Consider the following 125,000-nt stretch of genomic DNA (forward strand, 5'->3'; position numbering starts at 1 on the left):
GTATTAATTTGGTGTCATCAACTATATAGACATAGCCCAGTCAGCACACATGGAAAAGATCTGAACAGCTTAATTACATTGTGTCCATTTAGAACGTTTTATTTGACCTGATCTTACAAACGTCGGTGGCATTTTACTGTCAATGTGTGTCGTAGTGCTACTGGAGATCTTAATGCCTTAAATACGATCGCGTTCCATTTAGAACATCTTATTTTGATCTTACAAACGGCGGCGTCAAGACACATTTGAGTTCTACATCTGAGAACTAAGATTTCCAGCATGTAGAACTCAAATAGAACGCTTATGAGCGCTCATGCAATGTGTGCGTCTCTGCAGCAAGTGAAACTGGAGGTAACGTGGGCTAGAAGCAACAATAGTTTAAACAGCAATGTGGCTTCCTGTAACTATCAATAGAAAAAACGTAGAAACTGCTAATCATAATCTTTAAATTGATATTAATTAAGCTGGCTATATGCAACACAATTTATTTATATTCCCTTTGCATATGTTTGGGTAGACTTCAAACGTTTTTGAATTTGAGCTTACAGTTCTGTCACTATTCTGTGTCCTTTATTTTTATTTAATAGGTAGGCTATTAGTGATATCTCGAAATTAGGCTGTTGTCTGTTAGGCAATTTATTGTAGCCTGCTAACCCACATGCACAAAACATAATTTCTGAAATGATTTCTTGATTTATAACATGAGATATGTCTCCATGTAGGGTAGTGTCAAATAGTGAAGTGATAGCAGGTAGATCATGTAGGCCTACATGTCACATGAGCCACACATAGGCACTGCTTCTTCTGTCCCTCCCAAACTGCATTAAAATGGTGTGTTTAGCAATCAGAATCTCAATTTTTTTCGGGAGAGAAACTCCCAGACACCAGTCCGCACCCCTCTCAGAAAATACTTACAACGTCCCTGTAGGGAGTTATTTATAATTTGCCCAGATTGCTTCATTTTCCTATCCCACAACACCCACACTTTAAAAAAGCTTGATACGCCTCTGGTTGCTGTAGCTGCTGAACACATCTGAACTCAACACGCTTCTCTCTCCTGTGTCTGCTGTAGCTGCTGAACTCAACACCTGAACTCAACACGCTTCTCTCTCCTGTGTCTGCTGTAGCTGCTGAACTCAACACATCTTAACTCAACACGCTTCTCTCTCCTGTGTCTGCTGTAGCTCCTGAACTTAGCAGACTTCAACAGACTTCTCTCTACTGTAGCTTCAGAAGATGCAGCTAAAATGTCCATTTATAGCATCTCAGCTGTCCTGTTGATACATATTGTATTTCATTGTTGCTGTTTGGTTGAGGCAGACAGGGTCTTTTGTTTTGAACCCATCAAATGTTTTAAAATACCGGCATTATTATTATACTCTAAATATATTTTTTTCTGCAAGATTTGTAACTTTTAAACATATATAAATAAAGACAATTTAAAAGAGGACATTATGTACCGAATTGAATCATAACCACAAAGATGATGATGATGTTCTACCATCTAAAAAGAGACAAACATGATAAAACATCCACCACATACAGACACATATGAACTGAGGCCTGTTTAACACTGCAGTGTCCATGTACATATGAACTGAGGCCTGTTTAACACTGCAGTGTCCATGTACATATGAACTGAGGCCTGATTAACACTGCAGTGTCCATGTACATATGAACTGAGGCCTGTTTAACACTGCAGTGTCCATACAGACACATATGAACTGAGGCCTGTTTAACACTGCAGTGTCCATGTACATATGAACTGAGGCCTGTTTAACACTGCAGTGTCCATACAGACACATATGAACTGAGGCCTGTTTAACACTGCAGTGTCCATGTACATATGAACTGAGGCCTGTTTAACACTGCAGTGTCCATGTACATCCACATATGAACTGAGGCCTGTTTAACACTGCAGTGTCCATGTACATCCACATATGAACTGAGGCCTGTTTAACACTGCAGTGTCCATGTACATATGAACTGAGGCCTGTTTAACACTGCAGTGTCCATGTACATATGAACTGAGGCCTGATTAACACTGCAGTGTCCATACAGATACATATGAACTGAGGCCTGTTTAACACTGCAGTGTCCATGTACATATGAACTGAGGCCTTGAACTGAGGCCTGTTTAACACTGCAATGTTCATGTACATAACTGAAGCCTGTTTAACACTGCAGTGTCCATGTACATTCACATATGAACTGAGGCCTGTTTAACACTGCAGTGTCCATGTACATCCACATATGAACTGAGGCCTGTTTAACACTGCAGTGTCCATGTACATATGAACTGAGGCCTGTTCAGTGTCCATGTACATATGAACTGAGGCCTGTTTAACACTGCAGTGTCCATGTACATATGAACTGAGGCCTGTTTAACACTGCAGTGTCCATGTACATATGAACTCAGGCCTGTTTAACACATAGACTGTATATATAGAACTGGACAGTGTGCCGTCTGTTAAGAGTGATGCGAGCGCTAGTCCAGAGCCCCCTGGTGGCTGGCTGCAGTACAATGTGTAACTCCGCCCACCCCCATGTATTTCAATGGCCAAGTAGCCAACTTTCCGTGTCACTTTTCTCACCTAAAACTATTTTTGTATCAACAACTTTTTATTCGAAAAAATAGTTTTCAAGATGCTTCAATACACACAATTTTTCTTTTCTCGCTGAAATTATTTTTTTTAATGTTATATTAACAAATCTAAAAAGGGCGTGTTTACACCTATGATTGACAGCTGGCTGGCTGCAGACACGACGCTTTGCCCATTAAGTTTTACCGTCTAGGCTGCAGACACTACCACGTCATCGCTCACTTATTTTAACGACACCTGATTTCGACACATAATCTAACCTAAAGAAGTGTTGCTGTTATTATCATTAGGCTATATCTTATCACAGTCTGACTAAATACATATTGATAGTCATACATTGTGTAGTTGTTTGTAAGAGACATCGTTGTTAGTTGTGACCGATTCTTTGTGAAAAAAGATATGTGCTGTTCTTTCGTAGATGCTAAGTATATTAGCTCATAGCATGCTACATCATGCTAGCATTAGCCAGTTGATAGGTAAAGTAAAAGGGCTCTGCTTGCTATATTGATCCGAAGTGACGTTAGCCATAGTCACCATCATTTACAGTCCTACTTGTTTCAAATGGTATAACGTAACCAGTGATTGCCGCCATCCTCGTTGCAACTTCATTTGAATACACTTTGTCACTGGAGAAGGCGATGTTAAGTTTCATTAACGTTAACTCTTGCTTAGTTTTGCGAATGGCAATAAACGCCACCTAGCCTGCTAGGTCGACAACCTCGGTATGCCCATTTATGAATCAGCCCGACAAATAACGTTACTTGTGTTTTAGTGAACACCTTATTGGACCATAGCTTAACGTGAGGAGGGATTCAAAGTTACAAATGGCCAATTTGCTTAGTATGCTCAGAACAGCGGTATCTGAAAATGCGTTACGGTATCGTTGTTACCTGCGATTGCACTGCTGGAGAAGCATTTTGCATTGGTATGGTTTGATCAGGTCTTACCAGTGATGTGTAAATCCTCCGTAGACGTACATCATTTCAAAATAATACGTCTAAATTGAAAACTGCGACAACTCATTGATAGGCTCTCTCAATATGTCTGTAATCGTATGCCTCTACCACATGCTTGCTAGTCTTTCACCAGAGAGGGTGCTCCATTATAAATCAAAAATGTAATACTGCAGCCTTCATGTCAGCTGTAAAAATATGAGAACATGGATCTACTACATCAGGATACTCTGTAAACATTTTACACATAATCAGGAAGCTACTTTGCTGTTCAGTGTGTGATGTTTAAAGTGGTACTACGTTTAAAGAAACATTTTTATTCTTTGTTTCAAGTGCATAAGAAAATACCACATTATGATGATGATGGTTACCCTTAACAAATACAAAACAATATAATACTTAAAACAGGGATCAATCAAGCCTAATGAAATAAACAATGAAAATGAGGGGGGAAAGCAATAATAAATAATAATGCCCATTCAATCAATAATATAATAACAAAAACATGGTAAGACTACATTAAGGAGAATATCAATAATAAACAATGTCAAATTAATCAACAGCCTATAATGAAAATAAAACAGTACTACTGCATACAAACCATGTATAAGTGCTTAAAAGACCAAAAACTATCACAAGAACGAAGAGCACTGGGCAACTCATTCCACCAACATGGAACCACTGAGGAAGAGAGTCTTGAATTTGACCTAGCGTTTAAGACTGGTCGACACAACAGACGCTCATCAGAAGACCACAGTGGGCGGTTGGGGATGTATATCTAGATCATTGAATTAAAATAACAAGGAGCAGATCCAGTCAGTGTCCTATAGGCCAAAGTGAGAGATTTAAATGTAATTCTGGCTACTGTAGGGAGCCAATGGAGAGTAACTAGGAGAGGAGTTACGATGTGTCCTCTTTGGCTGATTGCAGACCAGTCATGTTGCAGCATTCTGAATGATATATCACACAAAAGAAATAAAAAAAACATTCAATATTGATTTAGTATCAACCAATAATTATTCTGATATTAATATTATTGTAACGTCTACATCTTTGTGTAGGCTACTGTTAAATGTTACTAAGCAATGGCCTCTGACTTTTAAATACCAAGGCAGTTAAATGCAGTGGTATAGTCTACGTGATACACAGGACTACACAGTAAACCCATTTAAAAAGCAGCATCATCTCAGTATACCCATTTAAAATAGGCAAGGATACGTATTTAATAACATTTGGGGTTGCTCACAGTATACCCACCACTGCAACTAACTAACTAGACTAACACCACTGGTTAAATGGCGCATTGCAATTTACAATTTGTGTGAGTTCAGGGGCATACAGAAAGTTGAAGTTTGGGTGACATCAATAAAGAAAATAGAAACAAAGGGATGTGTACAGCCTCAAGTATGAATGATGTCACATTAACAGAAGGTTCAGAGCAGCGGCAGACCTTTCTTGGTGCCACGCAAGTTATTGAAAGTCATGTGTTTTCAGAACGTAGTGGTGCTGTCCATGTCCCATGTGTAAGGGGCTTCAGGTTGATCCAGTGACGCTGGGTGATGATGTCAGGGAGATGGATGTCAGGGGACTTGGAGAAAGGGGGAGGACATGCCACCTCAGACCACCCCAGCCAAACCACTTCACGTAGGCATTCCCTTGCTTGCAGACTAATGTAGACCATGGAGACCACCTTGCCGCCACCTCCAGTACATTCAGCCATCACCCATATCTTACCTGCAAAAAAGGAAAGTTACAATGAAGTTAGTCAGACAATTTTACAACATTACAAAGCATCTAATCAGGCACTCAACACCACTAGTAATACCAATTCATTAATATGTGTGCAATGAACTTCACAGCCTACCTAATGTTAACTACACATTTAAATATGCGGTGTGAATGTTATTAACTTGCGTCAGCTTGAAAAATAACGTTATCAGTATGACTGTTCATGGACGTTAGATGACAAGCTAAAGTCTTTCTCAAATGTTCACCGATATCCCTGGGAAGTTACTGGTTCTTGGTGTAGTGTTTAATGCAGGCGTTTCATTTATCGATCATTCACTTATGCGGTCTACAACCGTCTACAACTACCGACCTACCGATCTATTTTTTACAGTCTATGCTACCGACCTACCATCACAGAAGTAGCTCTAACAGAGGTGTCTGTCGTTAACGTTAGAAAAAATGCAACGCTGGCAAACTGGCTAGTAGTTACATTAACATGACGGGTTGATGAGGTCCATGCTTCACACTACGTTAACGTTAACTTGCGTTGCTTTTTCACATCATATACTGTACTGACTGTCTAGTGTTATTAATCCCCATGTACAGTCAATGGTTACTCCATGTTGAGATGGGATGGCATACATTAAGATTGAGATATTTGAAAACAGCAACAACTAATAAAACCAAGTATATCATGCATCGACTGTTAAGGGAGCTGTGTGCTAATCTTCACTTCAACGACTAACTTAGCCTCCCGTTAACGGTAACGTTAATGTAGCCGCTAACGTTAGCATGTAATTCGCTGTACGTATTTCTGTTGTTAGCTCATTAGTATTCACCATACTAAATTGTCAGTCTATAATCAACATAATAAGCTCTCTTAGACGTATTTAAGAACACCAATAGACAAAAAAAAAACTTTTCAGTTGATACGCAAGACTTACCAGACAAGAACAAACCGATTGTTGTTTGTACTGTTTAGCTAACTCACAGCCGCAAAATTCATCCAGCCAGCTAGCCTTCAGCGCCGAGTCGACCTGCATTGTGGAAAGGAGAAGGGGGCGGGTTTCACTTGACAAGGGGCGTGTTTAACTCGCTGAGTGGCAACTGAGTGGGCGTGCCTGACCGCGACTCCTCTTCACTGCGCATGCTTCAACTTTTGCTGCGCAGCCGCACTTCAAATTGGCTCCAAATTTTCCAAGATGGCATCGCCTCGGCGGCTTCAATTCCATAGAACACTGCAGAATTCAGCCACACTGTCCAGTTCTATATATACAGTCTATGGTTTAACACTTCAGTGTCCATGAGCATCCACATATGAACTGAGGCCTGTTTAACACTGCAGTGTCCATGTACATATGAACTGAGGCCTGTTTAACACTGCAGTGTCCATACAGACAAATATGAACTGAGGCCTGTTTAACACTGCAGTGTCCATGTACATTCACATATGAACTGAGGCCTGTTTAACACTGCAGTGTCCATGTACATCCACATATGAACTGAGGCCTGTTTAACACTGCAGTGTCCATGTACATATGAACTGAGGCCTGTTTAACACTGCAGTGTCCATGTACATTCACATATGAACTGAGGCCTGTTTAACACTGCAGTGTCCATGTACATCCACATATGAACTGAGGCCTGTTTAACACTGCAGTGTCCATGTACATATGAACTGAGGCCTGTTTAACACTGCAGTGTCCATGTACATATGAACTGAGGCCTGATTAACACTGCAGTGTCCATCCACATATGTTTACAACCTCAAGATTTCCTGTTTTCTGACAGTTAGATTCATATCTGGTGGGGTAGAACTAAATGGACAAACACACACATACATACACACACACACACACACACACACTTATACACACGCACACACACACTTACACACACACACACACAAGCATGCACAAAGCTCAGGTGGGGAAGGAACTGAACGGACACATGCAAGCACACACACGCACACACCCCACACACACGCACACACCCACGCACACACACGCACACACACGCACACACACACACTGAAGGATTTAGGTGTCTGACGTGTGACTCTGATTATCACTACATCTGTCTCCATGGTAACTCTCTATGAGCAGTGGGTTTATCTCTGCCAAATCTTGAGCACAGAAACTTCTCCCCTCTCTCTCTCTCCTTCCCTCTCTCTCTCTGTCTCACCCTCTGTCTCTCTCACCCTCCCCCCTCCTCTCTATCTCTCCTTCCCTCTCTCACCCTCCCTCTCTCCCTCTCTCTCACCCTCCCTCTCTCTCTCTCTCTCTCTCTCTCTCTCTCTCTGCTCTCCTGCATGCATGCTCTGTCTAAGGCAGGCCTGTAGTTCACCCAGAAATACTCAGGAAGACATGACTGAAGTTAACACATATTTTAATCCACATTCTAAATTTACAAAAGTCATCAGCAAATTAATAAATACCAAATGAGTGAATAGAATAAGCATCAATGAGAGTCTTCGGCATAGGCCCCGTCCTACAGTGTAGGTCCAGGTCACTGAGCATGCAGACCCTATCCTACCGGAACGAGACGGTAGGGGCGGAGCCTACCCCCTGGACCAAGGGCGTAGGTTTGGTCTGAGCTTGGGGCATAGGTTTGGTCTAGGGCGTAGGTTTGGTCTGAGCTTGGGGCGTAGGTTTGGTCTGAGCTTTGGTGGGGACACTATCCAGATCTTTGCATCCAAGTAGACTTGTAGTCAAGACCGCCTAAACCGAGACCAAGACACTACCAAGACCAGAGGGTATCAAGACCGAGACCAAGACGAGACCAAGGCCAAGACAGACTGAGTCAAGACCAAGACAAAGTCGAGACGAGACCGAGACCAAGACCGAGACCAAAAAAAAAAAAAAAAAAAACAGCTAGCGAGCTAGTGTTACCAAAGTCCTTTTAGGCATGTCCCTCCACTCGGCGGCCATATTGCAACGCTTTTTAGGTACTCATCGGGCATCCTATTCAGCAGAAATGCGCGTGCGCAAGGTTTCACCACACCAACCGTGCTCCAGTGTCGAGTTCACAACACATGATTGGCACAATGTCTGCACAACACAGCACATAATTGGCTCAAAGTAGTCAACTCACACCACATGATTCGCTCAATGTATACACATGTCGACATTTTGCCGAGGAAGGGGTGGGATATGTGTAGACAACGGCCATATTGGCGTTGCAAACTAGCCCCATGCATTTCTATGGAGGATTTTTTGAGTGCTGTGTCTCCACATTAGAAAGTCTCTGGTGTTACACCATAACTTGCATCAATTGAATAAGAGCAGCATACTGGGGCAGGGTTCTCAAGTTTTGAGCTCAGCTTGGAGTGAGATTGGGGGGGGGGGGGGGTGCACTCACTCACTAATTATAAAAAAAAATTGGAAAGAAGCATTAACCCTTTGAGACCTTGAATTTGTCATTGTAATCTATACATCCTATATCTTGTTTTTGTCTGGGAAAGTATAATGCATAGCCTATGTCTCTTATGTCAGCCTTATCAAGGGAAACCATTTGTTTTTTTATGTCACCAGGAAGCATGTCAGTAGAAATAACTTTTCATATTTAGGTGGGATAGATTGAAATCTTGAAATATAATAATCGTGACGCTGGGATATTCTATGGCTCACCAATTTACGAGATGTAGGCCTATATGTACTGAGTGAGACAAATATTTTATTTATTAGGCTAATTGATTTATTCACTTGAGTAGCCTATATTGTCACTGAATCATTAGACTAAGCATGTGCATGCCGAAACCGAGGACAGCAAGTTCATTATACATTATGGTGGTTGGCAGGTCATTGTCTGCAGCAGTCCTGTATGTTTAGAAATAAATGTAGGCCTATGTGTAGCATACTCGCTCAAATTGATAACACTCGTTAATAATAAGCTAATTTTCATTCATTGTTGACATGGTCCTTGGAGGATCAGATGGGTGTCCCGGGACCTGATGAACACGGCGCTAAAAAGCACAAACGAGTGCGAAAGTTGCAGCCGTGACGACAGGGAAAGTGCAGGCAGCCACGAGAGTGATTGGTCGTGTAAAATGAACGTTGCTGATGTCTGGCTTACACAAAGCTATAACGACACAATCATTAGGTTTTCTTAATGACCGACAGTTTAGTTTAGTTTATAGATAAGAAATAATTTTGCCATAAAGTAGGCTAGGCCAAAAAGAATGTTGGTGCAGTTTTGAAATCTTAAACGTGTAACCCCACACAAGCATAACGTGGCATAACGAGGGAATGTGCTATTTTGGAATTTTACCCGGATACAACGAATAGCCTACTATTTTTTGATTGGATGTCGGTGGCTATTTCTTTTTTTGATTTTGCTGGTGAGTGGTGCGCTAGTTCTGAACCTTGCGAGAAATCCTCTCGTGCGCCTCCTCTAATAATTATGCAGATGCCTTGACATCCCTAGTAATATTTCTGCGTGAGAAATGCAAGGTGTGGTGTGTGAGCGTGTGAACTTGTTGAATTGCGTGTGTCTCACGCCCATTGCGTGAGACTTGAGAACCCTGCTGGGGTAAGAGGTTCAGTCCCAGTTTAAATTAAATTTAAGAAGGTATTATTTCAACTACAGACAGAACAATGCAGAGACAGAGCATGTCATGAATGTGTGTGATTGTGAGCTCACTCACTGTAAATGTTTTCGTAGACTGGGTGAGATAAACTATGTAGGCTATAGCAATTGCATGACAATGATGATAGAGAGAGACTTTGCAAAACTTGCATTTTGCAGAATGCTTCTTTCTTGCCCCTGGACTGCAAATGTCTTTATGTTCCGTGAATGCAAATTTAATGATGGCGGAATTCACTGACATTATTATTACTAGGTCTGACTGAGACTGACAGCTACGACGTAAACCTAACGTTTCGCGCTGGCTACACTTGCGTCTTTAGATTGGATGAGCGCCAGTTTCTTAATCACAACAAAATACATGTATGTCATTGATTGGATGCATTTGAAAGGTTGCATTTGAAGGGCGTGAAAGGCGAAATAATTTAATGTTGCATTATCGAATGTTATGTTTTGTATCATGGACATATTTGTTGCAAATCTCCCGACCACTATGTCGACCCGAGACCGCAAGACCAAGACAATGAGACCAAGACAAGACCGAGGGATCCGAGACCAAGACAAGACCAAGACCAAAGACGGTCGAGACTGTGACAAGACCGAGACCACGTAAAAGTGGTCTCGAGACCGGTCTCGAGACCAAGACCGGTCTCGAGACATCCAACTCTACATCCAAGTGTGCAAAAACTTCGAATCGACAGCATACAGTGAGCTAAGCCAATCAAAAAACAGACCTTTCTAAAATACGTATTTTGGGAGGCGACACTGAAGTGGGAAATTATTTAACCCTTTGTGTACCGCACGAGGCGCTTTTTTCCCATTTCAACCTGAATAATGGTGGGGACATTTCAGTCGTCATTTGACATTGGTGTGGACACGTCCTTCGGTACACACGCAAATCTACACCCATGCCCTGGACGGTTGGACAAGGTCCAACCTAGTGGTGGTTAGGGAGGGAGGCAGGGAACATCGAAAATTAGTGAAACACACTCAGCACACAGTGAACACACAGTGAGGTGAAGCACACACTAATCCCGGCACAGTGAGCTGCCTGCAACAACAGCGGCGCTTGGGGAGCAGTGAGGGGTTAGGTGCCTTGCTCAAGGGCACTTCAGCCGTGCCTACTGGTCGGGGCTCAAACCGGCAACCCTGCGGTTACAAGTCCGAAGCGCTAACCAGTAGGCCACGGCTACCCCTAAGACACCTGCAGACATAAGGACAGGAGCATGAGCAGAGTCATTATTAAGGCCAATGTAGACTGGTGATGGGTCAGGAGAGTCATTATTAAGGCCAATGTAGACTGGTGATGGGTCAGGAGAGTCATGATTAAGGCCAATGTAGACTGGTGATGGGTCAGGAGAGTCATGATTAAGGCCAATGTAGACTGGTGATGGGTCAGGAGAGTCATGATTAAGTGCCTTAAAGGGACAGTGCCACATTCTATGTGCTTAGCACTGTGGCACGGTGACTCCTCTCTTAACCCATTTGCGTTGGATGCTGCATGACGCAACATTGACCCTCCCGCTGGATGCTGCGTAGCGCAACATTGACCCTCCCGCTGGATGCTGCGTAGCACAACATGCTTTTTATTTCATGTTTTAGGTGCTACAGAGGCTTAGATATAAAATTTTGGTAGACGTTGACAATTTTTAGTATGTTTTCAGAAAACCCTCAGGAAATAAGGTTATTTAGTCTAGAATGCCATAGGATTCTATAGGCGTTTTTAGCAGGCATTTTAGGAGTAAATGGGTTAAAGGGACAGAGCCACATTCTATGTGCTTAGCACTGTGGCACGGTGACTCCTCTCTTAAAGGGCCAATGCCACATTCTATGTGCATAGCACTGTGGCACGGTGATGTGTGCACCCTTAAAGGGGCAGTGCCATATTATATGTGCATAGCACTGTGGCAAGGTGATGTGTCCACCCTTTAAGGGCCAGTGCTATATTTCTTCTGTGCATCATATTAGCAGTAGTCAAATCACTCATACTACCAAGTAACTACCTCAGCCATCAATCAACACTGTATTTATATAATTAATGTCCATCATCATCTCTGCTGTTCAGAATAGGAGCATGATGTTATCTGTATAGTCAGATATATTGTTTATCTACTTGTTGTTATTCATGTGGTTGAAACACTTTGTTATTCATTTATTTGAATTCTTGTCTGCATCTCAGTCATGTTATTTTGTGCATAGCTTGGTTATGCATAACATTTAATATCTATTTTTCTGTTCATGCTATTTCTACATAAACCATGGTGTCACGGTTTCATGTTTTTTTTATATGTTAAGTAAGTATAAGTATAAGTATATATACTCTTTTGATCCCGTGAGGTAAATTTGGTCTCTGCATTTATCCCAATTTGTGAATTAGTGAAACACAAACAGCACACAGTGAACACACAGTGAGATGAAGCACACACACTAATCCCGGCGTAGTGAGCTGCCTGCTACAACAGCGGCGCTCGGTGAGCAGTGAGGGGTTAGGTGCCTTGCTCAAGGGCACTTCAGCCGTGCGTGCGTGCGTGCGTGTGTGCGTGTGTGCGTGCGTGCGTGTGTGTGTGCTTTTTTTTGTCTTTGTGGTGTGTATGTGTGTAATGGTGTTCTGTGTGTGTGGTTGAGGGAGAGGAGGAGATGAAGGCAGAAGTAATTTCTCAGAAGAGTGGAAGATGTGGAAGATACCAGGAAGGTTCTGGTGACGCATGCAAACTTACATACAAGGTGAGATTTGTCTTCCTTACTGGTAATAAGATATCAAGATAAGAGGCTGTAGGTTTTTGAATAACACACACACACACACGCACATTCATACACACACACACACACACACACATACCTTCATACACACACACACACACACACACATACATTCATACAGACACACACACACACACACACACACACACATACATTCATACACACACACATACATTCATACACACACATACATTCATACACACACACACACACACACTTTAACCATCACATATGATATATGCACATAGTCAGTACATCACATAAAAGAACAGAAAATAAAACATATGTGTTAGTTTGATCTCAACTCTACATTTGATAAAGAGAGTGAAGGCTCCGGAACTAACACACATGCACACACGCACATGCTCACACACACGCACACACACACACGCTCTCACACACACACACACAGACCAGTTCCGGCTGATAGAAGGGCAGGATGAGCCTGTCAGAGCTCTCACAGTCTGTCTGGTAGAAGCAGAGTGACACAAGCAGACTAAACTTCAACACAAACACAGAACTCAGAATGGAGACTGCAGTGTGTGTGAGTGGATTTGTCCTGCTGATTTTCATCACTGGCGTCCACCTCAGTCCAGATCCTGAACTCATGTTTGAACTTGATGGAGGGGATGTTATATTTTATCCCAGCTTCTCCAGGGTGGATGACTGCGTGCTGTACAGGGTTTCTGGAGATGGAGATCTGCTGCTGGTCAACTGCTCACAGCCAGAGAGACCACAGCCACATGGATACGAGGTGAAATGTTTGAACTCCCCTTATTTAAACTTCTTTTTCAAAATGTACAGCCTCTCACTTTCCCAGAGTGGAGATTACAGGGCTGAAGGCTTGATACGAGGACACATCCCAGAACACAGAAGCTTCCATCTTATCGTCTGTGAAGAAGGTGAAAAAGACCCCCATACAGAATCCTTCGATAGAGACCAAGGCCTTATACTTACGCAAGTCGTGCCTGATGGAACATCTTCTGTGGAAGCCATCATGTCTTATGTAGCTCATGGTGACAGTGCTGTGCTGTGTAGTTTTAATTCTACTCTGGGGAACGGGAGCAGCATACAGCTGTACCAACGTCAATGGAAATTCACAAATGAATATACATATTTTGACATGTTGGTCCTGGACACCAGCTCCTCACAGGAGCCACTTGTGGAGGATCTGAGGGGCAGACTGCAAGTGGATCTCAACACCTCTCTGGTCACACTGGCTAGAGTTACAAAAGATCACAAGTTCTATTGTACAGTATGGAGAGGAGCTCAATGCCAAAGCTATAGCTACAAGAATCTACGTATATTGCCTAACCTTGTCTTTCCTTATGAAGAGGAGAATGTGACTCTTACTTGCACTATGAAAGGAGAGCTCCACAGCCAAGTGAATTGGGCCATTTACAATGATTCTGGATTCTGGATCAACATTAATCAGAACGACCCACAGGAAGTGATGTACATGCTAAACGGCAGCCAGACTGGGAACTACTCCCTCATCATCCCCTCTGTGTCACTACAACACTCTGGGGTGTATAGATGTTATTTGAGAGAAAGTACTGAGCAAGAAGTATTTGTCCTCTTTGTTTGTATGAAATCCTCTCTCTTGGATGTTTTCTCACGGTGAAAGTGTCCTTCTGGATATTACTGAACACTTGAATGAGTCTTTCATTCCATATGGCAGGGGTCGGCAAATAGTGGCCCGCGGGCCAATTTTGGCCCGCCATCTATTCTATCTGGCCCGCGAGATGACGTTAATTTGCTGTTTAAATAAAAAAAAAAAAAACCTTTTTTAAAAAGAAAAATAGGCCTACAGCAATCCCATCAATTTCAAAACATTTATTGAGGTATAGATGATAGTCCTACTAAAGTGACAAAACAACAGGTGGAACATCCTTGCAGTTATCCATGACGCACAGGTCAGAACGGTATTGGCACGCGAGTGCGAGTAATCTTGTGCAAAAAAACAAAAACAAAAGTGTCCTGTCTCCCTCTTCCAGTGGGCAAGGTCAAAAATAGCCTATGTTACGTTAAATTAATAGGCTTGGCATTAAGAAATGCAGGCAGGCTCAACACATACCTCTGCTTCCATTCTTCTTTGTAGGTCCTGCATTCTGAATCAATTTTTCTTTTCAAGGCTTTTGACAACGACATTTTGCATCGATAACTAGCATATAGCAATGTTCAGCTAATCATTTACACGTCATCCAAAAGAATAATATTTGTACACATTAGTTACGGCAAGTTGCTAGGCAAGTCGCCTGTTTCATGAGAGACGACAGGAGATGCAGCAGGCGGCATAAAAACAGCGCACATAAGCAAATAAACGTTTTTAATGGAATTAAATTAAATGCATTTTAAAAGTTAGATGATGTTTATTTTAATATAATATAATAATTAATAATTTAAATAGTAGGTCTATAACCCCCCCCCCCCCCCCCCCCCATTACAAAAGCTATGGCCCGCGATGCCATTGTCTGAAAAAAAATTGGCCCGGGTCCAAACGTAATTGCCGACCCCTGCCATATGGGATCCAGTGGTACCGTCAAAAAGTGTTCCAACCACAGGTTCTGATTGTAGACTTCCTCAGAAAGGTTAAAAACCGACCTTTCACCAGTAACTACCTCATAAAACCTGTGCCTCTACCTGAAGATCTGAGGGGCAGAGTGACTGTGTCCAATTTACTTTCTAACTCCACTCTGACCATCTCCAACCTCACAGCAGAGGACAGCGGGCTGTACACATGGAGAGTGTATGGACGTAAGGGGACATTAGGAAATCTGACCTATGTTTGTTCTGGGGGCACCTTCCATCTTGTGTACAGGGATCCGTTTGGGGTGCACTCTCCTTTCTACAGAGCGTACGCTCCACTGATAGGCTGTGTGCTGCTGGGGCTGGTCACTGCTGTGATCTGGTTCAGGCTGAGGAGCAGAAGAGGAGAGCAGACCTCTGGACGTCAGAGCAGAGAGGGTCAGCAGAGTGGAGATGAAGACCTCTATGATGAAGTGGAGATGGCTGAACTCAACACCTGAACTCAACACGCTTCTCTCTCCTGTGTCTGCTGTAGCTGCTGAACTCAACACGCTTCTCTCTCCTGTGTCTGCTGTAGCTGCTGAACACATCTGAACTCAACACGCTTCTCTCTCCTGTGTCTGCTGTAGCTGCTGAACTCAACACCTGAACTCAACACGCTTCTCTCTCCTGTGTCTGCTGTAGCTGCTGAACTCAACACCTGAACTCAACACGCTTCTCTCTCCTGTGTCTGCTGAACTCAACACCTGAACTCAACACACTTCTCTCTCCTGTGTCTGCTGTAGCTGCTGAACTCAACACCTGAACTCAACACGCTTCTCTCTCCTGTGTCTGCTGTAGCTGCTGAACTCAACATCTGAACTCAACACGCTTCTCTCTCCTGTGTCTGCTGTAGCTGCTGAACACACCTGAACTCAACACGCTTCTCTCTCCTGTGTCTGCTGTAGCTGCTGAACACATCTGAACTCAACACGCTTCTCTCTCCTGTGTCTGCTGTAGCTGCTGAACTCAACACACTTCTATCTCCTGTGTCTGCTGTAGCTGCTGAACTCATCTGAACTCAACACACTTCTCTCTCCTGTATCTGCTGTAGCTGCTGAACTCATCTGAACTCAACACACTTCTCTCTCCTGTATCTGCTGTGTCTGCTGAACACATCTGAACTCAACACACTTCTCTCTCCTGTGTCTGTTGAACACATCTGAACTCAACACCTGAACTCAACACGCTTCTCTCTCCTGTGTCTGCTGAACACATCTGAACTCAACACGCTTCTCTCTCCTGTGTCTGCTGTAGCTGCTGAACTCATCTGAACTCAACACGCTTGTCTCTCCTGTGTCTGCTGTAGCTGCTGAACACATCTGAACTCAACACGCTTCTCTCTCCTGTGTCTGCTGAACTCATCTGAACTCAACACGCTTCTCTCTCCTGTGTCTGCTGTAGCTGCTGAACACATCTGAACTCAACACGCTTCTCTCTCCTGTGTCTGCTGTAGCTGCTGAACACATCTGAACTCAACACGCTTCTCTCTCCTGTGTGTGCTGTAGCTGCTGAACACATCTGAACTCAACACACTTCTATCTCCTGTGTCTGCTGTAGCTGCTGAACACATCTGAACTCAACACGCTTCTCTCTCCTGTGTCTGCTGTAGCTGCTGAACACATCTGAACTCAACACACTTATCTCTCCTGTGTCTGCTGTAGCTGCTGAACACATCTGAACTCAACACGCTTCTTTCTCCTGTGTCTGCTGTAGCTGCTGAACACATCTGAACTCAACACACTTCTCTCTCCTGTAGCTTCAGAAGATACAGATAAAATGTCATAGCAACCCAGCTCTCCTGTTGATATTAGATATTGTATGTTATTTTTGCTGTTTGTTTGAGAAAGATGGGCTCTCACATGAGAGTTTTTCTGGAATCCATCACATGTTTTGAAATACCAGTGTTATTTCCTGCATACTGTAAATATATTTTTTATGTAACTTTGTAATTTTAAACACAAAGACACATGACTTGACAAATCAATTGAAGAGGACAAAATATTTTTTTATGTTGCTGTTTGGGTGTCAAATTCATTGCAACTTAGTTATCCTGTTGATAAGTATTGTATGGTATTTTTGTTGTTTCTTTGAAAGATAGTTTATTTTGGTTAGTTTAAAGATGGTTAGTTTTGCTGGAACCCATGTCATGCATTAAAATACCAGATTGATTGTACTGTAAATATCTTTCTTCTGCCACTTTTGAAAATTACTGAAATTTGTAACTTTAAACACATAAATAAAGTCAATTGAAATGATTGCAAACTGTGCTGAATTCAATCATAACCATAAGAATAATGATGTTATCTAGAATTTAAAATGATTAAACATCAACACCTCAATCTTTTTAAAACATGACATGAATGCTGAATTTGTGCTGAGTTCAATAACAACCATAAGGAAGATGATGCTTTTCTACAATCTAAACAGAGATGAAGATCTGTGCGTGCGTGCCTATGTGCGTGCGTGAGTTCATGCGTGTATTCATAAGTGTGTGTGTGTGTGTGTGATTAAGACAGAGTGAGTAGGAGTTTCTGTCTTCAAGATTTAGCAGAGATAAACCCACTGCTCATAGAGAGTTACCATGGAGACAGATGTCTGATTCGTCTCATTTGTCTCAAAAGGAAAATAAACCCCCAACACACACTCTCTGGCACACACAGGCCAGCAGCCTGCGACTCCACACACAGGTGTGTACAGTCAACACAAAACTCCACACACAGGTGTGTACAGTCAACACAAAACTCCACACACAGGTATGTACAGTCAACACAAAACTCCACACACAGGTGTGTACAGTCAACACAAAACACAGATACAGATTACAAGTCACAAGACCCAATGTATGTAAGTATAAGTATATATACTCTTTCCCGTGAGGGAAATTTGGTCTCTGCATTTATCCCAATCCATGAATTAGTGAAACACACACAGCACACAGTGTACAGTGAGGTGAAGCACACACTAATCCCAACGCAGTGAGCTGCCTGCATCAACAGCGGCGCTCGGGGAGCAGTGAGGGGTTAGGTGCCTTGCTCAAGGGCACTTCAGCCATGCCTACTGGGCGGGGTTCGAACCGGCAAGCCTCCAGGTCCGAAGTGCTAACCAGTAGGCCACGGCTGCCCACATACTACTAAATGTGTATTCTGTCGGTATTTTAACAATTATGCAACTTACACGCGCTATTGGCGACGATTATTCTCCTGCATTAGTGCCAGCAGCCTTGTCTCCTTTACGTTCCCGCTCCTCTGAATCTACCCAGAAATCACTACAAAAACCCCTTTGGGAACTACATCTTGACGTCACTGTAGTTTTCTGGCATTTAAAGGAGACATACACTATTAAACTTGCAAATGAAATGAAAATAGGATAAACTCCAAACATGACCCGGTTTTCCTTAGCCTGGCAATTTGCCATCCCCTTGGTACGCTTCGCTTCTACAACGGTCTGGGATCTCGGCTATTGATGAATGTTTGCAAGCTGGATGCGTGGACTCTGTAGAAGTTTGAAACGATTGGATCTGATTTCACCCAATCGCTAAAGTTTGGCCGTGACGTATGTTATGCGCCAGCTCGATCGTGAAGTAAGCTACACTACACTAACTAACTAACTAACTAATAACTATTCAACAGTAAGGTTGAAGATAACATATTGTAACGCGATGAGAAGTTAGGAGGCTGATATATCGTTCCAAAACTCCGGTAGTTTATTTCCTATAGATGTACAGGCTAGTGCACGGGCAACAGGAGGTGTCCACTACAAAACAACAAAATGATCGCTGATAAATCACGGTCTCAATCACTCGTCATTCACACTCATCGGCCAACAACACAACGCAACACAACTCAGTCGCACGTAATCCACTTCTACTCTGACTAAACTTAGACGTCTTAGAACCCCCTATTCTATTCCCTCCCCTTAGCAATCGCTAACCTATCCATACACCTAAATATTCCCTCCCGGACACCTCCCCCCAATCAAAACACATCAGAACTCATTGACACATTCCATGACACAGGAGGGAGAGGGAGACACAAACACTCGTGCACATACACACACACACGCACACGCCGGGAACACAGGGGAAAGCCCAACACGGGGGCAAATAGCCTTAGCGATACAATATCATCACAATTGTCAAAGCTAGATGTGATCATCATTGAAAACACGCTGCTTCATTCATACCGGGTCTGCCGCACATGCTGTAATTTAATATCGAGGCTACTGCGCGATACAAATCAAACGTTTCCCAAATCCCATAGGGAGTAGGGCCACGACATCTTTGCCCGAAATAAAATGTGTTAAACACTCCTTTTGTTCAGTTCCTGAATATTTGGAAGCGTAGCCAGCACGGACTGAATTGCTTCATTAACTTATGCCATTGCCAAACTCCTCGAGGACTACAATTCAAACACAGCTCAGAATCTCGACGTCGTCTCTCACAACTCCCGCCTCCTGCTCGCTGATTGGCGCGGAGTCGAATCTACCGCTGCGAACGCGGTCAATTGCCGGAATCCCAGACGGAGTCGTGGAGGGAGATGAAAATCGAGCGAAAGTACGTAGGAAGGCAATTCAGGCCAGGCTAGGTTTTCCTGCTGCTTTTGAAAATTAGTTAAATTTGTAACTTTTAAACACATAAATAAAGGCAATTTAAAAGATGATATTCTGTACTGAATTGAATTATAAACATAAGGATGATGATGACATTATCTAAACCACCTCAACAGAGATGAACATGATAAAGCCATAGTTCGAATTACAGGGGGTACTGAGTGGTACTACCCCCAATGAAGACCCAGTACCCCCCAAAGAGACAAAAATATCAGTTTTGGGGGGGTCAGATATTTTTTCTGATATTGTGAAAAAATATCATTACAGTTACAATACAAGTCAACTCCTATTTTCACTGTAGGAACATTTTAATGTAAAGCGATTTCAGACACCCCTATTGTGGACCATACCATTTTTAATCACCGTGGCGCTAGAAGCAACTGAGATAGAGAACGACTTCAACTTCTCAAGCAAATGTCAACATTGAATGACAAAACGCTAGGTAACTTCCTCCAGTAGGCTAAATTCGGTTTGCTGCTGATGTGCATGGGTAAATGTAAGTTGCTAGCTGACGTCTAGCTTGTTGAAAATGTGTTATTTTACAACCTTCATTTATAAACGTGTTTTGTTCTTTCATAGCTCATGTCACGTCTTCATACATTGAATTACTGGCTACTTATTTGCTACTTATCCACTGAGGCTAGTAAAGTGGACCTTGGTTAGTTACCAAGGTCAGTTAGCAAGATAGGCTAATTCCCTATTTAAATCAAGCTTTACATTGTGGTGAGGTAAGGAGATGAACTCCATAGCCTAGATGTCCATTCTCATTTTATCTTGAATAAATTATTGTGCCCTTTTGAAATTAGTTTGGCACAGATCCTGTGTTTTTATATTACCGGTGTTGTGTGCCTTCTGGTTTTTCCCACCTACTGGTTTCCTTGAGCGTGCTCGCGTTGCTCACCACAGCTGCAGGAGTTGTCAAACATTCACAAACAAGTTGTTTTAGACGGATTTGAAGTTGCATTTCATATCTATCCCATGATCATTACACTACAACCACTCGTACAAAATACATGTAAAATAAAGGCTATAATTTTACACACTTTATAGCATTAAAATGGATTTGAACCTGCAATAAATACGCACACCTATGAGCCAGACCGACCTATTCAGTGCATTATCTCTTTGAGCCACTCCAATTAGCTGAACACTGTCATCAAATCACCTATTAATTAACCACGCAAACAACATTTTGTCTTGCATTAGGTGACACAAATGGTATTGCCTTTATAACTTGTATAACTCCTTGTCTGAGTGATACCTGTCATATGGTTTTGAAAAGTCAAATGTTCCCTGACAAAGACATTCGAAAATTAAGAATGGATATTGACTTGAAAAATACGCTGATTTTTGCCTTCATTCAACCCTTGAAGACATCGCGGTCTGGTGCGCTAAAATGTAGATCGTTTCTTCTGTCGTACCATTTAATTTCTAAGAATTTAGGTCTACTAGACCTACAATAACGTCATCACCAAATACATCTTTTATTTGTATTTGATCAACCACAAAGAGTAGCAAACTGTGCACAGTGCACTGACGGCCGTAGCAGCCTAAGGTAACCAGTTGTTTTAGATGAAAGGCAACCACTTGTTTCAGATAGCCTGGACAACATGTTACCTGGGTGTTGCCTACGTTATTAATGGATGGTAGCCTATAATAGTTAATTGTATCACGCAACAGCCAGGTATTAGTTGGCTCAAGGAGTAGGGAATCAGGCTGGAGAAAATCATACTGTTGCTTTTGCGGGATCGAATCCAGTTTAATGCTAGTTTTCAAAACATATATTTTTTTACATGTCTTTTGTCCGAGTGGCTGTAATGTAGCCGAGCGCTCATGGCGTATATGAAAAGCGACTTCAAACCACCTAAAACAACTTGTTTGTGAATGTCTGACAACTGCTGCAGCGCATGCACGCGCAAGGAAACCAGTAGGTGGAGAAACCAGAAGGCACACAACACCGGTATGTATGCACAAGAGGGTCTGATGTAGTCTACATAACATCAGTGAAACCTGTGGAAACATAAAAAGACCCAAGTAGCCTAGGCTAAATAGTAGGCTATGTGCTAGTTTTTTAATTTGTTTTGAATTGGTTTGTATTGTTTTTACATTCTATAATTTCATATTTTTAGTTCGATAAATAGTTTCATCTGAGAACCCTGACTATCTAGATTTTATTTTATTCTAAGAGACACTATGAGGAAAAGGAAAGGGCACACAGACATCAGGCACTTTTTTGGTGCTAAAAGAGTAAGCAGGAACTATTACACTAAGAACACTATAGAACACTAAGATCTACAAACAATTACATTCAAAATGTAGGTGCAGTTAGGTTTTATACACTGTTCATATGTGTTAATGAAAGGGGTTCTCAGCAGACAGGAGAGGCACAGGATGAAAGCCGTGAGCAGGCCGCAGGGAGACGACAGGATATATAAGAACGATGAGATATTCTGTAGCCTACTGATTATCAGTTTGTCGCATGTTTAGACCTTATGTGTTGCACAACACATGTTGCACTTGGCGATCACGGTGGGGATTGATATGGTAGTGGACCATGATGGTCATGGAAGAAGTGAAGGAGCAGTACCCCCCAATTATGGTGGGGTAATTCACACTCTGGATAAAGCATCAACACCCCAGACATGTACATATGAACTGAGGCCTGTTTAACACTGCAGTGTCCATGTACATCCACATATGAACTGAGGCCTGTTTAACACTGCAGTGTCCATACAGACATATATGAACTGAGGCCTGTTTAACACTGCAGTGTTCATGTACATCCACATATGAACTGAGGCCTGTTTAACAGTGCAGTCTTTGCCATGCGTGTGACAGATGCATTACCTGTTGATTTTCATGTTACACTGTCTGTTTGAGACACACATCCCAGGTGCAGGTTGGGTTTTCTTCTTATTTAAATTCAGTTCTACACACGTAAAACACAAGCACGACATGCAGTGCAAAACCAGGCTTAATTTTGTGGTGTGCACTGTGTATGTGTGTGTGTGTGTGTGTGTGTGTGTGGCTCTGTGTATCAATATGTGTACATAGTGGAGCCGTTTGCAGCAGTGTTTTTCCATCACACACGCACACGGACACACATACACACACACACACACACACACACACACACACACAAAGTTTGAAATGGGGGTAGCCATGTGGCAGCCATTTTGCAGTTTTGGCCCAAATCTTGGCATGTCCAACTACAAAAAGAAAAAGAAAATTTGAAGGAGAAAAAAAGCACATACTTAATTTTGTTATGGGATAGAAAACAATTAAACAAATTACAACAGGTTCATTACAAGTCCTTTCAGAATCTTTATTTAGACATTTTAAAGTCAGAAACACATTTAATTTACATATTTTAAGTCAATCATAATACTACATCATATTGATTAATACATCATATTGTTGTTGCTAAAACATTCTCATAATCCACACATTCATTTCAGGAAAAGCACAAAATGTAAAGAAAGCAATATCAACATTTATTTAGTATCAACAAAACGGTAGTCTATATATTGAATATACATATCAATATTTCAACAGCATCTCAGGTTCACACATGTGTATGAACAGTTTTTTTATGCAGTCTATGGGCCAAACCTGGACTAATACCATAGTAACAATCCCTGCTCAAATGCCAGAGCTACAGATCAAACACCAGGTGCTTACACATCACAATGGATGTTGCTAAGCTTACGTGGTTACAGTGTAATGTTGCCCAGTGTCTTGTCTTAATGAATTTATGTTTGAATTTTGGCAGATGGTAAAATGGCCCATGATAAGTGTAAACCCAGCAGGAACCATCACCCTAGTGCTTGTATCCTAGTGGCCACAGTTCCTGGGCTGATGGCCCATAGTAACCTTGTTTATACTGAAAGATAAGGGACAGAAAGAGAGAAGGAGAAGAAGAGGTAGAAGAGAGAAAGAGGGATGTGTAGAAAGAGGGTGTTATGATGAAGTCTTCAAACAGACAACAGTTTTAGATTTGATTAGATTAGTTTCAACTTCATGTCATTTAGCAGAGTACAGGTGCAGAACCAATGAAATGCAGTTGACATTCAACCAGAAGTGCAAAAGGTACATATAAATAAAGTGGTTGCTATACTGGTTGCTAGGGTAATCATGTTGGTTGTTATGGTGGCTGACATTGTAGTGGTGGTTGCTAGGTTGTTGCTATGGTAAATCATATGGTTGCTAGGGTGTTACTAGGGTAATTATTGTGGTTGCTATGCGAAATAAAGTGGTTGCTATGGTGGTTGCTAAGGTAATCATGTTGATTGCTATGGTGGTTGCTAGGTTGACATTATAGTGGTCGTTGCTAGGTTGTTGCTAGGATAATTCAGATGGTTGTTAAGTTGTTGCTAGGGAACATATGATGGTTGCTATGCAAAATAAAGTGATTGCTATGATGGTTGCTAGGGTAATCATATTGGTTGCTATGGTGGTTGCTAGGTTGACATTATAGTGTTGGTTGCAAGGTTGTTGCTAGGGTAATTGATATGGTTGCTAGGGTGTTGCTAGGGTAGTTGTGGTGGTTGCTATAGTAACTCAAGGCTTGTTGCTAGGGTTATAATGTTGGTTGCTAGGTTGTCATTGTGGAAGTGGTTGATAGGTTATTGCTAGGGTACTAGAGGTGGTTTCTAGGCTGTTGCTAGGTTAGTTGTGCTGTTTGCTATTCTGGTTGCTAGGGTTAGGGTCTCATTGGTTGCTATATTGGTTGCTAGGTTGTAACTGTGGAAGTGGTTGATAGGCTGTTGCTAGGGTATTTGACATGGTTGCTAGGCTGTTGCTAGGGTACTCTAGGTAGTTGCTAGGCTGGTTGCTAGGATAATCATGTTGGTTGCTATGTTGGTTGCTAGGTTGTCATCGTGGAAGTGGTTGACGAGAAAGAGTGAAACTACAGCTGATATGTGAATACTCGTTAGTAATGTTGACGGAAGACGTGCTGTACACGTGAAGAAGGAGTGAATATAGCCTAAGGACTGTAGCTTCAGCTGAGATAACGGCTGATAAGATGAAGACAGGATGGTTCGTATCACGTATCAGCTGTAGTTTCGCTCTTTCTTGTCAATCAACTTCCCATGACACGCAAGATTTCAAGATGGCGGTGCCTGGAAAACTTTGTGAAGTTTGTATAAATCGTCTTGTAAATAAACTACCAGTGCTTTTTCAAAGTTCTCAATGTCTCGTTTTAAATATCAGGGCCCTCGGAAGTCTACCAATGAAGTGTGGAGCTACTTTGAGCCTCGTAAATGGTGTAAAATAGTGATTTATTTGCATGGCTAGCCCAGTGCCTAAGGCACTCCCATTAAAGCCTGTTGGTAGCATCGGCTAACTAGCGCCGGATTTTGGAATGCAGGGGACAAGCTGACATGAGACAAAAGTTCACACTCGGTATCATGTTTCAACACACTTTAGGTCAATATCGGGGTTCACTCTTTATTACGACCTCCCGTTATTATGACGACCCTCTGTTACAACATACTGTTATTACGACATGCCTCTATTTAGACATGCCCCTACTCCGATTTTTTTTAGTACCGCTATTCCGACATTACCAATCCTCATTTTCAATTTATCTCTGCAGTTCCTGTATCCTATCAAATTCCAACATGCATGGATGAGCTGTAGTCATGTCATCTGCACCTGCAGACATCAACAATCCACCCGCCATCCACTCCAAACAATGTTTTTCCCAATAATTGATATCGGCACACATTTCAGTCAAAACCTTATGTGATTTTGAACTGGCCATGTGAATAAATGTTACACATTATGTAAAATACAGGTAGCTCTCCTCATTTTATTCTCTAAGCTCTCAGGGGAGAACGGTCGGAAACTCCATGCATCAAACAAACTCTGTGCGTGCAGGCCACCTATATTAATTAATTAATGGCCGTCAATCAATGCAATTGCGCAAAGACGGGCGGAATTCTCACGCTCCAGTAGCCTAAACCATTTCAGTGAACGTTCAAATAACCCCCAGAGTTCAGTGTCCATCAGGGTGTTCAAAGTGGGTGTGCAATATATTCAAGTTGCTTACAGGCTATTGCATTTTAGAGGACAATGATAAAGCCATATGCAACACATTTTGGCTTGCTAGCAGGTTGAATAAACTCAATTTCCTACACAATAATATAGGCTAGGCCTATATTTTTACATGTCATGTGTGCAGTTGTTAAATTGCACATAACATGTCCGCATATTTATTTAGTCTTCTTTCTCTCGACTCTAGGCTAGCGCATTATCATGGCTCTATAATTGTGCAAAGACAGACGGGATATCCGACGCTCCTTTTACAGTAAACCACTTCACAACGAACGTTCAAATAACCCCCAGAGTTCAGTGTCCATCAGTCCCAACATTTAGAAACATAATCGAAAAGTCCAAGCGTGAATTGGGTGTGTTTTGATTTTGAGCGAGACTGGAGAAGGGCCGAATGTCTCACAGCAACTGTGATAACCTTGTTTCTTGAAGGCTATCCTTGCCTCCAAATATCCACATCTAATGAGGGTCGGCGACTATCCCCATTGACGAATGTCAGTGTACGACACTAAAGGGCACGTAACTAGGACATAATCACATTCATTGATTTAAGTACAATGATAATTGTACTGGCATTTATATTAATACAGTAATTTCCCGCATACGCTGCATGCATAATCCGCACCAATAAAGGCCACACAAGTTTCATATGGGCTAATTATGTAGGCCTAATGAATAGTCATATTATACTCTTCAGCCGTGGTCATTGCAAATTGATTGAATTTTGTTTGTGTGTTCGTGTGTTGTTTAAAGTTGGGACGATTACTGTAGGCCTATGCTGCCCATATTGGAATAAAAAAATAAAGGCCCACCCTAGGCCTATACTTCGCAAAAGTACACTCAGTTGAAAAATCCTGGCTATGCCACTGTTAATGACCTCGTGTCGGAATGGCAGGACGTTTGAAAGAAAAGGTCAAGTGTCGCTACTCCGACAATAAAAAAAAAATGTTGCAATAGTGGGACGCTTAAAAATCAATGTTAACGCCGCCACTTCGACAATTAGACGCCAATGTCTAAGTAGCGGCATGTCGGAATAGCTGCATGTAACCGTCAATATCACACCGAACTTATCCTTTAATGGCCCTATTATGATGGCTCAATTCGCCGTTTTCACCTGGCGGCCATTACGAGGCTGAGGGGTACACTTGCCATTACACCTCAGTCCAGCAGATGGTGGTGGTAATGCACTCCATTTTCAAACTGTTAAAAAAACGCACAAAAGAAGAAGAACAGGCCAGTGAACCGGTGGTGTCTAGAAGGGATACAGCTAAGGGTTAGGATTAGGGTTAGGTTACTTCCTGTCCTGATACTGTTTATTTCTATGGAGATTTTTCACTATCTGTTACGTGACTTCCGTTGTTAGCTGTATCCCATCTAGCCACAACCCAGTGAACCCTTCTGAGCTTTTTTTGGCAGTTTGCAAACAGAGTGCATTACCACCACCATCTGCTGGACTGAGGTGTAATGGCAAGTGTACCCCTCAGCCTCGTAATGGCCACTGGGTGAATAAGGCGAATGGTGTTTTATGCCCCCAACGTCGTCTTTCAGGCAGCACTGCCACAGCTGACCTAAAGGCACCTAATCCTAAACCTAACCCTAACCTTAACCCTAGTGCCTTTGTCCTAATGTCATTTTTAGTCTTTGTCATATTTAGTCATTCAAATATTGTTTTTGTTAGTCAAGTTTTAGTCGACTAAAAGTCTCGTCATTTTAGTGTAGTTTTAGTCAAAAGAAAACTAAAGGTATCTTAGTCTTAGTCAGTTTTAGTCAAGACATTTTAGTCTCGTAGTAGTTTTTTTATAACAAATTATTTCTGATTACCATTTGAGTCAAATAGTGTTTCATACATCTCAATTTTCAAACAATATTGTGTGTCCACAGGGCTACTCGTCTGTTATAATTACTCATTCTGATTTTTTGTCAGTCAGTATGTTTACATGCACAGGTAAGTCGAGCTACAGTTATAGCTCGGCTGGGATTTGACCATAGACAGTAAAAGATTTGACTGGACCACTGTCATGATATTCGTAGACCAGTGTTTCTCAAAGTGTGGTCCGGGGACCACTGGTGGTCCGCAAGCTATCCCAAGTGGTCCGCGAGCAGACGTGGTAAAATATAATATAGATGAGTTGTTTGCTTATTGTGACAGAGGATTCATACTGTATGATTTAAACATATCTTACATAGACAGTGTTGCAGAGCTGTTTGGATTTACATACAAGTTGGTTCAATATTGCAAAGTGCAAAGACAATAACCAAGGTAGTTCAGTGAGTAGGCCTATTGTGTAGACTAATATACTGTTGAAGTAGGTCTAATCTTTTCTTTTTTTTGTAGCTAGGGTTAGTTAAGTGGTCCTTCGTCGGAAAAAGTTTGAGAAACACTGTCGTAGACCCAAGTATTAATGTTTTACTCCGCCACGCTAGATAGCGATATGCGCCCAAACGCAACATATTCCCCAAACAAACTCTCCATCTTAGCCATAGCTAACTTGCTAGCGAACTTTCCATATTAGCTTACTTGCTAGCAAACTTTGCATCATCAGTCTAACTAGTAAAATAGTTGACATTACATGATGAACATTTTCGTATGGACATTCAGGGGGATGTTAATTTGTTTGAGAAGCTTCAACTTCTATGTAGCATTGTGGCATAAAGCTTAGGTAGTAACTCTGGCAGAAATCTCCAGTGTTCTTGTTCCATGTAGTTTCGTGCTGCAGCAACAGCACGTAGACTAGGCTACAGGAAAGCTGTTGTGTATGAACTCATTGGGAATATTTTGAAAACGTAACAGCTACAGTCTTCTCATTTTGTAGACAAGATTTTCTTAGTTTTTATTTCATGCAAAACATTTTAGTCTCGTCTTTTTTCGTCAACAATAATCCATCTTAAGATAGTTTTAGTCAGTGTTTTCAGGACATTACTGCGGTCTCATCATCTCTAGTCTTAGTGTAAGGCACTTGGTTACCCGACTACGCCACCCAATTAAAGAGCTGGGAACTCTAACAATGCACTGCAAGTCCTTTTAATTTGGTGGGAGCAACAGAGCAGAACTACCACAACAGCAAATCCGTTAATATATATTTATTACAAGCTTTCAATTAAAAGTGTATAACATTCATGCACTCATTCCTGTATGGGGCAATCTGAATAGACCAGTCCACGTTCCATCCAATGTAGGCACGCACACAGCTGACGCTACAGCGCTACACCAAGTCCACACAGTCCGTATGGGGGAATCCCCTCTTTCAGTCCAGTTCACAACTGCGTCTCCAAGGCGCACCTATAACTCACACGCACGCTCACACAACATGCACACAACAAAAGAGAAGCCGCCAGTATCTCCACAGCAAAATATCACAGCAAACACAAAACAGAGCGATCAAGCATTTAAACACACTATAATTCCCCACACTACCCACATAGGCTATAATATATTCACGGCGGCAGTCTCTCTCAATTGACGTGTTGCAATAATCGTTGACTCATGCAGCGAGGGTTAGATCTTGAACGAATGCGGCACTCACCATCAAACTGGGAGCAGACGTGTCTGACTCCCAGTCCGGTTGAACGTAGCCCACAGTCACCGCGCCGGTGCAGCTTGGTCGATTGTAGACACTGGGCCTCCACGCCTTAGGAAACCCACGGGGATGACTGGCAACGATTAGCCCCAAACGTAACGTCAGGAACTGGAGTCGTGGTGTAGATCAGCGCAGCTCAGCACTCCAGCGAACCACAGGCGCAGATTAAAGCAGGAACTAGTGATGTGCCCAATGAAGCGAGGCTTCGGAGCTTGTGTCGAGCAGAAAGGGGCGTGCCAGATGAAGCCCCGGTTCGAGGCTTGTGTCGTTTCCATAAAAATCACGTGACTGATGACAAACGAGGCCTCGGTTTGTGAGTGTGACGTCTGAAGCTTCGTTTGGGACACACACCCACGTGACTGCTTCGGAATCTGATTCAAAGGCTTTGAATTTCGCGAACCAGGGCACCCGCTCTAGTGTCGGAATGAGTTGTGTTGTATTGCAAGAGCCAGGCGAAATTTGTGGGTAGCCCTGATTTATATAGGATGCTTATTCTGTTTGTGAATTTACGTTCTTTTCTTTCCGGAAAATGTCCATAATCCATAATATCATGCACATATAAAAATAAAGAAGAAATAGCCTAGGCCTAGCCTAAAGCTTTGCCATTTAGAACAATGACATTAAAACGTGTCTGCGTTGCAATCTTGTCTCAACTTCAATCATGTCATTTAAAAGCAATACAGGCTAATAATTTCGATGTAGGCCTAACAATAATGGCTGACATATTTTCCTTTTATTGAAAGTTTGATTCATGAAACGTCAAACTATGTCAGGTAGGGTTTGGTTTAATTAGGCGCGTGGTCGTTTCCTTTTCACTCTCGTCCATAGCGTGTTGAGGTTGATAATACTTCATCCTGGTTCAGAAGCTAAGTAGTGTCTACTGCGGTCGTTAAGTGGATGGGAGACCGATTGGATCATTGACTGGGATAACATGATTTCACGCCTCCACGGAAACACCAATCTTCACGTGATAACGAGTGACGGGATTATGTTGCCTAATCGTATTTTATTGTATTGAATTGAGACAAACAGAAATGCACATTTCTTGCAACACTTTTAATGTAATGAATGAGAACATTTCGAAGCTTTGGCATTGTGTTGAACGTTGTAGGCATTCTTTTCACTAGTCCGTGACTGCGGGGCTTTATGCAAACCACCAGATGTCGCTGTGTTTTCCTTATCTTCCATGTTTCGAAGCTTCGACACATTACTCGGCACATTAGGGAAATGTGCCGAGTAGCGCTCGAGGCTTCATTTACCCATCACTAGCAGGAACTCCAAACGGACTATCCACAGCAATAAACGGAGGAGAAGGAAAGAGAACAAACGCGAGCAGCAGACACCAAAAAGCAAGCCAGGCCGAACGACCTTCATCTGATCAGTCCACTCTTTATGTCCAAGTTACTACTAGGCAGGCAATCATTAACACCTGTAGACCCAATCAGCTATTAGGCCATTGTTCAGCTGTTACCTGCAGCGCAGGGAGAAAAAGGGGCGTAGCACCGAGTCATGCAATTGCGGTCAAACAACAATACACAGCAATCAATGCACACCACAAGATAAAATAAGAAAGTAAAAAGCACAGCAATCATTATCTAAAAATTCACATTTCACACCATGCACAAATGACCACAATTATCCATATACCCTTACATATGACATTAGTCATGAAAAAAAAGGTTGTTGACGAACATATTTCCTCTCGTCTCGTCTGACGAAATAACGGTGGTTCCCGCTTTGGTTATTAGTCAACATAAAAACTCATTGAGAGAGAACAGATACATAGTAGTTTGCAATAACTATCTGTAAGTTGGATAACAATAATTTTAGCTTTACTGAACATGCCAGAAAGGAGTAATGTTAACGTTATGTGCTAAGATATAACTGCAAATAAACCTGGCATGGGTTTATCATAAACTTTATGGTTAATTAGGCTATGACCCATCACTGAATTATGCCTATATTTTGCTGGTGCTAGCTAAACTCAAACTGACTTTCACAGTGACAGCCATACGAATGTGCCAGAGAAGCAACTAAGTTAATCATGACAAACGGGAGGATGCTACCGTTGAATATATTACACTTTCATATTTTTATTTTGTCATTTTCTTACATCAATATGATCGTCACTGACATCAAAAACATGATGGATGCACATCAATACTATCTCATCTAATGAGAAAAGACGCGGATGCTTGTTAGAGGCCATAACTCCAGAGGCACCGTAAGTCCTCAGCCGGGCAGTCAAAAGCGTGTGTAGGCTAAACTCAAAAATACCGGAGAAATGTCAATAGCGACCTAGCCATTTAAGTATGTCAAAATAAAAGTCTGGTGTTCATGTATCCACCAACGCAGTATTATTTCATGTATGAAGGTTATACTGTAGCAGGTGTTTCTTTAAGAATTGCGTCCGTTTCAGGAGAATATAGAACGGCCGCCGATGGATGCTATGGGGTATAGAGGGTTAAGAGAGCCAGATTGTATGCTTAAAGCCTGAGAAACTGACAGTTGGTGCAAGTGCCCTGGCCACCTGGACGAGGATTCTAATTGCTTAATGGCCCTATTGTGATGTCATCAGCCCAATGTTAAGTCTATGGGGACATTTTTAATAGTTTTTAATTAATAGTTTAAAAAGTAGAAAAGTTACAAAGATGAAAAATACAAAGCCCACACGTCCTAAGTAAGACCTACATAATATAGTTTGAATGAAGTTTCTACGTTAAACGGTTGAAGCTGCATTAACTACATTAGAAGAAGAAGAATAAAATGCCTAGGAAGAACAGTACAGTGCATTTTCATACACTGTAATAAGAAATCGGATAACCGTAGAGTGCATTTTCATGCACTCTAATAAATCGGAAAACAGTACTCTAATAAGACTTCAGATAACACAAAAGTGCATTTTCATCCACTGTAATAATAAAAGGAAGACGACTTTGAATAACAGAACAGTGCATTTTCATGCACTGTAAAAGAAAGAAGAAGAAGAATTCTGATAACAGAACAGTGCATTTTCATGCTCTGAGCGGTAGAAGTCTGATAGAATTCTAGGACATAGGTGTGCTTTAGCACTCTGGACCAGGGAACTATGAGCCAAATTTATGTTCTCTGCATAGATGTGTAGTCATACTAATAAAAGCAGGGATAGAGATGGCCCATGTGTCCATAGTGCTCTTGTCCAATGTACTGGATGCACTTGATGCCTATACTAACTGCACAACACCCTGATAATAAGCTGGGCAAAGAGCCACACAGGATCAGCAGTGTGGAGGTCACTTCCTTCTTCCAAACACATATAGTGTGAATCCCAAGACCCCCTAAGTCGTGAACCCTCAGAAACAGAACTGACATGAATCAATTTCATGTTTGGCCTGATGGCAGTTAAGTCTTTGAGGGTTCAGGGCTGAGGGGGATATTGAGATTCACCCATTACTTACCATTAAAATATGTGGAAAAAGGAAACCAAACAGAGCCACAAAAGGACATCAGAGAGAATTTACATGTGTCATGTAGTGCTGAAATGGCCATTTATTGTACCCATGTGTTTTACTTAATCAGCTTCAGTTTATTTGAACACATTCACCTAGTGCTGCCGCGATTAGTCGACTTAGTCGACCTAATCGGCCATGAAAATTAGTCGACGGCAATTTTTTTAGTCGAAGAGTCGTTTTACTATTGACCGCCTATTTATTTTTGGTCTCACACGGCTGTAATGTTATATTAACTCTATGTTATTAACTCTTGAAAAGTACAATGACTGTCTTTGGATGTTAAACAGGCTACTAAGACTTTGGCATGTTTTAAACCCCACTATGCACGCAAGTGTTAACGCCAGCAGCAAAGCTGTGTGCCTGCCTGCTTTCAGCGCAATTAATTATTAGGCAGAGCTAAGTGGGGGGAGCTAAGCTAGTAGGTTACGCTAGTCCAGACTCTGACTAATATAGTAGCCTATTGTGGAAATTGAAATAAATTAAGTGAAGTGTCTCAAGTTGACAACGCAACGGCGTGTCATTACTGTAATTCATTCATACAAAAAAAACGTTAAACCGAACATGCCGCCGCCCGTGATATCAACAATCAAGGTGCGCGTCATTTCCCATGGTCAATAAGTCAAGACGCATATTTTTTTAGCGTTCAAGCCAACTGATAAAGTGAAGTAACCTATGTGGTAAGACGCGCAAAGTGCCTGTAGCCTACTTGTTTTGAACATGCTGATGTTAGGCTCATTTGCAAAGTCCTCAACTCCTGTCGCCTTTCAAAGTCCAGCGTTTCTCAAACTATGTGCCGCGCGGACCAGCACCGGCCGTAACGTGGACATTGCTGGTCCGGAGCCGCGGAGTGAAATTATTCCCGGGGCTTCGTCTGATAATTTGCTGCGCAATTGATCAAGGAACCGCGGACCGACAGAAAAAGAAAACAAACTTTTCTGCAATCAGTATGAATTACTTGCTAATTTGGTGTCATCAAACATAGAGGCATACAATTAAATGGTTGTATGAGCGTTCATTCAATGCACGAGAGAAACTGAAACCACTTGATAACGTTGGTAGCAAATCTCCAATTCAACCTATTGGAGAGCTATTTAATTATGAAACTACATTTAATAGAACAATGTGGATTTATGCAACTTCCATAAAAACAGAGCACAGACTATAATACACTATCTAGAGTAGGCCTATAGTCAAATTTGAATAACGTGGCCAAAAGCTTGTGGCATAATTAAATATGTAAATATTCTTTCCATTTGCCTACCAGTATATGATGCTTGCATGAGGGAAACATCACAAAACGATGACACCCATATAATTGCTGTTGTTTTGAGAAGTATTTATCATGCAACCATGCAAAAGCAATGGAACTATTCTAATTATATTTTACATTAGTAACGCAGTCCTCTGATGTGCATGTTTTCAAACTTTTTGTGAACAATGTTAGCACTTTAAACACTGGCTGCTTTGAAGTGCATGTATAACAATATAGCATAACAATAATAATTGTGATGTGATATAATGATAATTTGATGGGGGGTGGGTTCATGTAGGTGGGCCCTATGACCCCAAAGTATGCCATGACCGGGCCTCAGGTCAAAGAAGTTGTCTATGTCGATGGCAACACTGGCATACAAATAAAGTCTATCAAAGGTCTGACATTACTGTAGATCTGAAGGTAGCATTTTAAATGGGTGTTTTTTTTTTTTAATACATAATGTTTTTGAACAGTTTACTTACAGTAATACAGCTTCTAACAAAAGTAGGGTGATATATATTTTACGTTTTCCCTTTAGTTGAGTTCAAAATAAAACGTACACAACAAAATAACAAACACTTGATTTAAAAAAAAAATAGTCGTTTAGATTAGTTGACTAATCGAAAAATTAGTCGAAAGATTAGTCGTTCGAAAATTAGTCGTTAGTGGCAGCACTACATTCACCACAGTTCTCTATACTACAGATATAGTATAGCTCACTATGGTGTGATTGGTTATTAGTGATGTCATGTGTAACGTCCTGGCTCGAGGACGAGACAAAAAACAAGGGCACACGCCACACCGCAGAGAAGATTTAACAATAATTTATTGAGAGCGTTTAACATAACCAACCCAAAATAATTAGAAAACCCTGAATATGTCAGTAGAGTCAGTGGTGTAGGCAATGTATGGATGCACTGAGTAATGTAGTGGTGCTAAATAAATTAAAGAAAAGAAATACCAAAACCTACTAAAACCCAGACTTAGGTCTGCTGCTGCCACCAACAACCCTATGCCCGCTCTCCAACCCACAATGCATCAGGGTGCCTTTTAAAGACACCCTGGACACCAGGTGTTCTAACAATTAATCAATTAAAAGTGCTGATGGGCAGGCCAAGCTGATGAGGACGCCATGTGTGACAAATTGAGATATGATAGATGGAATATGTGTATTTCACATATTTCAACTATAGTATGTGTTGTTATTTTGTTTAAAACAATTACAACCTAATACTTTTATCAAAGTAATTGTTTTAATATATTGTTGTATCAGATATTCTGACTCGGGCCAGAAATTAAGTCCAAATATCTTGTCTAAAACGTAACAAAAATACGCCATTATAAGTGCTGAAGTCAATAACGTATCCCAAAAAGAAGGCGCAAAAGTATGGCAGAGTTCCGTGCAAAATTCCTTTAATGACTACATAGCGCAAAGGCTGAGTGGATCGCACGATCGCACTCACGATCAATTGTTGAACACCAACATTTATACCCCTCCTTAGATGCTGACACAATATTTGCCAACTTCGAACCCATAGGTGGCATTATGAAAGGATCGTTCCGAGGTCTGTCCGATCTTCGCAAGTCAGCACTATTGCTGCCAAGGGTACCAACTTTTCACCGTAGCCCAAGTTCAGAGGTTTACACAAAGTTCAGGGGATTATACAGTGATCACAGGTCACACATTGTTCATGGGTTACATATCATTTACTCGTTTTCTCTCATACTAGCTGTTTTTGAGTAGAGCCCGCCTCCGATGACGTCTTTATCTCTGCAGCTGCAAGGCCAAGCATACTTTTTTCAAACAGGCTTCACCCATCCACAGTGAGACACAAAGCGACAAAGAGAGACACAGGGATACAGAGTGCACATACAGTAGGGGGAATATGTTTGAGGTTATATAAATACCGTATTTTCCGGACTATAAGTCACACATTTTTTCATAGTTTGGCTGGTCCTGTGACTTATAGTCAGGTGTGACTTATAGTATATGAAAAAAATATATAATTGAACATGTTTTTAAATGTTAATTTATATTAACTGACATGAACCCTACGTGAAACATTACGTCTACAGCCGCGAGAGAGCGCTCTCAAATGCACAAGTCAAGTCCTGTGCACTTTCAGTCAGAGATTAGTGCTTGCACTATGCCTGAAACACACGTGCATACCTAAATCGTCAAATTATGGCCGGGATTCTATTTATAGCCGGGCCTCAGATTTGGACAAATAAAAGCCAGTATAATTTTGTTTCAATTTAACTCATAAAATAGCTCTTCTTAATATTTTATATTGTTGGTTGGTATTGTTGCCAATGAAAAGTCATTGTCCTACACCATGAGTCTCCAACACGTTGCTCTCAAGCTACCAGTCGCATGCTGCCCCCTTCTGAGCTAGAGGCTGAAGCAGTAACCTACATTTAAACACAATTGTTGCTGCCAGGCATCAGCCTATGAATTTTATAAAAAAGTAAATCATGCATAATTTAAAAAATAACTACATTTAGGCTATCTTAGACCTCTTTGGCTATACGGAATAAGGTTTCCCTTGCAGCACAGCACACATTCTATGAATGAATGAAAGCGGATACCTTATCTCTCAATAAGTGGATGGCAATCGAAATCCCGACACTATTTAAATACTGAAATCTGTGGGGTATTTAAGCCATTAAATACCCCACAGATTTCAGTGGTCATCAGTCCCGATATTTAGCAATATAATCAACAGTACAAACGTAAATTAAATCTGAAATTGAACATCTGCTTTTGATAGCCTACCCATGCCGCTCTAAACGAAAAGTAGGCCTATGTCTCACAATAAAATGCAAGAAATAAAGGACTAGGCTATATAGCTGACTCAAATACAAGCCATGGCCAAATAAAGGTGCTGTGCTTTGCGCATCCTAAATTTGAGGATTTACGAGTCTCCTAAACATTCCTCACCCGTTATCTAGACATGCATGAAAACATTTGAAAACAAAACGCACTGCCATGTAATATGTGATCGCTGTTTTGCAACTAATTATCTTTCACGTAATGAATAAGCACAGAAAGTGAAAGTAGGCCTAATGTGCGCTCCGTGTCTGTAGCTGTCTGTTCACGTCCGCAATCAAACGTCAAATAGACAAGTCATCCATGTTCTCTCGCGTTATAGGCGGTAATGCTTCTGTGTTTGCAAAATTCCTGACGGTTCCTGATCGCTAAATGTTTGTTTTCCTTTCCTGTCGATAGCGGTTGATGTTGAAGCACCTATAGCTATAATTTGACTTCAGCGGTGACAAATCCTGCTGAGAGAGAGAGCAACGAGAGAGGCACCCCCAAAGTGGTCCTGCGCGCGCATGTGTGTGTGTCTCTGCATTGAATTGAATCAATTGAAGTCAGAGTTGGTCCGTCAATAGTCCCGCATTCAGGCCGCTCCATTATTATGACCGCCGCGCAGCAAAGCGGCGGTCATATAGGTTTAGTCAGAATTTTTTTTTTTTTTTTTTCGCATGTCCAAATTTCCGTCAATGATTCCCGGGACACTGAAAGACCGGGGTAGACGAAACTTGGTGGGCATGTAACCCCATATGGATAGCATGGAACCATCGTTTTTCGTTTTGATCTGTAGCCCCCCCGCTGGACTGCACCCCCCGAAAGGAGGGTAGGGCAGACACAGTTTTCTGTGAATATCTCGAGAACCGTAAGGTTTAGGAGGACCATTTTTTTTTGCATGTTGATCTCAAGGGGCCATGTCAACCCATTCCATAACCACTCATTTCATGTATAGCGCCACCTAGTTAAACACAAAAAAGTAAAAATGAGGTGTTGTAATCGCAGGTATCTGTGACCTAACATAGTCAAAACTGCACGAAATTGGAAGTGTAGGATCATTATGACACCCTCTGAATGCACGCCAAGTTTCGTGGAATTCCGTTCATGGGGGGCCACACAATAAATTAATTTATGTTACTATACACCAACTGGCCTGTAGGTGGCCGGAGACAGTTTTCTGTGAATATCTCGAGAACCCTAGGGCCTAGGAGGTCCACCTTTTTTTTGTATGTTGATCTCAAGGGGCCATGTCAACCCATCCCATTACCACTTATTTCATGTATAGCGCCACCTAGTTAAAAATTAAAAAGCAAAAAATTAGGTGTTTTCATCACAATATCTCTGGCTGACATGGTCAAAACTGCACGAAATTGAAAGTGTAGGATCATTATGACACCCTCCGAATGCATGCCAAGTTTTGTGTACTTTCGTTCATGGGGGGCCTTACAATAAAACAATTTATGTGTACATTTAGTGACGTACACCAACAAGGATTCCCGGGACACTGAAAGACCGGGGTACACAAAACTTGGTGGGCATGTAACCCCATATGGATAGCATGGAACCATCGTTTTTCGTTTTGATCTGTAGCCCCCCCGCTGGACTGCACCCCCCGAAGGAGGGTAGGGCAGACACAGTTTTCTGTGAATATCTTGATAACTGTAGGGCCTAGGATGACCATTTTTTCCGTATATTTGCCTCCAGGGGTCATGTTAACCCAGTTCATGTGCACACATGTGCACAAACAGATACACACACACACACATTCACAGTAATCATACGTATGACCAGGGCCGGCCCGAGGCATAAGCGAACTAAGCGGCTGCTTGGGGCCCCCTGGCCACCCTTTGTATCCGCCAGCCTTTGAGTCACCCCTACTGTATCCGCCAGCCTTTGAGTCACGCGCATAAACTAGACACCTCGGGTGCATAGACAATTCGTGCAGACACTGCATCAAGTTCAACAATCGGAAGAGACGGTAACGTTAATGTTAAGACAAGTCACAAAAAAGGACATATCCCTCTGGTGCCGAAAACAGAACGAAGAAAATGACAGAGGAGGAGAAAAACGAGCAAGATACAGGTATGTTTGCATGATTATTTACAGTATGTTTTGTGCTTGAGGTAGCTAGCTAGCTGTCATGATCTAATATAAGCCATCACCAGAGCTAAATCTCCGCCATCAACAGAGAAATGTCTCCCATTAATATATATTTATCTAGATGTATTTCAGATGTCAAGGATATTGGGATTGTTTTGGATGTTCAATCAAGCATGTACCCTAGCTCTAGGTGGGCTTATTATGTCGTAAATTAAAGTTAGCTAGCTGACTGAAGTGGACATTAGCACTACAGTAGCTACATGAAAACGTAGCTGAAGGCAAATTTACCACAGAGGGATTGTTTCTGATTTCGCACCTGAAAGTGTTGATAGTTTATTACTGTTCTATAATATGTGACATAGTGGTAAGTCTGATAGCAACAACAGACTAAGCCCAGGCTCCCAGTCCCAACCCAACCCACTGACTAGCGCCATGTTAAGCGTTCACCATACTGCAATTAAGTATATACTCTTTTGATTATGCCTCATTTGCCAATAGAATATGAATTGTTACTAGGGATGCACCGAATCCAGGATTCGGTTTCGGATTCGGCCGAATATTGGATTTTTTGACGGGGTTCGGTTTCTGCCGAACCTTAGAATTTTCCCCCACCGAACCAAACCCTACGCTTACACTATGCGCGCTACGCTGGTCGACGTCATGACGCCGCCGTTGATTATAGGAAGGTGTTTACGTAGGTGGCCCATTCGAATGCAGTAGCTCAGGCTGTGTGAGTGAGAAAGTGAAAATGGAACTCGTGAGCAGAAAAAGTGTTGTTTGGCAGTACTTTCAGTCCAAAGAAGGTGATTCTAGTCGAGCTACATGTTCAATTTGCAATGCCGTTTTGTCTCGTGGTGGTAAGGACCCTAAACAGTACACAACATCGCCGCTGTTAAAACATTTGCGTATGAAACATTCGAAAGAATACGAGTTGTGCATCCGGTTGTCACCTCTTAATGCCGAGTGTCTTGTTTTCCTGAAAGGGAACGTTCATTTCATGTAAGAGGTTGAGGTTAGCCTACAGGTCACGGTTATAGGTGTGTGATTAGGCCTACAATTTTGTGTTATATTTGGCTACTGTTAATCGTAGTTTAGCTGTTCCAACCAAAACAACAGCAGTTTTTTGAGTAATTGTTCAATAGCCAACCATTAGCTAGTCACCAAACATTTTGATTTAAAAAAAAACTTTTATTTGCATTGTTGCACTTTGGTGAAAACTGAAAGATTTTGGTTTGTAGCCTACTTGGTTGCACTTTGGTTTGTACTTTGTACTTTATGGGATTAAGACTCATATTTTGTATAGGCTATTGGTTGGATCTTGAGATGGCCTAATTGTCAAAATAGTCATCCTGGCCTAATGTTGCCTTTTTTACAGTTAAAATAAAATTAAATATACACTGCTGTGGATGTTATTTACTTCATAAATGTGTTTACTGTGTTAATGGACTGAGGATGGAGTAGGATTCGGTTTCGGATTTGGCAGAATCTTAACCAGTGGATTCGGTATTCGGCCGAACCCCAAAAATCTGGATTCGATGCATCCCTAATTGTTACATGTGGAATTGCTTGTTATTTGAGTGTAAGTAATGATAGCAAAATAAACTCATTCTGCTCGATCAACTATGCACTTATGCAATATTTTTTTTTTTTTCAGAGACACTGTTGAAGTCCTTTGGAGCACATCTCTACCTCTACCTAACTCTACCTACCAGAAGGTGAGGTTTTCTTGATGGCAAATGGTTACATAGCCTGTTAATATGACATGACACATTTAACATCGTTTTTTTTAATTTATTTAATCATTGCAGGTTCGTCCACTGCAGAGTTGCAGATGCCTAAAAAACAGGAACGAAGTAGGAATAATTATCTATTTTTTGGGACATTTTATTTTTGATTATTAATGTTTGTCTATTTTGTTTTTATTTTGTAGTTGAAAATTGCTCATTTAATGCACATTTGCGGATTTGTTCAGCAAATCTGTTGAAAAACAAGTCATTAAACTGATGTACTTGTTTACAACAAATACAAATGCTGTTGTATTTTGTTATTTGTCAATTCAACTTCAGTAAACCACCCTTAGTGCTTCACTTTGAATATGAATGTTTCAAATAAATCTGTGATTTTAGTACCCTCTAAGATTAAAAGGTGACAGGATTGGTGTAAATAACAACTATATTAATACATTGGTTTACCAAGCACATGGGGCCAGAAGTCTAGATTGGAGCCCCAAAACATTTTTGGCATGTGAGCAAGGATGGATTACTGAATGAGCCTACCGTGCCCAAGAGGTCAAGGGACCCTGAACCCCAAGTAGTTGTATGAATTCACTACCAATAAGTCAAAAAGCAAAAGGCTATGAATCTGAACAAATTTAGGTACTGCCCTTCTCCAGCTGACCATCCCAAAAATGCACCAGAATACAGGAAATCACATCTAACCCCCCCCCCACACACACACCCGTTTGTACCCACATTTGCACAAACAGGGTAGGGGGAGAGGGTCCTTATGCATCTGTGTCCAGGGGGACAGTAGTTCATAATCAGTCGCTGTATTAATACATAACCTCACTGTATTAATTTATAATATGACATTATAGTGTGAAGTTGTCAATTATCGCCAAGCACAGGTGACTGCGTTGTGGGAGGGGGCCCCCAAATCAAATTCTGCTTAGGGCCCCCAAAAGGCTTGGGCCGGCACTGTGTATGACACATACTCACACAGTAGACATATGTACGCTTCCATGCACAGGCACATACGCAGGCACACACACAAGCACGCACACACACACACACACACACACTCACACACACACACACCCACATACATAACATAAACATAACACAAACAATCAAGAATTTCTCAGAATTATGAACAGGCAAGATGGAGGTGGGGTTGTATAAAATTAATTTTACATGTGAAATCTATGAACTAATCATGTTTTGGTACTTGTTGTCTAGCAGATACCAGTGAGAATTGAGTGTGGATAATGCAATTTAGTGAGACAGTTAGAATCATATAGGCCTTTCAGCGTGATTTCTTTTTGTGGAAAAAATGTGCTGGACTGGGCGGCGGTCATATTTTGTACCACTCTGCGGTACATCTAGTTATATTAATGTCAGACAGGCTGTAAAATGTGTGGGAATCTCTCGCATTATGATGGCTAGATTTGCGGGACTTTTATTATTATGCTACTAAGTAATAATTTATTCGCAATACCCGCAATTCCGCGCTGGAATTTAGACCCTGGTTTTAAATGTGCATCTTTTTTTCTCTCGCTCTCTCGGAGGTGGCCAGCCAAGCAATTGTTCTGCTGCCAGCCTGTGCCAATATATCGTACAAAATGATTGATTGCATTGCATTCTCCACATTTTTAGCTAAAATGTCATGTACCACATCAGCATTTGTGTTCAGTGATTTCTTTTGTAAATTGCTTTACAATTACCGTCGGGTCTATAGGCCTATCATTTCGGTCACGTCTAAAACCGCATCTTTTTCTCTATCATGAGCATTTAATCTGCTCCCAGCTTGTGACTCCACATCGCCCAAAATGCTTGATTGCATTGTATTCTCCACATTTTAGATACATTTTGGTGTACCTCATGGCATTTTCTTTCAGTGAATCTTTTGCTTTGCAATTACCTTCCTGCCCTCCTCTTGGCTGCCTTCACTCCTTCAACTTCATTAATCTTTGTGGCCTCAATAATCCAGTTACATAGGCTAGTCTCTGTTTTTGGTTTTGGATTTTGTGAAATACATTTCTAAATAAATGCGACTTATAGCCCGGTGCGACTTATACATGTTTTTTTCCTGCTCATGACGCATTTTTTGACTGATGCGACTTATACTCAGGAGCGACTTATAGACCGGAAAATACGCTACATGCTTTACAGTTTCAAACTCGTTCTCTCATCATGATGTCTTAGCCTGGCTAGCGCCACCACTTCTCAATGAGACGTGGTCTGGGAACCAAACGTTCATTTTCTCGTATTTGAAAAAAATGCCCAGATCCGTTTATTGGGTGCCACGGATGTCTATCAAATGCGTCTGTGCATAGCTCATCATAGTCTTGCTTTCCCCCCTGTTCTGTGATTGTTTCCCTATCTGAGGCAAAAATTAGAGCGGTAGTTTCCAGGCTGCCTTAGCAGCGTGAATCAAATCGCGCGCAAGACAGCATGGGAACACCCAGGCTAATGATGTCTACAAACCAGTGATAGTTTTATACCACAATATCTTGTTTTTGCTTCTAATCAAAAGTCCACACAGGTGTCACATTTGGCATATGTCTGTAAACTTATCTGAAGTAATCAAAAAGATTTTTATTGAATAACTGCAAGATTAACTGCAATATTCAATGATACATACATTATTTTCAATAGATATAGCAAAGGAATACGCAGCCATGTATGAAAAAGCATAGGAAATGAATGCAGGTCATTTTTGACCCATGTCTGAAAACTGGACAAAGTAATGCAAAAACTGTGTTGTTAATGTAAACAAGGAAAAAGTTGACAAAAACAAGATGTTACATTTATATCTGGAATATTGACTGATTAAATACATAAATTCCTAAAATAGTGCAAATATAAAGACATTTATGCATGAATTACTATAGGAAATGAATGTGGGTCATTTTTGACCCATGTTGCACATTAAAGGGGTAGTGATACAAAACTTTTTCTAAAAAGAAAGAACAGAAAAAAATAAAATAGAGATATGTGATGGTTAAAAACAAGTTAATTGACGAATTCATGGAATACTGGATGATGAAATCAATTTATGTTGAAAATATTCAACATTTTAAGTCATCCGGGTCACTTTTGACCCAGGTTATGCATTAAAGGGTTACGGGTCCGTAGAAAGTAAACTGATGCGCCATCTTCACCAAACTAGAGGAGCTGGGAGACCAAGAAAGATTTTCTGTGATGTGGACCCCAAGGAACATAAAGAGAGGGAGATGAGGAGTGGAGGAGGGAAATGAGAGGAGACAGAGGAGGAGAGGAGACAGAGGGAAGGAAGGGTTAGAAAGAGAGAGGAAGGAAAAGAGGGAGTAGAGAGAGAGAGGAAGAGGGGACAGAGAGTAAGAGAGGAGAATGAAAGACAGAGAGAGAGTGGAAGAGAAGGGAGGAGGACTGAGATAAAGGGAGTAGAGGAGTAGAGACTAAGAGAAAGGGTGACAGGTTGACATACCTGTTGGAGGAGGAGCTCATGTGATCTGGCACAGGGACACTGAGGAGTCATAATAAAGCCTAAACCCTGGATAGAGGGGCTCAGTGAATGTGGAGTGGAAAGTGTGCAGGTGGGTGAGTGTGTCAGTGGAGACGCTGTAGAAGGACAGAGTGCCGGACGGCCAGTCCAGGTACACTCCTACTCTTCTGGAGCGGGAGGATGGGGCAGGTATGTCAGTGTGTTTCTTATTGTGGCAGACAGAGTAACTGTCAGGAGAGCAGCTCAGACTCCAGGACTTGGCATTCCGTCCCATTGTGGCGTCATAACCACTCCCTTTCCTCTTGATGCTTTTATAGGCCACAGATATAACAGCTCCATCACTCCACTCAGCCTCCCAGTAGCAGCGTCCAGACAGACCCTCTCTACACAACACCTGAGGATACACGTCAAATCTCTCTGGGTGGTCAGGATACGGCTGCTCCTCACTCACACGTGTCACCTTTCTGTTCCCCTCAGAGAGAGAGAGATTTCTGTCTGCTGTGTTTGGGTCCAATGTGAGCTCACAGGCATCTGCAGACAAGAGGAGAGGAGAGAACATGAACACCCACCCACACACACACACACACACACACACACAAACAAACACACACACACACAGGCACACACAAACACAAACACACACATACACACACACACAAACACATATACACACTCCAACACACACACATATACACACAGAGACCAATAAACACACTCCTACAAACACACACACACACAAACACATATACACACTCCAACACACACACATATACACACAGAGACCAATAAACACACTCCTACAAACACACACACACACACACACACAGCCCTACACACATTCAAACATACCATGCTAAAACATGTGAATGTAAATGATCACAAAAACTAAATAAATAAAAACTTACATCTGAGCAAACGTGGTCGTGTTCTGTCTAAGGAAGCATGGTCAGTTCTGTAAGAAAAACAAAATGTCATGCATATGTTACATTTGACAGATGTCAACACTGCTGTTTTTTTTGTTTGTGCCACCTGTGAAGGTTCTATCTTTAACATTAAGTCACCTTCAAAGATGCTGCCACAGAACGTAGAGTAAGATTTTGAAGCAAATTCAAGTACCACAAATACTATGATATACCCAAGCCACACCCTTAGAAAAACATATTTCTCAAGTCATGGTAGCATATTTTAAGCCTAGAAAGTTTGAATGAGCTTAAACACTTTGCAATCTTCAGAAAATGCTGCTTAAAAAGCAGGGGGGCGGGTGTAGTTTTATTAGCTAGAGAGCTAATATTTGGGACTATACCTATTAAGAAGTGTGTGAACCTTGATTTTTTTTCAGGCAGATCTGTGATGGTCGAGTGGGTAGATTCGTACGTTTGGCATGTAATGATCCATGAAGTAAAAAGCCCCGACACTGTCTGTATTGTACATATATTACATTATTTAATCAGGGACCACCAGCAACGCCTTCACGGCCCACCTGTGGGTCACGGACCACGTGTTGTGAACTATGAATTACTGATTGCTTGTTGTAATACTTTATTTGGTTACTGACAGTGATAATTACGGTGGCTGACAGGTGCAAACAACTTGCAACTTATGACAACAGATGCAAATCAACAAACACGTGCAAATAGATAAAACACAACCAACTTAAGAAAACATTTTCATTTGGTAACACGTGCACATCATTTAGAAAACGCGCTGCAAATTCAGACAACGCTTACATTTCAGAAATGTGTTATGAAATTCACAACACAACAGAAGTGTTTCCAGGGGACACTTGAAAGTGAACAGGTTGCAAACGGGTGTGACAACGATAGCTCCTGTTTTTAAAAATCAGGCTTGAAATGTAAGAATTTGGGTTTATCTTAACATTTTAATGGCACTTAAAAGTGAGGAACACCTCTCCTTTACTGTCTGTACATATGTAGTTTGCCACCTATTCAGAGGTGTTCATCACTTTTAAAGGAATACGCCACCCCTAGGTGAAATTGGGTCTCTCCCCGCAGTCCCTAGACTTGGATGAGTGAGCCAAAGCGTTTTATAGCCGACCCAGCCATTGTCCTAATCTAGAAACGGCCCGGTTAGCTTTAGCTTAGCGTAGTCGCTGTAATCCGGCACTGCCAGCTAGCATGTCGTTGCAAACGTGAATCAAATAACTCAAGATTTTTTATAATTATTTCTCGTAACCTGTACATTCACATCGAGTACAAATATCAATGCAAATTAACACGAAGGGATTTACTAGACCAAATTAGATTTGGAACTATTTTCGGGCATAGCACCGGCAAAGCACCGCTGCCAGGCGCAAAGACATCACGCAGTAGCAGTAGCAGAGAACTTGGTAGTCACGCTGGTGTATTGCCGGAAGTTGAGGGTTTTCAGATGCTGCGTGATGTCTTTGCGCCTGGCAGCGGTGCTTTGCCGGTGCTATGCCCGAAAATAGTTCCAAATCTAAATTGGTCTAGTAAATCCCTTCGTGTTAATTTGCATTGATATTTGTACTCGATGTGAATGTACAGGTTACGAGAAATAATTATAAAAAATCTTGAGTTATTTAATTTACGTTTGCAACGACATGCTAGCTGGCAGTGCCGGATTACAGCGACTACGCTAAGCTAAAGCTAACCGGGCCGTTTCTAGATTAGGACAATGGCTGGGTCGGCTATAAAACGCTTTGACTCACTCATCCAACTCTAGGGACTGCGGGGAGAGACCCAATTTCACCTAGGGGTGGCGTATTCCTTTAAGCTCTCAGTGGGTGCAAACCGTGTATTTCTACACGCCTCTGTTCCTGAGAAATCCCAAGTTAAACAGTGGCTAGTTTTCATCAAAATCGCTGTTTTTTTTCTAGAAATGGAGATATAACGTCTTTCATGAAATATGAAGTGTTGCCTGTTACTTACTCGTGTAAACATTCCGGGAAGTGATCAGTGAGACCTGGCGAGACTGCCACCTCGTGATAGACCCACGAAAATGGCCTGGTTTTGACCTGACGTGCATGCGTCACTGATTCGACCCAAAGCGGCAACCGAGTTATGATAAAATGTCCAGATTGTGCGTTTTCATGAGTTTCACGATCGTCATATATTTCATTTCTATTCATCACAGAGTTCCCAAAATCACATATAAGGTGTATTAGAGTGTCTAGTTTCGTAATTTTTTTTTAAAAAAAGCTAAAAACGTAATATTACGTTTTTGGCACTCAACGCATGCACTCAATGAGTTAATTAGGCTAGTTCATGAAAACGCCGCCACCAGGTTTCGGCCTTCATCAGGGCAGAAGAGAGACACGGGACAAGAGGTGCCACCTATCTTTCTAACCGGTCTAATGTTGATCAGCTGGAAAAAGAGGGGCATGCTCAAGTGGAGGAAGACACATACTAATCAGTTAACACCTAAAGATAAATTCAACTAGCCTAACTAATAAACTTTTTTAATGATGTGATTCTAACAAATGCCCCACATAAATATCAGGGTATCTGCACATTTTCTAAGTCCAAATACCACGGCAAAAAAGATACATATGACAACTTAAAACTGTTTTATGCAATAGTTTTTTTTCTACTAATTTGAACACCCTCCCCGTTTTAGATGTCTACAGAAGTTACCAATATATTTTGACGAAATACAATAATTTTGTATGAATTACCTTCACAGCTATAAATACCCAACTTTAGGGTCTGGGCTGCTTGCTTTTGAAGCTGGCTGTACATATCTGGTTGTGCTACTAGTTGAGACTGACTGTTCTTCACCTGTATCTGTAGTAGAGCCTAGGCTACTTGCCAAACATGTGTACTGGACTGGATTCCCTTCAATTTGTTTGCAAAGGTAGACTAAGCTATTTAAATATTTGAATAGGCCTACTTTATATAATTTACTATGTACATCTATTGTCCCATATGCAGCACAGCAAATCAAAGTTGATCCACTACTTTAAATTTTGCACACCAGTTGTATTTAAACCAACCAAAGCTTGACTGAAACATTGTAAAACCATTGACTTGTTTTAAAAAAATTTATGGGAAAAGTGAAACCACCACATTAATTAAGAGACAGGTCCTCCTCACATGTTCCTGCTGAAAAAAACTGGTTTCATGTCAAGCACGATAGATAAATAGACTTCATTCTTGCACTGTTGCACTGTTTGACTTACTCATTTGCACCATCACCATGACACTCACTCACACAGAGCACCTCACCTTACCTTACTATGCACAGAGAATCACAGGCTCAGTCCCTGCCTCAGTCATTGCAAGCACCTCTTGATTGATTAAGCACCCACTATGTGGATACTGTTTATTAGAATTTATTTAGATTAAGTGTTATTTAGTATAATTTGTATTTTAGTATATTTAGTATATTCTTATCTTCTACCGTCCTTATTGCTTAGTTGTGTTTTTTATTTTTTTATATTATATACTTTTAATTCGTTTTTCTGCTGTTAGTGAATGTGTGTGTGTTGTCTGTATACTACTTAGACCTTGAATTTCCCCTGGGATCAATAAAGTATATATCTATCTATCTATCTATTGGCATATTCTGTAATGATATTAGTGATCATTGTACTATTGCCTGTGTTAGTAACTGTAAGCTTCCTAAAACTAAGCCACGATATATCTTTAAGAGGAATTGACCGTTCACAAAAGCCATGCCCCCTAGTAATTGTTACTACGCCCGTCAAACAGACCGGAGTTGACTAGAACTTCAATGGTAGCTGTTAAGACTGTCTGTAAAAGTTACAGCATAAGAGGCTCTCTTAGAGAGCCACGGACCTGATTTCATTTACAATCCGTCAAAAGACTCCAATATGACATGGAGACACATGTGTAAAAATTCATATCTAGCTTTGTTGGGTGACAAACTTAAACGCGAGGCGAGCGTGATTCTTTTTATCAGTGTTAGATTATGGTGACTTAATATACATGTATGCCTCTCTGGGCCTCCTAAAGGAACTGGATGTTGTGTATCACTCTGCCTTGCGGTTTGTAATAGGAGCACCTTCTAGAACACATCACAGCATGCTATATGAAAAGGTTCAATGGATTTCATTGCATTTAAGAAGAAAAATACATATTTTAATCTTCATAGCAAAGGCCTTAACGGTAGCCTAGAAATCTAGACGCACCCTAGCGGCAGCAAATTAATTTGCTCAGCCTGTACGTCTAGTATCGAACCATAGAAATTTCTATTGGCTTAACACCGTGGATGTTCTCCAATCACAGCGCTCTATTTCGTTAGAGAGTCTTAAGGCGGGCTTAACAGGATAACGGCAGTCCTGCGACGGTGAACAACAAGGAAGGTGGCTATGGCGAACAAAGAGCGGTTGTTTGAATCGGCGTTGGCGTCAACTTTGGAGGAGTTGGACTTGTGCTTTTCTTTGAAAGTAGAGCAACACAATGCACTTAAGTCATTCCTTTCGAAGAAGGATGTATTTGCCGTTTTGCCGACCGGATACGGATATGATCGTAGCGCTGGCCTATTGCATGCCAAGGCAGTTTGAAAGACAATTCTCTGCCCGCCCCTTGGATTAAGCAGGTGAATGATTCGATTCCAGACTATACATTTCAATGATATAGGATGGCCCGCCAGGCTACCTTAATGGGCAAACTTCCCAGTTATATTTGTAGTCTTTTTGTCATTTTGCTCTTCTACATACAACACCCGTTCCTCAAACAAGCACCTCCTACAGTCTCCAACTTCACAAACAAAACCGGGGAAATCTGCTTTCTCATCCTTTGCACCACATCCCTGGAATGAACTACTACATAAACTCAACTTGGACTCCTTACCCTCCTTTTAAAAGTATTTTAAAGCCGACTTACACTGAAGTGAGTGTCACTGCTTCTAGTGTTCTATTTTATTCTAATGTATTTTAGCTCTCCCTAGTCTTTGTTGACTCTGTGTCCTCTGTGTTAGTGTACTATTGATGTCTTTGCTCTGTACACATGTCCCATGTTGTAATTTCTTTGTTTTTCTAATTTAAACAGTTGCTGGCATCTTGACCAGGACTCTCTGGCATAAGAGACACTGTGTCTCAATGGGACCTTCCTGGTAAAATAAAGGTAAAGAAATGAATGTTGAAACTTTACATTCATTTTACAACACTGGAATTCTCACAAAGATAAGTTGAAGACATATTTAAGATGACAGGAAAGTGACCATGTCTATTGCATCATTGAGCCCAGGGTATGTATCGACTTATCTAACTGTGGGGGAATACGGTGAATAAGCTAAAGTCCCAAAACATTGGTGTGGAAATGGAATTGGCCTGGCATCTGAAAGGCATTCACATTTGGTAAATAGTGGCAAATGTTTGTGGCAAAATATGCATTCTCTGAACAGTTAGATTTAAAACAATTTGGTGTAAAGAGTCCATTTTAACAGTAACCCTTCGTCCAGCTCCACTGAGTGTTCAGAAATGTTTTGCGGAGAACTCAAGACAAACACAAAACTGTTTGCAAAGGTTCCTAAATATTTGGTTATGTTTGGAAATTTGAATCTCTAAATATTTGTATGATTGGATGCTGCATCAAAGAGATAACAAATATACTTCAGTGTAAAGCAGCTATTACAATACACATTTGAAAATAGGCCACTACACTGGATATGAAGAAATAACTACGGTCTCCTCAATGGACATGATGTCTAAATTGTGCAACACTGGGGTTTCTTTCCGAACATACTTAAGTATCTCCAGTTTACAGACAGGATCCTCCAGTCTAGCAGTTAACAGCTTCAGTCCTGATTCTCCAGGATGATTGTAACTCAGATCCAGCTGTCTTACATGGGAGGGGTTTGAAGTCATCGCTGAAGCCAGAAAACCACAACCCTTCTCTGAGATGAGACAATCGGAGAGCCTGAGAGAGAGACAGAGAGAGAGAGATAGAGAGAGAGAGAGAGAGAGAAAGATAGAGAGATAGAGTGAGAGATATTGTCTTTTTCATTGTTTTTTCATGCATACAAGACCGAGGCTGTGGAACGCCCTTTCCTGACCACATGTGGGACCGACAGACTACAGATGTTTTTAAACGAAACCTAAAAACATATCTTTTTAAAAAGGTTTTTGCTAAATGTATTTTATAGGTTTTCCTTTTTATGTTGGATGGAATCCACTATCTTGAATTCTCCTGGCTTCTTCTTCTTCTTAGTATTATTATAGTGGATGGAATCCACTATCTTGAAATTCCCTTTTTTTTCATTATTATAACCTTTTCTTTTTACCTTTTCAAAAATGAATGCAGCTCTACCGTTGTGTAGGTCTGGAATTGGGCAAGAGAGTTATTTTGAGTTAGTTTTTTTGAAAAGTGTATACTTTTTGAGAAATAGGGGATTAAAAATGCATGACATCACAAAGGGGTCTCATTTAGAAGGGTTGTAAAGTAATCAGGTGCAGGCCCCCCTGCATACAATCAGGCGCTCCCTAAACTAGTCCTACACATCCTGTAATTAATTGCTTTTGAACCACACTGCTCAATTCTCTTCAAGACAGTTTACGTTCTTGGTGTCTGCTTCGTCCAACAAACTACGACGAAACAGACGTTTTCCTACCACACCCAATGTAAGTTACAATTAATTTGTATTTTCTATTCGAATGGAGTATCTATGTGAAGTAACACATAAACAAGTAAGCAAGCAAGCTGGTGTTACCTGACACCAACACACTCATAGCTGCTACGTCTAGAGAGGATGTTACGTTTAATTCTAGTAAGTTAGTCTGATTATATTGATATTACGTCGAGTAAGTTCAGAACTTGATTAAGCGATAACCGAGGATTCAGTAGGTAAGTTACATTACGTTAGCTAGACCTCGGGAATGTTTCTAGGTTCATGGTTGTGTGCAGTGGGGCTGTAGTGCTAAGCTTCACACTCAAATTGGTAGCCGCCTTTCTTAGCGATAGCTGGCCTGATGAGGGAAATGGCCTTCTATGGTAAACAGTCACTGGCTGAAACTTAGCCTTCGATTTGAACTACGTTTGTATGAGTGGTAGGTTGTGGCGTAAAATGACTTGATTGTAGGCTTAGCTGTTAGTTTGTTGTTAAGTTAAACATATTTATTAGCCTAGAAATGTAGACGCACCCTAGCGGCAGCAAATTACATTTGCTTCCAGGGTTAGTCTAGCAACTCTCCGTTGGCTTGTGAGCTTGAAAAATTAAACTTCTATCAGGCCAATCAAATAGTGTATAGAGTCGTTTGGTTGATTGAGTTGCAACGGTTTGGCTTGAATTCCCTGCTACTTGAAAACAAATAAGATGGATGTTGCTGTTGGTGAACAGTGTGACACGAGTTAAGCTTTTATTAAGTTGGCAAAAGTTTGAACTAGCCAACTAGCTCCGCTGATGGGAAACGCATGGGATTCATAGCGCTGTCCTATTGCGTGCAGAGGGAATTTGAAAGACAACGGATTATCCCGCCCCTCGGACTGAGCACTGCGAATGGTGAGTGCCCAGACCCTACATTTTAATATGGGACTGGCTCGTCAGGCTACATATTTATCTAACCACTGTCTCTTTTTCCCCTTCTATTTCTGTTAGGTGCCGCTTCACTCTGCTACTGGAGGATCGATCAGGCTGACTGCAACTGCTATGAATGATAGACTGAATGGATGACAGGAGAGCACAGCACATGTGAATTTCTAGATGAAGAGTGAATAAATGCACTTGCTTAACTGATAACAAGTTGTCAATGATTATTTATGCAAGCTTGTGTAGCCTAAACCAGACATACCTAGGCCTAGCCAAATTTATCCTGGCTGTAGATAACGCAGGATATGAATTTCCCAATATTTTGCCAGATTAGGCTAATAGTGGTTTACTGAGGTTTAATATCAAGGGAAATACCATTGAAATCATGTTGATCTTTAGTTTGGTTGTAGTTTCAACATTGTTTCAATATTAATTTTAGTGGAAATACCATTGAAATCTTGTTTATTTGTAGTTAGAATTTCAACATTGTTTCAATATTAATGAACGGTGCAAAAGTGATGTAGAATTAATGTTGCAGTGCAACGTTGATTCAATTATTTTATCATTGACAAAGTAATATTGACTTAACATAGATTCAATGACTAATTGCTATCTGGGTGTAGAATGAACAGTCATCAACACCAACTGAAAGCCCCGTTTTGCAGGTAGCCTATTGCATTGCATACAATTAGGCTTTCTCTGAACTACATTTTCCAAAGGCCAGCTTTCATGCTTGTCACAACTTCAGAATGGCTTGATGTTAGCCAAGAAATCTAGACACACCCTAGCTAATTTAATTTGCTGCCTAGGCTAGTCTAGCAACTCTCCATTGGCTTGTGAGCTGGACAAATTAAACTTCGATAGGGCCAATCACATCATGTATAGAGTCGTTAGGCGGGCTTAACATAATGATTGATGGCAGAGTTGAAACGGTTTGAATTCCCTGCTACTTGCAGCCATGGCCTACTGGTTAGCGCTTCCGACTTCTAACCGGAGGGTTGCCGGTCGAAACCCTGACCAGTGGGAACGGCTGAAGTGCCGCCTTCATTAGCGAGGTTGATGGAATACCCCCCAGCTGTCTTCAGTTACTGTTTGTTCAAAGGTATTTCTGCCTTAAGTTTTGTCTTAAGCAAATGGATCCCCTTCATGATCCTCTTTCTGATATGTTGCTGATTGGATCATAAACGGCCACAGCAACGAAGAGGAATGACTGATAATGACTGACTCTTCTGTATTATTGTGTTACATGCTCCAAATGTAAAGCACTTTGAGCTGCATTCTGTGTATGAAAGGTGCTATACAAATAAAGCTTATTATTATTATTAATCATGACATCTAGTGGAGTGAAGAAGACTCTCCAGGAAGTAGGCATATCATTATCCAAGTCTACCATAAAGAGAAGACTTCACAAGAGCAAATACAGAGGGTTCACCACAAGGTGCAAACATTTCATAAGCCTCAAGAATAGAAAAGACTGATACGAGTTTGCCAGAACACATTTAAAAAAGTCCGCCCAGTTCTGGAACAGCATTCTTTGAACAGCTAAAAGTAAGTTCAACCTGTACCAGAATGATGGGAAGAGAAAAGTATGGAGAAGGCTTGGAATAGCTCACACCACATCATCTTATTCAGTTATTTTGGAATAATGAATTGTGCTAAAGAGCTACATGTTATTCATTTGAACAATAAGAGCTTGCCACCTAAAATTGATTTATTAAGTGCCTGGCTTACCTATAATAATCACTTCATCTGAAACTTGGCTAAACAGCAATATTCCTGATGATGAAGTCTAACTTAACAATTATCTATTTAGAAATGATAGCGCCTCAAGAGGTGGGGGCCTCTTAATAATATATGTATCCTCAAATCTAACTGCAGAACTTGTTCTTCCAAATGAGAATCCCGGCATTTTGAAGGCCTTTTCGTTAAAATATTTTTTTTATGAAATTATTTATAAACCTCCATCTGCTCCAGCAGTAACTACTGAGTGTATCTTGTCTACCATTAATTCTTTAGACTGCACCAGTGAAAAGATCTTATTAGGTGTCTTCAATTCTAATTGGCTGGATCGCTCCTCTCAAAAAGATTGCAATCTCTTTAACAGCATAAATCTAACTCAACTTATAACTGAACCCACTAGATTAGATCGAGCATGCATTCCAGTGTTTCCCATACATTGACTAATCTGTGGCGGGGCGCCACAAAATAAAAATCGGCCGCCACACATAAATATTCTATGTTTAATTTAATTTAAATTAAATTAAATATAAGATCAAATCTTTGCAAATCCTTGGCTGGATCGCTCCTCTCAAAAAGATTGCAATCTCTTTAACAGCATAAATCTAACTCAATTTATAACTGAACCCACTAGATTAGATCGAGCATGCATTCCAGTGTTTCCCATACATTGACTAATCTGTGGCGGGGCGCCACAAAATAAAAATCGGCCGCCACACATAAATATTCTATGTTTAATTTAATTTAAATGAAATTAAATATAAGATCAAATCCTTGCATTGCCATTGAGCTGCGCTTTTTACGCACGCAGCCTTTCCTTACCCCGCCCCGCTCTCTCTCGTAGCCTGCTGCCCCTCCTCTGCATGTGCATTTAAAAAAATATTCACGATTGTTGAAGGATTGTTGTTGCCACATAGAAGCATTGCATAGAAGACGTCTGGCTAAATTGCTATTAAATCCGCTTAGCATCGTGACCATGCTGCGCAAATTTGTTCAAAACTGCTGCATTGAAGTTAACTCTGCTAAGATCTTATCACAACATAGTAGGCTACATTGAAGAGACTAAACTAAATTAAGTTATGCAATCAAGCAGTATCTCAAAGCTAACGTTAGAATACTGTTTGGATGCCGAGCATGCTTAGCCTACTTACAGCAGCTTGTACATTTCTTTGAAGGTCTCATTTTATTGACTGACACTGAATGTTTGCAAAATCCCGATGTAAATGGAAAAGTGTTTTCCAAAACTCAAAAGTGCTTGTCCCAAGGAGAAGTACGAACCTTTATTTTAACTATGTAGAAAACGTTATGAATTGCATCTACACATCAGCAGCCTTTAAACTGTGTTACAATTGCAATTTGCAAGGGTTCCCTCAAGTGACAGGCACTCAATTAGACCTATACACTACCAAGACGATGCCCCCCCCCCTTGTCCAAGTCAGCTACCGCCACAAATTGAATCCAATTCTGTGGGAAACACTGCATTCCAATTGCTTAAGACAAAATTTAAGGCAGAAAGACCTACAATCAAACAGCAACTGAAGACAGCTGCAGTCAAGGCCTGACAAAGCATCATTGAGGAGGAAACCAAATGTTTAGTGATGTTTGCTGTATGGGTTCCAGACAGCAGGCAGTAACAAACTGCAAAGGATTCTCAACAAAGTATTAAGAACAAACATTTTATTTATCATTATATTTATTTGTTCTATCACTTTAGGTCCCTTGAAATGAGGGAACTACTGTATGTATGAAAATGTTTGCAATTCCTGAACCCTTCCTCCAATTCTGATGTAAATACTCTTAAAGTCTGCACTTCAATTTCATCTGGATTATTTAATTTCAAATTCATTGTGGTAGCGTACAAGGCCAAAATTACGAAAATTGTGTCACTGTCCAAATATTTCTGGACCTAACTGCATAAGTAGGGTAGGATGTTAATTGCTACTTTTTTCATTTGGCTAACCAGTTGATCGACTGATATGTTGTCTTGTTTTCCTCTAACTAATGCGGAAATATAAGACTAAGAAATGTCTGCACCTACCTTAATGTGCATATTCTACAGCTGGAACTGGACAGTCCCTTAGAGAGAAGCTGGACTCCAGAATCCCCCAGGTCATTGTCACTCAAGTCCAGCTGTTGCAGGGAGTTTGGTGACTGTAGAACTGAAGCCACAATCTCGCAATATTTATCTGTGAGTTTACAACCAGCAAGCCTGCATAAGAACACATCAGATCAGATAACTACTGTCACCATACTCAGCAGCTGGTTAAATAATTCACATACACATATTTAGTATAAATTATCACCACATGTTGTCCCTGCAGCTATCTATTTTGCTTGTTTCATTTCTTGCTAGGTGCTATTCAGGATATGAGCTCATGAATATGCCTACATATTTATGCATTTTAGAATTTAGGGAAGACTTGTTAAACAAAATGGTATTTTTATATTTTACACTATACACATTATTTTTTATTATCTATCTCTCTTTTCTCTTTTCTTAATATATTTTCACTGGTTTCCCTTATATCTCCCTATCTGTATCCGCCATTGTCCTGTGTCTTGTAGACTGGCTCTGCAGAGCTGCAGTGTAGTTACTCCAAAATTCTGGAGTGAGGAGAACCAGGAGTTCCGGTTGAAAGGTAGGGACTCAAGCCACAGACACAGACACAAGCCGTTGGCGGTGGCAGCCATTAAATCCACAAGGGAAGCAAGACTGGTGTTTTTAAACCAAGATAGGGAGATATAAGGGAAATGGATAAAAACAGCAGATATAGCTACCCACTGACACAACTCCTCAAAGCCTGGTAAGAAGATTCAAGAATTTACTTAAAGTCTTAACAGCAAAATGAGTCTCAGCAGAAATAGTGACTACTTTTTTTGATTATTGAATGACGATAGCAGGAAGCAGATCCAGTCAGTGTCCTATAGGCCAAAGAGAGAGATTTAAATTTAATTTTGGCAACTATAGGGAGCCAGTGGAGAGTAACTAGGAAAGTAGTTACATGTGTCCTCTTTGGCAGATTGAAGACCAGGTATGCTGCAGCCTTCTGAATCAGTTGAAACAATCTTATAAACAGGTAGGCCAGCTAACAGTGAATTACAATAGTACAGCTTGGAGATGACCATGGCCTGTACAAGACGTTGTGTAGAAACTTGTGACAGATCAGGTTTGATCTTTCTAATCTTGTAAAGGATAAACCAACATGATTTTGCAGTTGAGGCTACATGCGAAGAGAGAAGTTAAGTTGGTCATCAATTACGATGCCCAAGTTACATGCTGATCTATTTGGGGTCAGTCAAGATGAGTCAAGCTGGATGTTAATCTGTTGGGGTGGTTTGACAGATGTCAACCACTGTTGCTTTTCTGTTTGTGCCACCTTTGAAATGCAAGGTGATTTATTATTCCACAAATAGTCTGCTGCCATATATGTTTCCCCTGATATAAAGTAATGAAGTAACTCTCTTTCCAGCTGTCTTTATTGCATACACATGTCCCAAGGTGACAACTCAAGGCCCCTCTAGTTCTCAGCAAGAGACGATCATGTAGTAAAAAGCCCCGACACTGTCTGTCCTGATTATAGTTAGGAAACAACCTGAGGACTACCTTTGAACAACAAATGCACTTTCCAACAGTGAGAACTCCATTATTATTATTTAATGCAAGATCAGGGACCACCAGTAAAACCTTTAGGGACTACATGTTGTGAACCCTGAATTAATGATTTGTTTGTTGTATTACTTTCTTTGGTTACTCACAGTGATAACAGACCTAATTAATATTTAACTCGGTTAAATTTGATCTACTTCATAAGTTTTATGATATACAGAATTAATACATCCACCCCCCCTTCACAAAATTAGGTAGATCCAAGGCACCCTTCAAGTTCTAAAATGAAAAGGCTTTAAAGGCTAGTTCATTCTTGAACCAATTAAAACACCACCAACATGTTTCGGCCAAAAATGGTCTTCATCAGAGCAAGACAGATAAACAAGACAAGAGGTGGTACCTATCTATTTAACCGGTCTAATGTTGATCAGCTGGTAGAGAAGGAGTATGCTCAAGTGGAGGAGGAAACATATTAATGAATTAACCCCTAAAGATAGATTGAAACTGCACAATAATTTTACAACACTGATGTTGTCACATAGATAAATTGAAGACACATTTAAGATTACAGGAAAGTGACCATGTATATTGCATCATTGAGCCCAGGGTATGTATCAACTTATCTAACTCTGGGGGAATATGGTAAATAAGCTAAAGTCCCCAAAAAGTTGCCTTGTGTCTTTAAGCATTAGTTAACAGCCCCCTGTCAGACAATCAGAAAATAATAGTTTTTGTCTCCCGGGATAAATAGCTCCCTGTCCTTCTTCGTAGCTCCCTGTCTTTCTGGTAATCTCAAAGCCTGGAATTTGAGAGGTGTTCAAATTTGGCAAATAGTGGCAAATGTTTGTGGCAAATATGCGTTCTCTGAACAGTTAGATTTAAAACAATTTGGTGTAAAGAGTCTATTTTAACAGTAACCCTTCATCCAGCTCCACTGAGTGTTCACGCATGTTTTGCGGAGAACTCAAGACAAACAGAAAACTGTTTGCAAAGGTTCCTAAACATTCAGGGAATTTGAATCTCTAAATATTTGAATTATTGGATGCTGTATCAAAGAGATAAGATGTATACATCAGTGTAAAACAGCTATTACAATACACATTTGAAAATAGGCCACTACACTGGATATGAAGAAATATCTACGGTATCCACAATGGACACAATGTATACATGTGCAACGCTGGGGTTTCTTTTCGAACATACTTAAGTATTTCCAGTTTATAGATAGGATGCTCCAGTGTGGCAGATAACAGCTTCAGTCCTGATTCTCCAGGATGATTGTAGCTCAGATCCAGCTCCTTTAGATGAGAGGGGTTTGAAGTCAGAGCTAAAGCCAGAAAACCACAACCTTTCTCTGAGATGAGACAATCAGAGAGCCTGAGAGAGAGAGAGAGATTTCATTGTTTTTTCATGCATACTACTGGTGACAATGTATCTCAGGACATTCCCACTTGGACACTCAGCTTTTTGGTCTCAATTGTCCAATGTGAACATTCCATTCATTCACAGCAAGAGAGCAGCGATTTCATTACATCACATTTTGACAGCTATTGAGTGACAAAATGGAGTAAGTACAATAGGGTGAATGTTCAATTAGCATATTATGACATATAGACAAGTGAGTGGGCTCTACAAAATACTGCGTGCACAAGCACATCTTTGTCCCTGAACGTGGCTCCCCAGTGAAGTGTTACGTTTTAACTATTGGAAGATTTGAACTATTTTCGGGTGGAGGATGAATGAAAAAAAAAATTTGTGCGAAACCGTTAGAAAACATAATTTGGTGTCTTTTAAAGCAACACCAGAGTTTTTTGTACCTTAATATAATGTTTCCAAAATTGTTTCAGTGGTTCATCAACCGGGTTAATGGCACTTCTGCATTCGCTTCGCGGCCCTCTATCGTCTATAACCACACTATGTAAGTTTGCCAGATTGGGTAGCGGGTCTGTAGTTTGATGGAATGAGACATAAGAACTAGACTAGACTAGTTGGTAGTAGAACTGTTGCATGAAAGCAATATGGCAAAGTGGCATTGGTAGCAGATATAGCCAGAGTCTATCTAATGAGGAGACACAGCACTCAAAAAATCCTCCATAAAAAATGCATAGGGTTAGTTTCTGTGGCAAAACGTCGACATGTGAATACATTGAGCCAATCATGTGTTGTGTTGTGAATACATTGAGCCAATCATGTGGTGTGTTGTGAAAACATCGTGCCAATCATGTGTTGTGATCTCGCTGCTGGAGCAAGATTGGTGTCATGAAGCCTTGCGCAAGCGCAGTTCTGCCGAAATAGATGCCCAATAAGTGCCCAAAAAGCGTTGCAATTTGGCCACCGAGTGGAGGGACTTGCCTAAAAGGACTTGGCTATGATTACCTGCAGCACGAGGCAGAATAAAAGCCATGGCGATATGTGCTACCAATGCTATGCTTACTTGTGCCATATTGCTATTTTATTCCACTACTTGGTTGAATTTCCCATTGTCCTGCATAATTTAGAACGTGTATTAACCATATGCTATTTGCACACCTATGAAGTAGATCCAATTTGTTGGCCATATCATACTTGTATATTAATTCGCTGGTTGAGTTTAAATTAACCGTCACATTGCATCCAAGCTATACAATACAGACGTTCAGCACATAGTAACATCGTAGCATATGATGGACATGGATTTTAGCTAGTTGGATGACATGTAGGCAAAGTAAAATACCGATGTTTCAAAGCTAAGGTTCATCAGAATCCTGAGATATGCCTGTGTGACAACAGGAAAGATGGAACTAACGACTCACCTTTGGCCATAGCAACCAGTCATTTAGAACTAGTAGGTAGCTCACAATAACCTCTAAATATGCTTATTTTGGTCAAATGTCTGAAGCATTTGGTCCAACAGTGATATTTCAAGTTCCTGTGTTAACTTTATTTGGGTGTGATCGCGGCACAAAAATCATAATCATTAACTCACAATCAGAAGTGTTCGCGCATGCGTGATAAAATCAGTTAATTTTGCCATCGAGATGGGTGTTACAACTGACCGGCACAGGTCATGTTTTTATTTTCATTTAATTGCATTTGCTGTGACTATATAAATCAAATGGCACTAATGTTAACTTGAAACAGATGGACTGAAGATATGAATGACATGTGACTGAAGTCCACATGCTCAAATTTCACAAAGCAAACTTAAACAAATCGTTGCAGTTTAAAAAAAAATCGCAATGCTTGAATTTTGCACCTTTTTGCACCTTTTTTTAACTCATTGAATGCCAAGCTGTTTTCGGGAGCTTTGTCCTAGAGTGCCAGCAATCTAGACCATTGTTGATGATTTTTGTACAGCCACAGCATATTCTGTGTTATAGCTATGAACACGTAGAATAGCTTGATTAAAAGGTGAGACTTTAAGCGCTCGGTGGGTGCAAACCGTGTATTTCTACACGCCTCTGTTCCTGAGAAATCCCAAGCTAAACAGTGGCTAGTTTTCATCAAAAACGCTGTTTTTTTCTAGAACTGGAGATATAACGTCTTTCATGAAATATGAAGTGTTGCCTGTTACTTACTTGTGTAAACATTCCGGGAAGTGATCGATCAGCGAGACCTGGCGAGACTGCCACCTAGTGATAGACCCACGAAAATGGCCTGGTTTTGACCTGACGTGCATGCGTCACTGATTCAACCCAAAGCGGCAACCGAGTTATGATAAAATGTCCAGATAAAATGTCCAGATTGTGCATTTTCATGAGTTTCACTATCGTCATACAGTATATTTAATTTCCATTCATCACAGAGTTCCCAAAATCACATATAAGGTTTATTAGAGTGTCTAGTTTCGTAATTTAAAAAAAAAGCTAAAAACGTAATATTACGTTTTTGGCACTCAACGCATGGAAAGGAAAGCATAATATTACATTTTTGGCACTCAATGAGTTAATATCTCTGGTTGTATAGTAGACCATTCATATTTGGATGGCTGTAAGATTTTACATAATTACATGATATGTGTCTGTTTACGTTTCCGTAGCTACACCATATTTTGAGAATAAAACACTGTATAATAATACCGCTGTTACAATTGTACCAGTTCTCCCTGCGGCAGTTTGAGCTGCCAGTGGAGAAATTTGTTGATATGTGGCGGAAAGAAGTAGTTCTACAAACAATACAGTTTTAGAGTTTAAAACGTTTCCATTATAACAGGAAATGAACACAACGCAAGAGGCAACAATGGAATAATCAGGATAATGGACTTCACGCCATTCGACTAGACAAAGTTAATACACTTTTCTAGATGCTTTTCTCCGCTTCGCGTCGGGCCGTTTTTCTAGAACGTGTATTAACGTGTATTATTAGCCTGTCGTCCATTATCCCTTACATGAACTAATATGACACAGATTTGATCAGTTCAGACATTTTAAGATTAACAAATAAGCTCAAAAGTAGAATGACACCTGCACAAGAATAGAAGCCGGGTAGGATGCTAATTGCTACTTTTTTTTCATTTGGCTAGCCAGTTGATGTTCGACTGTTATGTTGTCATGGTTCTTCTAACTAATGAGGAAATTTAAGACAAACAAATGTCTGCATATACCTTAATGTGCATATTCTGCAGTTGGAATTGGTCAGTCCCTTAGAGAGAAGCTGGACTCCAGAATCCCCCAGGTCATTGTCACTAAAGTCCAGCCATTGCAGGAAGTTTGGTGACTGTAGAACTGAAGCCGCAATCTCACAATATTTATCTGTGAGTTTACAATCAGCAAGCCTGCATAAGAACACAACATCAGATCAGATCACTATCACCATCAGCTGGTCAAAGAATTCACATACACAGATTTAGTATAGTTTATCACCATGTGTTGTCACTGCAGCTATCGATTTTGTTTGTTTCATATGATTTCTTGCTAGGTGTATTTAGGATATGAGCTCATGAATAGGTCTACATATTTGTACATTTTAGAATTTAGGGAAGACTTGTTAAACAAAATGGCATTTTAATATTTTACACATTTCTTTTTTATTTATCTCTGTTTTCTCTATACATCTTATATTTTCACTCGTTTCTCCCTCTCTGTAGCTGCCATTATCCTGTGTCTCTTAGACTGGCTCTGTAGAGCTGCAGTGCAGTTACTCCAGAATTCTGGAGCGAGGACAGGAGTTCCGGTTAAGATGTGGGGGCTCGAGCCGCACACATGAGCCATTGGCGATAGCAGCAATTGGGCACCAGGCATAAAAACAGCAGATCTAGCTACCCTCTGACATAACTCTTCAAAGTAGGGTTGTCACATGCACTGGATTTCCCGGGATTGTTCTCTTTTTTGAGTGACTGTCCCAGATAATTAATAATATTTCCCGGGACACAAATTGTCCCGGTTTTTGGTGAAAATTAACTTCTGATGATAATTTCTGCTAGTTTCAAACGTTTTTGTTATTGGTTGTGTTTATCGTACATCAAATCCTATGTAGCCTACGTGCACAGACATAAAAGGCATGTTTTTTGTTGATTGGCAGCAAAAATAGAGTTTACATTAGAACCTAGCAACTACCGCACAACCACAGACCCCACTTTGTAGTTACACGTGCCTGACGTAGTTGCTCTGTAATAAGCCTATAGAAAGTGACAGCAGCAGGGAAAGGAGTTCAAAGCGTGTGCGTGTGTCTGCGTTAACGAGTGCATCAGAGCAAATATATGTAAGAAACTATAGGAAATGTTTCAACATTGTATTCAACACGCACATCACGCACAAGGGCAACAAGGGACAGAGAGGGTACCAAAATATTGCAAAATATTGCTCTCTTCGAGAATGTTTACAATGTTAAAATGCACCAACTTTGTGTTACATGCAAGGATGATAATGCAGCAGCATCATACTTGAACATTACTTACTCTAATTAATTGGGAAACGCATCTAGAGTGCGCACCAGAGAGAGGGAGAGATAGACTGGCCAGTTCCAGGTGTCATTGTTGATATCCCCTTTTAATATATGAAACTTATAACTGCTTGTAACAACTTAATATTATGCATAGTATTGTCCTCATGTTATCCTTGGGGTCAATTTGACCCCAAGCAACGTTTAACATCATAAAATATATGGTTCACTTTTTTTTGCTTCATGTTTCATGACTTTTCCTCAATTGAAGGGTACAACAGAGTTAGCATGAAATTTGTACAATCATTTCTTTTCAATGTCCTGTACAAATATTTTGTACATTGATGTTCCTTGGGGTCAGTTTGACCCCAGCTGTATGAAACATAGGATACATGAAAATTTGACACATTATGGATATTATTATTTGAATAGTATGAGAACATATTGTTATTGTCATTATTACATACACAAGTACATATTACATATAAGTCATTTTGGCAGGACTGTATAAGTCAAAAGGGGAAGCAACAGCAAGCCTTTGGGCTGCTGACACTGGATGGGCAATATTGCCAGCCTGGGTTCCAAGGTTCATAAAGGGGTGTGGGGGGGTGGGTTTGTTTTGTAGGGCTTTTGATGGTGGTTATTACACTCTTGTTAAGTACCTGTCACAAAAAACTGGGTAACAATATGAATTATAATCATTTTCTGAGGGTTTATTTAGCTGGGGTCAAATTGACCCCAAGGATAAAAAGTGTCAGTAAGATTTGAGGATAACACAAGGGTTAATATTGTGTTATCAATGTGGCACATACAAACATGGCTAGAGTTTATGGATTAGCCTTACAAGAGCTGGTGAAAGGGTTTTATGAGAAAGCTTAGACTGAGCGACCTTAGTGACAATGCACCATGTAGCCTAAGTTCAATAGCATACAATTAGCAGCATTTCTTAATATTTCTAACTTTTTAATTTATGATTTATAATTTATAATCTGTATATATATAATCACGTGATTTTCACAAATCAAATGTGGCAACCCTACTTCAAAGCCTGGCGATAAGATTCAAGAATTTTCTTGGAGTCTTAACAGTAAAACAAGGCTCAGCAGAAATAGTGACTACTTACTTTGGTTTACTCTTCTTGAACCAACATGCTTTCTTGTGTGAAAAACACTACCATTCACATTGATCAACATTCATAGAGGCCGTACACTGCCATTAAAAACAAAAAATCAAAGAAATTATAAAAAAAAACTAAATTAAATTAATTTACAAATTTCATCCATTACAACATATCGCCCAACTTAAGCTAACTGAAGAGAGTTATCAGTACAAAGTTAACAACATTGTTGTGGTTAGCTAATTTAGATGGTCGACTAGCATAACGGTAGTAAGTTCGCTAACATTAGCATAAACATTATCCGAAACGTTGACCTGTTAACTTAGCTCAAACGTCCTTTCCTCAGTTTTCCTAAATAACTCATTCTTGTATAATTGATTAACCCAATAACTTAAGACATACTGAAAGGAAAGGAAGAACAGTTTAGATGCTTAGGGGGCAGCCGTGTCCTACTGGTTCGCGCTTCGGACTTGTAACCAGAGTGTTGCCGGTTCTAACCCTGACCATTAGGCACAGCTGAAGTGCCCTTGAGCAAGGCACCTAACCCCTAACTGCTCCCCGAGCGCTGCTGTTGTTGCAGGCAGCTCACTGTGCCGGGATTAGTGTGCGCTTCACCTCATTGTGTGTGTGCTGAGTGTGTTTCACTAATTCACGGATTGGGATAAATGCAGAGACCAAATTTCCCTCACGGGATCAAAAGAGTATATATACTTATACTTAAACAGTCTTGCACAAAACAGCATCAGTGAACATACTTTTGATCTCAATCGAAAGTTTGAAGTTGTTAACCCTCTAGGCGCCACTGTCGAGTTTACAAGATGCGGTACTGAATAAAACGGCCGATTTAGTCAAATAGGGTGTCATATTTCGTTCGACATCCACTCCACTAGATGGCAGACATGTCATACGTCATCCCCGAGTCCGAAAAAGGTCACGCTTTAAACAAAACTTTTGAGCTACAGCGCATTGAATCAGTGTGTGCAATACCGGAGGTAGTGTGCGTGTGAGCCACTTTGTCAGAGCGATATTGTCAACGTCAGCGAGTATTTGCATTAGATTATCGTCTAATGGCATCAAAAAAGTTTACCTGAAAGGAAGTGTTGGGTCTTCTACAGACATCCCAACCTCCAAAAAGTCATTTCAGGGAGGTATCACAAAGCCCCCCCCCCCAAAAAAAAAAAAAAGATTAATATGTTCAATAATGTCTAGTCAGGACAACAAATAAGGAAGGCCTATAGATATAAATTGTGAAAATAAAATATGTAGATTTTGGTAGTTTGGTCTTTTCATGTAGCCTTGGCAACTAGCCATCTAGTAGGCTATAGGCCTGAATAATATGCACATGAATTGACACTTGTTAAACTCATCTCAACATGTCTTTTGCAATCATTTAACCCGCTATGGACAATGCTAAAGTCACTGTTACAAACAGTGCAGGGTGCAAGACTAGGTCCATCATTATGCTTTACTCTATGAGACAAGGGTAGCCTACACTTTGAAATGGGTCTTATATTTACCTTTTTTTGAGGCACTGACTCTGCCATGACCCTCCTGTTCCTATACACTGAACTGATTAATTAAGTTCGGGAGAAAAGAGATAAAAGCCCGCCTACACTGAAAACTGATTGATTGATTTAGTGAAACAGGCCAATCAGGATGCTCTCTGTCTTGGATGCGCTCAGACACACACGCACCACCTCTCTCTCTCTCCCGTCGTGTGCGCGCTACACTCAGATGCACACGCAGTCTCGCATTTGATTTGATCTAATTTGCGGGCGTCAGGGAGCCGCTATCAATATGCGGGAGACTCCCGGAACTTCCGGGAGACTTGGGATGTCTGCTTCTATTCGCGGACCCTGATTCTGAAGGGGAATATCTGCCTTCAGAAAATGACGGTGATTCGTTTGGTGAAACTTCAGATGCGTCCCTGCCTTGCAATGATGCAGCTGGACAAAGTGAGAGTTTACTCCATAGTTTAGCTTACACCAAGCACAAACGTTGAATCGTTTGCCCAATGTCACTGGTGGGAATAATGTTTCACGGGTTCGGAGTGTTCATCGGGAAGTTAGCAGGGTGTTAGTGGTGTGGCGAACGAGGCTGGAGGTAGCCTAATGTCCATAACGTTAGCGCTAGCTTCTGTCTTCTGAACGTGTGCCTCTCCACAATCGCAGTGATAGTAACATGGTGGAGCCTTTGTCTAATGCCACTGGGTATGTTAGACGAGGTCGAAGTGCTCATAGGACAGTTAGGCGGGAACGTAGTGGCAGTGTGGGGAGTGAGAATGACAGTAGGCCTAGTCCGAGCTGCGCAAATTCTCTCCACTCGGCGTGCGCCAGGCAGATCTGGCCATGCTGCTCGCATGGTGGAGGTGGTGACACACTCTCTCCCTCTCCCTCTCCCACACACACACACACACATTAGGTCATGCATAGGCTATCACAAGATGATGGGAATGCCGGCCCTGTATTGATAGGGATAGGGAGTCATTATCTCTACAGCAAAAGGCCTGCTACATAAAAAAAACTGTCAGCCATTTATTAGTAATGATTTACACTGTTGATTTGCTATCTATTTACCTGATCATTTAGGACATACACTATGTGTTCCTTTTTGTGTGTTCATGTCCTTGTGATGTGCGTGTCTTTGTCAGCTAAGAAAAAAAACAAAAAAACATCAACAAAAACAACAAAAAGAAAAAAAATACTAACATTGTCTCTTGTCTTGTCTCGTCATCTCACTTCTGATCTGTGCCTTGCCGTGGCAAATGAGCTTTTGAACTAAACAGGTCTTGTCTACTTGTGTTTGTGTGTCATCTGAATAATATATATGTGCCCCATACATGGAATCAGAGTGCCTACTGTATGTAGTAAATGGAAAATCTCTACAGCAAAAGGCCAGTCTACCGCTACATGCATTTGGTTTGTTTCTGCCATTTATTAGTAATGATTTACACAGTTTGTTCACTACTTACTATTTACCTGAGCATTCAGTATTGTGCAATATAGCATACAGAAGGTGAGGGGCATTTTGGGGGGAAAGAAGTGGTGCATTTTATCATTCAAACATGCGACTTTTCATGAAAATTCTATAATCCAAGATGGCCGCCACCATATGACGTCATAATATGCAAATTAGATATAAACATTTAATCTCTACATAAACTTTGGGTCATCCTTAATATTTCTCTAATTTACAGAAAGTCTCTATCTCTTATCACTTTTAAGATAAAGCCTTTTGAAATGAAGATGTCAAAATTGATCGTTTCGGAAAAAAACCTCTGGCGCCTAAAGGGTTAACTACCGTAGATAGACCCTAGATAGACCCTTGTTTTTACTCTGTTACACTTTAATGCTATGATGGGCTGAACATCTTGCATATTTTATTGTTACTATGCAATTATACTAACAACAATAAAGGAAACAAACACATACAAAAATATCAGGAAATGCATGGCCTTACACCAACCTTAAAGTCTGCAATTTGCAGTGGGGACCAGAAAGTCCCTTAGAGAGAAGCTGAACTCCATAATCCCCCAGATCATTGTGACTCAGGTCCAGCTCTATCAGGGAGTTTGGTGACTGTAGAACAGCAGCTACAATTCCACAGGACGTATCTGGGAGTTTACAATCAGCAAACCTGCAACAAAATTGACAGAATTATAACAGAATTCACCATATTGCTCAATTTTTCTAGAAATGAAATTGAATAAATGTAGTAAAATGCTAGAGTTTTTTTTACTTGATGCTACATTTAAATGGCAATTTGACACATTATTCATTTGTATGTTTCTTCTTTAATTTACACAACATAAATCATTTTCATGTTAAATAATGCAGGTCATGTTGACCTGCCTGATGATACGGCAAATTCTAAAAGAGTAATGTAGTAAAATGCTCAAAGAATGACAAACGTTTAAACCACTGTTGTTCCCTCACTATCTAACAGGTGTTTTTTTTCACTTGATGCTGCATTTAAATTTCTGACACATTATTGATTTGAATGTTTCCTCTTTAATTTATACAACAGAAATCTAGCTGTATATAAAAAGTCTAAAGGGAACTTTATATCTGCAGTTTGCAGTGAGGAGTCCTGTAATTTAGCAGTAACTGCACTCCTGGGTTTCCCCTCTTCATGTCTTTTTTGTTTTAAAAACAATTAAGGGTTTTCTTTGTAGTATCTCAGTCAAATGTCCTGTTCTGTGTGGTGAATGTATAGGATCTAGACTAACAAGTGTAATTTCATATATCCTCACATACGAGAATGCTAACCTGACTCCGCCAGATGGATACTTTGCATTTGCTCTGCATGTCCATCTGGGAACTTTCCGTTGGAGAACTTTTGGGAAGGGGCGGAAATACTGGTTAGCTGATTGGATAAACCATCTGTCTATCACCACCTATGTTGGTTATCGACGGGCCAAATCAACCAATTAGATGAACAAAGTGTTTTTCTAATGCCTTCGTTAAACATACAATTAAGTTAGGTAACGTAACTAACGTTAACATTTTTTAACTTACCATTTGTATGTGACATGAACCTAATCAACGACAATTCCCATCAAGTTTTCACGGTAGGCCCTACACTTCTGAAGAAAGTATATTCCTCCATTATGAACTGGAATCGGCTGTGGAGGATGTCTGTGTCGTTCATTGCTTGGCTGAGACTCATAGCTTCACAGCCTACCCAGGAATACTTTCTAATTTGAATAAAACTTGCGCGATAGCTATGCTCATCTGTGGATGCAGTCATGTTGTTCGTTGCATCACACCTAAACCCGCCTCAAAACCAACGCTGATTGGCCGTTCGTTTGGTGAACTGCTCCAAATTTTCTCTATCGGAAAGTTGAAAGACTGATCTGCGAGTGAAAACCTGAAGCTCGCGAGATCAGGCTGGTCTCATGAGGCTACGAGATTGCAACCGCACAAATAAATAAATAAATACATAGACAAGTAAATCAGCATATACACAAACTGAAATTTGGCATTTCTGCTTCGTTACAGTACATACCGAAGTGTTTCAACTTTTTGGTGAGGATGCTCAAGTATGGCAGAGAACAGCTTCTGTGCTGATGCTCCAGGATGATTGTAGCTCAAATCCAGTTCTTTCACACAGGACAGGTTTAGACTGAGAGCCAGACAAACATAACCTTCATCTGTGATACCACAATTACTGAGCCTGAAAGACACAATAGGGGATGTATGGAGGGAGATGTTATTATACTGTCATGTCATTATACTGTTTTTTACTTTCCACATCACACTCTTTTTTTTCCTTTTCACAAATCCAGATGCATAGGTAGACATGACACTCAGCCTGACTCGGACTGTAGCCTACATCCAGGTGAATTAGATATGTATAAGTATAAGTATAAGTATATAAACTCTTTTGATCCTGTGAGGGAATGAGGGTCTCTGCATTTATCCCAATTTGTGAATTAGTGAAACACACTCAGCACACAGTGAAGTGAAGCACACACTAATCCCGGCGCAGTGAGCTGCCTGCAACAACAGCGGCGCTCGGGGAGCAGTGAGGGGTTAGGTGCCTTGCTCAAGGGCACTTCAGCCATGCCTACTGGTTGGGGTTCGAACCGGCAACCCTCCAGTTACAAGTCCGAAATGCTAACCAGTAGGCCATGGCTGCCCAAATGTTGGCATAACATGGGCGACAGATGTATTTCTTTACCAAATAAATCTTTAATAATAATGGATTTAAAAGAGGTATAATACCAGGCATGATCGAATAGGGCCCACATAAAAGAAAATCCCACATCAGTGCCTATCAACACAAGTGTTTTTCATAGGTCAGCATTATTAGGCTCTAAAATAGATTGGTAACATTATAGAGCTACTGTAAAAGATTCAGCACTTTTAGAAACAGATTGGATCGATCCCATTTAGATAGATATTCAACATTAAAGATGAGTCACTATCCAAAACGTGTCTTGCGGGTATGGCTATATCTGTTTTTGGCTGCATGCATGAAGGCCGACATGAGCATTTTTTTTTCTCGGCTCGAGGTGCTACTCAAAAAAAATCTTCAAAGTTGGCAGGTCTGTCTGTATCACCAGTGTCACATGAAAAAAAAGTTACCGCACAGCCTTGCTTACACCAACCTTAATGTGTGCAGTTTGCAGTGGGGACTACACAGTCCCTTAGAGAGAAGCTGAACTCCAGAATCTCCCAGGTCATTGTGACTAAGGTCCAGCTCTATCAGGGAGTTTTCTGATTGTAGAACAGCAGCCAAAATTCCACAGGACTTCTCTAAGAGTTTACAGTCAACAAATCTGCAACAACGTTTAAACATTTTAATTATGACAGAAATCAAAATACAGGTGCTGGTCATATATATTACATATATTATTGATTGAATTGACATTATTGTTTTATTATTGCCTTTCCCCTTTTTCTACATTGCTTTTTTATTAGGCTATTGATTGAATTGATATTATTGTGTACTACAACTATTCTCCTTACTATATTTGACCTACATTTTAATCTGTTCCCTGTTCAATTTTAAATATTATTATGTTGTTTTGTATTTATGTGTCGCTTTGGACAAAGGCGTCTGCTAAATCCATAACCATAACCATAACCATATAATTACAATATCATGAAAAAGTTGATTTATTTCAGTAATTCAATTCAAAAAGTGAAACTTGTAATGTATACATTCATTCCACACAGACTGATATATTTGAAGTGTTTATTTCTTTTAATTTTGATGATTATAACTGACAACTAATGAAAACCCAAATTCAGTATCTCAGAAAATACAGCTAATTAACTCAAAACACCTGCATAGTAGCCTGGCGAGCCAGACCCACATTAACATGTAGGGTCTGGACACTCACCGTTCGCAGTGCTCAGTCCGAGGGGCGGGATAATAAGTTGTCTTTCAAATTCCCTCTGCACGCAATAGGACAGCGGCAGCGCTATGAGTCCCATGCGTTTCCCACCAGCGGAGCTAGTTGGCTAGTTCAAACGTTTGCCAACTTAATAAAAGCTTAACTCGTGTCCCACTGTTCGCCAACAGCAACATCCATCTTATTTGTTTTCAAGTAGCAGGGAATTCAAGCCAAACCGTTGCAACTCTGCCATCAATCATTATGTTAAGCCCACCTAACGACTCTATACACGATTTCATTGGCCCGGAGGAGTTTCGATATCTGGAGCTCACAAGCCAACAGAGAGTTGCTAGACTAGCCCTGGCAGCAAATGTAATTTGCTGCCGCTAGGGGCGTGTCTAGATTTCTAGGCTACCTGCATAGGCCTTTAAATGGTCTTTCAGTCTAGTTCTTTAGGCTACACAATCATGGGGAAGACTGCTGACTTGACAGTTGTCCAAAAGACGACCATTGACACCTTGCACAAAGAGGGCAAGACACAAAACATCATTGCTAAAGAGACTGGCTGTTCACAGAATCCAAGTTGCTTGAAGTCCAGTGTAAAGTTTCCACAGTCAGTGATGGTTTGGGGTGCCATGTCATCTGCTGGTGTTGGTCCACTGTGTTTTCTGAGGTCCAGGGTCAATGCAGCCATCTACCAGGAAGTTTACAGCTTCCATACACAGTTGCATTCCGTCAACGCATGCCGGTGGGTGTTCCCGACGGTATCTATGCAAATGACTTAACTCATTGAATGCCAAGCTGTTTTTCGGGAGTGCCAGCAATCTAGACCATTGCTGATGATTTGTGTACAGCCACAGCATATTCTGTGTTATAGCTATGAACACGTACAATAGCTCGATTAAAAGATGAGACTTTAAGCTCTCAGTGCGTGCAAACCGTGTATTTCTACACGCCTCCGTTCCTGAGAAATCCCAAGCTAAACAGTGGCTAGTTTTCATCAAAATCGCTGTTTTTTTCTAGAAATGGAGATAAACGTCTTTCATGAAATATGAAGTGTTGCCTGTTACTTACTCGTGTAAACATTCCGGGAAGTGATCAGTGAGACCTGGCGAGACTGCCACCTCGTGATAGACCCACGAAAATGGCCTGGTTTTGACCTGACGTGCATGCGTCACTGATTCGACCCAAAGCGGCAACCGAGTTATGATAAAATGTCCAGATAAAATGTCCAGATTGTCCGTTTTCATGAGTTTCACGATCGTCATATAGTTCATTTCTATTCATCACAGAGTTCCCAAAATCACATATAAGGTGTATTAGAGTGTCTAGTTTCGTAATTTAAAAAAAAAAGCTAAAAACATAATATTACGTTTTTGGCACTCAACGCATGGGAAGGAAAAAGTAATATTACGTTTTTGGCACTCAATGAGTTAAGGTAGGTATAACCATAATTTGATTGGCTGGTGCCTTTCTGTTGTTTGTAATTTGATTGGCTGGTGCTGTCCGTTGGTGCAGCAAAAGTCGAACTTCTCAACACGATCGATGGGAGCAACGCGACGCAACGAACCCACTATTCAGTTTGGCAACGGATGACGTAAGCCTATGTAAAGTGAACGGGATGCTTCTCCAGCACTGCAACACACGCAACTCCTTTATGGAGATGCAGATTTCATTTTCCAATAAGACTTGACACCTGCACACAGTACCTGGTTTAACCCATTTACTCCTAAAATGCCTGCTAAAAACGCCTATAGAATCCTATGGCATTCTAGACTAAATAACCTTATTTCCTGAGGGTTTTCTGAAAACATACTAAAAATTGTCAACGTCTACCAAAATGTAATATCTAAGCCTCTGTAGCACCTAGAAACATGAAATAAAAAGCATGCTGCGCTACGCAGCATCCAGCGGGAGGGTCAATGTTGCGCTATGCAGCATCCAGCGGGAGGGTCAATGTTGCGTCATGCAGCATCCAGCGCGAATGGGTTAAGGACCATGGTATCCCTGTTCTTAATTGGCCAGCAAACTCGCCTGACCTTAACCCCATAGAAAATCCATGGGGTATTGTGAAGAGGAAGATGCGATACGCCAGACCCAACAATGCAGAAGAGCTGAAGGCCACTATCAGAGCAACCTGGGCTCTCATAACACCTAACAGTGCCACAGCCTGATCAACTCCATGCCACGCCGCATTACTGCAGTAATTCAGTGTTGTACATGCTCATACTTTTCATGTTCATACTTTTCAGTTGGGCAACATTTCTAAAAAACGTTTCTTTTTGTCTTAAGTAATATTCTAATTTTCTGAGATACTGAGTTTGGGATTTTCATTAATTGTCAGTTATAATCATCAAAATGAAAATAAATAAACATTTGAAATATATCAGTCTGTGTGTAACGAATGAATATAAAATACAAGTTTCACTTTTTGAATGGAATTACTGACATAAATCAACTTTTTGATGATATTCTAATTATATGACCAGCACCTGTATTATGCAGGGTTATTATTAATCAAATTGACAAAATGTAAATGCACAAAGAAAGATGAAAGTGTAAACCACAGTTGTTCCCTCACTATCTAACAGGTGAATTTTACTTGATGGTGCATTAGATTTGCAGACATATTAATAATTGTTACCTGTGGGCAAGTAGTATGTAAGGGATAATGCAGGGGTCTCAAACTCCCGGCCCGCGGCCTATTTCAAAATAATAATGTAATTCGGCCCTTGAGGGTATTTTTAATTGTGACAAACAACGACACTGATTTAAATAGACGATAGATCCAAGTACGGTAACAAATCTCATTTGTACTCTTGTCCACTAGTTGCTAGACATCCAGAGCTTGATTAAAGCCCCAAAATCGCTGCACACAGTTTTCAGGAAAAACAGTGTATTAGCCTACACGCGAGAAACATGAAGACGTGCATTTGTTTGTAATGACAAGGAAGCGATGCAGGCCATAGTTTTCCACAAATTGAAGCAGAAATAGGCCTACACCAAATGTTGAAAAAACGTTCACGTGTGATGAAGTCTTGGGTAGGGTATGCTATTCACCTATTCTGATTCTAGAGGAGAATATCTGCCTTTTGGAGATTATATTATGATCGATCGTCTATTGACAGTGATGGTCAAGGTGCGTCTGTGAATGGAGGTGCGTCTTTGCGTACGACGCCATGCTTATTTCGACCCTTTGCCCAAAATAGCTCGAGGTGGCAGTGGTAATCGTGATGATAGTGTCTGTAATGGACGTGGTACAGACAGCTCTGAAGAACTACAAAGTCAACCGTGATAGGAACTGATTTGACCAGGCTAGTTTATTGTAGACCTACTATGTATAATTACGGTTTGTGGAACAGGCTAGTAATAGTTTACTATTGTTACATCTTAGGCCTACTGTTTTCCTGTTAATTTGTTATTTGGGTAATATGACAAAAAGAAAGTAAACCTGCTCAAATAGTTCAACATCCAGTATTTACTGAAAGGTGCATAATTTGAGGTGTTCACCATCCAGTGGCAAATTAGATGGGTAAATGTACCCCCTTCATAAACTTTTGTTTATACTCAAAGATTTTTACATTTACAGTAGGACTTTATCTCTGACCACTTTCAAGCCATGGCCTTTTGAAATTTTCATATGCCAGGTTTAAATAAGTTATGAGAGGAAAATATTTTTATTTGGTGTGAAACACACACATACCTATATTTATTTTCTCATTATTTTATAGCACAGGTGTCTAAAAATAAATAAAAAGGCTTGCACTTTCAGTTTGCATTTTGAATTTGAAAATACAGTATTTGAAAAAAAAACATTGCATTTTAGGAAATAGCCATTCTTTTTTGTATTATTCTTTAACACTGACGAGGCCCTTCAATCAGATGACGTTGGCAGAAGTGGCCCCCAGCTCATTTGAGTTTGAAACCCCTGGGATAATGGAAGACACGGTGGTCTGTTAAAGGGACACCAGGCAACGTTTTTTTGTTAATTACTCTTCTTCGTGAGTCAGTTAAATGACTCATTACAGGGCGAATGAAGACTCTCTCGCCCGCTCCTACTGCCTGTAGGAAGAATATCCCGCTTGCAAGTTCAGTGTATCGAACCCGCCGACCGAAGCAGGATTAGTTTACATCCTGCATCCACAGCACAGAGGCAGGCTAACGAAACGCTAGCGATTGTTGCAAACGTGTGTATAATGGCAGAGCCGGCAAAGAAGCAGTGAAAACCCTTGACGGAAGATGCAAAGAAAAGGAAAAGAGCTTCAGACCGAGCAACAGGGAGTTTCATAGAGAAAAAGCATCAGGCTTGCCTGGTGTCCCTTTAACAGAAATTAATGCACCGTCAAGGTTGTAATACGGCCCGACGAGTATTACAACCTGATAAGTGCATTCATTTCTGTTAACAGACCACCGTGGAGTCCATTATCCTACTTATTCCACTGTTACCACTTGCGTTGTGTTAATTTCCGGTTATAATTTAAACATTTCAATCACAAGAACTGTCTTATTTGTAGAGCTACTTTTTCCCGACGACTTTCAACTAATTTCTCAACTTGCAGGACAAACTGCCATTACTAGTTCTAAATGAATGGATGCTACGGCCAAAGGCCAGTTTTTTTAGTTCTATATCTCTCCCGTTGTCAAGCAGGCATATCCCAGGATTCTGATGAACTTTAGTTTTGAAACATCGCTATTTTACTTAGCCTTTTGCCATCCAACTAGGTAAAAGCCACCTCCGTCATATGCTTTATGTTGCTATGTTCTGAACATCTGTATTTTACAGCTTGGATGCATCTTGTCAGTTAATTTAAACTTCACAACGAGTACGGCGAATTAATATACCAGTGTGATATGCCCAACAAATTGGATCTACTTCATATAACATATGTGAAAGGTGCGATTTGTAGGATTGTTACAGAAAGTTCTGTAGGCCAAAATCAAAACACTGGTGAATGTTCTCAAGACTACCAGACGCGAGCCTCTTCTGGGTTGCCAGATGTAATGAAGACTTAGCTAACGTTAGTTGACCTGCAGCTGCTTAAACGTTTCTCCAACCATGACCCAGCTACACATTACGGAAACAGTGTAAAACAAAACATACCTCTCTAACCAACGTAACATATTTAGCTGAAGTTAGCGATGCAGATGAAGTTTAGCCTAGGCTACCTGTTGTGGAGTAATATGGCCAGCTCTGCGTCAGATTTGATATTCTTCGTTTGACGAAGACGTCACCATCTCAGGAAGCTCCTCCGATGTCCACTTAATTTGTTTCTTGTTTTAATTTTGGAAATTTGCCTGCCTCTCGTAGGCGTTCATGACTACAACTGACAGCTGTTGACAGTTGGCCTTTGCTAATTTGGCAACCCAAATAGGAGGACGCGCTAGCCCATTATTAATACGCTATTCTAGAATTAATCGTTCAAAACATAAACGAAAATTCCAAGAGATTCCGCCCCGTAACTCATTTTTTTTCATGGGTTTTACGGGATTTTACGGGTTAGAGTAATGTTGTCAAATAAGCCATTACTTCAATTCATCGTGTTTCCTTACTCTCTGACAACATATGGTGATCATTTTTGGAATGGTTACAGTTTATTTTCCATTATTTCCTACATACTGGACCTTTAATGGGCGTTCTAAATTATTTAGGACAATAGGAAATTCAACCAAGCAATGGAATAATATTATTTCATATTTACACAGAAATTAAATTTCAGGTTATATAATGCATGACAAATATTGACCTGTCTGATGTTAGGGCACATTTAAAATTCCAAAGAGAAACTTATAGACAATATAGTATAAACTGAGTCTTTGTATCTGTAGTTTGCATGGACTTACACAAACCTTAATGTGTGCAGTTTGCAGTAAGGACTAGACAGCCCCTTAGAGAGAATCTGAACTCCAGAATCTGCCAGGTCATTGTGACACAGGTCCAGCTCTATCAGGGAGTTCGGTGACTTTAGAGCAGTAGCCACAATTCTACAGGAGTTCTCTTTAAGAGTGCAATCAGCAAGTCTACATAACATGACAAAAGATAAAATATGACAGAAAGGGATTAAACAACATAATCAAGAGGCATTATTCCGCTGTAATGACACTACAAAGATCATTAAAATGCATGCAATATGCAAACACACACACACACATCAAAGAACATCAACATATGTATTTATTTATGTAAGGGATAACAGCCTTCGATGTGTCCTGTTATACACAATTAATGGACGAGGGTGAGGGGCAAAGAACTCCCCGACATGCAGTGGAGGGAAGTTGCCTCCGCCCGGGTCCAATAATTCTGTATAACTGGACACACCTTGAACGCCGTTATCCCACTTATCACCCTGCTGTAAAGCCATGTCTTTCTAGCACGCAAAGGAAACACGCGGTTCCGTTTAAAAAGAAATCCACTAGTTCAGCTTGTTGTACAGCTTTCATTGGCCCTATAACAGCGATAGCATGGACAGTTAGCTTGTTTACACTTGATTCCATTGTTGCGAAGCCTGCCTCCAGGCTCAATCGTCGTCCTATTCTGGTTGTTATAGTTACCATTCATAAGCATTGTTATGGACCGGTGATTCTACTTCATAGGTGTCCCATTATTCAGAATTAAAAACCACCCCTCCAGCTAATCAGAAAAGAGTATTTCTTCTCTCCAGGTGATAATTATTTTTAAAGAAATGATTGGCAAAGAACACAAATATGTAGATTAAACTTTTTTTTACTAATTCAAATCATACACACACTTATTCTGAAATAAATACCATTGACATTTTTACTACAACTACTGTATAGTCAGCGAGAACTATCATAGTGAGAGAGATATCCCTCCTCAAAGTCATGTTGACACTACTCTCTATAATGCAGGTCAATGGTTGGATCACGGTCTATGGATAGATGGCGTTGGTGCTGATCTAGTTAATCTACCCATACCTGGTCAGGAAATGACATCCATACAAACGTCCCATGGTCATTTCAGTTTGCTTCCAGGTTTGATGGTAATTGATCATTTTGAGAGTTTTTCCCTCACTATCGAAATGTCTTTGACACCTTTTGTCACCTTTGGTAAAAAATTACATGTTTTGGCCCCGGCCGTGGCGTGACTGGCTGGGGCATCTGCACCGTACACCGGCGACCCGGGCTCGTTTCCCGCCCCGTGGTCCTTTCCGGATCCCACCCCGACTCTCTCTCCCACTCACTTCCTGTCATTCTTCACTGTCCTGACATTAAAGGCATAAAAAGGCAAAAAAAATTACATGTTTTTAAAATGACGATAACGTTGGTTCTAGCTTAGCGCAATCCCTGAACCCTCCCAGTGGCACCTCTGGACAACAAGGAGTTTTGAGGGCTAACAGACTTATTTAAATATAAGCCATATGTAATGTACGTGCCATTTAATGCCAAGTTATCAACCACAATCATGTATCGTAATGTCCTGTGTATTAGGCACATATACGTGTATAAGGCGCAGGACAGTGTTTTATGCAAGTTAAAATAAACAAAACCATATTAATACCATATTAACTGAGAATTCTTTGTCTAACCGTTCATGTGCCGTTGAAAGGGTGGAAGTAGACAACCTACCAGGGGCTCGTTTCTAGAAAAGCGTCGTTTGCTAACTTGCGTCGCAACCTTGGTAGTTCGCTCCATCGTTCTTGGATTTAGTGTTTCTAGAAAAGGGAGTTTGAACTGTCAATCGCAAACAAGGACGCAAAGTTTGGTCGTTTGAACTACTGCCCCTGGGCAGTTGCACTTGTATCGTTCCTTGGTAGTTCCAGTTGGTGTCCGGTGTGCCTAATCAAAAATCACAACCGCCTAACCAAACAATGCGAAGTGGATGTTTATCTCGTGACTCAATGATTGATCTGTCCTGTAGCTTTATTTTGATTAAGAGACTGATTCCCCTACTTGGCTCATTCTTGCTATTTATGTTAATTTGAGTATTGCCTTGCTTTTTGATAAGCTAGTATTATAATTTTCACAGACACTTAAAATCGGCACAGTGATACATGGTGTAGTGGCTAAAGACTTGTTATCCCAGCATTGTAGGTTTGATTTTCTTATGATGTGAGATTGTCCTTTTGCTTCTCGCTACCTGCAGGTGAACTAGTGTGACACGTAGATTCAATTGTTTTTGACTGATGTCTTATTGGTCTCTCGATGTAGTAAATAAATATGTATGGTCAAAACCTATTGTTGTGTCTCGTTGGCCTACTCTTACTCAGAGGTGAAAAGAAAAGATTGGATGTGAACTACGGCCGAGCGCGTAGTGCACCGACGCGCTGCCGTTAAGACACGAAAGTAATTCGTCCAGGCTATATATTTTTTCCAACATAGATATTTAACAGAAATAATGAGTCTTATTGGTCGGCTTAAGTTAACTGTTTTATATGCTTGCAATAGGTTTAGGTTTTTGCCAATGGCAATGACAATGGCAGCATTAATCACTTGGTTTGAATTAGAAAAATGTCGACATACGCCGTGACAGATGTCTAGGGGGTGGGGTATTACACATTGTCACTGTTTCCACCAATGATATTATCAACAACGTTGTTGGAACTACGGTGTTCGAACGTCCGAGGTAGTGAATTGCGACACAGGTACGATGCTTTCTGGAAACAGGTGTAACAATGTCGTTGTTTGGTCGCAAGTTGCGTCGTACCACGGTGGTTGAGCAACGTTGTTACTAACTTTTCTAGAAATGACCCCCAGGCCAGCACTAACTTCAGAGCACAGTAAACAAAATCGGATATTTCAGGCAGTAAAAGCCCCGGTAAGAACCAAACCAGATGTTCAAATCTACACACCTATGGCTACTGAAAAATGTAAGGCTCATTTATGGAATGTTATTTTAAAGTATTAAAAAATCATTGTTGTTTAGAATTTTCAGACGAAATGAGTGATAAATGGAGGTGTTACGAAATGAAGCTAGGCTGGGCCTGGCTGTCTGTGCCTGTGAAGGGGTGTATAGTAAAGTTTTTTTTTTTTTTTTTTTTTCCCCCATCAACAACTTCCTAAATTTTTGGCAAACGATTCCCGGGACATCGAAACACCATCGTGAGAGCCGTGGCACTGAGGATGAATAACTTTTTATGGTAGGTTGGTCTCAAGGCCCCACATCAACCTAGCCCATAATCACTCATTTGTGATTTGCACCCCCTCGGTAAAAAGATAAAATACAATATCATTCTACTTTAATCGCCCCTATATTCAGTTAAGATGTTCAGAACTGCACCAAATTTGATGTATATGATTAACCTGACATTCTCTGGGGGTATGCCAGGTTTCATAGAATTTCATCCATGGGGGGGGTCTAAATACTAGCCAAAGTATACGTTTACCTGCAAACACCATTTCCTTGTGAAAGAAGATAGTGCAGTGGTCACAGACAAGGGTTAAAACATGGGAGACTGGTGTTCGATTCCTGTGTGACGCGTTTTGGCAGAGTGAGTGTGCATGTGTACCAAGGGCGTAGGTTTGGTCTGAGCTTTGTTGGGGACACTACCCACTAACCCCCCCGGAAAAAAAAACTAAGATAAATCAAAATCAAGATAAAAGCTAAGATAAGATAAAAAAATATTACAATGTGCTACTGTCCAACTTGATCTAACTACACTGTGTAGCCTACATAATCTGATTTTAATATGTAGGCTACAGATATGTAGGCTATATTTAACATTTATTTTCTATTTGGTCTGTTATGAAATCATGCCCATTTAAGCACAGCTCAGTTTTAAGAAACTTAAATACATGCATGCTTAGCATTTTGTGAAAAGAAATCATTAAGGCTACATTGACAAACTCTTAACCGTGAGCTGCCTGTATATTCTCTGATTCTAATATTTACAGATATCTAGGCGATGTAAGCACAGCTCAGTTTTAAGAAATGCAGCCGAAAGACCATGTTGAATTTTGCTATAATTTATTTCAAAACCGGATTACTCTGGAACAGCTAACTATACACGGGAATGCATTACACCTTTGTGTTCGGTAAGGTCTGCTGTTTATTCTGATATATGGTTTGTCGTGTGTTGCGTGAAGAGTGTGTAGGCCTACGATATTCCACCGAGACGAATGGATGTGGAGATGGGCGCAGAGAATAATTATTAAATCTCTTGAAGTTATTTTTCTTATTTTTTTTTCGCGAACTGTCTATCACAGCAAACAGTTGCTAGCTAGCACCGTTTAAAAGCTGAAAAGTCTCTTTCATGTGACACATGTGTGATGAGAGTAGCCTTCTTCTCCAGGAGTTCAACAGAGAAGAATGGGTGAATTTGGACGCACTTCATGGTTGTAGTGAAGTAAAGCTGAAGCACTGCATGCTGCGCAGGAGACTGTGGCTCACTGGTAGTTATTATAGGTAACTTCAAATAAGCGCGATTTACCCTTATAGGCTACTGCACATTACAAGATCTGTACGAGATGATCCGCAGCACTGAAGTGAGAAATGATTTAACTCTTTGTGTAGCGCATGTGAGCGCTTTTTCCCCCATTTCAACCTGAATATTGGTGGGGACATTTCAGTCGTAATTTGACATTGGTGTGGACACGTCCTTCGGTCCCCACGCAAATCTACGCCCCTGATGTGTACTAACGTCTCTGGAGAGAAGGCGCGAAATTTGAACAAGAAATCAGTTCTCAAACGGAAGTTTTGATTGCAACAATTAGTTAGTTCATGCACCAGGGTGTAAATAGCATGCAGTACGAGGGTACGAATAGCATCCACTTCTAACTGTACATTGATGCAAACAGCATACCTTATTCAGAGTGTCTATTACACAGCTGTGCTATTCACACCCTATTACATAACAACAAAAAACATGTTGCTTATTTAAAAAAAAAAAAAATCTTATTACATTGTGTGATCAATATGCCAGAATAAATGCACAGTGGTGCAAATAGCATACACTGATATGTGTACCAGATGGGGTACTAATAGAACACATCGCTGTGTGCACCGGGGTACGAATAACATACATTGATATTTGTACCAGACAGGGTACTAATAGAACAGATTGCTGTGTGCACCGGGGTACGAATAGCATACATTGATATTTGTACCAGACGGGGTACTAATAGGACACATTGCTGTGTGCACCGGGGTACGAATATAATTCACTTCTTATTGCACCAGGGTACGAATCGCATACACTGCTAATTGTACCAGGGGTGCAAATAGCCTTACCCTTAACTAATTATTACACTGCAGTAATGATAATCACTTTATATTGCGATAATAGTGTAACAATCTGCAAGGTTGTCTCAAAATGGTCTTTATTGGTTTCGCACCAAAACACACGAACGTCATAAAACAGGCAACACAAGGGAGGTCAATTAAACAAGCACGATACACAAACAGGGTAGTCACATACAATACACGGGGTAAACACATGAGGTACAACACAAAGAAAGACCATACCAGCTAACACATACACAACAAGGCAAACGCCACTACTCATACTACAACCAACATCAACATTATACACACACACACACGCACAGCATTATGGGAGTACAGTCATACAGCTAGGCTCAGATCATTACACAGCCCCCCCGAGACTTAGTCCATGTCCCCTTGACTCAAGTCTTACCCTACGTCAGTCCATGAGCCTGGCTGGGACGCGACGCTGGCGTTGTGGGCGCCCCGCTGTCGCGGCGGTGACTTCGGGTGAAGGCTGCACGGTGATCGGTGTTAGAGCCACAGCTCCATTGTCACCAAGTTCCACAGAGTCAGTGTCAAAGTCTCCACGACCCTCAGCTGAGGCCAGGGGTCGATACGGGGCCAGTCGATCACGGTGGAGAGCCACAACTCTCCGACGCTTAATCAGTCTCACACGATAGACCACATCAGACAGCTTCTCTAAGACATCGCACGGCCCGACCCACTGGCTAGTGAGTTTCGGGGAAATGCCTTTCTTTCTCTCCGGGCAGTACACCCACACTTTATCGCCGGTCTGGAACTCCTGGCCGCGACAGCGCGTGTCGTAAGCTCGCTTTTGACGTATTCCAGCTTCACTCATAGCCTGCCGGGCCAACTCGTGTACTCCCTTCAGTCTCTCGCGTAGCTGCTTGTAGTACTCCAGCCCTGGCTTACCTCCAATCTCCGCTTCCGGAGGCGAACCGAACACCAAGTCCACCGGCGTGCGTAGCTCTCGCCCGAACATCAGAGCTGCCGGTGTGCATTTCGTTGACTCTTGCACCGCTGTGCGATATGCCCAGAGCACCAGGGGCAAGTGTAAGTCCCAGTCCTTTTGTCGGCGGTCGGCCAATATGGCCAGCTGCACTGCTAGCGTCCGGTTAAACCGTTCGACCAGCCCGTCGCTTTGTGGATGCAGAGGTGTCGTTCTCGTTTTCCGGATGCCCATGCGCTGGCAAACCTCAGCAAACACCTCCGCCTCGAAATTCCGCCCTTGGTCGCTGTGGAGCTCTTCCGGTGCCCCGAAACGGCAGAACATCTCAGTGACCAGTTTGTCCGCTGTCGTGTGGGCGCTCTGATCGATCTGGCACTGCATACGCCTCCGGCCACTTAGTGAAATAGTCCATAGCTACGAGCACGTAGCGATTTCCCCGCTCTGTGACTGGCAGTGGGCCCATGATATCGACGGCTACCCGCTCCATGGGAGCCCCGACTGCATATTGCTGCAGCGGAGCGTGCGAGCGTCGCGTGGGGCCCTTCTTCGCTGTGCAGGCGTCACAGCAGTGAACATGCAGTTCAACGTCCAGCCTGCATCCCGGCCAATAGAAGTGGCTTCTCAGCCGACGAAGAGTTTTTGCGATGCCGAAATGAGCCGCCCCCACAGCCCAATGTACCTGTTCCAGTACACGGGCTCGTAATCCAGCAGGAACCAGCAACTGGAAAATGTCAGATTGTCGATCGGGGGCTCGCCAGTGTCTATACAACAGTCCTTGACGTGCTACTATTCCCGGCCACTGTGAATAAATCGCTTTGGTCTCTGGATCGAGTGCTGATACGTCAGTCCATGGCGGTCGCTGACCGGCTTCGATCCATGACCACACTCGGCCAAGCGTGGCGTCCTCCGATTGCGCCTTCCGGATCTCCTCCCTCGACATCACGTCCACCGGCGACTGCGCGTCCATGGCCTCAGCTGCCGCTCTGCAGTGCTGTGTTGTGGCGTTGGGCTGCGGTGCGTTGTCTCTCTCGCTGGCGTGAAGCTGGCGAGCGGTGGCTCTCTTGATGGCGCGGCGCTGGCGAGCGTTGAGTCTCTCGCTGGCGTGCTGTTGGCGAGCGTTGACCCTCTCGTTGGCGCGACGCTGGTGAGCGTTGAAAACAGCGACTCTCTCTCTCTCTGCCAGCGGTGATGCAGCCTGTAGCCGACGAGCGGGCTCCGGTTGAGCCGCGGCCAGGCTCCTCTCCTCCCTCCGGTGGCAGTGTTGGCACTGGTCTGCTGCACACGGACGCCTGGACAGGGCGTCCGCGTTGCCGTGAAGGCGACCCGCCCGGTGTCGAATCTCCATGTCGTAGTCCTGGAGCGCCTCCAGCCAGCGAGCCAGCTGGCCCTCCGGTTCTTTGAAGTTCAGCAGCCAGGTGAGTGACGCGTGGTCTGTTCTCAGCAGGAACCGTTTGCCGTAGAGGTAGGTTCGGAAATGGCGCACTGCCACCACCACAGCCAACAGTTCTCTGCGTGTCACGCAGTAATTCTTCTCCGCTCGGTCCAGTGAGCGGCTGAAGTATGCGACCACTTGCTCGCCCTGCTCGCCTGCTTGTGAGAGGACGGCGCCGACGCCCACGTCGCTGGCGTCGGTGTCCAGGATAAACGGCAGTCGAGGGTCAGGGAAGGCGAGCACTGGGGCCTCGCATAGCGCCCTCCGCAGCCGCCGGAATGCCGCGTCGCACTCTCGTGTCCACTCGAAGAGCTGGCCTTTGTGCGTCAATCGATGCAGTGGGCTGGCGACTGTAGCAAAGTCCCGAATGAAACGCCGGTAATATGACGCCAGGCCCAGGAAGCTCCGCAGCTCAGCACCGTCGCGTGGAACAGGCCAACGCCTCACCGTCTCCACCTTAGCTGGGTCGGTGGCCACTCCGGCGGCCCCCACGACATGGCCCAGGAACCCGGTTTGCCTCCGGAACAGGTGGCACTTTTTCGGGTGCAGTTTGAGCCCAGCACCTCGTATTGCGTCGAACACCTTTTCCAGATGTCCTATGGCACCGGTGAAGTCCGTTGCATGACACAGGATGTCGTCCAGGTAAACCACGCAGCATGTTCGTGGAATGCCCGCCAGGACACGCTCCATCAGTCGCTCGAAGTTCGCTGGCCCGTTGCATAGGCCGAACGGAAGTACCCGGAACTGCCACAGCCCTTGCCCGATGGTGAACGCCGTCTTCGGGCGAGCTTCCGGGGCTAGCTCAATCTGCCAGTAGCCACTGCGTAAGTCCAGCGAGCTAAACCAGCAGGAGCCGGCAATGCTGTCCAGCGCATCGTCAATGCGGGGGAGCGGGTAGGAGTCTTTCCGGGTTACCTGGTTGAGGCGCCTGTAGTCAACACAGAACCGCCACGAGCCGTCCTTCTTCCGGACGAGTACAGCCGGCGCAGCCCAGGGACTACTGCTTGGCTCTATCACTCCTGCCGCGGCCATTTCCTTGATCTTTTCTTCAGCTGCTTGTCGTTTGGCGAACGGTAAGCGATGAGGCTGAAGTCGGATGGGCCGAGCATTTCCGGTGTCGATATCGTGTTGGACCAGGCTCGTTCGGGTGCAGTCCTCGTCTCTTGCAGCGAAGATATCGGTGTACGCTGCTAGTAGTCTCCGCACCTGGCTACCCTGTGCTTCACTCAGCCCCTCACAGCTACGAGTGCAGAGTTCATTTACGGCTTGCCTTGTCTCTAAAGAGGGCCGCGTTCTCTGAGCGGAGAGTGGTGTTTGCTCAACCCGCTCTCTTGGCTTCTCCCTGGTGGGCGTAAGCTGAGGAGTGGCGGCCTCAGCGAGCGGACCTGGATGAGACCTGTTGTTTTCGCGGGCTTGTGTGGGGAGGGGCGGAGACTTAGCAAGCGGACCTGGATGAGACCTGTTGTTTTCGCGGGCTTGAGTTTCGCGGGCTTGTGTGGGGAGGGGCGGAGTCCGGGATGACGAGTACTCTTTGCGAGTTCGCTTCCTGCGGACTTGTGTGGAGCGAGTTGGAGAGTTCTTCGTCGCGCCAGCTCTCCGCACTTCATGCTCTGTTTTCCCTGCCGTGTGCAACACTACGCTGCTCGTCCCCAAGTGTAGTGTGAACCGGGAAATGTCCACCACAGCCCCCCATTTCTCTAGCACGTCCAGGCCGAGAATGCAATCATCCTGAATGCTAGCCAACCAAAGCCGGCGGCTTGCCGTCTCACCGTTGATGCACACGCACACCAACTTTTGTCCATACATTTCCGCTCGCTCTCCGGTAACTGTCGTGATGCGCGTTTTTGTCTTTTCCCAGCCTCTGGGTCTGGCTACCACCGTGCCGGGTAAGAGACCAGGGCGCACAAGCGAGATGGTGGAGCCAGTATCGATCAAGGCGCGACACCGAGTCCCATCTAGCGTGCAGTCCACATACAGTCCTCTGGTTTGGCCGAGCCGGCCCAGCCGTATGCAATCCATAGCCCCTCCCGCCGTGCCACCTTCTTCTAGTAACTGCTGGGGTGCGAGCTTGAGGGGTGCCGGGGCTGGGCAGTACCACGCGATGTGCCCCGGCTCGCCACACCGGTGGCATCCGTCTCCGCTGGCCGGCCTCTTCCACTCGCGTGGGCGCCGTTGTGGTGGCTGTGCCGTGGTCTGCCGCGTCACCTCCAGTTCCTCCCCGTCTTCCTCCATCGATATCTGGCGTGCGCAATGCCGCGACTCTGTTGTGCGGAAGATGTTTTCCACCCGTTCGGCTTCCGCAAGCGCCACGGACAGCGAGCTGGGGGCACTCAGGCGAAGGTGTTCTTTTAGCCGCTCTGGGTGGATGCCTCGCACGAACGCTTCCAGTGCCATCTCTTCATGTAGACCCTGGCTGTACGTTGGGTAGCCCCGCCGGGCATACAGCTGCAGGTCAGCCGCGAACTTGCCCAGTCTCTCGTCTTTGTGTCGCCGTCTGGAAGCGAGTTGTTCTTTGGCATCGCTGATGAAGATTCTCTGGCCGAATCGTCGTTGCAGAGCTGCTTCGATTGCAGTCCAGCTTACTTGCTCCGCCGGTGGCAGGTCTTCTAATACTTGTAGCGCTTCCCCCTCCAGGGCCAACGCCACCTGTACGCCCGTTCTCTCCGCCGACCAGCCATTCAGCTCGGCTGCCAGTCGGACCTGTACCAGGTATGTCGCCAGCGGCCTTTCGCCATTGTAGTGGGGCAACTTTACGCTGGGGCGCCCTTCTACCGCCGCCGTCGCACCGAGGACCGGCCGGTTTCCATCGCTCCCGTGTGGAGCGGGTTCAAGTGGCGGGATGCTGTCATCAGCCCGGTTCGTTTCCTCCTGTGGCCGGAGGCGGGTCTCTTCATCACGGTCACGCTGCAGGCTGGCTCCGTCTGCTTGGCTCAGCAGATGGCCATGGGCGAGCGTGCTGTCGAAGAGCCGTCTTGGCAGGAAACTCATCATCGCCAGGTAATCAGTTGCAGCTTTCTCCTCCCGTCCAGTAGGGGTCGTCATCCCACTTCTGACACCAATGTAACAATCTGCAAGGTTGTCTCAAAATGGTCTTTATTGGTTTCGCACCAAAACACACGAACGTCATAAAACAGGCAACACAAGGGAGGTCAATTAAACAAGCACGATACACAAACAGGGTAGTCACATACAATACACGGGGTAAACACATGAGGTACAACACAAAGAAAGACCATACCAGCTAACACATACACAACAAGGCAAACGCCACTACTCATACTACAACCAACATCAACATTATACACACACACACACGCACAGCATTATGGGAGTACAGTCATACAGCTAGGCTCAGATCATTACAATAGTTTCCTCCACTCAAATCAACACTTTCCCCTGTCCCAAACAAGGAATAAAATAGCTATTGCCATGGGGCTCGTGTTCCTCGGGGGGAAACAAAGTGATGCAGGTCCAGGAGGTGAAAGTAAGCACTATCGATGTACTGTTAATGTTTGTGTGCAATGTAGGCTATGGACTAACAGAATGCAATGGGTTATGGAGCAGAATCGACGGGGGAAAAAATATTGTAATGACCAGGTTGCATCTCTACAGTTTATATGTATTGCATTAAACACATTTTAATTCATAACTGAGGCTAAACCTGGCAATGCACACACAATCCCTGGGGTTCAATATCAGATAAAAGGACCCTGAGCAAACTGATCAACATCTTGGACAATGAATGCCATCCACTCTACAGCACTATCATAAAGCAAAAGAGCTTGATCAGCTGGTCACTTCGCTCACTGCCTTGCACACCTGAAAGGCTGAGGAAGTCATTTGTCCCCAGGGCCATTGAACTGTTCAATGCTTCACTAAAGGGAAGAGGAGAGATAGACTTCTCTACTTAGTCTGTCTGCCTCTCCACCCTCTCCATGTTTGAGTACCGACTGTCCACTACTGCTTTACTACTGTTTTACTAATGTCCACAGCCTAATATTTGTACTACTGTTTTCCTGCTACACTCTTTTTCATGCTATATTAGTACCAGAGGCGATTGCTCTAAGACTACAGGGGAAGCTCAGCTTCCTCTAAAATATCACTGAAAATCGCATCAAATAACACTATTACATTAGCTAAGCTTCTAGCCTACTATTCCAACTAGAACTTGCTGAAAACATGTTCATCTTCATGGCTAGTTTGTTCAGCAACAAGGTCATTTATCGTGATTTCGCACCCGTAATACATTGCTGTGACGACACGATCCATCAAAAAAACCATGCAAAAACCCATAGACTTCACTGGACTTTCAATGGCACTACAGAGTGAGTGGGCTGATCTCAGTGCAGAAAAGCTAGACATTTATTGGACAAGTGCCACAAAATCATCATTTCCAGGGAAGCCCGGCGTCTCTGGGAGTGAATGGGACAGTGGGATGGCCCGGACGCCGAGCTTCTGTGTGATGATTGGAGGAACCGTCATAGAGGCTGGACTCTTTTTGATTGACAGCATATGTCGCGATCTGACAGGAAGTGGTGCAAGTTCAAGGGATGCGTTAACGTTAGTGTTGGCAGGTGAAGTCGAGAGGCAAGGCAAGTTGCAGCTCAAATTCTCATAATTTGTGAGCAATGCAGTCGATTTCTATTTGTCTTTATAAATAGCATACTGTAAATAAAACCGTAATGTGAAGATACAGAGTTTGTGACTTGCTTTTGTTTCAGTTGTGTATTTAGGCTAAGTTAGCGCGGTGTAGGCTATATTATGCTAATGTTTACTTGAATTTTAAAAGCCCACCAGGGGAGATTAAAAACAAAACAGCAAGGCAGATGAACGTACACAGAGAAATAACTGTAGAAGGCCAGCATAAACTCCCCCCTAGCTGCCATGTCTGCCATGCCAACTCTATAGCCTACTGCAGGCTTGGAATTTCACCATTCTGGGGGCAAGGCCACTTGGCCTTCAGTTGGGCATATTTGGTGGGGGGCACAAAGGCCACATGTCAGGGCACCAAGGCCAAAGTTAACTATACAGTAGTAGGCTATAAAAATGATCAAAGTTGTATTTAGCCTATTCACTGCAGTAGACCTGCATCACTGTATGAAACATTACAAAAACATGAAACATGACATAACATAGAACTCTAAATCATCTGATCATCTAATATTTACAAATATCTAGGCTATATATAACATTTATTTTATATTTGGCCTGTTATGAAATCATGTATTGAACAATTTAAGCACAGCTCAGCTTTAAGAAACTCAAATAGCCTAGATGCATGCTTAGCATTTTGTGATCATTAAGGCTACTTTCAAACTCTTAGTCAGCTGTCCTCTGATTTACCAATATCTAGGCGATATTTGTAACATTTATTTTGTATTTGGCCCGTTATGAAATCATGTGGAACAATTACACATTGTAAAACTTAAAGCCCAAATTTGGAGACATCCATGTATGTCGAACTTTACTGCAAATTCAAAACGGGATTACTCTGGAACGGCTAACTGTACAGGGGACTGCTTTACACCTTTGTGTTCGGTAAGGTCTCCTGTTTATTCTGATATATGGTTTGTCATGTGTTAAAAGAAGGGTTCGTAAAGTATTCCACCGAGATGAATGGGTAGGGAGATCATGGGACGCAACCTTCAGTGTAGAATGTATGATTAAATTGAATTATATTATTTACTTTTCTCGCGAACCGTTCAACACAGCAATTATCGGCTAACATCGTTTAAAAGCTGAGAAAAAGCTCTTTCATGTGATACTTGTGATGTCTGTGTGATGAATAGGCTACTTCGCAAGTAGTTCAACTAAGAATGGGTGAATTTGGAGGCACTTTCTTTCTTGCGCTGTCACTTTCTCCACTGCGTAAAAGAGTAAATTAATTTTATGTAGCACAGGCTAAATAAAAATCGCTTTTAGTAGGACGCAAAGCAGAATATTGAAAGAAGGGGGCACCAAGGCCACCGTGGCCTGTAAACCTCTGATTTTCAAAGGGGCCTCACGGCCAACGGAAGGGGCTACGACGGCCATGGCCGTCGTGGCCGCCGTGAAATTCCTACCCTGGCCTACTGTTTGGTCTATTCTGGGTTTGGGGATAATTTTTGCCCTCAAAGAACAATATAGCACCTTAATAATATTAATTTAATAATTGACCATTTTTATCAGAGCTTCCCCTGTTCCAAAGAGCAGCAACCGCCACTGATTAGCACACATGATCAATGGCTTCTGCTACAATACTGAATGGCTGTAACCCTATTACCTCAACCTGTTCTTGCACTGACATGGTTTAAAGTTTTTTTTGTATTACCTTGTCTACATTATACTTTACTCTCCTATTTGTCCATATTATTTATACTGGTCTCTAGACCTTATTATTGCACTGTTGGACTAATGTTGGACTACTTTTTGCACCTTCACCATGACACTCACTCTCTTGAGCACCTTACCATGCACACATAACTAAAGGACTACTGTTGGACTACTTTTTGCACCTCCACCATGACACTCACTCTCTTGAGCACATTACCAAACACACAGAACTACAGGATTACTGTTGGACTACTTTTGCACCTTCACCATGACACTCACTCTCTTGAGCACCTCACCATGCACACAGAACTACAGGCCCTGTCACTACAAGCGTCTCATGCTTGATCACCCTCAAGCACACTGGATTTTTTACATTTAATTTATATAGTATATTTAGTATTTAGTTTTGTTAGTTTTTCTTATCTCCTACTGTCTCTATTGTACAGTGGAGTTTGGTTATATGTTTATACTTATACTTATATTTACCATTTCTGCGGTAAGTGCATGTTGTGTGTGATGTCTGTATGCTACTGAGACCCCCTGAATTTCCCCTTGGGGATCAATAAAGTATCTATCTATCTATCTATCTATGATGGCCCTAGTTCCGGATTCCTAAATAGGTTTGTCAAAACAAACTTTTCTCTTTTGTTATTGCTTGTGTGTGATGCCAATGAAACACACTTTCGGACATGGAATAAATCATTTCATTTTGCCTGTTAACCGAGCTAGTTAGCTAGTGATGGCTAGTGATGTTCACTAGCTAGGTAGCAGCTAAGGACTTTGGTTAAACTTGTGTGTTGCAAACTAACCTGAAATAACATACATTCAGCAACTTTGTGGTAGTCAGTATAAGTATAAGTATATACTCTTTTGATCCCATGAGGGAAATTTGGTCTCTACATTTATCCCAATCCGTAAATTAGTGAAACACGCTCAGCACACAGTGAGGTGAAGCACACACTAATCCCGGCACAGTGAGCTGCCTGCAACAACAGCGGCGCTCGGGGAGCAGTGAGGGGTTAGGTGCCTTGCTCAAGGGCACTTCAGCCGTGCCTACTGGTCAGGGTTCGAACTGGCAACCCTCCGGTTACGAGTCTGAAGCGCTAACCAATAGGCCACGGCTGCCCTAAGAATTTGTTTCCACCCAGTTTCGACCCTAGTCTGCTAGTTCTAGCAAAACTATGCCAGGTTAGTTTATCAACTGTCTCTGGGTCTAGAGCCTTTGAACAGGTGGCTGTGCACAAGAGCTTTGCTGAGAGAGCAACAGATCATAAACAAATTATTTTTTCTCTTTATTCGTTTCGTTGGAAAATACAATGCCAATGTTGGAATGTTAGCAAGACATGTAGCTTGTAGAAAATGGGTTCATAACTTACATCGCTGAATTTAGGGAAATTCAGCAGATGAATCCATGAAAGTTTTCTTTGCATGCCAAAGACGGCGCTGTATTTCACAAATGTCCCTAGCCGGTCACCGTTATTTTATGGTGGCGCACGTAGATGGAGCGTTTATAAACGCTATGTAAATGCCGATTTCTAAGCCCATAGGTATGCTTCGAATTGGTGGTGATGGTAATTAAACATGAATGAGGCCACATTTATGAATGGGAAATGTTAATAAAGCTAACAAACAATTGAAAAGTTCCACACTGTCCCTTTAAGGACATGTTTGTGCATGCCCATAGCCAGCCACTCTGAAACAGTCAAAGGCAATTCAAAACGAGTCAGAAAGTCCCATCGTCCATCGACGTTCCATCATCAAAACTTTGGTGTCCACCACTCTTGTGCATCCAAAACAAACCAGAAAAGGGACTCAAAGTGCTAAATACCGGAATTATCCTTTAAATGACTTGACTGAGTGTATAAAGGACATAACAAGACATTGAAACTACATTACACCAAATTACTTTTACTTTTGACTGCACGGCGGTCATAATAATTAAGTACATTTGAAGCCAAGTACTTTTATACTTTTACTCAAGTATAGTGTTTTGTGAATGTACCCAAGTCAAACTTTCATATTAATGCATAAGTACGTCCAAAGCACCACTTTTAAGCTTGTATGCATTGTCGTTTTCGGGTGAAATTACCTTTTGAATGGGAATCCTATAGGGCCACTACTTTTTTGATACAATCGCGTCAAAATCACTATTTTTCAAACACTACGAAGGCTCGACACAACATGAAACTTTGATCGAATTATCATCAGTGTCTCTACACATGAACTCGAGCATTGAGAACATTGTTGGTGTACACAGAGTTTACAAAAAGAGAAGTTTTGAACAACTCACTTGTTTTTCTGCTCGCTGCCATCTTGCCATCTTGCAAGGAGTGAGTTGTCCAAAATCTTTCTTTTTAGTACTATGTGTACATGAACAATGTTCTTAATGCTCGAGTTCATATGTAGAGACACTGATGATGCTTCGATCAAAGTTTCAAGTTATGTCGAGCCTTCTTAGTGTTTGAAAAATAGCGATTTTGACGCGACCATGTAGCCTACTAAACTAAAGTTTGACTCGGGTACGTTCGTAGCCTATTTCAAGTGACAAAATCTATGACTAAAGTTTAGCTGTCGATATAACATCCTACTCCACTTTGACTTCGTTCCTGACACTCCTGTTAATAGGCTAAACTAGAAAGAGCTGAAATAACTCACACCAACCTTATTTGTGCCTTTTATTCACATTTGCTCAAAGATTTCATAAGTATAAGTCCTTTTCACTCCCTACGTTGATGTATTCCAAGCGGTCTGCTTCGGGGGCGGGGACGTAGTAATTGAAACACCATGCCTGGGTAACGTAATCGCTCTCAGGGACGCCCTCTGTTCGCTGGTTGGTCGGCTGCCCAACCTCCGAAGTAAACGAGCGCGAATCAACCTATTCCAGGCGGAGTACTGTAGAGAAAAGAAATCGACCGGAAGTACGTAGGCAGGCCGAGGCCAGGCTACTGATCCAACACCCATCCGAAACGGTATAAAGGGATGTGCGCGGTCACATGTTTACTTAATAACAAGTGACTATAGACAAGGGCGCGGGAAGGGGGGTGCTGAGGGTGCTGCAGCACCCCCTGCTGGCAGGAGATAGATTTTTAAATATTTTTTTAAAATAATTACTAATTCGCTGTCTGACATTATTTATATTTTTGTATGTGAAATGATGAGTCAAATAGCAAAAACGGGTTATGGATAGGTTCGAATATAGGCTACTAAAAATTAACAGTTATAGAGATCAACGTGAACGTGAGTCAGTTACTGTAAGAACCGTAGCAGCTAGGCCTATGTGATAGCGATCAAGTGTGTAGCCCTATGGTTGATATAGGCCTACATATTCTATGCGATTTACACGTTCAAAAAAAGCATGGATAAGCTGAAAGAAACTAATAAATGTATAGCTAGTGAAATCATTTCACTATCCTAGTCGCTAAGATAGAAATTATTAGAACACATACTTGCTGTGGAGACGACACACTTTAGGCTATTCAGAAATTATTTGCGAGATCATTGCAGCCTGATTATTAGCCTATATTTAAAGCTTATATCATGGTCTAGGTTGAAAAGGGTGTCATTTAAAAAGTGATATAGCCTACTACACCTATAAAATTATTATTACGTTGCTTGACAACGCCTGTTAGTCCGCTCAGCTGTGATTTATCAACATTCCACAGCATTGCAAAAACAGCTGAAAAAACTAACGATTTTAACTCTAAAACTAATTTAGTATTAATAATTGATTTCATATTTATTTATTTCTTAAGTGACCATGGTATAAACGGGATAATGCCCTTCGATGCGTCCATTATCAGAAATAAATGGACTTCGCAAAAGGCAACCGTCCTCCGCTTCGCGTCGGACAGTTCACGCCTCCGAGTCATCCATTTATTTCTGATAATGGACACCTCGTCGGGCATTATCCCTTACCTAACATCTCTGGTGTGGTTTTGACGATCAGAAAAGTAATTTTCCTTAGCTATACTGAAATAGGCTAATGATGTCAAGTGCGCTTCTGTGGGGTTAGGGTGGGCGCAGTGGACTCGGAGTGCTGTCGCGGAACATTGGAATTTGTGGCTGCCCAGGACTTTTCTAAAACTTCTCGCTATCACCCGCACACCGCACTAAAATGACGTAGGCTATTTAGCAGTCAAAATCCGAAACATGTCCAGGGGAAGGGGAGGGGAGGGGGGGCGGGGAGATCGTCGGACATCCATTATTTTTGTTATTCAGCACCCCTGGTCAAAAATAGGTTCCCGCGCGCCTGACTATAGAACTTCAAAAAGGCATATACCACTTTTTTCATTTTCCATTTCACTTTCAAAACGGAATAATGAATGAATGCAAAAGTAAACGAACACACAATTTGTAATATTACATCAGAACACGTGTCATTCGAAACACTCTAACAATTTTTAATTTTACGCCAGTGAGCGGTAATGACCTTTATTTTAGAATTGAAGTATCTAAATGTTTTTTACTGTCAGGCTACATCAACAATAGACAGCAGTGACTGCAACATTATTTAGTCAGTATAGTTAGCACAGTCTCTCCATCAGAAACTTACCGTGCCTTTCTGCAGCACCTCACAGCTGGGATTAGTCTCCTGCGTCCCTCATCTGATGTGTTGTATTTCTTCAGGTCAAACTCATCCAGGACCTGCTCAGACATCAGAAGCATGTGGGCCAGTGCTGAACAGTGGGCAGGAGACAACTTCTGTTTGATGTTCTTTGGTGATGACAAGTATGTCTGAATTTCTTTGTGCATGGAATGATCATTCATTTCAAATAAGCAGTGGAAAAGATTGATGCATCGTTCAGGAGAGAGATCTTTTCTGTTCAGCTCCTTCATATACTGACATGTTACTTTAATACTCTTTGATGTGCTGTATGTTTGGTTCAGTAGACCCTTTAAAAGTCTCTGATTGCTCTCCAGAGAGATGCCCATAAGGAAGCGAAGGAAAAGATCCAGGTGTCCATTTCTGCTCTTTAAAGCCTCATCCACTGCACTCTTGAGCAGCACATGTAGATGATCCTGTGATTGTAAGCCCAGCACTGCTTGAAGAGATGATAAAATCGAGGGGTTGGGATCAGCTCTCTGTCTGTGTCCGTCACTGATGAGGGATTTCAGTGCCTCGAGGTTCTCAGTCACATAAGAGTGAAACACATAAAAAGCTGCCAGAAACTCCTGGATACTCAGATGCACAAAGCAGTAGACCTTCTGGTGAAACACAGATTCTTCCTTGAAGATCTCAGTACACATGCCAGAGTACACTAATGCTTCACTGACATCAATGCCACACTCTTGCAGGTCTTCCTCATAAAACATCAGATTCCCATTTTCCAAATGTTTGAAAGCCAGTTCTGCTAGCTTCAGCAACATTTCTCTCTGAGATTCCAGTAGTTTATCTTGATCTGCTGCAGTCCCTCCATTATATTTCTGATCCTTTCTTTTGGTCTGGATGAGCAGGAAGTGTATGAACATCTCAGTCAGTGTTTTGGGAATGTCTTTGATGTTTTTCCTTTTCAGCATCTGCTGAAGTACAGTGGCTGCAATCCAACAGAAGACTGGAATGTGGCACATAATATGGAGACTCCTAGATTCCTTAATGTGGGAGATGATTCTGTTTGCCTGACTCACATCATTGATCCTCTTCCTGAAGTACTCTTCCTTCTGTGGGTCACTAAATCCTCGTACTTCTGTTACCTGATCAATGTACTGAGTAGGAATTTTACTGGCTGCTGCTGGTCGTGAGGTTATCCAGATGAGTGCAGAGGGAAGCAGAGTTCCCTGAATGAGGCTTGTCATCAGAACATCCACTGATGATGTTTGTTTCACATCAGACAACTTACTATTCTGTTCCAGATCCAGAGTCAACCGACTCTCATCCAAACCATCAAAGATGAACACAACCTGACAGTCTTTGTATCCTTCACCATCATTCAGGTCCTTCAGCTCAGGGTGGAAGTCAAGCAGGAGCCTGTGAAGACTATACTGATCACTCCTGACTATATTCAGTTCACGGAAAGAAAGGGGGAACATAAAATCTACATCCTGATTGGCAACCTCATCTGTCCAGTCAAGAATGAACTTTTGCACTGAGACTGTTTTTCCAATGCCAGCAACACCTTTGGTCATCACAGTTCTGATGTGCTTCTCCTGTCCAGGTAAGGGCTTGAAGATGTCATTGCAGTTGATTGGTGTGTCTTCTGTGGATTGAGATCTGAATGCTGACTCTACCTGCCAAACCTCATGTTCCTTATTCACCCCTTCACTCCCTCCCTTTGTGATGTAGAGCTCTGTGTAGATCTTATTGAGGAGTGTCTCAGCTCCTGGTTTGATGATGCCTTCAGATATGTTCTCAAACCTCCTCTTCAGACTGGCTTTGTGATTCTGTATAACTCTCTTCAGGTCGTCATCTGTTTACAAATGACAATACAAGTCATTAAAAACTCATAATAAAAGTCAATGAAAAACTACTGAAATTATTAATATACATAAGAACTCACTGCAAAAAATAGGCCTACTGTATATCCACAATCACTAATAAGTAACAACAACAAAGGAAAATAAATAGCACCATTTGCAATTTTACACTAACATATATAGTAATGTAGTAATATTCATAGTAATATTCTACATATAGAAAAGCAGATAGAATGAAAATGCAAATTTTAAAAAGCAAAAAAGCAACCAGTTCTCTCTTTCTGTCTGGTATATGTATGTGCAGGTCTCTTCTGCTGTTGATGAGGTCTGTGTGTTCACCCTGTGTGCTCATATCCAGAGGAGGCTGTAGAGGAGGTTGGGTTCTGCATGTCTTCCCACACTGGGGACAGGCTTGGTCTCCTGGTAGTCCAGGCTGCTCCCAGTAGCTGTTGATGCACTGCCTGCAGAAACTGTGTCCACAAGTGGTGATGACTGGGTCCCTCAGTACCTTCTCACACACTCCACACCTGGACTGATCCTGGATCAGATCAGTACTGAGCTCACTGCATAGACATGGGATAAGATGTTCAATTTATCATCTGTGTTTGCGTCTGTGTCTGTTTTTGTCCCAATACACATACTGTTTTTTTCTGGAAGTTACTCATTTCTGTAAACTACATAAACACTTATAAACATATTTACATTCACTATACAAACTAGATGTACCGCAGACCCCCGCCCAGTCCAGCACATTTTTTCCACAAAAATAAATCACGCTGAAAGGCATATATGATTCTAACTGTCTCACTAAATTGCATTATCCACACTCAATTATCACTGGTATCTGCTAGACAACAAGTACCAAAACATGATTAGTTCATAGATTTCACATGTAAAATTAATTTTATACAACGCCACCCCCATCTTGCCTGTTCATAATTCTGAGAAATTCTTGAATTTTGTGCATGTGTGCATGTACATGTTTATGTTTATGTGTGTGGGTGTGTATGTGTGTGTGTGTGTGTGTGCGTGCTTGTGTGTGTGCCTGCGTATGTGCCTGTGCATGCATGTGTCACGTGTGTGAATATTTTGGTTGTTTAGGAATTATTTTGCTGTGCTTTATTTGTGTGCTGTGTCAAATTCACATGTGTGCTCTTGTGTGCTGTGTATTACCCCTCCCTGGTGCTCCCAATGTTGACTGATAATGAGGGATAATGGACCCATAACTTTCCACCAATCCTGGCGGGTGGCTGGTTAAATGAGATTTGGGACAGATGTGTTGGGGGAGGGTGCTTTCCTACTTTATCCCCTGACCAGGGATGCTCCACGGAAGGCGACAGCATCGAGTTGATGGATGTAGCAGCAACAGCGGCGGAGAAACTCAAGAGTGACAGTATCGTTCCCTTCACGTTGATCCTAGAACGCGGATGAGAGGCCGCGATCGGAATATCCGGCTGCTGTACTAGAGGGTCTGTGCCCGGCCTAGTAAGTGACTATTAGCTGTGTTGTTTATTAGATTCCTGCTAGCCGCTGGTTGTGCTGCCTACTGCCGAGCTGTTTCTGTGTTACAGCGCGGCTGGAACCTCTACCGACGGAGGACGAGCCATACGGAAGGACGGTAGGCTACCCTGCTGTTCCGATTGCCGCCTGCTCTGCTTGCTGCCTGCTTGCCTACTCCGTTTGGGGACGGAACTCCTGCTTGCTCTGCTTGCTGCCTGCTTGCCTCTTACTACTGCTCCTGCCGCTGTATCTGTTGCTGCCACGCTACGCTAGTTGTGGGTGTTTGAACTTTGTCCGCTAGCTTGTAACTGCTAGCCGTGGTCAACCTGACCGTCAGCTGTTTGGGAAACGGGATCGTTTGCTCTGCGCTTCACTGTGCTGGTGCGGTGGCTGGAAGGAGTACAGCGCTCCTAGTGGCTAGACGCGGTATTGCCTCTTGATTGCTTTTACTTGAAGACTGTTTTAGAAATTTGTGACTGCCATCCTAACATGAATTGGACTATAATCCACTTGTGATGTTTTAACATTTTTTTGTCTAGGACATAACTGATTAATAAATTGAACAAAATAATAAGAGTAAATCCTTGTTTTGGTATCCTTCGCCTGCCCACCACATTCCCTGCTGCTTATTAAATTGTTTGCCTGGTCACGGGTAAACCAAGCTAATAGACCCATGTGACACATGCGTACATATGTCTACTGTGTGAGTATGTGTCATACTTATGATTACTGTGAATGTATGTGTGTGCGTGTGTATCTGTTTATGCACATGTGTGCATATGGAATGCCAGGCCAGTTGGGGTACAGTAACATAATTTAATTTATTGTGTGGCCCCCCATGAACGGAATTCCACGAAACTTGGTGTGCATTCAGAGGGTTTCATAATGATCCTACACTTCCAATTTCGTGCAGTTTTGACTATGTTAGGTCACAGATACCTGCGATTACAACACCTCATTTTTACTTTTTTGTGTTTAACTAGGTGGCGCTATACATGAAATGAGTGGTTATGGAATGGGTTGACATGGCCCCTTGAGATCAACATACAAAAAAAATGGTCCTCCTAAACCCTAGGGTTCTCGAGATATTCACGGAAAACTGTGTCTGCCCTACCCTCCTTTCGGGGGGTCCAGTCCAGCGGGGGGACTACAGATCAAAACGAAAAATGATGGTTCCATGCTATCCATATGGGGTTACATGCCCTCCAAGTTTCGTGTACCCCGGTCTTTCAGTGTCCCGGGAATCCTTGACGGAAATTTGGACATGCGAAAAAGAAAAAACATCTGCCGCTTCGCTGTGCCCATCATTCTAACTCTGAGAATTATCATTCCTGAATAACACAACACAAGTGTGTGTATCTGTATGTGTGTGTATCATTCCTGAATCACAACATGAGAGTCGATTCAAATCACTTAAAACAATGTGGAAACATGAAGGCTGAAGTTGCCGGTCTTATAGAAAGAAGAAGCAGAACGTTTATACTCATCTGTTGGTTTGAATTATGTAAATTGACTGGCTAGATTTTCATGAAACCTGGCAGAAATGGTATGATAATTATTATTGGTGGTGGTGGTCTTTGTGTGTGTCTGTTTGTATCTCACTGCATGATCTCCTATATGTCTAAACTCACTTTATGCCTGATGGGACTGATCCACTGCTGAAGTTAAGAGGCGGAGGCAGAGACTTCATGGACACACAGCTGGGCACTGGAGATGGAGGTCTCTTTGTATGTGGTCTGCAAACACAAAGACACACAAGGAACCAAATGACTGAATATGTCCACACTTGATGTCACACACATAACCAGTAGTCACTGTTTTATCTCTTTCTGTCAATCTTCTCTCATGATTTGGGTTTTGTGTATATGTTTGTGTGTGTGTGTGTGTGTATGTAGAACTCCCTGCATGATCTCCTATCTATCTATCTATGAAAGCAAGAAGCGTCTGTGTGTGTGTCTGTGTGTCCTAATGTCTGTGGCACGCATATCTCGCTGACCGTTTGTCAGACTCATTTCAAACTTGGCAGGTGTCTTGCTACAGGCATGGGTAAGTGCAGTGACGTTGTTTAAATAAGAAATACAAAAGATATTGTTAAATATATTGGTAATAGAAGCACACATTGGCTTTCGCCGCTAGCCACTCCCCCTCCCACACAGCACTATACTGTAAGCTACCAGTGAGGATAGAAGCAGGACTTTGGCAGAACTGGATCAGTGTAGGTTACAGGGGTAAAAACTTAAGCGAGTGCAAGATGTGTTCACATGTCTGACCTCAACAATAAAGACCCCCTGTATGCGGTTTGCTTGCATAAAATGACTCCGCGGATTTTGCAACACGCCAACACACACAGGTATGCAGTGGCTCTTCAAAATGACTGCAATGTCCTAAATTGAAACAAGTGATAATGTTCCCGAATTAAAGAATGTCTCAGAATGCCACACATGCAAAGCATAATCAGCAACAAGCAACGAGTGGCAGACATAGTGTGATGTCACTTATAGGCCACCAGATACTGTTTTTGAGTCACACCGTTGCAAATTTCATATGATGATGCATCATTCCACAAAATGGTATGTTTTCTCTATCATCAAATTAATCAATAGGCTAAGCATATAGCCTTGACTCAAAACAGCTGTTAGAATTATGTCATTTTGATTTGTAAAAAATGTCACATGCAGCCATGCTTAACTCATTGAGTGCCAAAATGCGTTGAGTGCCAAAAACGTAATATTACGTTTTTAGCTTTTTTTTTAAATTACGAAACTAGACACTCTAACACACCTTATATGTGATTTTGGGAACTCTGTGATGAATGGAGATGAAATATATGACGATCGAAAACTCATGAAAATGCACATTATCTGGACATTTTATCATAACTCGGTTGCCGCTTTGGGTCGAATCAGTGACACCTGCACGTCAGCTCAAAACCAGGCCATTTTCGTGGGTCTATCACTAGGTGGCAGTCTTACCAGGTCTCACTGATCACTTCCCGGAAAGTTTACAGGCAACACTTCATATTTCATGAAAGACGTTATATCTCCATTTCTAGAAAAAAAACAGCGATTTTGATGAAAACTAGCCACTGTTTAGCTTGGGATTTCTCAGGAACAGAGGCGTGTAGAAATACACGGTTTGCACCCACTGAGAGCTTAAAGTCTCACCTTTTAAACGAGCCATTGTATGTGTTCATAGCTATAACACAGCATATGCTGTGGCTGTACAAAAATCATCAACAATGGTCTAGATTGCTGCCACTCTAGGACAAAGCTTCCGAAAACAGCTTGGCATTCAATGAGTTAAATTCTGCTCACTTCACATTTATTATATTGTAACATCCGACCAAAAGCCAGAGGTCGGTTAACGAGTTTATTAACACCAAGCACAGATGCAAAGAACACAGTGGGCCGTGTCAGGCCCAGAACTGGAAAAAAGACAGAACTTCCCTAGCCCAATCCCTATATCCCTCTTGGGTCCGCCCCTTCTCACCAGGCTGCCAATCATCAGCATGCCCAGGGTTATACACATAGCACGGTCGCTACATTACCCCCCGCATCAAAGTTCCTCGACCCTGAGGGAACAACAATTACACACGCGAATACAAACACAACACAACACAACAAATTTAAACAAAGTCTCTCAGATGGGCCGGCGGCTCTCTTCGCCTCTGAGGCCGAGCAGGCACCGCCATGTCACGGGTGGGAGAGAGTGGCACTGGGGAGGGGGGTGAGGTGGGAATGTCTGAATGTGAGTCTGTGTGCCCATTGATGGGCGTGTGCGGGGCCCGGTGCCCATCCCGCTGAGGGGGTGCAGGGTGAGTAGTGTCTGGGAGGGGGCTGTTAAGGGGGGTCTGTGAAGGCCTGTGTGGGAGCTAGGGGTTAGCATCTCCGTGGTAGGGGGCCAACCTGTCTCTATGTATGGCCACTCGTCTGCCACGTGGGGGTAGCTGTACTCTGTACACCACCTCCCCCAGACGCTCCAACACTCTACAGGGGCCTACCCAGTCACTGTCCAGCTTAGGGCAGCGACCCTTTTTTCTCTGCGGGCTGTGGACCCACACCAGTTCCCCTGGTTCCAGGTGGCGGCCTTTGTAATGTAGATCGTAGTTTCTGCGCTGCCTCGCCCCTGCGCCTTGCAGCTGTACGCGTGCGAAGTCGTGGGCTGTCTCTAGGCGGTCCTGCAGTCTCCTGGCATACTCTCGTCCTGGGGGCACAGCTGGGGTGTCAGGGGGGAGGCCAAAGGCCATTGCTGGTGGGGTGCGGAGCTCTCTACCCAGCATGAGCAGGGCTGGTGTGCAGGCTGTAGATTCTTGGACGGCGGACCGACAGGCCATCAGCACGAGCGGGAGGCGCTTGTCCCAGTCGCGTTGATGTTTAGCAGTGATGATGGCCAGTTGCTGGATCAGGGTCCTGTTGAAGCGTTCTACTAAGCCATCGCTCTGCGGGTGTAGGGGGGTGGTGCGAGTTTTGTTTACACCCAGTCTATGACACAGGTCGGCGAATACTCGTGACTCAAAGTTCCGCCCCTGGTCACTGTGTATGGTTTGGGGCGTCCCAAAACGGCAGACCATGCCCTCCAGTAGAGCTTCAGCCACAGTCTCTGCCTCCTGGTTAGGGAGGGCATAAGCCTCGGGCCACTTAGTGAAGTAGTCCATTACTGACAGCACGTACCTGTTCCCGCTGTCAGTGACCGGGAGTGGACCGACGATGTCCACCCCGACTCTTTCCATGGGTGCGCCGACTGGAAACTGCTGGAGCTGTGCATGGGACTGTTCAGAGGGGCCCTTCTTGGCCGTGCAGCTGTCACACCTTCTGCAGAAGTCCTCTACGTCCCTCCTGGACTGCCCCCAGTAGAAGCTCTGACGTAGGCGACGGAGAGTTTTGGTGACCCCGAAGTGACCAGCCCCCATGGCCCCATGCACTGCTTTCAGCATGGTCAGTCTCTCTGCTCTGGGGACCACCAACTGCCACCTCAGCTCTCCCGTCGCCGGATCCTTCCAGGCCTGCTGTAGCACCCCATCAGTGAGCCGCAGGCCCTGGAACTTTGCCCACAGCCCTTTTGTCGCTGCGGAGAGCGGTGCCACCTCCTCCCATGGTGGCCGTGTCTGCATCTCCACCCACTGGAGCACTGGCTGTATGTCCATATCGGCCTCCTGCTGTTGTCTCCACTGCCTCGCTGACATCTCAGTGAGCTCACAGCACACCGCCACCGTGGCCAGGCTGACGATGGCTGCCTCCTGGCCCTGTAGCTCCCTGTCTCGTGTCTCCCTCCTGTCGCAGTGGCGGCACCCTTCCTCAGCGCAGGGTCGGCGAGACAGGGCATCGGCGTTGGAATGGCGAGCTCCCGCTCTATGCACCACTTTAAAGTCATAAGACTGTAGCTCCTCCATCCAGCGTGCTACCTGGCCCTCCAGCTCTTTAAAGGACATGAGCCACTGGAGGGCAGAGTGGTCCGTCCTGACGGTGAATGGTAGCCCACAGAGGTAATATTTGAAGTGGCGGATGGATGATAACACAGCTAGGAGTTCTCTGTGTGTGACACAGTAACGACGTTCGTGCTTACTGTAATACGCCACCACTCTCTCTCCCTCTGGGCTTAGCTGTGCCAGCACCCCGCCCACTCCCTGGCCACTCGCGTCACAGTCCAGGATGAACGGGAGGGAGGGGTCAGCCGGAGCCAACACGGGAGCCTCCCCCAGCGCCTTCTGTAGCGAGGTGAATGCCGTTTGACACTCACCGGTCCACACGAAGACTTGGTCTTTGTGCAGTAGCCTGAACAGCGGTGCAGCCACACAGGAGAACCCCCTCACGAACCTCCTGTAATAAGAGGCTAAGCCCAGGAAGCTTTTCAGCTGTTGCTGGTCCGTTGGTGTGGGCCAGTCTCTGACCGCTCGTACCTTTTCATCCACTGTGCCAATGCCCTCTCTGCCCAGCCTGTGCCCAAGGAATGACACCTCTCTCTGCATGAAGTGGCACTTTTCCGGGTGGAGTTTGAGACCCACTGCTGCTATACGCTCCAAGACATGCCGTAAAGACTGGAGAGCTGCCTGGAAAGTGGGGCCATGGGCGAGAATGTCATCCAGGTACATCACACACTCACGCCGAGGGACTCCTGACAACACTTTGTCCATCAGTCTTTCGAATGAGGCTGGTGAATTGCAAAGGCCAAATGGGAGAACTTTGAACTGCCAGAGGCCACGGCTTGTGCAGAAAGCAGTCTTTGGTTTGGCAGAGGGGGAGAGGGGCACCTGCCAGTATCCAGATCTCAGGTCCAGTGACGTGAACCAGGCCGAACCCGCTACCTGGTCCAGAGCCTCGTCCACCCGTGGCAGGGGGTAGGAGTCCTTCCTTGTCACCCCGTTGAGCCGCCTGTAGTCCACACAGAACCTCCACTGACCGTTCTTCTTCGGGACCATGACGACAGGAGCGGCCCACGGGCTGTCAGACGGCTCCACAATGCCCGCCTGCTGCATCTCCCATAACACCTTGTCTGCTGCTTCCTGGCGTGCCAGTGGGAGGCGACGTGGGCGTAACTTGATAGGCGGGCTGTCACCCGTATGTATGTCGTGCTGTATTAGGTGTGTGCGCCCCACGTCACCTTCTTTGAATGCAAAAATGTCCTTGAAATGCGACAATAGTTGCCACAATTCTTCACCCTGTTGGGGGTCTAGATGAGAACAGTTCCGTCGCCATACACCCCGTACTGCCGACACGACACTTCCCTCCTCCGTTTGGGGGAGCTGGGCTGCCAATGGTTCAGGTGTCCAGCTCTTAGGGGTCTGTATAGTGTGTGCAGGCTGTGGCGCAGGTGAGGCGGCTGGTGTGTTCTGAGCCGCGGGGGCTGTAACATGCCTCTGCTCCGCCGTGAGTGGGGGGGTGGGGGGCTACAGGGTCCTCGAGAAGTGGGCCTCCCGGTCCCTACAACAGGGTCATTGTTGGCTTCAGCGGTGTTTGCTGACACAGTGGTTACCTGGGGTGTTGTAGGGTTGAAGCCCAGGGGGGGTGGAGCCATGTTGACAGGGTGGCCTCTGCAAGATCCAGCCGGCAGCCCGTGTTCTTCAAAAAGTCCAGTCCGAGAATGCAGGGGTCCTGGACTTACGCCACCCACACCGGGTGGCGCACTGTTTTACCGCCCACCACAAATGTCAGTGTCCCTTTGCCTTTCATGGGTGACAATTCCCCCGTCACCGTCCGCAGGTGGACTGCTGTTGGCTCCAACACAGTTCGCCTGGGGAGCACATCGGGCCACACTAATGTCACTGTAGTGCCGGTGTCAACCAGCGCCACACACGTTACTCCCTCCACAGTGACTGGAATGTGGCAGAGGTCCCCAATTGAAGTCCGGCCCACTACCGCCACCGCCATCGGCCGAGCCGCGCCTGAGGGTGTATGTGAGGGCCTGTGATTTGTGGTCCGCGTTGCCCCCTCTATGCGGACCCGGGGTCGTTTCCCTGGTGTCTGGGTGCTTTTGGGCATGCGCGTACCAGGTGACCAGGTTTCCCACAGCCCCAGCACAGTCTAGTAGAGCGGTCCGGGCGCCGTTGTGTGCCCAGGGAGGCTGCCCGCACTAGCTCCGTCAGCTCCACTGCCCATGTTGGTGTTTGCGGAACCTCTGCTGTTGCTCTGACCTGGGGGCTGTTGTGTTCCTGTGTGGGCCTTGTGATGTAGGCGCGGGCCGTCTCTCTCTCTGACGCCCTCTCCAACGCCTCGTGCAGGGACCGTGGGTGTGTCAACTGCACCTCCACACGCAGTTCAGGTGGTGAGAGGGCTTGCATGAACCGGTCGCGGGCTAACTCGCTCTGTACCGCCGGGGGCATGCTGCTATATGCTCTGCGGGTAAGGCTCTCAATGTCGCTGGCTAGTTGTCGTAGCGGCTCGCCATGTCTTCTGTATCTGTTATTTAGTTCATTGCGGAGGAGCTCTGCTCCTGTAAAGTTCCCGAACCGTCGTTGGAGAGCCCCTACCAGTGCGTCGTAGTTCCCTCTGTCATCCACGTCTAAGAGCAGCAAGCATGCTAAAGCCTCATCCGTAAGGCACATCGCCAATTGTAACGCTTTAGTCTCTTGCGACCAGTTCTGTGATTTAGCAAGCAGTCCGAACTGCGCATGAAAAGCTTCCCATCTCACCTTCCCGTTGTACTTAGGAGTCTTCACGGAGCTAGCCGCTGTTATTGTGGACTGGGCGCCGCCATTGTTGTTTACTTCTGAGCTTCCCGCGCCGGAGGTGACGTTAGTGTCTACGTCCCCTCCAGCTTTGGCTTGCGGATAGCGCAGCGTGCGGGCCCTCGTCCGCTAAAGCCAGCCTCGGAGGTCATCTCTTCCATCGTGCTCCGAGGATGGCCTCTTCTGTCCTCCAGCCGTCGCAGCTCCCTTGTCAGGTCACCAAACGTCCATTCCCCGGCTCCGTCTCCGTCACTCGTCTCACCAGCCATTCCACAAGATGCGAACATTTTCTCCCCACACACTCTGTGGCGGCACCGTCTTGCTAACGCTAATCTCTAACTAACTGGCCACTAACTAACGGTGCAGGGTGCACCCTCGGTCTTCCTTAATCACTCCTTCGATAATTTTTACTTCTGACACCAGTGTAACATCCGACCAAAAGCCAGAGTTCGGTTAACGAGTTTATTAACACCAAGCACAGATGCAAAGAACACAGTGGGCCGTGTCAGGCCCAGAACTGGAAAAAAGACAGAACTTCCCTAGCCCAATCCCTATATCCCTCTTGGGTCCGCCCCTTCTCACCAGGCTGCCAATCATCAGCATGCCCAGGGTTATACACATAGCACGGTCGCTACATTATTATCATGTATTCATTATTGAATGCTTACCTGGAATTATGTTTTTCCCTATCATCCTATTTTTAAAGTAGGCCTACCTGCAGGCATGTAATTGGGCTAGAGCATATTTGAACAGGCGCTGCACTAGTATGTCTAAACTCACTTTATTCCTGATGGGACTGATCCATTGCTGAAGTTAAGAGGCGGAGGCAGAGACTTCAAGGAAACACAGCTGGGCACTGGAGATGGAGGTCTCTTTGTATGTGGTCTGCAAACACAAAGACAAACAAAGAACCAAATGACTGAATATGTCCACACTTGATGTCACAAACATAACCAGTAGTCACTGTTTTTATCTCTTTCTGTCAATCTTCTCTCATGATTTGGGTTTTGTGTATATAATATGTGTGTGTGTGTGTGTGTGTATGTAGAACTCCCTGCACGATCTCCTATATGTCTAAACTCACTTTATTCCTGATGGGACTGGTCCACTGCTGAAGTTAAGAGGTGGAGGCAGAGACTTCTCACTCTTCAAGGAAACACAGCTGGGCACTGGAGATGGAGGTCTCTTTGTCTGTGGTCTGCAAACACCAAAGACACACAAGGAACCCTATGACTGAATATGTTCACACTTGATGTCACACACATAACCAGTAGCTGGCTACAGATCAAAACGAAAAACGACAGTTCCATGCTATCCATGTGGGGTTACATGCCCACCAAGTTTTGTGTACCCCGGTCTTACAGTGTCCCGGGAATCCTTGACGGAAATTTGGACATGCGGCGGCGGTCATAATAAAACAAATGAAGATCCATGGGTAGACATAGAAAACAATCAAGTACAATGCAACAGTTTACTGTTAGCACTTTTTTCCCAAAGACAACATTAAATCAACAAACTTTGTTATTAATAGTACATTTAAGGCATGGAATAAAATAAAACAAATTCTCCATCAAGAAATAGGGCTTCCCAGGCACATACAAATATGGAACAACCCATCAATAAATATACAGAGCACCCAGCTATACTGGGAAACATGGATAAAAGCTGGAATCCAGCGGTTGTCAGATGTCACAAATTACGACTCTGTTGTACCATTCAGTGAATTAAAAAGCAAATTTAACCTAAAAGATACAGAAATATTTAGATACATGCAACTGAAGAACTGGATAACTAGGAATTTCGACTTGGGAAAGGAAATCAGCCCGGAAATGGCTAAGATCTTAAAGAAGCCCTATGCAGGTCTGGTTATTCCTTCGCTGTTTCTGGGTTTTCGCCTGATTTGGGATCGCATTTTCACGACATAGCTCCCCCTGCAGCTTCGGTAGCAAGTGACTGCTACGCTAAACCCCCACTAGCTAGCGAGCTAGCCATCAATAAACCAAGCTAAACACATAGGGCTCGCAATAAAACGGTCGAGCAAACACATTGTTCAAGAGACTATCAAATCACATTACAAAAACGAAGTTCACCCAAGGGTAGGCTACTTACAATTTCAACAGCAACAAAGCCAAGTCGGAGTCCGGTTTGCAGTCTTCTTAGAAACTACAATCTGACTACATTTTCGACTATTTCTGCCGAGTTACATCTGGATGTGTTCGGACCGCGATCAGAAAGTTGCATATTCGGTTTTTCCGCAGAGAAGCACTAGGGGGAGACGAAGCACCTACCAAATGGCCCAAAAAGTGATGTAGAACCATCAGAACGACTCTCAACCTGCATAATTAAGGTCATTTTTGCTAAAATTGTTGCAGAGGGCCTCTTTAAGCCAAAGTAACAAAAAGAAGAAATTGATCGGCTCTATGTACAATTTATTGATAAGCATGGAAAGCAGTGATGTATTACTACAAAGTATACAATAAATGGACTGAAGACCTAGGAGTTGATGTTACAGAAAAATGGAAAGAATGCTTGTCACTAACATACAAATTAACTACTAATGAAAATCTGCGATTAATACAGTTTAAAACTAGATGTACCGCAGAGCGGTACAAAATATGACCGCCGCTTAGTCCAGCACATTTTTTCCACAAAAAGAAATCACGCTGAAAGGCCTATATGATTCTACGTGTGCGTGCTTGTGTGTGTGCCTGCGTATGTGCCTGTGCATGCAAGCGTACATATGTCATATGTGTGCACATGAAATGGGTTAACATGACCCCTGGAGGCAAACATACGGAAAATAATGGTCATCCTAGGCTCTATAGTTCTCAAGATATTCACAGAGAACTGTGTCTGCCCTACCCTCCTTTTGGGGAGTCCAGTCCAGCGGGGGGGCTACAGATCAAAACGAAAAACGATGGTTCCATGCTATCCATGTGGGGTTACATGCCCACCAAGTTTCGCGTACCCCGGTGTTTCAGTGTCCCGGGACTCATTGACGGAAATTTGGGCATGCGAAAAAGAAAGAAAAAAAAAATTCTGACTAAACCTATATGACCGCCGCTTCGCTGCGCGGCGGTCATAATAATGACAAGAATATATTATACGAGAGATAAAATAAGCAAGTTTGATAACACATCATCAGATAGATGTTTAAAATGTAACCTGTATGGTAATTCCCTCATGCATGCCTTGTGGTACTGTAAAGGAATTAAGGGTGTGGGAGAGCGTAGAGATTTGGTTATCTAAGTATACCAACAGAAAAATCATATTTTTTTCATAGAATGTGTATTTTTCAGGATATAGAGGGGATAAGATATCCTACTAGCTGGCAGACACTTTTTTCCTCTCTTATCTTTAAAAAACTAATATTGCAAAATTGGAAAAATAAGGAAGCTCCTTCAATAGATAACTGGAAGGCCTTAATGAAGTATTACCTGTAAAATGTATCTTTAGAACCCCTTTATTTTTTTATTTTTTTATTTTTTTTGTGTTGTTGTCGTTGTGGTTGAGTGAATGTGGACCATGTGTGGGCTGTATGGGTTAATAGGGGCGGTGGGGGTGGATGGGTGGGAGAGGTGGGTGGATGGTAGGGTGGGTGGGGGGAAGGGAGGTGGGTTGGTAGAATTGGGTCGACTGTTCCTTTTTTCATCGAGTTTGTTTTTACCTTATTTGATGTACTTCATGGTACCTAATTATGATGACTCACAGAAATGAATAATAACAAGAAATCAAAAAAAAAAAAAGGAACCTGCCGCTCTCTCTCCCTCTCTTGAGCGCAGGCGCATTCTCAATTAAATGGATCACATATTGGGCATGTGAAAAAGAAAAAGATCTGACTAAACCTATATGACCGCCGCGCAGTGAAGCGGCGGTCATATAGGTTTAGTCAGATCTTTTTCTTTTTCGCATGCCCAAATTTCCGTCAAGGATTCCCGCGACACTGAAAGACCGGGGCACACGAAACTTGGTGGGCATGTAACCCCACATGGATAGCATGGAACCATCGTTTTTCGTTTTGATCTGTACCCCCCCCCCCCGCTGGACTGGACCGGCAGACACAGTTTTCTGTGAATATCTCGAGAACCGTAGGGTTTAGGAGGACCATTTTTGTATGTTGATCTCAAGGGGCCATGTCAACCCATTCCATAACTACTAATTTCATGTATAGCGCCACCTAGTTAAACACAAAAAAGTAAAAATGAGGTGTTGTAATCGCAGGTATCTGTGACCTAACATAGTCAAAACTGCACGAAATTGGAAGTGTAGGATCATTATGACACCCTCTGTATGCACGCCAAGTTTTGTGGAATTCTGTTCATGGGAGGCCACACAATAAATTAATTCATGTTACTATACACCAACTGGCCTCTAGGTGGCCGGAGACAGTTTTCTGTGAATATCTCGAGAACTGTAGGGCCTAGGAGGTCCACCTTTTTTATGTATGTTGGTCTTAAGGGGGCATGTCAACCCATCCCATTACCCCTTATTTCATGTATAGCGCCACCTAGTTAAAAATTAAAAAGCAAAAAATTAGGTGTTTTCATCACAATATCTCTGGCTGACAAGGTCAAAACTGCACGAAATTAAAAGTGTAGGATCATTATGACATCCTCCGAATGCATGCCAAGTTTTGTGTACTTTCGTTCATGGGGGGCCTTACAATAAAATAATTTATGTGTACATTTAGTGACGTACACCAACAAGGATTCCCGGGACACTGAAAGACCGGGGTACACAAAACTTGGTGGGCATGTAACCCCACATGGATAGCATGGAGCCGTCGTTTTTCATTTTGATCTGTAGCCCCCCCGCTGGACTGGACCCCCCGAAAGGAGGGTAGGGCAGACACAGTTCTCTGTGAATATGTTGAGAACTGTAGGGCCTAGGATGACCATTTTTTTCCGTATGTTTACCTCCAGGGGTCATGTTAACCCATTTCATGTACACACATGTGCACAAACAGATACACACACACACACACATACATTCACAGTAATCATACGTATGACACATACTCACACAGTAGACATATGTACGCTTGCATGCACAGGCACATACGCAGGCACACACACAAGCACGCACACACACACACACACACACACACACACACACACACACACACACACATAACATAAACATGTACATGCACACATGCACACAATTCAAGAATTTCTCAGAATTATGAACAGGCAAGATGGAAGTGAGGTTGTATAAAATGAATTTTACATGTGAAATCTATGAACTAATCATGTTTTGGTACTTGTCGTCTAGCAAATACCAGTGAGAATTGAGTGTGGATAATGCAATTTAATGAGACAGTTAGAATCATATAGGCCTTTCAGCGTGATTTATTTTTGTGGAAAAAATGTGCTGAACTGGGCGGCGGTCATATTTTGTACTGCTCTGCGGTACATCTAGTTTTTTACTTGTATAACAACTAAGCAACCATTATTAGGTGGATGCAATTAACAGTGCAAATATCAGATCTGTACTCATTTAAATTTGAACTTGAGTTTAAGGAGGCGGTTACGTTAACTCCAGAGGCAAAGTAAACAGTCCAGCCAGTTAACATGAAAGCCAGTTACCGTATAACACCAGCAAACAAACGCTAATTGGGCTCTCACGTCCAAATTTTAGGAATGGGGGGGGGTGGTATGCCGTAAAGCAGTCAAATTTTGTAGTTCTTTTTATGCTCGGGTTACCACCCGCATCCCGAAGTTCCGTAGTGCCAGTAAGCAATACAGACCCTGTCAGGCTATGGCATACGTGTCATTCAACCTATTGTAAGTCAATGTACCATCACAAGGGTCTTGGAAATATTATTAAGGTTGAAAAACTCCATGGTGTTGCTTTAATTCATGTTTCAAGCTCTCTATACAAATAAAACATTGGGCATTAAGTAAAGCACAACATTAAGTTGATGTTGTTTAGTCAAGTCACCAGCATCATACTTAGACCAAGATAAAATATTAGTTAATTGACAGACTGTAATATATTTTTAAAAATACCCGTTTAATTTGAAAACTACATACATATATGACTATAGGAATCTGACACCAGACCCTGTTGTTGATGGCTTTGAATTGGAGCCCAGTGTTCCAGTGTTGCTTAGTAACTGATTTACAGTCCTGGTCATGTTGTTGTCTACAGGCACCTCCCCGACTGTTATCATGAGCACAGAACTCAATGGTGGGATACACTGATACCAGAGGGACTACAGGTACATGAGGCCTTGCTAATCTGGAGTCAGCTTTTGTCTTCTGGTGTTATTGGATAAACTCTCACAGACACACAACACTGACCTCAGCACAGTATGAGTCACCATGCTGATATGGTGTCAGTCTCTCTCCTATGGTGCTATTGGATAAACTCCCACAGACACACAGTGTAGTGTAATTTGTTATATGTTTCTCATTTACTGAAATGTTTAGTTTAACTATACATATGTGCTATGTGAAAATGGTTCCCTTCATCCAAAGTCTCCATCTGTGGAAATTTCCAGAGAGTGAAAAGACTGTTTGCTGTAGGGTGTCTGATTGTCTTCACCCCAAGGACACAAACATAGCCTAGGCCATTAGAAGGTTAAGGGGTTTTGTAACATCCTTATCTCTGTTAATACTAACTGGATGGATAGATCATTGTTGGGGGGAAGTTTCTTGTGATTTTCCATGTGTATGTGTAAAGGGTATGCTGTGGGTCTCCTGAGGGGTATTTCACAAAACCTAAATAAGGGATTAAGCTGGGATATTTTGGTTATCCAGGATGATTTTAGCCTTGACTAGGTTTCACAAAAGAGATGGCACATAAGTTACATATAAGTTATTCTCTGCACCTAGCCTGGTCCCGACCAGGCTAACAGCCAAGCTAAGTTAATTCTAATGGTGATTATGTTGTCTTATTGGTTCAGCTAGCTGTCATTCAAAGAGCTTTATTCCATAAATATACTATTTGCTACATGTATTTACTTGCAAAACACAACAGATTGTCTGCCTAATACCATATGGTTATCATTTTAATTATGGTAGCCTTATAATTATTATGACCGTCGCGCAGCGAAGCGGCGGTCATATAGGTTTAGTCAGAATTTTTTTTTTTTTTTTTTCTTTTTCGCATGCCCAAATTTCCGTCAATGATTCCCGGGACACTGAAAGACCGGGGTACACAAAACTTGGTGGGCATGTAACCCCACATGGATAGCATGGAACCATTGTTTTTCGTTTTGATCTGTAGCCCCCCCGCTGGACTGGACCCCCCGAAAGGAGGGTAGGGCAGACACAGTTTTCTATGAATATCTTGAGAACCGTAGGGTTTAGGAGGACCATTTTTTTTTTGTATGTTTGCCTCCAGGGGTCATGTTAACCCATTTCATGTGCACACATGTGCACAAACAGATACACACACACACACACATACATTCACAGTAATCATACGTATGACACATACTCACACAGTAGACATATGTACGCTTGCATGCACAGGCACATACGCAGGCACACACACAAGCACGCACACACACAGACACACACACACACACACACACATACACACACACCCACACACATAACATAAACATGTACATGCACACATGCACACAATTCAATAATTTCTCAGAATTATGAACAGGCAAGATGGAGGTGGGGTTGTATAAAATGAATTTTACATGTGAAATCTATGCACTAATCATGTTTTGGTACTTGTTGTCTAGCAGATACCAGTGAGAATTGAGTGTGGATAATGCAATTTAGTGAGACAGTTAGAATCATATAGGCCTTTCAGCGTGATTTATTTTTGTGGAAAAAATGTGCTGGACTGGGCGGCGGTCATATTTTGTACCGATCTGCGGTACATCTAGTTAACATACTTGTTGTTTGCTTCTTTTGTAGATAGACATTTGATGAACAGCCTACTGTAGTAGTCGACTGGAGGTGTTGAGGCAGTTTTTCGAAGGTGTTTTAAACTATTTTGATTATAGATGTAACTGGGTGTAGCAGGGGGGAACGCGTTATTTACTCCATCCTTATAGAGGGAGCCGAGAGAGACTTTAGCCCTTCAGGGACTGGAGTAGGTAAAGGAAGAAGCTGATTTGATTCTGTTAATCAGAGTAGTGCAAGGTAGCAAGTGGAACCACCTGTATGTGAGTCGTCAGTCTTTTGTCCAAACAGCGTGTACAATTACTGTGTCGAGCTGAGTTCGCAGGAAAGTTTGTTCAACTAACCGCGGAGGTCTTGATACCTCAGAAGCGAATAAACTAAATAGCCTACTAACAGGACGGCTGCTGCAAGTGGGTTAAACCGTGTAACATTATCGGCTGGTAAGCGCTCTTAATTGATCATGACGTATGGCAAATATTAATACAGTTTATCTTAAACAGTCTCTTCTCACTCGTAGCGGCAAGCGGGTAAAACCGTGTTCCAACACTTGTCTACTCTCGCCTTGGGTCTTATGAGGGGGCCGTGATCAGCTCGCCGTTACATTGGTAAGCCATTTTATGGTTACCTATAGCCTGGCTAGCGCCACCACTTCTCAATGAGACGTGGTCTGGAAACCAAACGTTCATTTTCTCGTATTTGAAAAAAATGCCCAGATCTGTTTATTGGGTGCCACGGATGTCTATCAAATGCGTCTGTGCATAGCTCATCATCGTCTTGCTTTCCCCCTTGTTCAGTGATTGGTCCCCTATCTCAGGCGAAAATTTGCTCCATGGTCTCCAGGCTGCCTTAGCAGCGTGAATCAAATCGCGCGCAAGGCAGCATGGGAACACCCAGGCTAGGTTACCTACATAGTACAAAAGTTAAATTGATGTAGTGTGTGTGTGTGTGTGTGCGCGTGTGCGTGTGTGTTGCTAGGAATGGTAATACTATTTATTAATATGGGATGGATATTTAGTAGGGTATTTATCTAGTCTCTATGGCAAGCATTAAAGAGCAAACCATGCCATCTTGAATATTAATGTATTGGGTACATCTGGGAAAAGACAGACGGATGAAAAGTGTAAAGTGTCAGTATTTATGACTGTATAGTGATTATTGTATGCTTGTGTATTCTTTAATGGTGTAAATATTAATTGTATATTGAAGAGTGATGGTTGTATGCTTGTGTCTCCCTTAGCTGCTACAGACAATCAGCGGGCAGATAATTGCCGCTTTTCCCCCAGTCTTACTTAGCATAGTAAGGTCACACCTCCAAGGAACATTTGATTGTTTTCTTTTCTTTTATAATTTTCTTTTGTTAAATTGTGCATTGGGAGACTAGTCTTATTCAGCACTCCTTACAGAACCCAGGATAGGCCAAGCCCTGACTGAGCTCCATATTTTCACTAGTTGCTGTGTTTGCCTTTCTTATAGAAGTGTGTGGTGGCTATTGGTTGCTGTGTATACCTTTCTTATAGAGTGTGCAATTACCAGTTGCTGTGTCTTGCCTTTCTTATGCATGGTGCAGTATTTCCCAGTTGCTGTGCTTGCCTTTCTTATAAAGGGTGTGTGTATTGTTTGACAGTGTGGCACTGGCTATTGGCTTCCTTGGGTCATGTCTCTGGATATGTTGTGATTGACTGGTCCTCAATATTTTAAACTTGCATTCTTTTTGTACAATAAACTGAATTTTGTATTTTTGATAAAATCAGCCTCAGTCTATCCTTAGTAAGCTCTGTGGCAGGGAGACCTTAGAAGGAGACAACATACATATCGTTACATAAAGACAATATATAGGCATACTATGTGCATCTTTGGAGTGGCAAGCGCTTTCTTAATGACGTTGCGTGCCGAGACAAGGAAGCACTCACACGTGGGTGCATACATAAATTTGCATTCAGTTGGTCTGTGGTCAAAATTAATTCAAGACAACTGGTGTGAGACTGCAGCTTTATTCACGACACCGGAAGCATGTTACACACATGAAATGTCAAAGTAACAAGCCCCCACATCTGTGGGTGAAGCCAATTCTTATACCCTTACCCCACACCCATGGAAAATCACAAGGTGTCACCCTCCAGTGATCACCTAACCATCTGGTATTTTAACAGAGATAAGAAATGTTTACGACCCCCCATCCTGAGGGTTACCCACAGTTCGGTGACACAGGGGTTATCTTAACTTTCCTAAGTCAAAACATTCCCACATAGGAGTTTCAGAAAACACATGGGTCAGAGTAAGAAGATGGCAATTAGATTTCACTACATGTGAAAGAGAGAAAAAAAAAAAAATATCCCACAGGTCTACCACACCTACTCCTGCTGTTTTACAGAAATAGCCATGATTCCCCAGTCAAAAAAGGAAAACTTTACTTCATTGTTAGTCTATATCAAAAGCAGTTGTTCACTTTGTGTGAATGACACTATTTTAAATTCCAACCGTAGTCACTTTGGAGTAGAATGTGCACACATCCTGAATTACTTACACCTGGCTTGACAAGAGTCCCTCCTACTCATCCTGGATTGGCATTAGTGAAACGAGTTAAGATAGGATGACCAGACAATGCTATGTCAAACCTCACTTTATCATTTATCTTGGATGTCTTAATTCTGCCTTTGTGAAATACCCCTCTGTTCTATTTCTGTGATATCTTGCTTGGTACGAACAAGAGATGGAAATTTGTTAGATTTCATACGGCTTGTTTAGAGTCTTAATCCCGGACTACAGTGGTTCCACAACTGAAGAACTCTGTTCGTAAAAATAGCTTTAGAAGATTTATCCAATTTTTACAGGAATGCACCGCTATCACATCTGGTGTAGCCAGTTTTATTGATTACAGTGGAAGCTAATTGTTGCAGCAGCCATTGCACAAACAGAACATTTCAGTTAAGTGGTCACCCTCAAATTCCATTTCACAACAAAATAATTAAATGTACTGACCTTGAGATCTTTTTAACCACCGAAGACATATTCCACCTGTACTGGCTGACACCTGTTTCAGAGTGAACTCTGTGTTCCTGCAAGAAGCTGTTATAAAAGGTTTTACAGCTTAGATAACGTCACACAGCACTAGAGCCCATCCTTCAGTGTTGAGATTGTTTCCTTAAAGAAACAGTACAAGGCATAGGTGTAGAGTAGGTGGGAGGGTGGAATTTTACTCAATTAACCTGAAACAGTTGCTTAATGAACTAGATGTACCGCATAGCGGTACAAAATATGACCGCTGCTCAGTCCTGTACATCCGTTCCGCGAAAATAAACCACACTAATCAATATGTCCAGGGGCAATCGGGAGTTCTCCCGGTCGGCCGGCCGAGGAATGTGCGCGGTGCGGGCCGGCCCATAGAGCCATTTTCACGGACGCATACGCGGCCATCAAAATGATTAATTATGAATTTTCCGCGAAAATCTCCATGATCTACACTTCAGAGTCTTAGGAAGTCCAACCATTATTTATTTATTTATTACCCTGCACACTCATCTTTCCCATGCTGATTTTTGTGTAGGCTAGCCTTAATTTTTTATCTTAATTCATTTTTGTCTTATTCAGGCGTTACAGAAATTTCATGGTCACAAATAAAAAAAAAAGAAAATTCAATTTGTTTGTTTGTTCTTAAATTAACGTAGGCCTAGGCTAGAATAGAGCAAAGCCTCCTGGGACTGGGGAATGTGTTTCTGGTTTATCCAATGAACCGATTGCAGGTCAAGTCTATTTACAGAAATGTAGGGGGATAAATGAGCGGCCCCTCGTCTAATGGCATGACCCTACAAGCGATCAAGTTCGAGGAAAACTACAGGATTTTTGACAGTCGACAGATTTGCGTGGTTGCTTGCTGTTTTACACATGGATGGAAGGCAGAGAGAAAGGTTAGCGGAGTTAAAGCATTGACATTATTGCTAGGCAGAAACTAGCACAAGCTAGTCTTATGTTGATATGTAGCCTAGGCCTAGCCTAATGACTAACTAGATGTACCGCAGAGCGGTACAAAATATGACCGCCGCCCAGTCCAGCACATTTTTTCCACAAAAAGAAATCACGCTGAAAGGCCTATATCAGGGGTTTCCAACCTTATTGGGAATGAGGGCTACCTGAAGACCCGAAATCATATGGAGGGCTACTCATTTGAAACAAACATACCCTCACCCCTTTTTTGCGAGGGTAATCCTCCTAAATAATAGGCCTATGTGATTTTTACTTTTAAATTATCAATATTGTGTAGGCCTATAAGTCTTTATATATTAAGCAACTGTATTTTCAACTTTATCAATAGCCTATGCAACACAACCAACATTTTTGTTCAGTTTGTTCATTTCAAAGTTTGCATGGGGAATCTAATCCAATTTTTTTAACAAAAAAAACAATATTTATGTGCAATTAATAATTTGGGTTACAATTTGTACCCAATTTATACCCACCCACCATTATGAATTCAGGGGTTGTTTAAGTCCTGATTTCAGTGGACAATTCGGTTTTAACATTTCAATAGTAATCGCCCATACCACCCTAACATATGAAGACTCCTTTTAAAGTTATTGCACACCTGAAATCTCTCCATGATCTGACAAAAAAGGTCATGCACAGTCCTGCTCAGTCATGCATGCCACAAAATTTTCAGCGCTATTATACGGCAGTAGCCTACGGAGGAGAAAAGGCCTGTGAGCTAAAGCAATTGTTTTTCAGTCCTTGAACAATCATGCAAGAACCGTATTTGACGAACATGGAATGGCCACAGAACTTTTGCAAAGATATGTTTCCATTGGCTACACCAGACGACCAAGTTTTTTCCCCCCTTTACTGCGCTCCGCTTCCGTTGTTGTTTAAAGATTGAATGGGAAACGGATTTGGAGCCAAAGGCTAAAATGTAACGCAGCTACAATTTGTAAGGTATCACCAATATCAATTTAATGTTACAGATGTATGGCTACATACATTCTTAAAATGGTTCTGGTCTAGACTTAAATATCTATTGAAAACTTCACAATAGAGCGTGTTTTTAGAGCGTGATCTGCAGGCGACCTGTTGGCTATTTTTAGAAGGTGCGCTGGGGGCGCCTCATAGCCGTCCCGCGGGCACTGTGTTGGAGACCACTGGCCTATATGATTCTAACTGTCTCACTAAATTGCATTATCCACACTCAATTCTCACTGGTATCTCCTAGACAACAATTACCAAAACATGATTAGTTCATAGTAAATTAGTAAATGGAAAATCTCTTCAGCAAAAGGCCAGCCTACTGCTACATGCATTTGGTTTGTTTCTGCCATTTATTATGACCGCAGCGCAGCGAAGCGGCGGTCATATAGGTTTAGTCAGATTTTTTTTTTTTTCTTTTTCGCATGCCCAAATTTCCGTCAAGGATTCCCGGGATACTGAAAGACCGGGGTACACGAAACTTGGTGGGCATGTAACCCCACATGGATAGCATGGAACCGTCGTTTTTCGTTTTGATCTGTAGCCCCCCCGCAGGTGGATCTCAACACCTCTCTGGTCACACTGTCTGGGCTTAGAGAACGTCACTCTACCTTCTATTGTACAGTATGGAGAGGAGCTCAATGCCAAAGTTATAGAAACAGAAAGTTATATACAATGCCTAAATCTGTCTTTGCTTATGAAGAGGAGAATGTGACTCTTCCCTGCATGCTGAAAGAAGGGCTCCCCAGAAAAGTGCACTGGATCTTTCACAATAGGTCTGTCCAGTCCAGCATTAATCAGACTCAACCACAGGAAGTGATGTACATGCTAAACGGCAGCCAGACTGAAAACTACTCCCTCCTCATTACCTCTGTGTCACCACAACACTCTGGGTTGTATACATGTGTGGAGCATGATGCTGCTACAGAAATGGTTGTCCTCTTTGTTTGTATGAAATTCTCTCTTTTGGATGTGGTTTCTCATGGTGAAAGTGTCCTTCTGGATATTACTGAACACTTGAATGAGTCTTTCTTAACGTATGGGATCCAGTGGTACCATCAGAAAGTGTTCCAGCCACAGGTTCTGATTGTAGACTTCCATAATACTTATAAAACAAACCCTGTGCCGCTACCTGAAGATCTGAGGGGCAGAGTGACTGTGTCCAATTTACTTTCTAACTCTACTCTGACCATCTCCAACCTCACAGCAGAGGACAGCGGGCTCTACACATGGAGAGTGTATGGATATAAGGGGACATTAGGGAATTTGAACTATGTTTATTCTGAGGGCACCTTCCGCCTTGTGTACAGGGATCCGTTTGGGGTGCACTCTCCTTTCTACAGAGTGTACGCTCCACTGATAGGCTGTGTGCTGCTGGGGCTGGTCACTGCTGTGATCTGGTTCAGGCTGAGGAGCAGAAGAGGAGAGCAGACCTCTGGACGTCAGAGCAGAGAGGGTCAGCAGAGTGGAGATGAAGACCTCTATGATGAAGTGGAGATGGCTGAACTCAACACCTGAACTCAACACGCTTCTCTCTCCTGTGTCTGCTGTAGCTGCTGAACTCAACACGCTTCTCTCTCCTGTGTCTGCTGTAGCTGCTGAACTCAACACCTGAACTCAACACGCTTCTCTCTCCTGTGTCTGCTGAACTCAACACCTGAACTCAACACACTTCTCTCTCCTGTGTCTGCTGTAGCTGCTGAACTCAACACATCTTAACTCAACACGCTTCTCTCTCCTGTGTCTGCTGTAGCTGCTGAACTTAGCAGACTTCAACAGACTTCTCTCTACTGTAGCTTCAGAAGATGCAGCTAAAATGTCCATTTATAGCATCTCAGCTGTCCTGTTGATACATATTGTATTTCATTGTTGCTGTTTGGTTGAGGCAGACAGGGTCTTTTGTTTTGAACCCATCAAATGTTTTAAAATACCGGCATTATTATTATACTCTAAATATATTTTTTTTGCAAGATTTGTAACTTTTAAGCATATATAAATAAAGACAATTTAAAAGAGGACATTATGTACCGAATTGAATCATAAACAAAAAAGATGATGATGATGTTCTACCATCTAAACAGAGACAAACATGATAAAACATCCACCACATACATCCACATATGAACTGAGGCCTGATTAACACTGCAGTGTCCATGTACATATGAACTGAAGCCTGTTTAACACTGCAGTGTCCATGTACATATGAACTGAGGCCTGTTTAACACTGCAGTGCCCATGTACATATGAACTGAGGCCTGTTTAACACTGCAGTGTCCATGTACATATGAACTGAGGCCTGTTTAACACTGCAGTGTCCATGTACATATGAACTGAAGCCTGTTTAACACTGCAGTGTCCATGTACATATGAACTGAGGCCTGTTTAACACTGCAGTGCCCATGTACATATGAACTGAGGCCTGTTTAACACTGCAGTGTCCATGTACATATGAACTGAGGCCTGTTTAACACTGCAGTGTCCATACAGACACATATGAACTGAGGCCTGTTTAACACTGCAGTGTCCATGTACATATGAACTGAGGCCCGTTTAACACTGCAGTGTCCATGTACATCCACATATGAACTGAGGCCTGTTTAACACTGCAGTGTCCATACAGACACATATGAACTGAGGCTTGTTTAACACTGCAGTGTCCATGTACATATGAACTGAGGCCTGTTTAACACTGCAGTGTCCATGTACATATGAACTGAGGCCTGTTTAACACTGCAGTGTCCATGTACATATGAACTGAGGCCTGTTTAACACTGCAGTGTCCATCCACATATGAACTGAGGCCTGATTAACACTGCAGTGTCCATACAGACACATATGAACCGAAGCCTGTTTAACACTGCAGTGTCCATGTGAACTGAGGTCTGTTTAACACTGCAGTGTCCATACAGACACATATGAACTGAGGCCTGTTTAACACTGCAGTGTCCACGTACATCCACATATGAACTGAGGCCTGATTAACACTGCAGTGTCCATGTACATATGAACTGAGGCCTGTTTAACACTGCAGTGTCCATACAGACACATATGAACCGAAGCCTGTTTAACACTGCAGTGTCCATGTGAACTGAGGCCCGTTTAACACTGCAGTGTCCATGTACATCCACATATGAACTGAGGCCTGTTTAACACTGCAGTGTACATGTACATATGAACTGAGGCCTGTTTAACACTGCAGTGTCATGTACATATGAACTGAGGCCTGTTTAACACTGCAGTGTCCATACAGACACATATGAACTGAGGCCTGTTTAACACTGCAGTGTCCATGTACATATGAACTGAGGCCTTTTTAACACTGCAGTGTCCATGTACATATGAACTGATGTGGGCAGCTGTGGCCTACTGGTTAGTGCTTTGGACTTGTGACCGGAGGGTTGCCGGTCGAACCACGACCAGTAGGCACGGCTGAAGTGCCCTTTAGCAAGGCACCTAACCCCTCACTGCTCCCCGAGCGACGCTGTTGATGCAGGCAGCTCACTGCGCCGGGATTAGTGTGTGCTTCACCTCACTGTGTGTTCACTGTGTGCTGAGTGTGTTTCACTAATTCACGGATTGGGATTAAGTCAGAGACCAAATTTCCCTCACAGGATCAAAAAAGTATATATACTTATACTTATACTGATGCCTGTTCAACACTGCAGTGTCCATGTACATATGAACTGAGGCCTGTTTAACACTGCAGTGTCCATGTACATATGAACTGAGGCCTGTTTAACACTGCAGTGTACATGTACATATCAACTGAGGCCTTTTTAACACTGCAGTGTCCATGTACATATGTTTACAACCTCAAGATTTCCTGTTTTCTGACAGTTAGATTCATATCTGGTGGGGTAGAACTAAATGGACAAACACACACACATACACACTTACACACACATTCACACACACACACACTTACACACACACACACATACACACACACACACAAGCATGCTCAAATCTCAGGTGGGGAAGGAACTGAACGGACACATGCAAGCACACACACATACACACACACACATACACTTACACACACGCACACACTTACACACACGCACACACACACTTACGCACACTCTCACACACACACACTTAAACACACACACATACACACACACGCACACACACGCACACACTTACATACTTATATGAGGGGCCGTCTAGGCCTTAATTCATACTTGGTCTTACACACACTATCATAATCTTGCACATACACCACTATACTCATGCACACTCAGCATGTATGTATGAGAGGGTATAGTCGTGTATGTGAGAGAGTATAGTA

The 125,000-nt window shown here is 42.6% G+C and overlaps 1 protein-coding gene across 1 annotated transcript; it reads right to left on the reverse strand.

Moving 5' to 3' along the window:
• Positions 1–44,303: 44,303 nt before the first annotated feature.
• LOC143116898 (uncharacterized) lies at positions 44,304–106,196 on the reverse strand. Its single transcript, XM_076278265.1, has 14 exons — positions 103,677–106,196; positions 103,267–103,295; positions 101,356–101,460; positions 98,564–98,787; positions 96,913–98,217; positions 96,366–96,855; positions 77,786–77,956; positions 71,207–71,377; positions 68,560–68,730; positions 62,701–62,871; positions 59,322–59,495; positions 56,550–56,720; positions 50,934–51,168; positions 44,304–44,828 (listed from the first exon to the last, which is right to left on the reverse strand). Exons 1-14 carry the CDS (start codon positions 106,194–106,196, stop codon positions 44,304–44,306), a joined length of 6,462 nt encoding a protein of 2,153 aa, XP_076134380.1.
• Positions 106,197–125,000: the final 18,804 nt, after the last annotated feature.

Source organism: Alosa pseudoharengus, unplaced genomic scaffold (assembly GCF_046254945.1).
Source record: "Alosa pseudoharengus isolate Yale_2024_CS ecotype anadromous, Long Island Sound unplaced genomic scaffold, YU_APseudo_1.1 YU_APseudo_1.1_scf_1, whole genome shotgun sequence".
NCBI classification, from domain to species: Eukaryota; Metazoa; Chordata; class Actinopteri; order Clupeiformes; family Clupeidae; genus Alosa; species Alosa pseudoharengus.

What these genes read in the sequence shown, in the direction of transcription:
- LOC143116898 (XM_076278265.1), bottom strand. Translation starts at nt 106,196, where the DNA reads ATGCAGCAGGCGGGCATTGTGGAGCCGTCTGACAGCCCGTGGGCCGCT. An exon ending in TGCAGAATATGCACATTAAG is followed by an intron (nt 59,496 to 62,700) that starts GTATATGCAGAC and finishes TCTCTCTCTCAG; the next exon opens with GCTCTCTGATTGTCTCATCT. An exon ending in TATAAACTGGAAATACTTAA is followed by an intron (nt 56,721 to 59,321) that starts GTATGTTCGAAA and finishes GTTCTTATGCAG; the next exon opens with GCTTGCTGGTTGTAAACTCA.